The 143,409-nt window shown below is 48.1% G+C and overlaps 2 protein-coding genes across 3 annotated transcripts; one reads left to right on the forward strand and one right to left on the reverse strand.

The window, feature by feature from the left end:
- The first annotated feature begins 43,877 nt into the window (after positions 1-43,877).
- On the forward strand, positions 43,878-108,851 carry SYT6 (synaptotagmin 6). Of its 2 annotated transcripts, XM_061119943.1 has the most exons (7): positions 43,878-44,040; positions 55,892-56,240; positions 57,597-58,152; positions 95,735-95,855; positions 100,672-100,843; positions 102,026-102,176; positions 108,026-108,851. In XM_061119943.1, exons 1-7 carry the CDS (start codon positions 43,878-43,880, stop codon positions 108,095-108,097), a joined length of 1,584 nt encoding a protein of 527 aa, XP_060975926.1. In that variant the 3' UTR covers positions 108,098-108,851. The 2 variants fall into 2 exon arrangements, with proteins under 2 accessions (XP_060975926.1, XP_060975927.1); XM_061119944.1 differs by lacking the exon at positions 43,878-44,040 and having other exon boundaries at positions 55,969-56,240; positions 102,026-102,155.
- Positions 108,852-115,615: 6,764 nt separating this feature from the next.
- LOC133040873 (MARCKS-related protein) lies at positions 115,616-117,190 on the reverse strand. Its single transcript, XM_061121091.1, has one exon. The coding sequence runs from the start codon at positions 116,982-116,984 to the stop codon at positions 116,388-116,390; it is 597 nt and encodes a 198-aa protein (XP_060977074.1). The 5' UTR covers positions 116,985-117,190; the 3' UTR covers positions 115,616-116,387.
- Between the last annotated feature and the right edge of the window lie 26,219 nt (positions 117,191-143,409).

Raw genomic sequence — 143,409 nt, forward strand, 5'->3', positions numbered from 1 at the left:
ATTCCTCTGTTACTGGACATTTAGCCTGCTTGCACATCCTGGTTATTGTAAACAATGCTGCAATGAACATTGGGGTGCATGTGTCTTTTTGAATTATGATTTTCTCTGGGTATACGCCCGGTAATAGGATTGCTGGGTCATATGGTTGTTCTATTTTTAGTTTCTTAAGGAACTTTCATACTGTTCTCCATAGTGGCTGTAACATTTTACATGCCCACTAACAGTGGAAGAGGGTTATCTTTTTTCCACACCCTCTCCAGCATTTATTGTTTGTAGATTTTTTTTATGATGGTCATTTTGACTGGTGTGTGATGATATCTTATTGTAGTTTTGATTTGTCTTTCTCTAATAATTAGTGATGTTAGTGATTAGTTGAGAATATTTTCATGTGTTTGTTGGCCGTCTGTATGTCTTCTTTGGAAAAATGTCTATGTAGGTCTTCCACTCATTTTTTGATTGGGTTTTATTTTCTTCTTTTTATATTGAGCCACATGCACTGCTTGTATCCTTTGAAGATTAATCCTTTATCAGCTGCTTTGTTTGCAAATATTTTCTGCGATTCTGCGAGTTGTCTTTTCATCTTGTTTAGGTTTCCTTTGCTGTGCAAAAACGTTTACATTTAATTAGGTTCCATTTGTTTATTTTTGTTTTTTATTCAGTTTTAGCTTTTAAAACCAATATACCTTTACTTAGTGGAATAGAAAGTAGGTATGGAGAAGGTATTTGTGGGCAGAAATCTTTCCTTAAATCCTTAATTCCCAACCCTTTCTCTAGTTAGGGTACCCAAGCAAGAAAATCCTCTGTAACCAATGCCGGGGTGATGACGAGGTCGTGCCTGCTGGCTTTAACATCACCTCTATCTCAGTCAAGAAAGCATAAAATACAAGTGAATGCAATGAGTGTTGTTGTATGGGTAGCCTTGAATTTTCTCTGGTTTATTTTTTTAAGAGTAAATCATTTGTAAACTCCAGTGTTTTAACTATTAATAAAACAGAACATTTGCAAGGCACCTTATGAGTGAGTCACCACACTGGTGTGAACACATTGTGGTTGAGAACCTTTGCCTTAAATGATGATGCTTGGCTTATTCTGCATATTGTGTATTCAGCCTTGAAAGAGATAATGAAGGGTGTGCTTGTGGTTTTCTATTTCTTTCCTTCCATCTGGGAAAAGGCAGAGGAAGAGGAACAGAACAGAGCAGCACATTCCTTGAGGGTCCAGGAGTCTCAGACTTATTGTCCGGTTCCCTACAACTTTGGTTATTTTGGGAGCCCTGAATGATAAGCCCTAAGTATTTGGAGCTGAGGTCATTTAGCTCCTGGAGATACTGGGACAGTTTAGATAGTAGAGTTTCATGATTTAAGCATACATTTTGGAGACAGACAAATGTGGCTTCAAGTCCAAGCTCTGCAACTTCCCAGTTTTGCAATCTTAGGTGAATTATTTAACCAGTCTAAACCTCAGTTTTCTCACCTGCAAAATGGGTTTTTTAAAAAGTCTCTCTGAGGAAATCTCGCTCCTTTGTCTGTCTAGAATCCCTTCTTTACACACTTCTTTCCTGTAGGTAATATGTGCCCTGGGGTTCAAGTTGGTATGACCCTCACCCACTTCATCCTCCCAGTCACAGGGAGGCATGTGACCCAGGTCTGTCCACTCACAGAACTTCATCCCTTGGCTGCAGAGTTTAATTCAGGGAGTAGCAAGTGACTCAAGCTGGTCAACCAGATTTTTCTGGTGGGATTAGTGAGATTTTTTTCCTGCTGGAGCTGCTAACTGGAAGTATGGGGTGCAGTAGGCAAATTCTCCTACTCTGTGGGGAACAGGCTGTCCAAAGAATGTAACCAAGTAGAAATAGCAGAGGTTAAAAAAGAGAGAGCCCTAATGAAATACTTTAATTTCTGGGTCCAGTTATGTCTGAAAGCTCCCCTAGGTTTCCTAAGTATCTGAGTCAGTAAATTCCCTTTTGTGTTTAAACTAGTCCGAGCTGGGTTTATGATGTCCATCACCAGAAGTCTTGACCAGTATACGATTTGAAGGGTATTGCGGGATAATATCAGTAAAGGGATTTAAAGCAGGGTCATGGCATCACACCTTCCTCCTCAGAACAAGGCTGGGCCTCCGTCATCAGCCCTCAGGCAGGTAGAAGCCAAGAGAGCTCCTCCTTCTGTGTGTATGGCAGGGCAGAGCCCAGACTCCCTTCCCTTTTCTTTGCTCCATCACTATGCACATGACCCCAGAAAGAATTGCTCTGGAGGGAGAAGTACCACCAAATATAACTCTTTGAATGAACTGCTGACCATTTGGTTTTTTGTAGCTCAGAATCAACAGTGGCCATCCTATACCTGTATGGGGTTGATTTGGTTGTAAGTTTTACTTGATTTTTACATTAAATGCCATTTATGGAACTGCCAGAATGTTATAGCTGGGAGGTACCCTATGGGAGAAATGTCTGAACTGAACACCCCCTGTGGACAGAAGGGGAAGCATTGGGTCCATGGTCAGCCCCTTCCTCTAGCCAACTGGCCAAAGCAGGCCTACATCTACTATGCTGATCTCAGTTCGCTCAAAGGATTCTGCCCTCAAAACACATTCAGCCAGTCTTCCCTCTCGCAGAGCACCCATCTGGTGTTACAACCCCCTAGGGTCTGCTTGACTCACAGGTAAGGTGGGGTACCGCCCCAGTCCAGGTGTCCTAAGCAGCAGGGCCGAGTCCCCACCTACTTGCAGCGGACTCTCCCTCCCCGACCTGCCCCATCCAGTCCCCAGTCCATCTCCTCTTTGCCTCCTGCTCCCCATAGTGCTCTAGCTCAAGCCCTTGCTACCTACCCTTGACTCCCTTGCTCGCTCCCTCTTTCCTTCTCCCTCTCCCACGCTCCCCTCCTTCTCTCTACCCACCTTTGCTTTCTTGTCTCGTCTTGGTTGGCCTGTTATTCCTGGGAGGTTAAGTCCCAGGTACGGAGGCTAGTATTCTAAAGTCAGAATTTCCCCCCAAACGACCCAATGACCAATAATTTCAACAGCTGTTAATATAGACTTTTATGTGCTTCCAAAGGTTTCTGTGGACAAATGAAGAGTTATCACGTTTAAGAATTAAATTCAAACTTGGCTGTGTAAGAACTGCCATAGGATCTCATTTTCTTAAAATCAGCTTTGACGCAACCTGAGTCTCCAACCCACCAGGCTAATGGAAAATTCACCCCCTGATCCCACCTGCCCACTCCAGGATTATGACAATGTCCTGGGGTTTGACACAAGGCAGGACCCTTGGGTAGAGTGGCATCATCAAAGTGCTCTTGGTGCAAGCCCCATGGCCATGTGACGGGGTGGCCCTGCTGTGCCTGCGCCAGGACTAGACATGGAGGAGCCTCAGGGCACAGAGCCCGGCGTCCCCACAGACACCCATCATGTCCTGACTACTCCTATTGGGCCCTGATGCCAGCTTCTCCCAGAAGCCCCCACCTCTGACCCTTTTCATCTTAAAGAATTTCTAGCATCTCTCTCTACTTTTGCCTCACCACCCCACTCTCCACCAGGCAAAAGCACTTGCCTTTGGATAAACTGGTAGCTCAGATGGTTAAGAATCCACCTGCAATGAGGGAGACCTGGGTTCAATACCTGGGTTGGGAAGATCCCCTGGAGAAGGGAATGGCTACCCACTCCGGTATTCTTGCCTGGAGAATCCCATGGGCAGAGGAGCCTGGCAGGCTACAGTCCATGGGGTTGCAAAGAGTCAGACATGACTGAGCAACTTTCCACTTTCACTTTGGATAAACAACCAGGTCCTGCTATATGGCACAGGAAACTATACCATATTCAATATCCTGTGATAAATCATGACAGAAAAGAATATGAAAAAGAATATATGTATTTGTATAACTGAGTCACTTTGCTATAGAGCAGAGATTAACACAACACTGTAAATCAACTATACTGCAATAAGATAAAAAAAAAAAAAAAAAAAAAAAACACTTGCCTTGTATTTCACTCTGGGAGAATCTAACTTCCTGGTGGCTCAGTGGTAAAGAGTTCGCCTGCCAATGCAAAACACATGGGTTTGATCCCTGGGTCAGGAAGATGCCCTGGAGAAGGAGATGGCAATCCACTCCAGTAATCTTTGCCTGGGAAATCCCATGGACAGAGAGGCCTGGCAGCCTATAGTCCATGGTGTCAAAAAGCTGGACACGACTTGGCAATTAAACAACAACAACTGGGAGAATCTAGCAGAATTTCCTCCAAAGGCAGAAAAGGGTGAGTCAACAAGTGGCTACTGAAGTTGTTCGGCACCATCTCCCCTCTGTCGACAGGAACAAAAGGCTGGTTACTTTCTCAGGGAGACGGGGTTTGAGAAGGAAAAACAGAGTAAGGACAAAATGCAAAATATTATCTTGATAAATGGTTCCCCACATAGCTCAGCAGGTAAAGAATCTGCTTGCAATGTAGGAGACATGGGTTCAATCCCTAGATCAGGAAGATCCCCTGGAGAAGGGCATGGCAACCCACTGCAGTATTCTTGTCTGGAGAATCCCATGGGCAGAGGAACCTGGCGGGCTACAGTTCATGGGGCTGCAAAGAGTCAGACACGACTGAAACAGCTGAGCCTGTACACACACGCATCTTGATAAATTGCCCTGTCATGCAGAGACTGGTCCCTTCTCAGGAATGTCTCAGGAGGCAGATGGACAACGTCTACTATGTGCATTTGACCTGGGACTCCTCTCTAACATCTCAAGAACTAGTCCACAGAACACACCTGGGGAAATTCTGTATCAGGCATTGGCCATTCACGGTTCCTGCCAGCATGGACCAGTTTATGACATTATCCTGTGGACACATGGAAGGACAGAGACACACATAAGTGTAGGGGCGGTGCATGGGCTGAGGGTTCGAATCCTGGCTCTGCCACTTTCACACTGTCTTGAAGCTCAGTTTTCCCATCTGTAAAATGGGATTAGTGATAATACTGATGTAATAGGAAGAGGTGAAGATCACATGATTTCATGCACAAGAAGCATCCCAGCTTCTGGAATGTAGCTGAAAGTCAGTAGAGGGAGTGACATTGTCCTTGTAAGCACTGTCAGGAGTCTGAGAGGTCTGTGGGCAGCAGAGTAACCCATCCTAGTGGGCTTGGGAGAGGTTTACCTGGCAGAGCTGAGGAGCACAAATGGGGAGCAGGGTCTGGAAGTCGGGGGAGCAGGTGGAGGAAGGACGAGGGAGCAGGGGGACTGTCATCCCTCCCAGCACAGGTCCTCAAGGTGGAGCCTCTTCCACAATTGGAAGAAATATGTTAACAAGGCTGCTCTTTGCTCTGCGGTGACCTAGAGGGGTGGGAGTAAGGCTTAAGAGGGAGGGGATGCATGTATACTGATAGCTGATTCACACTGATGGACAGCAGACACTCACACGACAGGGTAAAGCAATTATCCTCTGATTAAAACTAAAAAACAGAAAAACAAAACAAGGCTACGCTTAAGACTGTGATAAAAACAATAGCAACAACAACAGTAGAGACTTCTGGAGTGCATGCAGGACTCTGAAACACTGATCCATCAGCTAACAGCACAAGCCCCAGGTCTCTATCTTGCTGTTAGAACATAGCTTCACCACTGCATGGAGGCCATTGGATCTCTAGGTGGGGGTGTAAAAGGACCCGAATTTAGGCAGTGTCAGAAGTTGGGGAGCAAGGAGAGTTACCCCTGGTCACATGGAATGAGCCTCCCCATCAGACCACCCTGACTGCCTACCCCGCAGGGGACGGGGGTCTCATGGGCCTGGTTTCCTCCAGCTGGACCTCGAGGGTAGCTCCTGGGGGCAGGAACTGGACTGAGGTGTGGTTCAAGGCTGATGTACAGAGGAATGGGCGCCTGATTCATTTTGGGTCCTTTATACTTAGCACAGGGTGTGGTCCTTCTGTAGCTCCTCCCTGAGACGGTATTGCAGGGACAGAAGCATCTCCTGCTTCCTCGTGGCTCTCGTCCCCAGGGCTGCGAGGCTTGTCCCACGGGACAAGACATGGGCTGCTGCAAGACGCAGCTCCCACTGTCCCTTCCACCCCTGCAGAGCTGATAAGGAGCCTGGGCAAGGAGAACACTGAGCAAGGTGTGTGGGCTGCTCCCGCCCTCCTCCCTCCCCCCTGCCACCCACCTCACTCCTCGCAGGGTCTCTGTCCCTTTGATTTCTTTGCAGCTGAGATTAACAGTTGTCAGTTTGAAGGGACTCTTGCTCCCAACACACAGCCATCTTCACAGGCACAGCTGGTACTGTGCTCGGCCCCTCCCAATGTGGCTTCAGGAGCAAAGTGATTTCGGCTGCAATGTTAGGAACAGGCTGTCGAGCATTAGCAGCACATTAATTCTGAGCGTGTACAGAGAGGGACAAGTGGCACTTCTGAGCGTAGACATTTTATTCGTATAGAATTAAGGCTGTGACAGCTTCCACCCACTGTCAGTCTTCATTCACTTTGGTTTGTGGAGCAGTGCAGGGCTGTCCTCAATAGCTTGGAGCCCGTGACAGAATCTATGCGATACAGGGCTCTGCGGGGTAGAAAAGATGCCTCAGAATCATCAGATCAGAGGTGGAGAAGGGGCCTCTGATAAGGTCTAATCCCCAAGCCTTGTTTTATGATGTCACTGACCCTGAAGGCCAAAGAGGTAAAGGAAATTGGGAAAGGACACAGGGTTTATGCCAGAGCAAGGAGAACCCAGGGCTTCTTCCACTTGCATAGAATCCTTTCCAAAGACCTGTACGGTCTAGAATCCTTTTCCCTGAACTGTGTCTGCAGAGGGGACCAGACTTCAGTAGGTCAGCTCTGTCTAGGGCTGGGCAGTCCTGAGCATTGAGGAATCCAGGTACAGGTGACTCAGCTACTCTGAAGCATCTTAGGACAGTCCTGTCCATGGGGCCCCACTCACTGAATGGCAGGACCATATCAGTCCACTAACCCTCCTCCTTCCTCACCTGCTCCTCCAGCTCCCATCCTCTCTGCCTTGGAGAAACCACACACTATGGAGAATAACGTGGACATTCCTTAAAAAAACTAAAAAATAGAATTATCATAAAATCCAGCAATCCCACTCCTGGGCATATATCCAGACAAGACAAAAAGCTCTAATTCAAAATGGGCAAAGGACAGAAATTATAACTAATAAAATAAATCAAATGGTAAATATATGTCAAAAAAACCTCTTAATTCAAAAAACCCATGCATTTCAATGTTCATGGCAACACTATTTATAACAGCCAAGACAAAGAAGCAACCTAAATGTCTATCAACAGAGGAATGGATAAAAAATGTGGTACATATATAAAATGGAATATTACTCAACCAAAAAAAGAATGAAATAATGCCATTTGACACAACATGTATGGACCCAGCGATGATCATGCAAAGTGAGGAAAGTTCAAAGACAAATATCACATGATGTCACTTATATGTGGGATATAAAAAGATGATACAAATGAACTTATTTACAAAACAGAAACAGACTCACAGACATAGAAAACAAATTTATGTCACCAAAGGAGAAAGAGTTGGGGGAGGGATAAATTAGGAGTTTGAGATTAACAGATACACACTACTATATACAAAATAGATAATCAATGAGGACCTACTGCATATAGCACAGGAACTCTGTTCAATATTCTATAATAACCTCTATGGGAAAAGAATCTGAAAAGAATACACACACACACATATATAACTGCGTCACTTTGCTGTACATCTGAAACATTGTAAATCAACTACATTTCAATAAAAAAGTAATATAAAAAGAAAGCAGACAGTTCCACTCCTGATGGGCTGGACTGGGCCCTGCCTCAAAAGCTTTCCTCTTAGAACTAGAGGGACCCTTGGAGTTCATCCAGTCAGTGCCCCAGGAAGAAACTGGCCAGAGGGACCAGGCTAAGGCCACACCACTGGGGAGCAGCTGGCTGAGGTCAGAACTGAGCACTCTTGACCCCAGCCACAGTGCCCTTCCCTTCTGACCAACCACTTGGGCATGAAAACCCAGGATACTATAAGTGGGTTCCTCTGAGTGGGGCCTAAGGACCAATCAGCTTCAGAATGGCCCCGGGGAAACTTGCTGAACCTGCAGCTTTCTGAGGCCCATCCCAGACCGACTGGATCCCAATCAGGGGGGTGGACCAGGAATCTGCTTGTGATGCTCCACTTCCTTTGAGAACAGCTGAAGGCACATGTTACAATCAGTTGTGGAGGGTGTTGCAAATTATTTGTTACTAATAATACTTAAAGCTCTCAATTTGGGGGCATCATTTTCTTTCTGAGAAGAACAGATACAATAGCACAGCTCTCATACACTTGCAATAATAATGAGCTTCCTTGACCAGCAGAGTAAGTTACTGAGGTGCTGCTCCGGCTACTCCACTGTGGCAGGCACGTGCCCTGAGCCAGCGTTTTCCCACACTGCGTGACCAGACCCTCTAACTGTGTTTGGGCCTCCCCTCAGTGGGTATCTGTGGGGAGAGACGAGAGTACCAGCTTCAGAGAGAGACGGAGCTGGATTTGAATCCACGTTCTACCGTTTACCACCTGTCCATAAAACCCCTGGACCTCAGTCAGTTTCCTCCTGTGCAAACTGGGAATAGTAGTTCCTACCCACGAGAGTGGCTGTGAAGATTAAACAAAAACATCCTCGTGTACGTGTGTGGATAAAATGAAGGCGCAGGGCGGGGGAGGGGGAGGGCGCATGGCTCCCGGCAGCCTGCAGCAGGGACTCTGGCATCGCCACCTGGCTGGTCGACCTTCCCCATTCAGAGGAGCAAGAGCCTGGTGACGGGAATTCCTGAAGAATGGCACTTGCAGGGGGCTGTGCCTGTATCGAGTAAGGCTTAACAAATGGAAGAGACAGTATTAGCCCGGCCACAGCCACCTCTCCCCCTCTAGCCTTCCCTCCATCGCTCCTGTGACTGTGACTGAAGTTTGGGTCCTCTCCCTTCTCCTCTCCCATCACGGAAATTTCTGTCCAGCCCTGAATCTGCTTTGGTGAGAACAGAGATGGGCACGGCATCTGGTGGGAGGCTGGCTTTGGAAGAAATAAAAGACACACCTCTGACCCTTGAGAAGCTTCCAGCAAAGGAGAGAAGGAATGCTAAGCCCAATCATGTCTTACATCTTTGCTTTAATGCAATTCCACTTTGCACTCTGGTCCATCGCCAGCTCCTGTCTGGCAAGGAGACAGCAGGGAGTGGCACATGTGGGGATTCCAGTGGGGGGTGGCAAATCTGATTCCTACTCAAACTCTCCCCCAACACCCCTCCCTCTGCCCCCACCTTACTCCAGAGAGCGCTTACCCCTGATCTGAGCTGCTTAAAGGACTGCTCTCTTGTAGTTTCAATGTATTGATGGACGAGTGTTCACCAATAATGTCAAGCAGCAAGAAACAAATTCTTACTCACTACACATCAGACTCATTAAGGCCTGCAGTACTTGTGACATCTCAAGAGCAAATAACCTTTTTCTCAGTGTATCACCCTCTCGTAATCATGGGTGGAGGCCCCATGGGGGCCCCCATCCCTACTAACGTGCAATTTCACTCACTGCACAATGAAGAAACACATTCTAAACCAGCTGAGAAATGGATATAATGAGACATCTCCATACTGGATCGATATTCCTCAGAGCACTTGCGAAGAGAGAGGTGACCCATGGCTCTGCTTGGACCAAGAGATTCAGGAGTGGCCTGGTCAGATGAGAGCCCCAGCTTCCATTTCTGAGGGCCGACCCCAGAGAGGCATTTATCAGCAGCGTCTGCTCCCCTCACCTTGCAGACAGCGCTCTGACTCCATGTCCGTGGCCCTCTCTCCACCTGTCAGCCAAGAAGTTCATTAGGGCTTGCGAGCTCACATCAAAGGTGGCTCTTGTCAAAATTTGTAAGAATCAGGTTGCTTTGATTATCCATGTCCTCAGAGTCGGGGTCCTTGGGGCACAGATGATTTTTTCAACTGCAGTTTATCAGGACAGGACTGAGTAGCTGTGGAAGGCCTGTGAGATGATTACAATAATGTGGGTGGTGGGAATCACATTGGGATGGCGTTAAAGAAAAGTTGGGTTTCTAAGCATTTCTTTAAAAAATATTTATTTATTTATTTTTGGCTGCACTGGGTCTTAGTTGCGGCATGCAGGATCTTTGCTAAGGTGTGTGGGCTTCTCTCTAGTTGTGACGTGTGGGCCTCAGACTGTGTGGGCTCTGCAGTTTGTGGCACGCAGCCTGTCTAGTTGAGGTAGTGGGTTTAGTTGCCCCGCAGCATGTGAGATCTTGGTTCCCCAACCAGGAATGGAACCTGCATCCCCTGCATTGGAAGGCAGATTCTCAACCTCTGGACCACCAGGAAAGTCCCTGTAAGCATCCTTAGCTTGTTAATTATTTAATCCCTCAGATGCACAGACTCCTAGTAGAGGCAACCCAAAGATACACTTGGTAACCACAGAGAGCCGGACTTGGATTAAAATCTTGCTGTTGACCTGGGCGTTACCAGGAGACAGGCCCCTCCTCCTCCTAGGCAGGATGGAGGCTTCACAAGGGCTCAGGCTGGGCGGGGTTTTTTCTGTTGACATTTTCCTTTCCAAGAACCCACTGTGGCTGAGTTGGCTCAGCCTCCCCCACTGTGCCTGGAGAAAGGGGGGCACATTGCAGGGGAGCCAAAGCCCCCACCTCATCACTGCCACCTCCTGTAATGACAGCTCACAGGTGCCCGCTAGAGAACCCAGGCCCTTAGTCCTCAGCAGCCTCCACCAAGTCCCAGCTGCCTGACTCCAGGAAGCTTTCCGACTGTCCCTCAGACTTCTAGGTTAGGGTTAGGTTATCTCTCCTCTGTGTTTCCTTGCCACTCCGGGATCACTTTTAATGGCTTTATTTTACAAACACAAAGTACTTGCAAAGCACTTTTAGGAATATTTAGTCATTGAATGATTGAAGATTTACTCAGTGAAGATCGAAGGCAGGAGGAGAAGGGGACGACAGAGTATGAGATGGTTAGATGGCATCACCAGCTTGATGGACATGAGGTTGAGTAAGCTCCGGGAGTTGGTGATGGACAGGGAAGCCTGGCATGCTGCACTCCATGGGGTCACAGAGAGTCGGACGTGACTGAACTGAACTGAATTTATTGAATGGGGGCATCCCAGGTGGCTCTAGTGGTAAAGAACGAGCCTGCAAATGCAGAAGACTTAAAGAGACACTGGTTCAATCCCTGGGTTGGGAAGATCCCCTGGGGGAGGACATGGCAACCCACTCCAATAGTCTTGCCTGGAGAACCCTTTGGACAGAGGAGCCTGGCTAGCTACAGTCCATAGCGTCGCAGAGTCAGACACGACAGAAATGACTTAGCACACACACACTCATTGAATTTTCGTAACAATTAAGAATGTAGTTACTAATATGATGCCTCTTTTAGAGATCAGGAAAAAAAAAAAAAGACACAGAAAGACTGAACAATTTGCAGAAGGTCACACAGCATGTAAATGGCAGGGTCAGAGTTCAAATGCAATCTGGTCACTGAATCTGGGCTCTGAACCACTCTGTTAAACTGTGTGTACCATGCCATCAAATGCCTTGTAGAATAGTGCCTTTACAGGTCTTTTCTCCCTCACCAGCCCGTGAGTTCAACTGGAACTGGAATTCACTGCCAGGTAGTAGATGCCAGGTAGCATCTACACAGTAGATGCTCCAAAAACTTCAGGGAATAACATGCCCTGTGTACAAACAGTCCTGCCTTGAGTCAAGCAGGAGCATATATCAGCCAGTAATTTTCTCCTGGTGCCAAGAAGGGGGCTCCAAAAACAGAGACAACGCTCCCTGCAAAAAAGAATTTGTGTTGGCTTTAACTGCTCATTCCTATCAGCACATTGATTTCCTTTGGGGAAATTACCTGTTTCCTGCTGGGTAACAAATTGGCAGGATTGTAAAAAGGAGGTGACCTGTCCTCCCCCAGCCAGGGAGGGCATGGACCCCAAGTTAGGCCAGCTGCCCTCTATTTTCCTGAATTTTAAATTTGGAATAGAGCGGCACGTGAATGGAAGCACCAGTGGAAGGCAGGCCTGTCTGTTCCCTCTTGCCTTGTCTGAGCCCCATCCGGATGTTTGCACTCTGCATCTGCCTTCCTCCCCATGCCCAGTCATCACCTCTGCACCTTGACCTTGGCTTATTTTGCACCTGAGTCTATTTGGTCTGGCTAGGCCTGACATCTTGGGCTCCAATGAGCTTGCACTGCTTTTTATCTATACAACTATGCTATTTGTGGACTTCCCTGGTGGCTCAGGGGTAAAGAATCCGCCGGCCAAAGCAGCAGACACAGGTTCAATCCCTGGTTTGAGAAGGTCCCCTGGAGAAGGAAATGGCAAGCCCCTCCAGTATTCTCGCCTGGGAAATCCCATGAACAGAGAAGCCTGGCGGGCTACAGTCCATGGGATTGCAAGAGAGTCGGACATGATGTAGCAGCTAAACAACAAACAGCAACATCCTATCTGTACCCTTGCTGGGGGGTCACACTGCCACCTGGCTTGTTCTTGCTCTGGACATGTTCTTACCCAACATCCTGTTCAGGCTCTCCCTGCCCTCTCCTTCAGCCAGAGTTTCTTGCTGTGTTCACTGAGCTTCAGGGTACCATCCCAGGGTGGGGATGGTGGGGCAGAGGCCAGGGGAGAGGCTGAGTGGCCTGGTGCCACTTTTATCTGTCTTGTATATTCAAGTTTTGCTTAAGACTTCAGTTAAAAGATAAAACCCTCTACTTATTAAAAAAAAAAAAGTTTGCAGACCATTATCTTAGATCTTTCTGAAGCCATCAGCTTATTTCTGTCTATTGTTCTAGCATTCAAGCTTTCCATTTGCTCAGAACTCAGTTAACCATTCATTTGATATGTATTTATTGCCTACTCTGTGCCAGATGCTGTGCTGGCTGCTTGGAAACCAGGTGAGGAAACAGTTTCAGTCCTCAAAATGCTGGTGAGCTAGAATGCATACATGTTTGGGTGCTGAGTTACTTCAGTCATGTCTGACTCTTTGTGACTCTGTGAACTAGAGCCCGCCAGGTTCCTCTGTCCTTGGGATTCTCCAGGCAAGAATACTGGAGTGGGTTGCTATGCCCTCCTCCAGAGGATCTTCCCAACCCTATGTCTCCTGCATTGGCAGGCAAGTTCTCTTCCACTAGCGCCACCTGGAAAGGCCCCATGAGCTAGAGTAACGCTCCTCAAGTTTAATGTTCACACAAATCACCTGGGAACCTTTTAAAATGCAGATTTTGATTCTGTAGATCTGAGTTAGGGCCTGAAATTCTGCCTTTCTAACCAGTTCTCAGGTGATGGAATCAGGAACCCAGTGCTCCTTCTTGCCCTCTGGGATGCTTTTAACATTTTTTTTTTTTTTGGATATATGCACACTGCTTTATTTATTTACTTTCTTTCGGCTGGGCTGGGTCTTTGTTGCCACCTGTAGGCTTTCCCTAGTTGCAGAGAGCCAGGGCTACTCTCTAGTTGCAGTGCACGGGCTTCTCACTGCGGCGTCTTCTCTTGTAAAGGAGGACAGGCTCTAGGTGCACGGGCTTCAGTAGTTGTGGCACATGGATTCAGTAGGATCTTCCTAAACCGGGAATCAAACCTGTGTCCTCTGCATTGGCAGGCAGACTCTGGAATGCTTTTACAAATCCTAATATGGGACCTCCATGGTGGGCCAGTGGCTAAGGCCGCCCTCCCAATGAAGGAGGCCTGGTTTCGATCCCTAGTTGGGGAACTAGATCCCACGTGCTGCAACTAAGATCTGGCACAGCCAAATAAATAAATAATATGTAGGCCATCAATAAATCAACATCTGTAATTTTTAAATATTCTTGATGATTTTAATGTGTAGCTAAGTGGTTCTTAAACCACTGATCTATAGGGAAAGACAGACTATTAGTTTCCTATATCTGCTATAACAAACTGCCACAATCTTAGTTAGTTAAAGCAACACAAATTATCTTACAGTTTTGGGAATCAAATTTAAAATGGGTCTCACTAAAATCAAGGTGCTGGTAGGTATTACTTTCTAGAGACTTTCAGGGAGAACCTGTTTTCTTGCCTTTTCTAGCTTGTGCAGGCTGGCACATTCCTTGGCTTGAGGTTCCTTCCAATCAGCTCTGATGGAGTCTCTCTCACCTTGTATCATTCTGACTCTCCTGCCTTTCTCTCTAATTTATAAGGACTCTTGGGATTCTACTCATACATACAGATAATCCAGGATAATCATCCCATCTCAAGGCCAGCTATTAGCAATACAGCATAATTTATTAACAAATTCTGGGGATTAGGACATGGACGCCTTTGAGGGAGCCATTATTCTGTCTACCACACAGACACTGAGTCAGGTAAAGTAGCACAGTCTGGTTCTGCCTTGAAGGAGGTGTACACTGGTCAGGTGGTTCTTACTCAATCTTGGAAAAGGGAAAGGAGGAGGAGTCGGAGTTGGGAAGGACTTTCTGAAGGAAAGTACTGCAGTTGACTCAGGCTGGATCTTGAGAGCTGATTGTCAAATTTCCAGAAGTGTTACCCAAAACAACCCTTGGTAGCTTGAAATCAGTCACAGAAGAATATTTACACCATGAAAGTGTTAGTCATTTAGTCGTGTCTGACTCTTTGTGACCCAATGGACTACAGCCCATCAGGCTCCTCTGTCCATGGAATTCTCCAGGCAAGAAGAATACTGGAGTGGGTAGCCATGCCCTCCTCCAGGGGATCTTCCCTACCCAGAGATTGAACTTGGGTCTTCTGCATTGCAGGCAGAAGATTCTTTACCATCTGAGCTACCAGGGAAGCCGCACTGGCAAATACTACAAATTTCTTTCCCAGAGATCGAGTTGTTAAACATTTAACAGCACGCTATTGAAGAGGTGCCCCAGAGTCTTAAAAGAGTAGACATCAACCATCAAGGAAGATAAAGCACTTGCCATTGAAATATATCTGCTCTCATCAAATATAGTATAACCTCCCACTGGACAAACCACAAATTTCCATGCCTCTAGAGTAGGGATTCTCAAACCTTAACATGCACACAAATTACCTGGGGATCTTGTTAGACCTGATTTAGGAGGTCTGGGATGGAGCCTGAGATTCTGCTTTTCTAACAAACTCCTAGGTAATGTCCACAATGCTGGTCCTAAAACAGAAACATACTTTGAGTAGCAAGATTCCTGAAAAGTGGTCCCCAAAAGTGATCACAAAACATTCCATTTGGGTCTAGAGAAGATGATTCTAAAATTTCTATTTCTTATATTTTATTTACCAAAGAAGCCATTATTTTGTGTACAGTGGGAAGAAAATTGTTAAAGCTATATCAATTAAACCATGACATGCTATCAGTTGTAGGATACATCCTAATTTCTGAGATATTAAAATGTAAAAAACTCATCTTTGAATCAATAAAATGCACTGTTTGTATTTTATTGTTAAAAAATAAGATATTACACTTAGCATTATTTAATATTTTAATGACACCAGAACCCTTACATGGCCTACATATTGGACGGTTCTGAATCTTGAATGGTCCAGAAAGACTCAGAAGCAAAAGCGGGGGCCCCCACACCCAGAGGGTCCCCACAGAAGTGGTATCCTCACCTGTCAATGTACTTTTTTGTTTTCCCATAATATTTAGTTTTTATTGAGTTAGAAATTATGATATCCAGTTTTAGCTAAAAGAGCCCTTGTAAAACAGACAAATGGTTTAAAAGGATTCCTGTGGTTAGAAGTTAACACCAATAATAGAAGCCTGAATGAGCAATAAGAAAGGCAGAACTGACATTTCTGCTCCTGATACGCATTCTGCATCTGCCATATTCCGCTAAAACAGTGATGATCTAATCAGGTCTGACAAGACATTGCCAAAAACCAAAAGAAGGGACAAGAAAGAAATGATCAGGAACACTCTAAAATGTGGGTTCACATTCAATTTTATTAGGGATGAGTCCCACCCCTGGGAACTTGGAGTGTGTGTTAGTTACGGTGATGCGTGTGCATAATTCATACTAGGAAGAGCGGGTCTGCTCATCGCAGGAGCCCAAGGACCCTTACTGATGGAGCCGCCGCCAGCTCAGAGATCTGGAGGCTCTCACACCAGCAATTAATTGCCCTGGTGTGAAAGTGTTACATGTTTCTTTGGTTTCCAACTCATTGGCCCAAGCCACCACGTGAGCCCAAACACAAGGAGAGCTGGAAATGCCATCCTGGCAGACGGGGCCACTAACTGCCCTGGCTCCTGATTCCTTGTTCTTCTCCCATTGTGCTGTCTCCTGCGCGTTTGAGGTCAAGATCATTGCAAAATACAGACATATCTGGGTGCTCTCTGCCAGAGAAAGCTGCCCAGATAAACCTGTATAGCTCAAAAAAAGTCCTGCCTAGGCTACTAAAGGTATTTGAGTACGAAGATGTCTAATGTTTGGAGAAGTTTCAAAGTTTCTGAACAGATGATACAGTCAAATCATGAAGACAACCTACAAGGCCTTCAAAACTTGCCTGTCTCCCAAGTCAGCGCTGTTCTGTGCTGGAAAATGACAGTCAGTTCAGTTGTCAGTCATGTCTGACTCTTTGCGACCCCATGAATCGCAACACGTCAGGCCTCCCTGTCCATCACCAGCTCCCGGAGTTTACTCAAACTCATGCCCATCGGGTCGGTGCTGCCATCCAGCCATCTCATTCCTCTTAGCCTACACCAAAACCTGAGCTAAAAAGAGATCTTTCCTCACCCTTCCCTTTCTGGCTCCAGTGGCATGAAGAGTAAACAAACTTGGTCAATATCACACTGAAGAATGGATTTAATCAGTGAAAAGGATCATGTCAAGCAGAACCTGGAGGCAAGGAAAAAAAAAAATCTCAGTGCAGATCATCTGTCCAAAGAGAATCCAGAGTTACAAGGGAAAGTTTTCCACCTACAAAGAGTACATATACATTCTGATTTTTAAGAGCACCAGGTGGTATGATAAGCATCACAGGAGAAAAAACTTCTTGGTGATGCCATTGGAAGGTGTCAGAGCTGAGTCTTACATGAAGCAAACTTCATTCACATTTAATACTGAATAAATAAGTGGGAAACAAAAGGCAGTGTTTAATTAGGAGGTAATTATTCATCCACAGTGGGATCTCAGCGTCATTGTGTTCATTAGAGGAACATCATCTCTTCATTAGCAACTGGAGTCGTGTCCCAATTTTACCTACCTGGGGGCCAGTGATGTTTGGAAGAAGCAGCAGCTGCTCCTCAGGGAGGAGACAGCATAATGGGCAAGGAATAGCAGCTCTTGCACTATTTACAGTGATGCTGGGGGCTGGCAACCTCGTGAGCAGATGAACAAGCGAGTCTTTGCTTTGAGGAGTTGTGTTGGGCCAAGAGTATGACCAGTTTGGCCCATTGAATTAGTACCAAAGCTGGGATTTAAAGACATTTATCTATCCTTACAAAGCAGAAAGGGACTCAGACTTAGAGAATGAACTTATGGTTGCTCAGGGGTGGGGGTGGGGGTTGGAGGTGGGGGAGGGATGACGGGGGAAGAAATAGTTAAGGAGTTTGAGATGGAGATGTACACCCCGCTATATTTAAAATGGACAATCAATAAGGATCTACTGTATAATACAAGAAACTCTACTCAGTGCTATGTGGCAGTCTGGATGAGAAGGGAATTTGGGGAAGAATGCATGCATGCATAGGCATGGCTGAGTCCCTTTGCTGTCCACTGGAAACTAACACAACATTGTTAATCGTCTATACCCCAATACAAAATAAAAAGTTAAAAAAGATAGAAGCATTTATCTAAATATGAAACTTTTGGAGGACTTAGCAGTCTCTTCTTAAAAGTCCTTCTGATACCCATGATATTTTCACAGAACAAATAGCTCTAAAATGTATATGGACCCACAAGAGACCCAGAATGGCTGAAGCAATCCTGCACAAAAAGAGCAAAGCAGGAGGCGTTTCTCCAAACTTCAGACAAAACCACCAAAGCTACAGTAGTCAAACCAGTGTGGTATTGGCATGAAAGCAGACATACAGATCAATGGAGCAGGATAGACGCCCAGACACCTATGGACAATTCATCTTTGACAGAAGTGGCAAGAATATACAATGGGGAAAAGACAGCCTCTTCAGCAAGTGACATTGGGAAAATGGCACAGCCACATATAAATCAATAAAGCTAGAACATACCCTCACACTATACACAAAAATAAACTCAAAATTGCTTGAAGACTTAAATATAAGACATGACATCATAAAACTCCTAGAAGAGAGTGTGTGCAGAACACTCTCTGACATAAATTGTACCAATGTTTTCTTAGGTCATCTCCCAGGCAATAGAAATGAAAAGCCAAAATAAACAACTAGGACCTAATCAGACTTATAAGCTTATACACAGCAAAGGAAGCCCTAAACAAAACAAAAAAACAATCTATGGATTGGGAGAAAATATTTGCAAATTATGTGACCAACAAGGGCTTAATTTCCAAAATATATAAATAGCTCCTACAATTCAATAACAGAAAAATAAACAACCCAATTGAAAAATGGGCAGAAGACCTAAATAGAAATTTCTCCAAAGAAGACATACAGGTGGCCAGTAGGCACATGAAAAGATGCTCAACATCACTAATTATTAGAGAAATGCAAATCGAAACAACGAGATACCACTTCACAATAGTCAGAATGGCCGTCATGAAAAAGTCTACAAATTATAAATGCTGAAAAAGAGTGTAGAGGAAAGGAAAGTAAATTGGTGCAGCCACTGTGGAAAACAGTATGGAGGCTCCACAAAACACTAAAAACCAGAGTTGCGATATGATCCTGAAATCCCACTCCGGGGCACATACCCAGATGATACTATAATTCAAAAAGACATGTGCATCCCTATGTTCATAGTAGCGCTATTTGCAATAGCCAAGACATGTAAGTGGGCTTCTCTGGTGGCTCAGATGTTTAAGAATCTGCCTGTAACACAGGAGACCTGAGCTTGATCCCTGGGTTGGGAAGATCCCCTGGAGCAGGGCATGGCAACCCACTCCAGCATTCTTGCCTGGAGAATCCCATGGACAGAGGAGCCTGATGGGCTACAGGCCATGGAGTCGCAAAGAGTTGGACGTGACTGAGCTGCTAACACACACACACACACACACACACACACATACATAAGCAACCTAAATGTCTATTGATAGATGAATGGATCAAGCAGATGTGTTAGATACAATAGAATATTACTCAGCCATTAAAAAGAATGAAATAATACCATTTGTAGCAACATGGATGGACCTAGAAATTATCATCATAAGCAAAGTAAGTCAGAAAGAGAAAAACAAGTACCATGCAATATCACTTATACATGGAATATAAAACAAATGAACATATCTACAAAATGAAAACAGATTCACAGACATAAAGAACAGACTTATGGTTGCCAAGGTGAGGTGGTGGGGGAGGGAAGGATTGGGAGTTTGGGATAAGCAGATGCAACCTGCTATATACAGGATGGATAAACAAGGTCCTACTGTATAGCATAGAGAATTACGTTCAATATCCTGTGATAAACCATAGTGGAAAAGAATATATATATTTGTGTGTGTGCATGTATAATTGAGTCACTTTGCTACATAGCAGAAATTAAACACAGCATTGTAAATCAACTATCCTTCAATAAATTAAAAAAAAAAAATCCTCCTGGAAATACCCAGACAAGGTTACAGGCCTTGTTGCTATGTGTGCGACATCCTTATACCTATTATAGTGCTGTTGTTATAACGGCATAATTGTGTAAGCATGATTGCTTACTTGCTCTCTGCCCACTGGACTATAAACTCCCCGAGAAGGGAGACTGCATCCTGTTCAGTGCTCTCCCCTGGGGTGTGACACATGACACACAGTTGATATGTTTGATTGAAAGGATGGGTAGATGGGGTGACTCATTTCAAGCCCTCAGTTGAAAACTCTTTTGAAATGCCATGGAGGACCTAACGCTGAGCTGTGTAGGCTTTGTTTAGAGCAGGACTCTTGGTACCCCAAGGGAGGGGGTGTGGTTGATACATGGGATTCAGGGTGAAGTAGATAAATTTGATGAAGTTGAATACAATATTTTATGTATATGCTCATTTTTTTTTTTTAGAGAAGGTGCTGAAAGCTTTTTATCAGCTTTTCAAAATGATTCATGACCACACACAAAAAAAGCATAAGAAATTCATGTGCTTATGTAATCTTTGGCCTTGACCCTTGTGGAGGAGGAGGGATGGGAATGAGTCCTGGTTTTGCAGGGCAGCACCAGCCATCTGCTGGAGATACTGAGCAGTAGACAGTCACTTTCAGGCCCTTATCCTCTGCAGATCATGTGTCACTCTGCCCAGTATGTCTTCTTCCTTAACACAATGAGATCAACACAGGTCTAAAATGGAGTTGCAATCTTGGAGTTTTACCATTTTGGATTTTAGAAGGCCATGAGCAGCAGAAAAGACCTTAGAAAATGGCAAAGAGAAATAATCAGAAATGCTGGACGCAAGGGAGATGGAAAAGTTGCCTTGTGATCCATGAAGAAATGCTGTGTGGGGAAGGCTCTGGAGGATAAAACTGGAATCCAGAGGTGAATGTGGCAGAAAGTTCATTTCTGTCTTTACAGAAGAAGAACCTTCTCCTAGTTAAAACTGCTTAAAAACAGAATGGTCTGTCTTCTCAGGGAGTGAGTTCCTTGTCAGAGAAATTCAAGCAGAGGCTGAATGAACAAATATCAGGAATACAGTGGGAAGGGGTATTAATTCTAAGGCTCTGAGTTTTCTTTTCAGTCTCTGCTTCTCAAGTAATTCTATTCATTTTGAAAAGCATTTCATTTTTCTTAATTTGGTTTCCGTAAGAGATTCTCTTTCACCAGCCTCACCCACAGTTTCTAAGCTTTTGTCTTCAAGTTGAAGTCAAGGGCTTGTGCAGGCAAGCTGACTCCAAATAAACTGATAAGATTCTGAGCAAAATCTCTCTGGAAAATGTACTGAAATATATTTTTCTAAACTATGAAACAGATAAGCAAAATAGCTTTTATTTCAATGTACTGTTTTCTTGAACACCCTAAAAGCACCCACTTTTGAAGAGTGAGCTGTCAGAGCCAGTCTCTGAAATTAATAGAATGCAATTTTCCACCATTTGTGAAAAATTTTTGGCTTTTCTATGCATATGAAAGTCATAGGGATGAGCAGAAGCAAAACTACTAGCCAGGAGGTTATTTTGACAAGCTTCCTCCAGCCATCCCTCTATTGCCTTTTCATGATCACAGCTTTTTGTTTTGCACTGAATACCAATAAAATAAAAAATGAGAACGTGTGAGAGAGAAGACCAATGACACAATGTTCAGCCAACAATGAAAAGAGAATAAAAATGTTCTTCGATTTTAGACAAAGAGAGAAGAATTTGGTTAAGGGCAAAAAAAAAAAAAAAAATGTGGAACTTTATAAAAAGCAAGGATTGGGAATAGTGTAACTTTTCAGAGCCACACAGAAATTCAACTAGAATGTAATATATCCTGAAGCATTGTGGACAAACAACTCCAGCTCAAATCCTTGCTTCTTAGGGGCTCTGTTTGGCTAAGTTCTGCTTTCAGACTTAGAGTCTAGCCCCTTAATTCTGAAGGATCCTGATCTTTTCTGATCTTGCTTCAAGCATACCATGCTTTTGAACTTGTCTTTGCACTTGCTTTTTCCTCTTCCTGGAACATCTGATCCCTACGGCCAATTCGCTGAGACCACTCTAACTAGAAGACAGCTCCCTCCACTCCCAAGAGCCAGACACCATCAATAACAACACTCTTTTCATTTATATCAAAACACTTCTCATTTTCTTACATTCTCTTGTATATTTATTTGTGTACTTGTATATTATCTGTCTTCCTCTGCTGAAATTTAATCTCCATAAAAATCCATGCCTGTCCGGATCACAGCCCAACACCAGGAGTACAACACCATGTACCCTCCCTTGACCCAGACCTAGGGTCCGTGCCCTCACTCCTTTTTGCCACTTTCAGACGTTTCTCTCTCTTTCCTTCTTAGACTTCTCAGCTGCCTTGGAGCACAGGTCGTCAGATGACACTACTCAGTATCCTCCCTTTTTGCAGTTGTCACTGTCCCTCCTGGGCCTCCCAGGTAGCTCAGCGGGTCAAGGATCCACCTGCAATGCAGGAGACACAGGTTCAATCCCTGGGTCAGAAAGATCCCCTGGAGGAGGGAATGGCAACCCGCTCCAGTATTCTTGCCTGGAGAATCCCGTGGACAGAGGAGTCTGGTGGGCTACACTCCATGGGGTGGCAGAGTTGGACATGACTGAAGCGTCTAAGCACGAATGCACAGTCCCTCCTAGAGACCGCTCCTGTTCACTGCCTACTTTATCACCTGGCTTACTTGCCCTCTCTACCTGTCATGATTCCTGGTGACTTCCACAGCCATATCAAAGTCTCTGGCCTCCAGCTCGTTGGCGTGTTCACTGCCCTAGTCCCGTCCTCCTTAACCACCTGCTCCCATTCATCTTTACCTATAATGTCATCTGACTCTATCACTCCTCACTCTCCATTCCCCAGCTTGTGCCTGCCTCCTGCCTTACCTGGCTTCGATTCTCAGGTCCATCCATAGAAGTGCCACCTTGCATCCTTGTAATAAACTCTCTTGCCCCTATCTCTTTTTTCATATTTGGCTGGCAAAATTCCAATCCTGATTAAATCCAACTCTGCCTACTCCTCCCTGCAATCATGGCTAAACACCGCCCCCCCCCCACACCACCACACACACATATTGATTTGTCTCATTTTAAATTCATGACCACAAACATTAAGTGGGCCCTCAGTGCCTCTGGGAAGTGCTCCTACATTCACCTAGTTTGCTTATATGCTCCAAGAGGACTTTTTCATACTTTCTCCACCTCCTCAAACCCCGCTTTTCCCATGACCGCATCCTCACTCTCAGTTAATCACTTGGCATCATTAAAGAATAGAAATTCCCATGGCTGTGTCCATCTAGCAGCCTTCACAGTGAATGCATGAAGTCCATCTCCCTCCTGTTACGAGGTATGGAGTGGCCATGCTGCCATCAAAGGCCAAGCCCTCTTCCTCAGCAATGGATCTCTTCCATTCCCGCTCAAGGTCATCATTCCTGCACAGACTCCTCTTTCTGCTGCATCATCACTTTCCCCTCCCTCCTGGCTCATCCTTATCAGCATACAAACATGCTGGAACATCTCTCATCTTAAAAATAAAGGTATCCCTTGATACCACAATCTTCTCCAGCAGCTGCCTCCTTTCTCTGTGCCCCTCTATAGCAAAACTCCTTGAAAAACTTAACTATACTCATAATTTCCACAACCCCACAACTACTCACTCTTATATGCCCCCAGTCATGTTTTCTTCCAACCACTCCACCCATGGAGTCATGCTCCCCACTTGTCTCAGCTCAGGCTGCTACTTTTAAAATGCCAGAAACTGAGTGACTTAAAAGAAAACGCTCATTTCTCAAAGGTCTAGAAGCGATAATGTCCATGGCTGAGGTGCTGGGTGATTCAGTTCCTGGTAAAGGCTTTACTCCTGGCTTATCGACAGTGGCCTTCCTGCTGTATACCCATATGGTAGAGGGAGAGCAAGCATGCTCTGGTGCTTTCTTCTTCTTATACGGGCACTAATCCCATCTCAGGGGCCCCACTGCCATGACCTCATCTTAACCTAATCACTTACATCCAGAAGTCTGTGGGAGGTAACAGCATGGCAACAAGTACTTGTACAATGTGGAAGATCCTGTGGGAAGTGCTGGGGCCTCCACTGAAATCACTGAGTGCAGTGTAGGTGGGAGGTTCTGCACAGATTAACATGGAGAGCAAAAAGTGATGCAAGAGAAGCTTTCCTAAAGAAGAGTGTGTGAGGGGCAGGACATGGTTGAAAGGTTTTAGGCAGGGTCCCTAAGCCAGGATATCACCTTGAGCAAGAACACAGGCCACAGACTGGACTGGACGCCTTCATCTCTCTTCATGTGTGAGACCTCCCTGAACTGAGGACCCATAGCTGCTCCTGGCCCATGCTAAGATAAACTTCCCAACGTCACTCTCTAGGGTCCACTCTAATGAAGTTCTGACGTGTTTACAGTAGCATTTTACAAACTGCCTGTAATTTCTTTAATGTTGCATTCTGTTCTCTACATCCTCAACGCTTCCCTATTGCATTTAGCCTAAAATCACTCAGGATGAGGAGCAGGTAGCCCTTCAGGACTTGGATCTAAGCTGTTTTCTCCAATTCAGTGTATTGTTCTTGTTCCATCACTAACTCGTGTTTGGCTCTTCGCAACCCCATGGACTCCAGCACACCAGGTTTCCCTGTCCTTCACTATCTCCTGGAGTTTGCTCAAACTCATGTCCATTGAGTTGATGATGCCATCCAACCATCTCATCCTCTGTTACCCCTTCTCCTCCTGCCCTCAATCTTTCCTAACATCAGGGTCTTTTCCAATGAGATGGCTCTTGCCATCAGGTGGCCAAAGTAGCATCAGTTCTTCCAATGAATATTCAGGGTTGATTTCCTTTAGGATTGACTGGTTTGATCTCCTTGCAGTCCAAGGGACTCTCAAGAGTTTTCTCCAGCACTGCAATTGAAAAATCATTGATTCTTTGGTGCTCAGCCTTCTTATTGAGAACCTCAATTCAGCTTCACCTGTATTAAAGTAGATATTTGATTCCTTTCTGATTTCCAAGTCTGTTTCTGATTTAAAATCTAGAGATTTGACTTACTGATTCTCTTGGAAACTTCAAAACCTCCAGAATCAGTTGACAGTGTGGTCCCTCTGGAAGTCTTCCCTGACTCTCAGCAAACACAGGGGCTCCCTCTGCTCTTTGCACACACTTGCCAAAGGGCTTAAGACATTTCTTGTGGCGAGCTCCTGTAGCACCGTCTATGTCTGCTTCTTGTCTGTTCCTCAGCTCTCAGCTCAGAACACATGCCCATAACCATCCCTTAAATCTATGAATGGAAGACACAGATGCAGCTTCTAAGACAGGAGCAACACAAAGGCTCTGGCAAAGCCCCCAGCACAGTTTGCAGTAATCATGTGATACTTACGCCAGAAGATGGCTATTAAACTGATACTATGCCAAAGGAATATCTCTGCTCCCAAGGCTCCAAGTCACACTCCGCAGCAACCCAAGCATAAAACAATTTTCTGGGGCTCAAGACTTGTCTTTGAAAAATGTAAATTTTTCCCCATGTCTCCAGCCCTACCCTGTATTAATGACTACTGGACTTTTCTCTAGGTCATTCTATCAGATCACCAACTTTAAATAGAGAGAGTCATTGAAAACCAACCACTTTGGATCCTAATTGAAACAAGGCAACTATAAAAAGACATTATTTTTCAGACCACAGGGTAATTTGAATATGACCTGAGTAATACTAAAAATTATTATTTTGTTAGTTTTATTATGTATGCTTAATATATATGGTTTTATTAGAAGCACATGCAGAATTGGTTGACAGGTGAAATGACATAATATCTGTAATTGCTTCAAAACACTTTAGGAAAGTAAGGAGTTGGGGGAAGAGATGAAATAAGATTGGGAGGATGTTGATAATCTTTGAAGCTAGGGGAAAGGTGCATGGAATTTTGTTTTACTCTCTTACATATATTTGAACTTTTCTAGTTTTAAAAAAAAAATTCAACATCTTGGTTCTTTCCTCTCAAAGCTGCAAACTAACAGAATCCCCCTCAGGTTCCAGAGGGCCGTGGAGTGCCCTGTGAATTTTTTGTCTGAATGTGCTTGTTTCTATGCATCAATTCAAGAACCCACAGATCTATTAGTATCTCAGCTTCGTTAATAACCTTCAGGTTCAACTTTTAAGAAATGAACTGGCAATGATATCAAGCTTAAAAGAATGATAAGCTGATTCTGCAAAGGTCAAGGGATTAGGAGAGCCCAAAGGGGGCCAACTACTGACCTAGGGCGTGACCTTCATCACAGTGAGAGAACTTTCCTCCCACAGAAATAGCTGCACAAACCAGGGGGGATGAAAGCAGAAGCTCTATGCCCTGGGCTTTGCTGACTGTGAGCAAAATTTGCCCCCCGGGGACGTAGCACCGGAGCCTGGATCACCCAGCAGAGGGAGTAATTAAACTAGGAAAGGTCACCGATTCATAATTCATGTCAAAGGGCTTGATTTAACCAGGAGCCCCCTCCTCCACTAGTGCCTATCTCAGTGTTGAGCGAAAGGGACTGTCTGAAGATTTCCAGGCCTGCAAAGACACCTGCCTGCATTACCTGGGGGCAGAGTACTCCTGCTGGACCTGAGATCAGTCTGGGGCCGGGGCAGGAGTGTGCATGACTGTTCCTACATGGTTAATGTGTTCAGTTGGGCATCTGGAATAGGGCACTTTATCAAGGCCATCCCCTTGTATTTGAGCTCACCTAGTAATCACTTACCGAGTCTGAATAATCTTCACAGAGCTACCATTTAATAAGCGCTTACTGTGTGCTAAGTCTTTCCCAGGAATTACCACATTCAATCCTCCTGGTAGTTTTAGCAGGTGGCCATATTATCCTGTCTTACAGAAGAGGAAAAGGAGGTTAAATGGGGGATGAGGTGGTTTATATACATTGAATTAACCAGATCCCCAGAATGTATAACCATCTTTTACTAACTCCAAGGCCCCTGCTCTTAACTTCTGCTGGGTCTTGCCCAGTGACAACTGTCTTGGGCTGAAAATGGAGGTCATCCAACTCTCTGGGTGACAGTTTGTTATTGTTTAGTCACTAAGTCGTGTCCAATTCTTTTGTGACCCCGTGGACTGTAGACTTCCAGACTCCTCTATCCATAGAATCTCCAGGTAAGAGCACTGGAGTGGGTTGCCATTTCCTTCTCCTGGGGATCTTCCTGACCCAGGAATTGAACCCATGTCTCCTGCATCTCCTGCATTGCTGGTGGATTCTTTACCACTGAGCCACCTGGGAAGCAGGTGAAAGTTTACTGTGGTCCTATATATTTGATGTTTTGATTAGAGAGGTCAGTGTAGCCTGATCAGTTCATCCAAAGATGGGCAGTGGCTGGAAGGAAAGGAAGCTTTCTGCTCGGCCCTAAACTCTCTCATCTTGCTTAAACCACTCAACCACATAGCTCAACACCACCTCCCGGTAAAAGCGAGTTGTGAGCATTCGTAAGTGTCTGTGGCACTTGCCTAGGGCCCAGCCTGCTATGTGTTAACCCTACCCCTGTTGGCCTCTGGCATTCTGGATCTACAGTGGGGGCCTTGGCTCCTGTTCCAATCCTGGTGGCCTTTAGCTTTGGACTCTCTGGTTGGTTACTGCACAAGCAACCCATGAACTGCCACTGCAGAGCCCACAGTGAATGTCAGGAACCATTCACTGGATGGGAAGGACTCATTCCTGGCATTTTGCTGATGACCCCTGAGACCCCAGCCCTACTGGCTCAACCCCACAAGCCCAGGACCTCTGTGAGTGCCAATGCCAAAAGCACGTGCTCTTTCTGGTTTAAGTGTGGTTAACTCTTTTCAGAGGTTCTGCTTTGGGAATCTAACTGCACAAAACTTTTCATATCATCTAAAATTCCTTCCTTAGTTGTTCTGGAGGCTCTTTTTCAAACTGCTGGACTTTCATTGCACCCTGAGAATACTCAAGAAATAAAATTCTGTCTTCATTTGAGTAGGGCCATTAAGAGATGGAAACATTCCTCTTAGAAGCACAACATAGAGGGAGCAGTAGGAATCTGCAACAGCTCCCAGGAGAAACTGAGCAGAAGAGATGAGGCTCCTGGTCTGAGAATAGGATTTCCAGAATGTGGAGCCAGGGTATCCTTGTAGCTCAGATGGTATAGAATCTGCCTGTAGTTCGGGAGACTTAGGTTCAGTCCTTAGGTTGGGAAGATCCACTGGAGGAAGCATGGCAACCCACTCCAGTGATCTTGCCTGGAGAATCCCCATGGACAGAGGAGCCTGGCAGGCTACAGTCCATGGGGTTGCAAAGATATCGGATATGACTGAGTAAGGGCTGAGTGTGGAGCCAGTCAGGCAGCACCTGCCCTGAGTTACATCTCTGGAGGCACCTAGCATCAGAGCCAGTGAGAACAGGGGAGGGAGACAAAGGCCTCCTAGGAGGGTTGCCCCTGGCTTTGGTCTAAGAGCTTCTGAGAAGATCTCAAAGCTTTAGTTGTTAGATCTTCAAAGCAGTTGCTCTCACTGTGCAGCCTATTTTAGGAATTTCAGGTTGTGGACACACCCTTCTCCCATCCTGTGGTCCACAAACCTATCCTTTGCCTTTAGACACTTCATGGCTATTCCTTTCTTTCCTGGAAAGGAGGAATTGATCAAATTAAAAACAACTCCTATCACCACCACCAATTTTGAAACTCTTATGTCAGTTAATCCACCTGATTAAAATTGATCGAGCACCTACTACGCAACAGATACTAAGCAAGGTCTGGGAAAACAGAAGTGAAAAAAACAGATGCATGCCTTGCCTTCACATCACAGATGGTCTGGTCCCTCTCTGGTCTAGGAGTTGGATCATTAAGTAAATCATTCCCGTGAAGTCTGAGGGCAGTTAAGGCAGCAGAAATATAGGGTCTATAAAGGGCCCTCAGGAGTCTAACCAAGATAGGAAGATGATACCCTTCTCCTAATGCAGAAGCGCAAAGTGAGGAAAGACTCAAGGGCCTTGTGGGGAGGGTGGGGAAGAGAGGAGCATGGGAGTTGCTTGCTTGGCCAAGGAACTGTCTGAGGGTAGCCAGAGGGGACTGAGGAAAGTGGGACCCACATTCTGGTCACAAACCCAGAACCCACATTCTGGTCACAAACCCCAAGGCAGACTCCGGGACGATCAGGATGGCTTTCGGGGAGAGGAACTGACTTCCCTTTGTTGTGCCATTTGGCTGCTCTAACAATTAATCCAATGAATAATGGAAAGCCCCCTGCCTCCCACCCACCCCCTCTCTGCCACCTTCCACTCCAGGTGACCACAGCTGTGAGGAAAGCAATTGGTATTTGACAATTTTCATGTGCCAGAATCAGAGAGAATTGAAAGAGATGAGATAAGCCAGGCTGTCCACCCCCTCTCAGTCTGTGGATTCCCCCCGGGTTGCAGAGCTGTGGTCCCACTGCCAGCCCCATGTCTTCTCAATCTGGAAGTTTCCTCCGCATCCAGGCCGCACTTCAGCAACCTCCCGTTCCTGGTTCCTCCTTCTCAAGCCCTAGGCTTAACATTTCCTCCTCCTGCCTTGTCTCTCCCCGGGGCTCCAGTGTTGAGCTCCATCAGCCACTGTTGGTTTCTGCTCACTGGGGTGGGTCAGTGGGTGGTTCTCCACCTCCCCCCCAAAACCCCAATGAAGAAGCTCACTCAGGAACCAAGACTTCAGTGGGCTCTGGGCCACTCCTCCATGATTTTCTCAGCACTTTGAAAACTTCCCACTTCGTCCATTCTACAAAAACTGCTGAGGTTTCCTAAAAGCTCAATAGCCTTCCAGAGGCAAGTCAGAGAAACTGTCAGTGCTTTCAGGAGCAGGGCTGAAAAATCCCCCTGAGTACATGTGTCTGAATGGGGCCTCTGTGTATATGTCTGTGTGGTAGACTGTGCGTGTGTGTGTGTGTGAAAGAATTACTCAGAATGAAACAAAACATGTTCCTATCAAGCTTAGCTGTTGTTCCTACCAGCAGCCTAGACAATGCATCACCTGGTTTCAGCACTAGGCCATCTCCACCCTGCTGCAGCGAACCCCTTTAGTACCAGGGCTCTGGCACAACAGGTTCCTTGGGTGGGGGTGGCAAATAGTCATTACATACCCTGAGGGGCAGGCTGCCCTCACAGGCTACAGGGCCCCCTCCCTTTTGAACTTTACAGATGTTCTCCCTGAGGCCAACTTTTACCACCCTCCCCATCCTCTGCCCTTTGTTCTCTGCCACCCTCCCAGCTCTGGTGCACTTTTCTAATTTGGGAGGCCTGAGAGTCCCACCCTAGGCCCTCTCTTCTCCAACAGCCAGCTCAGCAGTTGGAGGGAGAGATGGAAAGAGAATATGTGTGCAGGAGTGAGAAGGAGCGCCGGAAGTAGAAAGGGAGGGAGGCCACAGGAGGTGTGTGGGTAGCAGGGGAGTGGACTCCGCAGTCCCCATTCAGTTCAGTTCAGTCACTCAGCCGTGTCTGACTCTTCAAGACCCCAGGGACTGCAGCATGCCAGGCCTCCCTGTCCATCACCAACTCCCGTTGTTTACCCAGACTCATGCCCATTGGGTCGCTGATGTCATCCAACAATCTCATCCTCTGTCCTCCCCTTCTCCTCCCGCCTTCAATCATTCCCAGTGTCAGGGTCTTTTCCAGTGAGTCAGTTCTTCACATCAGGTGGCCAAAGTATTAAGAGTTTCAGCTTCAGCGTCATTCCTTCTAATCAACATTCAGGACTGATTTCCTTTAGGATGGACTGGGTGGATCTCCTTGCAGTCCAAGGGAGTCTCGAGTCTTCTCCAACACCACAGTTCAAAAGCATCAATTCTTCAGTGCTCAGCTTTCTTTATAGTCCAACTCTCACATCCATACATGACTACTAGAAAAACCATAGCCTTGACTAAATGGACCTTTGTTGGCAAAGCAATGTCTCTGCTTTTTAATATTCTGTCTAGGTTGGTCATAGCTTTTCTTCCAAGGAGCAAGCATCTTTCATGGCTGCAGTCACCATCTGCGGTGATTTTGGAGCCCCCCACCATAAAGTCAGCCACTGTTTCCACTGTTTCCCCATCTATTTCCCATGAAGTGATGGAACTGGATGCCAAGATCTTAGTTTTCTGAATGTTGAGCTTTAAGCCAACTCTTTTACTCCCCTCTTTCACTTTCATCAAGAGGCTCTTTAGTTCTTCTCCACTTTCTGCCATAAGGGTGGTGTCATCTGCATATCTGAGGTTATTGATATGTCTCCCAGAAATATTGATTCCAGCTTGTGCTTCCTCCAGCCCAACGTTTCTCATGATGTACTCTGCATATAAGTTAAATGAGCAGGGTGACAATATACAGCCTTGGTGTACTCCTTTTCCTATTTGGAACCAGTCTATTGTTCATGTCCAGTTCTAACTGTTGCTTCCTGACCTGCATACAGATTTCTCAAGAGGCAGGTCAAGTGGTCTGGTATTCCCATCTCTTTAAGAATTTTCCAGAGTTTGTTGTGGTCCACACAGTCAAAGGCTTTGGCATAGTCAACAAAGAAGAAGTAGATGTTTTTCTGGAACTCTCTTGCTTTTTTGCTGATCCAGAGGATGTTGGCAGTTTGATCTCTCATTCCTCTGCCTTTTCTAAATCTAGCTTGAGCATCTGGAAGTTCATGGTTCACGTACTGTTGAAGCCCAGTTTGGAGAATTTTGAGGATTATTTTACTAGCATGTGAAATGAGTGCAACTGTGCGGTAGTTTGAGCATTCTTTGGGACTGCCTTTCTTAGGGATTGAAAAGAAAACTGACCTTTTCCAGTCCTGTGGCCACTGCTGAGTTTTCCAAATTTGCTGGCATATTGAGTGCAGCACTCTAACAGCATCATCTTTTAGGATTTGAAATAGCTCAACTGGAATTCCGTCACCTCCACTAGCTTTGTTGGTAGTGATGCTTCCTAAGGTCCACTTGACTTCGCATTCTCCATTAGCAGTCCTCACTAGCAGTAGTCCCCATTAGCAGCACTAATTGGACAGTAATTGGTATTATCATCAGAAACGTCCTGGAAAACAGTTAGCTGCCCCAGCAGACACACTTGCTTTCCAGTGATGCCTTGATACTTGGAAAATGAGCAATTTCCTCTCATGAAGAAACTTTTCAGGACCTAGACTATGGTGTGTTCACAGAGGGGCTTGGATCTTGTCCTCCCCAACTTCCTGTAGTTTCACCATACTCCTTCTGAGGGCCAGGTTCTGGTCTTCCTTGGCTGGCCTCCTGACTGGCCGGAACAACCTGGGCTCTTGGTAAAAATCCAGGCAAGTGAGACTGAGCTTCCAGCCATGAATGTGGGGATGCGTGAGGGCTGATGGTCCTCTCTCCCACCTGTCCTTAACTGTGCTCCAGCCAAGGAAAGCTGCTCACTCCTGCTTCACTTGGAGTGCTTATTTTTGCCTGAAAGCCTTGTCCCAGGCTGTACCTGGAAGGTGTTCCCATTCCCCTATTCCTTCCAGTCTCACCTGCCTAACAAACTCAAAACTCTCCTCCTCCAGGAAGCCTTCCCTGATTTGGCTAGTTTAATTCTACTCTGGAATTCCTTCAGCACTCATACCCTTGCTTTACACTGTATTATATTCACATATCTACCTGCCTTCAGAGCAGTAGTCACTCACTGAGTGTGAATTAGGTTTAAGGTACTGAGGAGATGAAGATAAATGAGACAGAGACCCCAGCTCAATGAGCTCACAGCCTACTGACAAGTCAATAATGTACTGTTGCTAAACTCTGTGGGGAAAAAAAATGAGCATTGGGCTGATGACAAAGGGAACATCTGAGACAGCTTTGGAACTCAGGGAAGGGCTGTTTTGAGTGCTTCATGTATTTCAGTTCATTTAAACCTCTTGGTCTAGTTCTGTGAAAAATACCGTTGGTAGCTTGATAGGGATTGCATTGAATCTATAGATTGCTTTGGGTAGAATAGCCATTTTGACAATATTGATTCTTCCAATCCATGAACACGGTAAAGAATTTCACAATTTGTATGGAAATACAAAAAACCTCGAATAGCCAAAGTAATCTTGAGAAAGAAGAATGGAACTGGAGGAATCAACCTGCCTGACTTCAGACTCTACTACAAAGCCACAGTCATCAAGACAGTATGGTACTGGCACAAAGACAGAAATATAGACCAATGGAACAGAATAGAAAGCCCAGAGATAAATCCACGAACCTATGGACACCTTATCTTTGACAAAGGAGGCAAGGATATACAATGGACAAAAGACAACCTCTTTAACAAGTGGTGCTGGGAAAACTGGTCAACCACTTATAAAAGAATGAAACTAGAACACTTTCTAACACCATACACAAAAATAAACTCAAAATGGATTAAAGATCTAAATGTAAGACCAGAAACTATAAAACTCCTAGAGGAGAACATAGGCAAAACACTCTCCGTCATAAATCACAGCAAGATCCTCTATGACCCACCTCCCAGAATATTGGAAATAAAAGCAAAAATAAACAAATGGGACCTAATGAAACTTAAAAGCTTTTGCACTGCAAAGGAAACTATAAGTAAGGTGAAAAGACAGCCCTCAGATTGGGAGAAAATAATAGCAAATGAAGAAACAGACAAAGGATTAATCTCAAAAATATACAAGCAACTCCTGCAGCTCAATTCCAGAAAAATAAATGACCCAATCAAAAAATGGGCCAAAGAACTAAACAGACATTTCTCCAAAGAAGACTTACAGATGGCTAACAAACACATGAAAAGATGCTCAACATCACTCATTATCAGAGAAATGCAAATCAAAACCACAATGAGGTACCATTACACGCCAGTCAGGATGGCTGCTATCCAAAAGTCTACAAGCAATAAATGCTGGAGAGGGTGTGGAGAAAAGGGAACCCTCTTACACTGTTGGTGGGAATGCAAACTAGTACAGCCGCTATGGAAAACAGTGTGGAGATTTCTTAAAAAACTGGAAATAGAACTGCCATATGACCCAGCAATCCCACTTCTGGGCATACACACTGAGGAAACCAGATCTGAAAGAGACACGTGCACCCCAATGTTCATCGCGGCACTGTTTATAAAAGCCAGGACATGGAAGCAACCTAGATGCACATCAGCAGATGAATGGATAAGGAAGCTGTGGTACATATACACCATGGAATATTACTCAGCCATTAAAAAGAATTCATTTGAATCAGTCCTAATGAGATGGATGAAACTGGAGCCCATTATACAGAGTGAAGTAAGCCAGAAAGATAAAGAACATTACAGCATACTAACACATATATATGGAATCTAGAAAGATGGTAACGATAACCCTATATGCAAAACAGAAAAAGAGACACAGAAATACAGAACAGACTTTTGAACTCTGTGGGAGAAGGTGAGGGTGGGATGTTTCAAAAGAACAGCATGTATACTATCTATGGTGAAACAGATCACCAGCCCAGGTGGGATGCATGAGACAAGTGCTCGGGCCTGGTGCACTGGGAAGACCCAGAGGAATCGGGTAGAGAGGGAGGTGGGAGGGGGGATCGGGATGGGGAATACGTGTAAATCTATGGCTGATTCTTATCAATGTATGACAAAACCCACTGAAGTGTTGTGAAGTAATTAGCCTCCAACTAATAAAAATAAATAAATAAATAAACCTCTTGGTACATTGGTATACCGACAAGAGAGTGCACTCTGATACTACTATTATCAGCTCCATTTTAAGGGCAGGAAAACTGAAGCACAGAGTGGTTTAGTAACTTGCTCAAGGTCACACAGCTATTAAGATTCTAAGATTCGAACCCACACAGCCTGGTTCCCAAACCCACAGTCTTAACCTCCATGCCCCACTATGTCCTCTAGGAACCAGCTGAATAATAATGAAAAGAGAAAAGGTGTTCAAGGCAGAGGGACAAGCAACTGCAAAGTTCCAGAATCTAGAGAGGGCTGCGGTAGAAGAGAGAGGATCTACAGCAACCATCAGCAGAAGCACAGAGGTTGGGTGGGATGTGAGGATGAGAAACAGGGATTATCACTCTGTGATCCTAGCACAAGCAGCCTGTGAGGGTATAAGAGGTCTCTGGGAGAGGAGGCTAAATAAGTGGACCGAGGCCAGGTCTGGAAGGGACTTGAGTGCTGTACTAGAGAGCGTCAGCCTCATCCTGAAGGCCCTGGGAAGTCAGTAAAGGGTTTTAAGTGAGAGGGTGACATAATTAGAATATCCCATAACGTGACTTCCATGATCCAGAAGAGGGATGTTGAGTGTCTATGCTGGGGTACTGACAGTGGTGAGGAGAACAGGGGTTCATTCATCATTTTAAAGATTAAAACAAGATGATTTGGTGACAGACTGAATGTGGGCAGATATGGAAGAGGCAAGAGTCAAGGAGGGCCCTGAGATTTAGGGTGTACTTTGGTTTAGTTATGTCCTTCTTTAAGGAAGCAGAGCAGGTTTGTGAAGAAAAATATGAATTCTATCTTGAACAGGTTTGATTCAGGAGGCCTGGGATAAAAGTGTTCACGAGAAGAATTTAGGAATGCAAGCCTAGAACCAAGGAGAGAGTGAAGAGTCAGATTCAGAATTGAGAGTCTTTACTGTCTGGGCTCTGGAGTGAGACTTCCTGGGTTCAAATTCTGGCTCTATCACTTGATACCTATAAACTGCAGATACTAATAGGGTTGTTGTAAGAATTAAATGATGCAATCCATATTAAGCAGCTTCCCGGGTGGCTCAGACGGTAAAGAATTTGCCTGCAATGCGGGAGACCTGGGTTCAATTTCTGGGTTGGTAAGATCCCCTGGAGGAGGGCAAAACAGCCCACCCCAGTATTCTTGCCTGGAAAATCCCCATGGACAGAGGAGCCTGGGGGACTATAGTCCATGGGGTCGCAAAGAGTCAGATACAACTGAGTGACTAAGCACAGCACAGCACATATTAAGCAAGCAACATAGATTTTGAAACACAATAAATCTTAGTGTTTGATACTGTTAGTATTATTTAGTGTTTAAAGCCCTCGGAGTAGATGAGATCACTCACGAGAATGTGCAGGGACAGAAGAAGGGATGAGAGTTGAACCCTGGAGAAAACGGAAGGGTTGGGAGGAGGCAGACAGAGAGTGAGAGAATCAGGAGAGGAAGGCGATCCAGAGGGAATCATGTCACAGAAGAGAATTTCACAGTCGATGTGGGCCTGGGCACCTCTACAGCAAAGAGGTCAAAGAACTCATTTTAAACCAATTTCAAGTGTGGCCTCTCTCCACAAGTGATTATGGGCATTCTCTCAGGACAGAGTCCGTCATGGGCTGAGGGCTCTGCACACTGTGTGTGGTCGGAGGCCAGTGCTTACGGGAAACAACATAGGACTGTATCTCATGTGCCTGGTACAGAACTGGGTCTTAGTAGGATCTCAACAAATGCTGAATCAATGAATGATGTGAAAACACAGGCTCAAGTTCCGGCTGTGCCACTTGCTAGTGTGGTCCCGAGACAGTTATTTTTAGCCTCTCTTGAGACCTCACCTTGTAAAAGAAAGATAATAATATCCACTTCTTAGGGCTGTTGCAGGTATGAAGTGAGACAACATATGAGAACGTGTTGTGTAAACTGCACCACTTTACAAATGTACAGGAGTGGGAATGAAAGTGGGGGCTGCGTCAGTAAAGTCATTCATGGCACCTCTAGCAAACAGACACACATAGATGAGGCTTGGGAGCTGGGATAAAAAAGGATTTTTATTTTACTGAATGGATGGAGGCTACAATTTAGGAAACAGATTTGTTCTTTCCAGGGGGTACAACCCTTCAGTTGCACAGAAAGTGGTAGGCCCCTGACCCAAAACTCACTCTGTTTAGTTCTCCTGCTTGGGTTCTGTTGAAGTCAAGGATTAAGACTTTCTAGTTTTGACAGGACCTTTTGTGGATTTGTCAGTTTAATTAGTTTTGGCATTTTATCTGGTTTCTTTTCATTAGTGGAACAGCCAGAGTCCTGAGATTACAAACCCCGTCCAGGCTCCTGGGGATAATTCCAGTCTTTGGGGTCCTGGTCTTACAAGAGTCTTGACTTGGCCCTTCCTGGGAGCTGTGCTATGACCACAGGACATAAGCCAGCTGCAGCAGAGACTCCCTGAGCTGCCCTCGGAGGAGTCTTGTCTCTGTCAAGAGCGGAGCAGCCAAGCATGTCCCGAGCCATGAAGCTGTCTGGCCCCAGCCCTGTGTTTCATCAATGATGCTGTTTTCTCTAGACCAGCAACTGGGTCCAAGGGGTAATTGGATGACTAAGGTCAGAGGGCCAAGACCTTTGCAAAGAGACAGGAGTTAATCTTTCACTGCTCTGTAATTTCTTTCCAAGTACTTTTTCTTTATTATGAAGTCAATTTTAAAATATTATAACATTTTTTGTAAAAGAAAAAATTTTTCATACTCTCACCAGGGATCAGAAGACCCAGATTCCAGTTCTGTTACTTCTTAGCTTGTGTGACCAGGGACCAGTTACTTAATTTCCTCACTTACCAAATGGACTACTAGCACCCTTACATTCTAGCCTCAGGGTTGTTATAAAATTAAATGAATGAGGGGACTTCCCTGGTGGTTCGATGGTTAAGAGTCTGTGTTCCCAATGCAGAGGGCCTGGGTTCAATCCCTGGTCAGGGAAAAGATCCTATACACCACAGTGAAGATCTGGCACAGCCAAAAAAAGAAAAAAAAATTAAGTGAGAGAAATTTTCTCTTGGCAATCTTCAGTTTATGGGTTAATCTCTAGACAATGCACCTGCTGGCTTTCCCTCTATGGTCTGAGAGAAAGAAGAAGGGGGTAGGAACTGTTGTTTGTTTGAATACCTGCCATGAATCAGCCATAAAAAAATAAGCATTTAACTCCAGGCATTTAATCCTTGTATACTATAAAGCAGACCTTATATGTCCCAATTTACAGATGAAAAAGTTGAGGTTCAGAGAGCTAAGATACAGTGCCTCAAGTGATACAGTTGGTAAGTGACAGAGCCAAGAGCTGAACACAGGTCTGTATGGCTCCAAAACCCATGCTCTTTCTTCTACACAAAGTCAGTGTGAAGAGGAGCACACTTGGCTTCTTTCCTAGCCCTTCCTGTCCAATATCATTCTCGCTTCTCAGGTAATGCAAAGTGCCCTAGGCTCACCATTGTTAGGTCCAGCTCTAAAACTGCTTTCAATTCAGTTCAGATCAGTCACTCAGTCGTGTCTGACTCTTTGTGACCTCATGAACTGCAGCATGCCAGGCCTCCCTGTTCATCACCAACTCCTGGAGCCTACGCAAACTCATGTCCATTGAGTCAGTGATGCCGTCCAACCATCTCATCCTCTGTTGTCCCCTTCTCCTCCTGCCCTCAATCTTTCCCAAAATCAGGCTCTTTTTAAATGAGTCAGCTCTTCTCATCAGGTGGCCAAGGTATTGGAGTTTCAGTTTCAACATCAGTCCTTCCAATGAACATCCAGGACTGATCTCCTTTAGGATAGGCTGGGTGGATCTCCTTGCAGTCCAAGGGACTCTCAAGAGTCTTCTCCAACACCACAGTTCAAAAGCATCAATTCTTCAGCGCTCAGCTTTCTCTATAGTCCAACTCTCACATCCATACACAACTACTGGAAAAACCATAGCCTTGACTAAACGGACCTTTGTTAGCAAAGCAATGTCTCTGCTTTTTAATATGCTGTCTAGGTTGGTCATAACTTTCTTTCTTTTTTTTTTGGTCATAACTTTCCTTTCAAGGAGTAAGTGTCTTTTAATTTCATGGCTGCAATCACCATCTGCAGTGATTTTGGAGCCCCCCACCATAAAGTCAGCCACTGTTTCCACTGTTTCCCCATCTATTTGCCACGAAGTGTTGGAACCAGATGCCAAGATCTTAGTTTTCTGAATGTTGAGCTTTAAGCCAACTTTTTCACTCTCCTCTTTCACTTTCATCAAGAGACTCTTTAGTTCTTCTTTACTTTCTGCCATAAGGGTGGTGTCATCTGCATATCTGAGGTTACTGATATGTCTCCCAGCAATCTTGATTCTAGTTTGTGCTTCATCCAGCCCAGGATTTCTCATGATGTACTCTGCATAGAAGTTAAATAAGCAGAGTGACAATATACAGCCTTGACGTACTCCTTTTCCTATTTGGAACCAGTCTGTTGTTCATGTCCAGTTCTAACTGTTGCTTCCTGACCTGCATACAGATTTCTCAAGAGGCAGGTCAGGTGGTCTGGATTACAGATGATGATTTCTGACCTTGAACCTGTATCTGCTTTCCTGGTTCCCAGACTGCTTTGGCCTACAAGTGTTAGTTGCTCAGTCATGTCTGACTCTGTGCGACCCTATGGACTATATATAGCCTGCCAGGTTCCTCTGTCCATGGATTCTCCAGGCAAGAATACTGGAGTGGGTTGCCATACCCTTCTCTAGGGGATCTTCCTGACTCAGGGACTGAACTCATGTCTTTGTCTCCTGCATTGGCAGGCGGGTTCTTTACCATTAACGCAACCTAGGAATGAATGAGAGAGGGGCAGATATACCTTTGGCTTAGGTAGTTTGAGGAGGCTTCCCTCATAGCTCAGTTGGAAATGAATCTGCCTGCAATGCAGGAGACCCTGGTTCGATTCCTGGGTTGGGACGAGCCATTAGAGAAGGGATAGGCTACCCATTCCACTATGCTTTGGGTTTCCCTTGTGGCTCAGCTAGTAAAGAATCCACCTGCAATGTGCAGGAGACCTGGGTTCAATCCCAGGGTTGGGAAGATCCCCTGGAGAAGGGAAAGGCTACCCACTCCAGTATTATGGCCTGGAGAATTCAGTGGACTGTATAGTCCATGGGGTCACAAAAAGTCGGACACAACTGAGTGACTTTCACTTTCACTTTAGATAGTTTGAATTGTTGAGGACCTTTCTTAGAAGAAAAGCAAGACTGGACTCTCAAAAACACCTGGGCATTGACTTGGAGCTCTGCAATGTCTTCTCTATCTTCCAGCAAGGAGGAATTCCTGGAAACTCTTATGATGGCTTGGAAGGGCAAGGTTTGCAGAAGTCACGGAGCTTTGCCTAGAGTTGCTATGTTGGTGTGGGGGTGAGGGGTACAGGGTGACATCTGCTGGAAATACTGATAAAGCTGTTTTGGCAGAAACCCCATTGGGATTCCATGGAAGAGTGTGTTCCAAATAATGGTATAAAGTTACTCCCACTCCTCAATTCAGGACATCAACTTAATTCTTCGCCAGCAGAACAGGTTGAGCTGATGCCTGTTTTCTTAGAGAAAATTGAAAACCTTCACAAAAGTGGCCAGATGCTTCAGTAAGCAGGAGATGGGAGAGGTGGAGGGAGGGGAAATCAATGGTCCTCAAGGTTGGGTCAGAGTCCTCTTGGCTCCAATCTGCTTGGCAGAGTGGTGGGTCTGCTTGTGTCTATTTCTCTGTATCTATGAATGTCAGACTGCTCCCTTTACATCTCTGCTGGGGGTATGGAGGGGAGGAGGGAATGGGGAAAGGGTTCCCTATTTAGAAATTGCATTGAGATGGAAAGACAATATGACACATCGGCTCATGTCAAAGGAGCTCATTCTTCCCGCCTACAGCATTAGCAATTTCCTACTGAGGTTTAATTTTTTTAGAAATTATTATTTTGTTTTAGTTTATTTTATTTGTAGCATAACTCAACAGGACATTGCAGCTCAGAGCAGGGTGGGAAGTTTCCAAGGGCAATCAGGCCACTGCCTAAGAGACTTGGGGTGGGGGGCAGGGGAAGTGTACTTCAGTTATTTCTGATCAGAGGAGAGCATAGGAGTGGGAGGCTGCTGGCTTTTGCCTCAAACCTCCTCTCACTTTGCCTCTTGCCTCACCTCCACCTCCTTCTCCTTCTTCTGAGCAGTCTGGCCTGGGGAGTGGGGTGGGGAATCCAGCTTACTATGCTCCAGCCATGACTGTACAGAAGTGAGAGTAATGAGGGAGGAGAAGCCCAAAGTGAGTCTGGACATTTTAAACTCACCCTCTTCTTCAGAGCCAGAAAAACCTCACTCCCTCCTTTTCCCTGCTCAGCTTTCTCCTTTCCTCTCCTGTAAAATCCTAGAGTGTGGTTGCTGGAAGAAGGCTCAAAAAGCTTCTCATCCCACTTAGTCATCTTGTCTATAAAGAAACCAAGGCTCTTACGGGAGCGTGACTGTCCCAGGACTGGTTTGGTGCACCAGCTCTGGGACCCAGCCCCCTGGGGTGGGGGGGGTGCAACTCTGTACCTTTGTTTGCTTCTGTCTTGCTGGCTCTGTGCCTCCTTCACTTTCCCATCTTGAACCCAAAAACTTAGAATGTCTTCCTGGGACTTCCCTGGCAGTCCAGTGGTTAAGACTCTGAACTTCCACTGCAGGGGGTGTGGGTTGGATCCCTGGTCAGGGAAAGAAGATCCTGCAAGCCAAAAAGAGGACAAAGAATAATCTTCTTCTGAGAGATAAGAGTTGAGGGATAACAATTTCACTGCTTTCTCTCCTTCCCTACCTGGGTCTGAATAGGACCATGGAGTCTGAATTTAGTCTTTTCATATGGAAAGAAACCTAGATGTGTTTTGGGAGTGGGCTTGCAGTAGAAAGGGTTTCTAAAGAGGAAAGAGTTCCATCTTTACATGAGGATTTTTTCTTTCTGCTTTGTGGCTGGTTATGTGACCAAATGTATCAGCAATTAACTGTGAGGGAGAGGGCAGGAAGATGACAACTAGGGCAGAGCTTTTCTCTTAATGTAAGAATTATTAAATAACTACTTTTCTCTTTTATCTCTCTTTCTGAATCAGTGTTTCTTTATGGGTCCCTTTATATACTTGCCAGTTCTGTGTCTCTCTGTCTCTCTTATATTTGTCTCAGTACATATCCCTTTCATCCTCTGCCTCTCCATGTGTCTCTCTCTTAATCTCTGTCTCTCTCATCACTCTCATACACACACATGATCACTTACACAGTCCAAATTCAATAGTTATTGACTGAACGGGGAGCCTGAGACCCCTGCCCGCAGCCCTGTCAGAGCGAACCTTTTTCTCCCAGCGTGGTTGAGAAATGCCAGGTCCGGAGCTGCTGCCGGGGCGCCAGAGACGCTGCAGAGCTGCCTGCCGAGTGTGGAGGCAGAATCCGGGAACAATGAGAAATTATCTGTTAATTTTCGGTTCCTGCCACCTGCTCTGCTCTGAACAGGCTCCTTTGCCTTCAGTTTAGATGCAAATTCCCCCACTCGCTGTAAAGCAAAATATTGATTTCCCTGCATCACAGGCCTGGGCCCTTGGAACGGGCCAGTGTTTTTTTTTTCATTCTCTGCAAAGGCAAAACAAGGCGCTTTGTTCTGCAAATTTCCCCAGGAACTGGAGAAGGGGAGGGAGAACTCGCTGCTGAGTACCAGAGCTGCCATAAACAGGGGCAAAGAGCGGTTAGTCTCCATTTGTTATTTTATATAAACACAAACCTACCCCCTCAGAAATTGCTAATGAGTGTGTGACAGGTGTGTGACTGGCCTCTGAGCTCCAGTCTCTCCAGGTGGTAGAGGAAAAACTGATGGGACCGCTGGGCTCCTCAGGTGGGTTCTTAAAGCTCTGGGAGGAGAATGGGGACTCGACAGCCGCATTCGTTCTTGGCACTGCAACTGAGCACCTCTCACGGGAAGGTGGCCTGGATTGCATTGTGTGGCCGGGATCATGCCTTCTCAGTCACTCCCGCCTGAGTGCCAAGTCCTCCCCTATCGCAAGCTCCTGAAGTCAGAGTAGAAGTTTCCAACCCGCCGTAATTGTCCGGCCTACCTCCCTCTCCTAATGGGGTGTCCATGCCACTAGTTGCATCAACTGAGCCTTCAGCACCATGGACAGAGCTAGGAAGCGCAGGCGGTTTGCCAGGGTCCTCTTAGGCACCGTCCTGACCCTCCGTACCCGGGGCACCAGCTGCCCAGGGCTGTCACGGGCCGGCTAGCGCAGATGGCGCACGAGGGAGACCGCCAGGAGCTGGGGCTCCGAATCTCCTCTCTCCGGAAAATGAGTCACCGCCGGAGCCACTTCCAATTAGCGTGTTAATTAGGAGGAAAGACCCTCCTCCTCCACCCGCCACCCGGACACACACCAGCCCCCTGGCTTCCAGAGACTGCAGCTAAAGTTTCCTTCTCAGCTCCGGGAAGGCAAAGGGACTTGAACCTGGAGTTTCGGGTGAACCCCACAGAGGAAGAGGCCCACCAGCCGAGAATGCAAGATTTTTGTGACACAGGGGCCTGGCGGCTGTTCACAGACCTCCAGGTTGAAAGGGGCACCTAAGAGCCCCTCAGTCAACCTGCTTCTGGACCTTACGCCACAGTTCCGAGAGGGGAGTTCTGCCCAGTCTAGCCTCAATCCTTACGTTTAATTTTCGGTCTTTTTGGCCCTTGTTATGCTTGATAGCAAGCGTAACATCGGTAGTCTTGCACCGAAGCGGGGAGATGGGTCTGGCGGGAACGGAGGGCCCTCGTGAAATGCCCCCCGTTCTTATTCGCCAGAAACTTTCCCCTCCGGTTGCCATGGAGAGAGACGGCCGCTGCCTCCCGTCGCCATAGTAACGTGCGGGTACCGAGGACAGCAGGAATGCGGGGCTCAGAAAGTCTTTTTGCAGTTCGCATCGCCCCACAGTCTTGGGGTCTTCTGCCTTCGAAGCTGGGACAGGGGGCGAGTCTGACTAACTCCCCCGATTGGGAACCTTGGCCAAGGTCCTCCCGCTCCTAGCAGGGTCATCCATCTTTCTAGAACAGGTTTCTCCATTTCGTTGCCACTTGTGTGGCATGTGGCAATTTACCCAGTGTTTTCACAACCACTGTCTTTACATCTCCCCGCAGCCCGTGAAGCACTCGTTTTCATTTGTACCCCTTTCACAGAGAGGAAAAATTGAGGTTCAGGGAGGCCCAAGGTCACACCAGGCCGTGAATGGGGAGCTGGATCCCAGGCTCTTTCCCAGGTCTTGAACCCTCCAGGATGCGGGACAACTCGGTCCCTCCGTCTTGAACCGCCCGGCCTTAGACCGGTCGCTGAGTGTAGAGGGGGCGGCCCTGAGGCGCCAGACTTGCCAGCTGCCGCGGGATGCCACGTGAGGGGCGGAGACCCTGCGGGGAAGTGATTAAAAGCCGAACGGAGCCGGAGGGGGCCGCTGCGGGGAGGGTCTTCTTGGGGCCGCCTTGCCCCGCCCCAGTCCGGCCGCGGCGCGGGTTCCGGCGGCTGCTTGGAGGGCTGCGGTGTCCGGGGCATGAGTGGGGTGCGGGGGACCGGGGAGCCTCGGTGCCAGGCGGCGCTCGCGGTCCTGGCCTCTCTGTGCCGGGCCCGGCCGCCCCCTCTCGGGCTGGACGTGGAGACTTGTCGAAGCTTCGAGCTAGAGCCCCCAGAGCGGAGTCCGAGCGCTGCCGACTCAGGTAACAGGAAAGCAGAGGGCCCTTCCCTTTCTGGAGTCTCGCCCTGGCTGTCCCTGCTCCCCAAAGCCCCAGCCTCGGGAACCCCGGAGCCTAGGTGGAGAACTCTAGCTCAGGATCCTGGATTCGGATCCAGCCCCGGCTAGTGCACTGGCCATCGCTCGCAGGACAAGCATAGAGACGCGAAAGGGACCCGGGAGGGAGAGAATACCCCTGCTCCAGCCTGAGTGACTCTGCGGGGACCCCGCGGAAAGCCGGGCTCCCAGGATGCGGCTCCCCGAGGGGCCTCAGTTTCCCTCTTGCTCTCTCTGCTCGCCCCGCGGGCGATCTTCCAGGGGAGGGGGTCCGTGGAGCAAGCGGGAGACCAGGGACATCCTGGCTGAGGAAGTAACTCGTCTCTTCGGAGGGTGTCGAGGTCCCTGGGTGCGTCTGTCGGTCTGTCCCGTCAGTTGGTCTGATCTCTCGGGGAACGCGGCCCCAGCTCCCTGGGTCTCTCAGGGAGAAACTTGGGTCTGCGCCCGGCACGAGGTCTTTGTGTCCGGTGTCTCCGGCTGCGAGTCGCTTTCTGCGTCTCCGCCGGGGGGCGGGGGGCGGGGTGGGGGAGGGTGTCTCGGCATCCTCTCCGCCGCACCCCCCACTCCCCATCCCTATAACTCGCTCCCTCGGTCTCTCTCTGACTCACTCGGACTCGGGGCCGATGAGCGAAGGAGCCGGTGTCTCTTGCCGACTTCGCCAAGCGGGCGCCTCCTGCCCGAACGGCGCGGACCCTGCGCCGGACGCAGTCCCAGGCGGCTGCCGAGCCCAGGAGGGAGCCCGAGCCGGGTCGAGCTCGCCGGAGCCGGTGAGTCCGGAGCGCGAGCCCCGCGGGGCCCGGGCCTGGCGCGCAACTGCGGCGTCTCCTTGGGAGTCGCGACAGCGGGAATGGCGTGTCGCGCCCTGGCGGCGGGAACCGCGGGAGGGTGGGCGGCGTGGCGGCCGGCCCCGGCGGGTATTTACCTGCCTCACCCTCGCCGCGCGGCCGCGCTTGCCCCCGGCAGCCGGGCTTCTTTGTCCGGATCCCGATGTCTGGAGGGTCCTGGGCGGGAGGGAGTAACGGGCGACGGGGAGAGGCTGGGGGCAGTGTGAAGCCTCGAGAGAGGTTGTGGAGTGGGGGTAGGGAGGTCCTGCAGGGACCCGGGCTCCGGGGTTCCTTTGGCTCCACAGACTCCATCCCTCCTTGTACCCCAACCCTGACCCCCGTGGCGCTGGGCCTAGAGTTACGCTGGGGTCGCCCGGCGGCGGCGCATCATCCGCGCGGGAGAGCGAGGAGGGGGCCCCAAGAGGCGGGAATTTCATCTCCACGCGCTTCTCCTGGGACCAGAAGCGGGGACTGGAGCCGCGGCTCTGGGAGGAGATACAGGTGGGGTAAGCTCTCCAGAGGCCGTAGGTTCCAGGGCCCTGTTTTCACTTGAGGTTAAAGGTCGGAGATGTAGCTAGGTCCTAGGTTAGGAACAGGGCCGCTGGGGAATAGGGGAGAGGGAGGAGGGTAATGGGCCCGGGGGAGGCTTGTGTGCGTGAGGGGGCTGTGTCCAACCGTGGGGCGGGTGGAACCCACTTCGGCTCTGTGTGGGTTGTCAGGGGGCTCTGCTCCCCCCAACTCTGGTCCTGGCCGTGTTTAATCAATGAGTTGATTACTGCAGCAGAAAGGACTGAGGTTAGATATGCAGAAGAACTTTTAGAGGGTGGTACGATGATGGAGGTTGATTCTTCCTGAAGAATCTCTGAACAAATTAGGCCCAGTAAGTATTATCAGATTTTGGTTCTCAGGTGCCATCACCTCCTGCACTACCCAACTCTGTATGCCCGTCAGACACACAATTTTCCCCAAATCAGGGAGTCTCTTCCTGCTGCCTCCCCAGCTCCCTTCCCTTCTTTGCTCCAATGATCCTTCTCCAGTGGGTCTCTTAATGCTTGCTCTGACCCCCTCAGACCCTAAAGGGGCTAATTCAAGGTGAGAATACACCTGTCGAGTTCTGCCTGGGATGGAGACTGTTCTTCCTGTCTGTTTAGAGCAGAAATGCTAAGGGTGAGGGGCAGCTGGCATACATGTGTACACATCATACAGGGAGATACAGGGAGGCTGACTCCAGAGGGACACGCCATAGTCTGCAATGACAGGTACCTGGATGGCCAGGCTGGGTATGAGGGAAGGCTGAGGAGTAAGAGCCAGCAGGCCCAGATGAATCAGTATGCCTTCCCTGCAGGCTGCTTCAGAAAGCAAGGTTGAGTTGTCAGCCCTGGGGAACTTTAACTTTAGCTGCTGAGTCACAAGCCCTGGGGCCAAGCTGTGGGGGGAGGGGTCTGAAAGGGATGGGAGAGGCAGAAGAAGACCCTTGATCAGAACAGGAAAAAGAAAAATGGTTAAGTGTGGCTTTGGGATCTTGGAGGCTTAGGTGTGCATGGAGTCTGGGGTGATGCTGTGGAATTTGGGATTAGGCCCCGAGGTATCCCACCTCCCAGGCATCCCAGAACAACTGCATTCCAGAACAACTGTCTGGGTCCAGATTCTCCATTCAGAGAAATGCTGCACCTTTTTATTTGCAGTTTCATGAAAAATGCAAGTATTCCCAGATCCCTTTGCCACTGAATATTTTCCTCTGCCTTTCTACTCCTGTAAGTCTCTAGCTCATGGGATTTCAAGTAATACCCTGAGATTCAACAACTGAGATTCAGACTCTACTATCATTTTCAGGGACCCTCTTATATGCCAAGGTCTGTGATATCAATTGCACAAGAAATCTCAATCAGACCCTGAATTGGAAACATCTGTACACAGCTGTCTGTGCTGAAAGCAAGTCCCATCTTTTCTTTAAAAACTCTAAAGAAAGGGTCTGCTTTCCTTTTTACTATCCACCTACCCTCACCTCCCACCCCCACCCCAGGGATACTAGCAGGCAGTTCTTCACCTTTCTTTGTGTCCTTTGCCTTATGGAGGTGAATAAACTTTTTTTCATAAGCCAAGTTGCAGAGTGTTAGGTGTGGGTAGCTTGGGTTCTGATAGCATTCTCAAGGTAGTAAGAAGTACAGAGTTGCTCCAGAAAATGCAAGAATCTGTTGAGAGAGCCTGAGCGGCCCTGCCCCTCCCAGATCTGGCATGCAGGAATGATTTTCTCTGGTGTACTTATGGCCATGAGATGTATGTGATGTTTGTTCACTTTTCTAATGATTCTGGAGATGTTCTGTGATTCAGCCACCTGGCTTTGAAGTTGGCCTTTTGCAGCACAGATAATATTTCTCCTGCTTGTGATGCCAAATTAAATGCATAGCATTTCATCCAAACACACAAAAAAATTCTGTTTCTGTAACTGAGTCAGTCCCTCACTCCTTGATGGAAGGAAGGAGCTCTGCAGATTTTGCCCTCTCTGGGGAAAAGTGCAATACAGAATCCTTTAGAACCCATGGTGATGATATTCAGACTATGGTGTGTCTTGGGCTTTAAGATTCTAGAACCAGGATTGAGGATGTAGGAGTTGTAGAGCCTTTGGATTTACAGTTCTAGAAGTTACCCTCTCTCTGTGTGGAAACGTCAAGAGTGGGGATGGTAGATACAGAATATTCCATCCTCCCAAGCTCTGCACAAAAGATGTGTTCTTTTCTAACTGTTCTAGCATGACTGTGTCCCCCCTGTCCGCAGAGTTGGGGTGTGATGTATGACTGAAAATAATGAGGACTAGGATTGAAGCATGTGGATTAGGCCAGGTTTTTTTTAGGTCTGTGTAGGGCTTCCCTGGTGACTCTTTATGGTAAAGAATCTGCCAGCAATGCAGGAAACACAGGTTCAGCCCCTGGGTCAGGAAGATCCCCTGGAGAGGGAAATGGCAACCCACTCCAGTATTCTTGCCTGGAGAATTCCAAGGACAGTGGAGCCTGGTGGGCTACAGTCCATGGGGTTGCAAAGAGTCGAACACAACTGAGTGATTAACACTTTCACTTTCCCACAGAACTGTCTGGAGTGGGGTGGGGGGTAGGGGGAACATAGGGTAACAGAAAAGTCCTGACCCAGCTAAGTGGCACCCCTACTAGTCCAACTTAGGAAAACACGCCTAAAAACAGAAGGTGGAGAAAAAAGGGGGTAAAAAAGTTAAAAAATAAATACAGAAGGACACAGCCAACTCAGGAATTGAAAGCAGAGGGACTGAAAAGTGGAAGTGAGCAGTACATCCAGCCCTGGATTCTCCAGGTATATGACACTACTTTATCCCTCCCTTCTCTCTATGCGGGGGCTGAACTGTTTTTCTTGCTCCATGAGGACCAGGCAGACCTCTTTTCTCACCGGTTGCAGGTATAAACAGAGAGATGGAGGTAGAGGAAAAAGAATCCAACTTTCTGTCTGCCCCTCTCCCCATCATCCCAGCCTTGACTGCTCCATTCATAGGGGCCACATGTCCTGACCACCAGGCAGAAAGGTACAGTTACCATCCACCAAAATAATAATACTAAAATAATCCCTAAATTAATGCCAATGCTCTGTTAGCTATGACACTTCATATTAGTCTCTGATTTATCCCTGAATCCTCTAATGATGGTGGAAACAGGCACCCAGTCATAAAGCTTGGTGCGGCCATAATTAGTCCAGCATTGTCTCTCCTCATCACAGCTTTTCCAAGAGCGTTAATTCCTTCTCTGTTTGTACTCCACTAATTATCCCCATCGGTAGTTCAGCCTGGATCTTTGAAACAAGGAAAGGAAGCAAAGGCTTCCTGCTTCCCCTCCCCCAACCCTGAATTTTAATTACACCAGGTTCTCCTAATAAATTTACAAGCAGAGCTTATTATTAATGGAAGATGTCTGTGAGCCTCAGAACGAAATAGCCTTCATTGCCCCCGCCCCAACCCCGCCCCCCGCCCCCCTCCCACACACTCTCTCTCTCTCTCTCAGGGATTTCTCAGGTACCTTTCCTGGTGGGACTTTTCCAGGTGCCATTGATTATTTGCCTGATAGCTATAGTTTCTGCATCTTCCAGGGAAGGAGAAAGAGATAGGGGATGAGGAGGCTGGCCCCCAGAATTCTGCCCAGGTTCAGAGGGTCAGGCCAAAAACCTGAATGATGCTCCCCACCCTCTCCTAATTATAGTGAAGAAATGCCTCCCCAGCTTCTCTGCCCAAACTTTGCCTCTGGAATACTTCAGCTCCACCTCCAGATCCCTTAGGGAACTGCTCAAGACCCTGGGCTTCGACATCAGAAAGTCCCCAGTTCAAATCCCAACTCTTCCGCTTAACTGAAGTGCACTCTTTACAAGTTACTACCTTAACCTCTCTGCACTTAGTTACTTTATCTTTGAGAAAGTGAAAGTGAAGTCACTCAGTTGTGTCCGACTCTTTGCGACCCTGTGGACTGTAGCCTGCCAGGCTCCTCTGTCCATGGGATTCTCCAGGCAAGAATACTGGAGTGGGTTGCCATTTCCTTCTCCAGGGGATCTTCCCGACCTAGGGATTGAACCCGCGTCTCCCACATTGCAGGCAGACGCTTCACCCTCTGAGCCACCAGGGAAGCCCTTCTTTGAGAGGTGAATACTAATTTCTTAGGGAGGATGTAAAGATTAAGAGATCTTGTAAGGGGCACAGCACTTACTATATAGAAATAAATATCAAATACTGTTACTAGGGCTTCCTTGGTGGCTCAGACAGTAAAGAATCTGCCCACAAAGCAGGAAATGTAAGAGACATGGGTTTGACCCTGGGTCAGGAAGATCCGCTGGAGAAGAGCATGGCAACCCACTCCAGAATTCTTGCCTAGACAATCCCATGGACAGAGGAGCCTAGTGGGCTACAGTAGTCCATGGGGTCACAAAGAGTCAGACGCGTCTGAGCAACTAACACTTTCATTACTAGTGTTCCTATTAATGGTTCTGACCAGAGTCTTTTCCCTTCCTAGATTAGACACTGCACCTTCCAGGGTTTGGGGCCTCTGAGTTTCTTGCTGGCTGCTCCCTGAGTTATGCGGGTCTGTGCCTCCAGCTGTGTCTGCCTGGGACCTCTTTCACTGAGGCAACTTTCGCTCTGCAGAGACTGACATTGCCCATTTCTGAGGGTCCATCAGCAAACCCAGACCCTGAAGCCAGCCTTCTCCAGCTTTGAGGGGAGCAGAGGAAATGGTCCTTTCTTTTCACTTCCTCTCTCCAGTTTATCTTTTCAATTACAGTCTGTTAGCAAGAATGTCTGTTACTATTACAAAACGGATCTTCCTGACACTGAAGCCCATTAGAAAAATGGGAACAATAGCAAGCGATGAGAAAGGCTGATAAATCCTAACACTATGGGTGGAGAGAAGAGGAGGGAGCCCTGGAGTATCAGGGCTCTGTCTCTGGAGAAAGAAGTGTCAGTGGGGAGATAAGAAAGGCCTGGGTTGCTAATTAATAGCTTACCATTTTCCAGAGAGAGAGGGAGGCCATGAGCCATTCCCCCCTGTCAGACAGTCTCACTTAAGGTGACAAGCAGGTCCTGCCCTGATGGCCCTCAGGGAATCATCAGGAAAGAACGGGCCTGATCATCATCACCAGGAAAGAAGGGTCTTGAGGTCTGTCTCAGGTTTGCCCCCTGGTCCCATGTCTCCCTCCCCTGCCTCAATGGCCAAGCTTTGGGTCCACCCAGTAAACTATTATCCACCACAAAAGCAAACACCAGGAAGAAATAACAGCAACTTACCTTTGGGAACTTTCACCACATGTTGGGTTTCCCCGATGGCTCCATGGGCAGAGACTCCACCTGGTAATGCAGGAGACACAGGAGGCGTGGTTCAATCCCTGGGTTGGGAAGATCCCCTGGAGGAGGAAATGCAACCTACTCCAGTATTCTTGCCTGGAGAATCCTGTGGACAGAGGAGCCTGCTGGGCTACAGTCCAAAGGATCACAAATAGTCGGACACGACTGAGCACCTAAGCACACACACACCATGTATCCAGTATTGTGCTCAAAGCCTTACTTTATCTAATATTTACAGTGATTCTTTGAAGTAAAAGAGGAGACCAATGTTTGGAGAAGTTAAGTAACTTGTTCAAGGTCACACAGTTGATGGGCGTGCTCTGTGGTCATTCTGACGCTGGTGCTCAGTGCAGATGTCTGCCTCGTGTCTCTGAGCACTTCCCCAGTCCAGGCTAGAACCCACCTGCCCTGCATAGCACCAGATCACTGGGTGTGTTTCCGAAGCCAAGTCCCATCACTATCTGCTCTCCCAGAGGCTGCTGGGTAATATGGTCAATATGGTTCCCCAAACCAGGTGCCCATAAAATACTGGTCTCCTCTGATACCTAATACTGAGTAACGGACTTCTTTCCCCCAGTTTTCAAGCAAACTTTGCAAAAGCATAGTATGTTCTGAATTGTACATTTTTCTTCCTTGAATTTCTTCTTATTCCTTTGGAGCTTGCTTCTGTTCACCAGCTGGTTGGTGACAGTAATGGCAAAACAACTGAACAATGAGTATTGACAGAAAAACTTGAGGATGTGAGATCTTTCACATAGTATGTATTACCACATCTTGAGATACAGGGAGATCTAGCTATAATATATATGTATTATAATATATATTATAATATATATAGACATAATAGAATAATTGTATTATATTAATATATATATTATATAATAGAATAATTATATTATTTCTACTGGTAAAATTGTTCCTAGTTTGTAATGATAAAGTTAAAGCGATCTCTCTTATTAGTATTCATGGTTTGCATGTGTTCTGCCCACTAAACAAATTTTAAAATTAAAAGATGTTCAAAATCAGACTGGGCAGAACTAGATAATTCTAATAAAAATAGCAAATATTTATTATATGGCTTACTACATTCTAGGCACTGTCCTTTGCACTTTTGATACACTTGATCTCATTTAAATCTCACAATGACCCTATGAGGTAGATACTATTACTCTACCCATTTTACAGATGATGAAACAGAGGCTGAGAGAGATTAAGAGTCACAGTTGATAACCAGTAGAGATGGACATTGAATGAGCCCAGTCTGACTCCAGGACAATGCTTCTTTCTCTCCAGGCTGAAGGGGAAATAAAGAAGGAAAAGGAGAGGAAGAAAGAATACGAATACAAACACTCAGGAAGTTTGTCCTCTTTTTCAATGTGTAGGACTTTCTCCCTTACCAGAGGCTTACCTCTCTTTCTTTTATTGGAGGATAATTGCTTTACAATGCTGTGGTGGTCTCTGCCCTACCCTCTCCTTCCCCCACTGTGTCCTTCCTCTCTCTTACCATGAAGCTAGTGTATGGTATAATATGAAGAGCACTGGGTCAGAACTCAAAAGGTGGCTAAACTGCCCATCAAAATGCTATCTGCCTCACAGGGTTGAGGTTCAAACAAGACTTGAGTGGGGAAAAGGCTTTGAAGGCTGTGTATGCACTTGCAGTTTACTAAAGGCAATTCATCCTGGTGGGTTGGTCCCGGCAGGCCCGGGGTTGGAAGGCAAGTGTCTTAGGTCACCTGGGCCTTTGGACAGCCCTTTGTGACACATTTTCAGCCAGGCTCTGCGGGCAGGCTGAATTCCAGGCCACATGCAGTGATTTTAAAGGAGCTAAATCCGCTGCAATCATACCCACCGTGGCCTAATTCTGGTCTTACCAGCCTTGCCCACCACCTTGTTCCCCTGTGGTGTGAACCCACTCTGCATCGGGACCTAATTCTCTTTGCATGGCCCGCCTGTGAGGTATCCTGGAAGAAGAGTCTGCAGGCAGAGGAAGGGCCTCCTGGCCTTACATAACCAGTATTGAGCACCGGGTGCCAATTCCCAATAATCTCACAGTGCTGAGGGAACAATAGCCAGGGGTCATGTGGAGACACATTCCAAATAGCAACCATGCCGAGGAAAAATTGATTCCTCCACCTCTCTTTTCATTTATGAATTCAGTTGTTTTTTTTTTTTTTTTTGTCAGACTGAACATTTAAATGCATGCTCTGCTCTCTGGATTCCCCCTATTTCTCCCCCTTTCTCATTAAAATTCTAATTATTACCAGAGCAAGAAAGATGTATGATCAAAGGAAAGCAAAACCCTAGAAATACCTTTTGTTTTAAGGTGACTCATATTGCAGAGAATGCACTCGGAACCACTGTAACAAAGAACAGATGTGGAGGGCTCAGAGATGGCCAGATACTTTTAAATATATATACATACATATATATACATATATGTGGTATATACTTAGCTATATCTGTGGTAGCATTCTTGTGAACCCCAAGGGTATCAGGGCTTAAGGAAACAGTCTCCAAACTATTTAGATCATGAAATCATAACAGCAAAATTTGTTTTTATTTAATACTTCCAATATGTGTTTATTTGCTGCCGTATTCTATACACACGTACAAAAGGGGTATTGTAAAGGTGACTCTCCAAACACTTAGCAGTTGTGTGACCCTGGGCAATCTATTTAACCTTCTGTGCCTTAGTTTCCTCATCTGCAGAATGAGGGTAATAATCTTCACGTATTTCACTGGAGAGTCTTAAATGAGTGAATACATAAGAAGCACTTTGTGCCTTGGACATTGCAATGTTCATAACTTGACTAAATTCAATAACAAAATTCATTACTATCAGTTTGTATATTACAATTCCGATTTTTTTATTTTTCAGATAATGAATAAATATTCAAGAAATCTGATATTTTTTTCTCTAACGCTCCCAGGACGCATGCACACCGTAATTGGAGACCTGTAGTCTAGAAGTTAACTTAGAATCAGTTTGTCTGGTCCCTAGCAGTCTCTAGTGGACTAACCTCAATTCCTATGCTGAGGAAAGGCTCCCAGGTCTCTGTGCAGGGGCCTAGGGGCTGGAGAAGGTGGCAAAAGGCATGAGGGTCCAATGTTCCTATTCCTTAGTCCTAAAGGTGGTAGCTGATCAAGGCCAATACCCTACACAGCCAGGGAGTCGGGAGGCAGTGCTAGCTCCCCAGAGAGGATGACTGATGTTGTGGCCTCTTCCTCAGGTCCCTCTGGAAAGAGGAGAGCTCTCCCTGCGGCCTGTGCTGTGAGAGTTCTCTTGATTCCCCAAGAGGGACCAAGCATCTTCCAACCTAGTTTAGTACCAGGAACATGGCAAGTGCTCAGTAAATATTGGTTGAGCGATAATGACAGCTGTTTTATTTGACATTGATCGGCTGATTCATTCATTCATTCCCATGTATCAATTTCTATGCTGAGCCCTGAGTCAGACAAATAAAAAATAACACAGGGTTGTAGTAACCTACAGTTTAATCCAGGACAAACAGTCTGGGACAGTGGAATGAGCCCCAGGCTGGGCAGGCAGTGGACATCTGGACCCTGGTCTAGGCTCTGTTCTCTGACCACAGGCAAGTCCCTCGTCTGGAACACTGCTCCCACCTGCGAAAGCACAGCCTGACCTCAGTACTTGCAGGGTCATTCCTCACCTTAAATCTCAAGATTCTTAAGGCTTGGGACAGGATAATTCAGAGGCTGCAAGTTATAGGCCTGCAGTGGCAGGCAAGTAACAGGGACAGGAGCGGGTGAGCACACAGCCTTCCGAAGGGCATTGCCAGTTCTCAGTCTGTGGGAGCACAGGTCCAGTTACCAAGTCCTCAGGCCATTTCCAGAGAAGCCAGGAATCTGGTGTGATGATGACAATGGTGATGATGGAACTGCTTGATTTTTCAGTCACATGCAAGCCAAACAAGCCTCCTCTGCTGGCTTGTCTACAAGTGACCTTTGTGCAAACCCATTGGTTCAAGGCTTCCTGATGTCTCAGAGTAAGAAGAGGCCTTGAGCTCAAAGGTTCATTCCTAAAGGTGGGATGGGGGTAGGGGGGCGTGCTTAGTAACTTCTCCCAGAGAGAGGCATCCTTCACAACTCTCCTGGGGTAATGGACATCTGGCTTGGGGCAGAGGGTGGGACAGTGAGTGCCCGCCTCTGAACCAATCACGACATTCAAAAATACCAGTGTTACAGCAGAGCTCTCACATAGCCACAGGAATGGGCACAAAGGACAGCTACTGGAATTGTTTGTATTTACCTCTGAAGTAAACTGTGGATCAGATTCCAACTTGGTGTGGTGTGTGTGGGCTCAGTCATGTCCAACTCTGTGTAACCCTATGGACTGTTGCTCTTCAGGCTCCTCTGTCCATGGGACTTTTCCAAGCAAGAATACTGGAAAGGGTTGCCATTTCCTTCTCCAGGGAGATTCCAACTTCATACAAGTATTTGTTGAGCCTACTATGTGCACACTTCTGGGACTACAGGAGAAGCATTAGACCTAATCCCCACCCTCAAGGAGATTATGCCTGATCTCCTTCACTTCAAGTCAACCTACTCACTAATTATTAGCTCCTGTGGTGGGCTTGGCGGGCTTGGGGTGAGCGAAGAGAATGAAGTATCTCAGCCTGGGGCCCCTGGCTGCCTCACCACCTGTGGAGGAAGAGAGCTGTCTGCAAAAAACTACTCTGCTATAAGTCTGGCCATAGTAACAGTTCTAATAGAAATTCAAGCAGCATCCAAATGTGAACGCTTCACGAATTTGCACATTTGCTTAGGCTGCTATTTAAATTACTTTCCCTTCCCTGGGCACATGCCAGTAGGGAGTCGGGGAGGCAGCCCAGGTGCTCCCCAAGCTGGCGGTGGGGGGAGGGGCGAAGCTGGAGAATTCAGCCTGAGGTGAACATAAGGCTGCAGATATTTCACAAGTTGGATGTGGAGCACTGACCCTACAACCATCCCTCCTCTGCCTGGGCAGCCTTCTCACGACCACTCTTTTCTCTTCTTCCGTCTCTGTCCCTTGTGTGTGGCCCCTCTTTGAACACCCTTCCCGGCTTCTCCCCACCTCTGTCTGTCTCTGTCCCTCCCTGCCTGGCTGAGGGCAGGCACCTCTGTCAGCCTCCTCGCAGTGGTAGTTATTGTGTGTGGCGTGGCCCTGGTGGCAGTTTTTCTCTTTCTCTTTTGGAAGCTGTGCTGGATGCCCTGGAGGAACAAGGAGGCCTCCAGCCCCTCCTCTGCTAACCCCTCCCCGGAGGCCCTCCAGAGCCCCAGCTCCAGAGGCAACATGGCGGACAAGCTCAAGGACCCCCACACCCTGGGCTTCCTAGAGGCGGCTGTGAAGATCAGCCACACGTCCCCAGATATCCCGGCCGAGGTGCAGATGTCCGTCAAAGAGCACATCAAGCGTCACACACGGCTGCAGCGACAGACCACAGAGCCAGCGTCGTCCACCAGGTGAGGGGTGGACCCCTCCCTTCCTTACCTCCACATTCCTCAACCCATACATGAATGAGATTCCAGCCTGTGAGGACCAGAGACCAGAAATAGTCATATGCGTATTCTGGTTGGAGAATATGTCAGATGATGTCTTCCATGGTGGGTGCTCGGCTTGGAGGTAGCCACCAGGAGGGACTTCAGGAGAGGGGAACCTTTGAGGTGGGGTGCTGTGCAGGTGGTCAACCCTGAGATGTGTGTGGGTGGGAGGTGTTGGCTTGTCCAGAGGGAGAAGAATATGCAAAGGTGCAGAGGCATAAAAGTTAATGATGTGTCTATGTCCGTACTGCCTCTGAGATGGAGTCTGCAGTATGTGAGACAGAAGCAAGAGATTCCTAACATTTTGAGAAGGAGAAGAGCCTTTGACAGAGTTCCCTGCCTTACAATAATTGTATACATGACATTCTTTATCTGAACAAACAAAATGACAAAAAAACAACCACCATGTAATGACAAACACACTAAATTCAGAAACTTTTAAAAGATGTGGAACATGCACACATAAGGCATTGTATTTATTAAAAATTGGGGGGCTCCTATGGATTCCTGGGTCCAGGATCCCAGCAGACCGGCCAAAGGGAAGCAGGCCTGGTCTTCGGATTGAAAGCCAGAAATGGTGCAAGTGCTGGGTCACATTTACAGAGTTTGTTTTTTGACATCAGGCAAATTGCTCATTTTCCTAAGCCTCAGTTTTCCCAACTGTAAAATAGGGCTAATGATGCTCATAAGGTTGCTGTGAGGAGCCAATATAAGAATCCATGAGATAATAATATATACGTGGCTCTGTTCTAAGCACTTTGTGTGTATTCATTTCACCCCCACAGCAATCCTATGCAATGGCTACTTTTATTTTTCCTTATCTTATAGCACAGAGAGATTAAATAATGTGTCCCAGGTCATGTAGCTAGAAAGTGGCAGAGGGAAAGGGGGTGATGATCGTGGTGGTGATGAAGGAATGCTGTAAGGAGAGTGGGAAAAGATGGTCCTTCTAAATAAGGGAGCTTATTTAATAGGCGAACCAGAGTCACCTCTACCAGGAAAGAAACCTAGAAAGCCAGAAGCAGAAAAGCAGGGGAAAAGATAATGATCACAATGGCTAACATTTACTAAAGCTTGTTATGTACCAGGCCCCATTCCAGCTACTTTACATGGATTGAGACATGCGTACAAAGTGCAGCAGAGGTAAAGGGGGTCAATTAGCAAGAAGTAAAGGGGGCCTCACCGGGGGTAGGATGAGCCGGGGCCCTGAGCCATGTCGGCCTACACCCCTCTCTCCCCTCCCCCGACCTCACTCCCTCACCGCCCCCCCTCCTCCAGGCACACGTCCTTCAAGCGCCACCTGCCACGGCAGATGCACGTTTCCAGCGTGGACTACGGCAACGAGCTGCCCCCAGCGGCGGAGCAGCCCACCAGCATTGGCCGCATCAAGCCCGAACTGTATAAGCAGAAGTCGGTGGATGGAGACGATGCCAAATCCGAGGCCAAGAGCTGCGGGAAAATCAACTTCAGCCTGCGCTACGACTACGAGAACGAGACCCTGATTGTGCGCATCCTGAAGGCCTTCGACCTCCCAGCCAAGGACTTTTGCGGCAGCTCCGACCCTTACGTCAAGATCTACCTCCTGCCCGACCGCAAGTGCAAGCTGCAGACCCGGGTGCACCGCAAAACCCTGAACCCCACCTTCGACGAGAATTTCCACTTCCCAGTGCCCTACGAGGAGCTGGCCGACCGCAAGCTGCATCTCAGCGTCTTTGACTTTGACCGCTTCTCCCGCCACGACATGATCGGGGAGGTGATCCTGGACAACCTCTTTGAGGCCTCCGACCTGTCCCGGGAAACCTCCATCTGGAAGGACATCCAGTACGCCACAAGTGTGAGTACCGCCGGCCACAGGGGCCTCTTGAGGGTTTATAGTTCTAGATTTGAGTGGATGTGTCCCTGAACCCCTGAACCCCTAGAGACAAATGGGCCTCTGCCCTTCAGGATGTGAAAGGGGACCCTAACTCATAGACCAGCCCACCCCGGGGGGAAATCCTTGCACTGGGCCCCAGATTGGGGGGTGAGTGGGGAGGGAGGTTGAGAGCAGAGCTCTCAAGTGGTTGGGAAGGGAAGGAAAGGTAATTTGTATCTATTGCTTCTGATGCATCTTCTGCAGTGGTTGCCTCTACCTGTTAGGCCTCAGGACTACCACCTATAATGTATGTCTTTAATCACGGGTGAGGATGGGGCCAGGCCTGTAGACTGACTCAGACAGCAGCGTGTGCCAAGGGCTTTGATGTGTACTGGAAGCCTGCACAGGCGATCGAGGACAGGCTATATTAATCAGGATAAACCAGGTTATGCTGCAGCAACGAATAATCCTAGGATTTGGTAGCTTAAAGCAGCCAAGATGTAGTTCTCGTTCATGTTACGTGTGCTTTGCAGCTTGACCAGGGTTCCATTCTACCTTGCCACCAAGTTTACAGAGGCTCCGTTTTGACCCTGTGCTCCTAGTTACCACCTCAGGAAGGAGGAGATGTGGCAAATCATGCACTATTTCTTAAAGCTTCCATGCTGAAATGACACATGTCACTTCCACTCACGTGTCATTAACCAAAGCAAGATACATGTGACTCCTAATATTAAGAGGACTGGGCAAAGCAATCCTACCACATGTCCAGAAGGGGGACTGGAAGTACTTAACAACCAGAACTAGAAACTACCATGCCACAGAGCCCCTGCTCTTAGGCCCTGCCTGCCTGGGCCATCTAGAAGGTGGTAGGGGAGGAGGCCAGCCTGAAAGGAGACCTAGCTAATTCACACACTACAGAGGCAGATGCTGGGCTCTTCATGATCAATTAGAATTAACCAGGAAGGTTTCAAGGCACACAAGGAAAGGGTTATGTATCGGTGTACAAGGAAAGGATTATTAAAGAAGCAATGGGAGTTGGATGTGGTTAACCCGGGAAGACTTCTTGGAGGAGAAAGTCAAGCACTATTTTGAAAATGAGTAGGGCTTGAGTTGGCTTTTTAAGAGGGGTGTAGGTTTGGCACAGAGAATTAAGAGGGCATCTCCAAAACCCTTGGGTCCAGTGTAGACAGTGTTCTCCAGGGCCCTGGGTGGCTGTTGAAGAAGCTGTGTAATTGCATCCCACAGATGTGGGTGTGGGATGTGCCTCTCTCTAAGTCCAGCCAGGCAGCTGAGAGCCCTGAAGGGCTGTTGCCACCAAATGCCAATGGCCTTATGTCTGGTGTCTTGAACGCCAGGAGGTTGAGTGTCCCCTGGGATATTTCTTTCACTATTTCTTTGGGTGCAGACTCTCCCACTCTCTGGGTGGACAATCAGTGCTCAATATCTATGTATTAAATTTGTAAGGAGAGAGGCTGGGAAAATCAACCCCACTCTGGTGGGAAAAGGAATTGAGAGAATTGGTAAGGCTCTGTTTCTGCTCTGGGAAGTCTCTGGGATAGCCCATTCTCCTAGCTGGTGCTCACTTTGGTCCAGTTTGCTATCCCAGCGCCTCCCCTATTTTTGCTTTCCTGAAATGTCATCCCCAAGAACACAGAACAGCACAGGCAGGGGGGCTTGCAGACGGGGCGGGCAGACGGGGCCGGCTGGAACAGCAGCTGTGTGCCGGCCCCAAGCTCAGGAGCTCTGCTCTATAAATCACTGTGAAGTTTACATCTGGTGCAGCTCTTCCCTTGTGGTCTCAAGTGGCAGCAGCTTCATTATGGTGACTGTACAGGTAGCGAAGAGCGGCTTAGACCTCCCCATACTGAGGCTGAGGCCCAGGGGCTCAAGGAGAGAGGGGGGGTGGGGGCCAGGGGCTGTGAGGAACAGGGCTCAACTCAGCCCTCTGAGGAGCCTCCCTTCTCCTCCCCAGAGACCTCCCTTTCCTGTGACTTTAGCTCCAGGCACAATGGACGCCCTCATCCTAGAGCAGGCAGTCCGCTCAGGGATGCCCCTCACCTGAATGGTAACTTCCTAGAATTCTGTGGCTGTCCCTACCCTCGTCCCACACCTCTTCCCCAGCTTGAGAAAAAGGACAGACCCTCACCATCCTCATCACCCTCAGTCAGTACCATTATACTCCTCCTCCATCTTCTCTTAGGCAGGACCCTGTGAGAAGCACTGGGGAGCAACGGGGGTCTGGGATAGAAGACAGCCTCTTTGACCCAATGCAGAACTTGAATTATAGAGACAAGAAATGTTCATGCAGTAGCTAGTGATGCAAAGTAGCAAATAAGGTGAGAGGTTGTAAGATCTGAGAGTTAGGACAGTAAGGGACAGTTTCTTGGGTGAAGGAGAATTTAGCTGTGTGGGGAGGAACTGGTATACATAACTTGATACGCAAAGAAGAAGGGGAAGCATTCTAGCCAAGGGCAGGAGGAGTCTGGGACCAGGAGTTTCCGAAGCTGAAGGTGGGGTGACTTGCTCATACACCCATCTTGCTTGCAGTCTGTGGGATGAATGTTCTGTCTGGCAAGGCCACCAGGGCCCTCCTCTCTGCAGCTTCTCAGCAGGCTGGCTCTCAGGGGCGGTCTCTTTATTCTGGGGGGGTGAGCATTCAGGCAAAAGAAGGGAAAAGGAAATAAAAGGCTGGTGCTTTTGCCTGAGCTGACTCTAAAATTGTAATTACGTTGAGGCCAGAGAGGCCCAAGTAGCAGTGACGGGGAATGATCGAGCACTCCGTGTCAGTAAAATCCTGCAGCCAGTGCCAGGGGGGCCAGTGCGGATGAGCCCAGTTGGCTCCCATCTCTCCTGCTTGCCAGATTCCTGCCGGATTCCATTCCTAGAGTTGCATTTTGGCCTCCAGCTTCTCTAACCTGCAGACTGGTTCCTGAACACACCTGGCATTTCTGCCTCTTGCCTTTGCCCCCAAGATTCCCTCTGGCAGGCAGGCCTTTCCCCCACCTCTCTGACCCAAACCAACCCACCTTTGAAAGCTTCCCCCGAAGTCCTTCCACTCTCAGAGCAGTCACGCCTGGATTTATTCTCTGGCTCCCTCAGTTATACACCAAATCATATTCTGTCTTGCAAAGTCCTCCCAGTGGCTTAGGAATGGTTTGTGTCCCACATTTGACTTTTTTATTTTCCCTCAGGGCTGAGTGTGTCATTTTATGCAAACGTAAGAACTCAGCACCTTCTTGCTGAATGACCGATGGCTTAGTTAATCCAAATAAAACTACATATTGGTGCACAGGGAAAGGATTATTAAAGAAGCAGTGAAGTTAACCTAGGAAGCCTTCCTGGAGGAGAAAGTCAAGTAGTATTTTGAAAATGAGCAGAGCTAGGCATGGCTCTGCATTCCTTCAGAGTGATGGTTCTGGTAGATGGCTTATGTCTGGAGTAGCAAAGAAATGAACCAGTGGGATCAGGTGGTCTGGACTGAAGTGGAGGGTCAGTGACTCACAGTCTGGTAGAAGGGGAGGCCCTGTGAGAAGCTGGCTGGGGAGGCTGCTCTGAGGTCACACCAGTCTATGAATGCTGTCCACTTGTTGCTCCTTGCACGCGTGGGGAGGATCATGTGCATCCCTAGCAGGTGGAACCAAGCAGGTTCCTTGTTTTGGTCCCTGCCCTGGTGCTTAAGGTGGTTTAGAGTAGCAAAGCCTGGAGCATTTGTGTTGTTTCCTTACAAGCACTGAACGTGGAGCTTCAAAGCTAGTGAAGGGAAGGTATGCATCCGATTAGGCGAGCTTTTTTCATTGCAAACCCTTAAGGCCCAAGGGACACTGGCCTCAGCATCCCCAGGTTGTTCTGGGCGAAGCTTAGGCTGTAACAGTTATCCCTCCCCCTCAACTGGAGGGTGAGAAGCAGGCACAGTAGATGTGTTGGGGCCATCGGAACCCTCTTCTGTTCCCTGGAATAAAGACACTCAGGCTGCCACTGAGGCTTCCCCCTCTCGCTGGCTTGACTAAGGTCACCTGGAGGTCTCGTGGGAGTTCCCTGTGGTTTGCCATTTTTCTCTCCACCCAGAACTTCCATTGGCTGAGATCATTATGCTCTTCCTTTCCCCCCCTCCAGCCCCCAGTCTCATTATTTCTATATAAAGCTGTAGATTTATCATTATAATAGAGCCGCCGTCACCAAGGTTTGCTAACGTCTCTGTAATCTTGTAGTTATTGCTACAGAGGCCTCAGACCCCAGTGCACACAACTATTCTTGTCCCCACTCCTGCTCCTTCATGGAGGCAGTAATTGGGGCCATAAATATGTGCCATGCTTGGTGGACTTGGCCGTCTTTCTGCCTTACCGGGTTCCCCATAGGTCAGAGTGAGCGTGTGTGGTCATGTGTGTGTGCGTGTGTGTGTATGTGTGAGTGCATGTATGTGTGTGTTTTGGTGGCAATGCAGTACTCCCTAGATTATCAGGGAGCCTGAACTCAGTCTGCAGGGGGGAAGGGAGGCCTCGTGTGGTGGAACAATCTGTTCTCTAGCCTGGGAATGAGCAGAGCTGGGTACAAAGAGCTCAGGCTTTGGTACTAGACAAACTTGTGTCGTATTCTAGCTTTTGCACTTTCTAGCTTTGAGACCCCGGGGACATTGTCTAAAGCGTGCCTCAGTTTCTTCATCAGGAAAGTGGGGGTAATAATGGTACCTAGCTTGTATTATATGTAGTCAATTAAATAAAACGCACAGATGCCCAGGGCAGCCCTGCCACAGGGCAGCCTGCTGAGCTCCACGCTTACAGCGCCTTTCTTCTAACTCAGCCTCCAGGGCACTATTTATACTACCCCCAGGTCTGAGCCCCAGCTTTGGTCCGGACCATCTATTCCAACAGGTGGTTGGCTATTATTCATTCCTATTTTATTTATTTCTCTCTTTTATGTATTGTCCTACCATAAGTTCTCTGTGTGACCTTGGGAAAATGACTTGACCTCTCTGGGCTGCACTTTCCTCAGAAACCAGTTTTAAAGTTATGAGATTCTGAGATTCTCAGCTTCTCCCATAAAGAAGCGATTTCAGAACAGAAACAACCAGTGCGCAGGACTGTGGTCTCCCTAGTAGAGGCCTAAACCCTGGGTTGATAGGCCACTGGGCAGAATTCCCTCCCTTCCGTGTCAATAAGCATCAGTCCTCTCTTCAAGCCCCTGGGAAATGTCCTCCAGGGAGTTGCTACCACAAGCAAGGCCCCGTCAACAAACTGTCTGCCTCCTTTTCCTCCGAGATACAGTCCTGCACCTGGGCGCAGTGCCCGCCCCACCTTTCAGGTCCCCCATCTACCAGTTATTAATATGCAGGTTATCACTTGAGTTCCTACCAGGAGCCAAGAGCACAAGCAACTTTATCCCATTTCATCCTCACCATAAGCCTTATTACTGTTCCCTGTATGTAAGTAAAGAAACGAAGCTTGCAAGTTCAATGACACCCACTATCACCCAGACAGTTAGTGGTAGAGAGAGCCTTCAGAAAGTCCAGGCCTTCAGCAGAGCCCATGTCCTGGCACGGCTAGAGGGGAGTAAGTGTGATTATGTTGCTCCTTGGGCAGAAGACAGACCCTGAAATTGTGCAGCTCATCAGGAAATCCAGAAGAGTGTTTGGTTTGGATTTTTCTTCGTGACCTGGTTCATTCCTCTTGTTCCAGGGGATTTTTGTGCTGACACTGGATTCTGTTACCATCTCCCCAGTGTTCTTCCTATGGGCACTGAGTTTGACATTCATTCCTCTTTCAGTCAACAAACACGTACTGAGTGTCAACTCTGCACTGTCAGTTTGATCACTGAGCACATGTTGTGTATAGAAGCCGGGCTGGGCTGTGGAAAGGATGACAAAGAAACAGCCCAGCTCCTACAGCTTAGGCTAATGGGAATTGTGTCCCATGACCCCCCTGCCAACCTCCCATCCCTCTCACAAAGAGGGCACACACTTGGGGACAGAGCAATTCAGATGTTCACAAACAAAATTACCCAAGCTGCTGTACTGCAAGCTGTAAGCAGAAATGTTGAGCAGAGATGGAGAAAAGAAATCAGAGTCAGACGAGGTTGGTTTGGGAAAGTTTCTAGAAAAAGAAAATGTTAGGCCAGGCTTTGATGGCCGCGAAGGAAGAGAGTATTAAGAGAGAGTCAGAGGGAAGGGAGTGTGTTTCTCTATTTCCTTTGGATTGGGGGAAAGATCTAGAAAGAACATCTCTCTTGGTGCAGTAACTACTTGTGGTGTAATTACCATGTACCAGACACCAGGCTAGCCCGGGGGATATGAAAACTTCAACTCGGTCCTGTTCTCAAAGCTTCACAATCATCAGATTGTGATCCCCCATCAGATGGGGGAGGTAGGAAGGCAGTTCTCTTATCCCAGGGGGACATGCAGGTCCCAGTGTGCTGGTGAAAGACTGGCCTCCTGGAATGAAATTGCTTTCCTTGCCAGAAAAGAGTTAGTTGCATCCTTTTCTCACACCCATGTGCTTGAGTCCAACGGGATCCAAGGGTAGCTTACAAAAGGCCTTTTCAATTAGAGTCAAAGAATCTGCAAAATTGATTCACTGTGACTCATTCGATCACCCTGGGACAAAGCCTCCCAGATACTCATTGACCAGCAGTTTGACGCAACACCTCCCAAGTGCCCACCTTGGATCTCAGGCTCCCAGTTCTATCCTGGCCAGGAGGGAGGGCAGGAGCAAGAGGGAAGCATGATGAAATTTCACCCACATGTCTTCAGTAACCTCTTAAGAGCTTATTTGGGTCCAAGAATGCTGGGTATTGAAGGACAAACACAGTCCTTATTTTCAAGGAGCTGATGGTTGGGTGAAGGTTTCAGAGCAAGTAAAAATGTAACCAAAAGAACAGTATTTAACTTGGCATGAAAAAGGAATGGGGGAAGACAGAGGTGATATTGAAGCTGGAAGAGTGAGGGAGTGGAATGGGGGATGCAGATAGTGAAAGAGAATTCAAGAATATGATTTGAGTTTGGGGAACAGTCACAGTCAAGAAGAAAGAGGAGCGGGGCCAGCAAAGGATACCAAGCAGGAGGAGAGCACAGAGAAAAGAGAACTGAGGACAGCCCAGGAGGGACGGTTCAGGAATTGTTCATCGAGCGGTGATTTCTTCAGGCATCTGCAAGGTACGAAGCACAGTCCTGGACATTGCGGATGGTTGTTGCTATTCAGTCGCTAAGTTGTGTCTGACTGTTTGCGACCCCATGGACTGCAGTGCACCAGGCTTCCATGTCTCTCACTATCTCCTGGAGTTTGTCCCAAGTTCATGTCCTTTGAGTCAGTGATGCCATCCAAACTTCTCATCCTCTGTAGTCCTCTTCTCCTCCTGCCCTCAATCTTTCTTAGATCAGGGTCTTTGCCAATGAGTCAGCTGTTCACATCAGGTGGCCAAAGTACTGGAGCTTCAGCTGGCAAACCACTTGGGTATTCTTGCCTGTAAGAACCCCGTGAACAGTGTGAAAAAAACACTGCGGATGCATGGTAAATGAAGCCCCTGTTCTCAGGGAGCTTACACCCTGGTGTGGGGAGACAAATGAGTGAATGAGATAAATAGTATGTTTGAGAGTGGTGAATGGCCTGGAGAAAATAAAGCCTGGAAGTGTGGTGGGGCGTGTTGAGTTGCAAGGATGGCTGGAGGAGAGGTCCTGCGCTTGCGTACTCAGCTGCTCAGTCGTGTCCAACTCTTTGTGACCCCAGGGACTATAGCCCACCAGGCTCCTCTGTCCATGGAATTCTCCAGGCAAGAATACTGGAGTGGGTTGCCATTTCCTTCTCAGAGGATCTTCCCAACCCAGAGATCAAACCCATGTCTCTTGTGTCTTCTGCATTGGCAGGTGGATTCTTTACAACTTGCACCACCTGGGAAGCCCAATCACAGTGTAAAACAGTTTAGTCAGGGGAGATATCCCCAAAAGGAGGCCAGCTGAGTAGGCCTGAGAAATAAGAGGGAGAGAGCCAAAAAAAAAAAAAAAAAAAAAGAGGGAGAGAGCCATACAGAGGTCCAGACAGAGAAAATGCCAAATGCAAAGATCCTGAGGTGGGAGAACACCCAGCTTGTTCAAAGAAGTAAGGGTTCAATGTGGCTGAAGCAGAAATGGGGCTGGAGAGGAGAGAGAATAAAAGATGAAGTAAGAGGGGGGTAGGGGCAGGAAAAGTTCATGGAGTTCCACAGTCAAAAGTTTAAAAGCATCACTAGGGCTGACAGGTTGGAAATAGACTATGCAACCAGGGCAAAGACAGGGAAATCCACTGGGAAGCTGTTGCCATGAAAGAGAGACAGTGGTGGCTTGGACAGGGATGGGGGTAGAGATGTAAGCTGTTCTTGATTCTTGATGTATTTCAAAAGCAGAATTAGCAGCATTTGCTGACGTATTGGGTGCAGGGTCTAAGGTGTAGAGAAAGAGAAGAATCAAGGTTGTCAGCCTGAGCAACTCAGGAGGGAATTGCCATCAACTGAGTTGGGGAATTCTGGAGGGAGAACCCATATGAGGAGGAAGTTCAAAAACTCAGATTTGAACATGTGGTAGTTGAGATACTTTTGGGATATCCAAGTGGAGGTGTTGGATAGTAACTTGGATAAAGAATGTACCAGAAGAGAAGCCTTGGCTGAACAACTCAGTATAGGGGATATCAGCATGTAGATGGTGTTAAAATCCATGAGGTTAGTTGAGATCCCAAATTTAGAGACGAGGAGAGACCCAAGACTGAACCATGGGACACTCTACTGTTTATACCTTTGGGACCATGAGGAAAAGTCAGCAAAGGAGGCTGATAACCAGCAACCAGTTAATTAGGAGGAAAAAACCAGGAAAGTACAGTTTCCTGGGAAACCAAGACTGTGTGTCCAGGATGAGAGAGGGAAGGATCCACAACATCAGACCCTGCAATAGATCAAGTTAGATGCAGACTGACATGTGACCATTTTGCTCAGCATCAGCCTGGCCAAGAGCTGTTGGAGCCCCATTGGAGATGAGGTCATTGGTGGAAGACTGGGACATGGTTGTATGTATCATTTTAGGGGAACTTTTGTTTTTCATTTATGATGTGTCATTTAGGGAAGTGAGCTCTCAGTGACTTGGCAGGCTGGTTTTGCAGTGTGCATGTATGTATCTGCCACACTTGGGGAGAAGTGGGATGGAGCTGGGGGGAGTGGGTGAGCAGCCCCAGTCCACTCAGAGCAAATCAGGCCAAGACAGCACATTGCATCAGGAATTTGCAGCAAGGCTAGGTATCCCTGGAATTCTGCCTTGAATTCTGGACTGGACTCTTGCAAGCAGGACCAAGCCTGGAGAAGAAGCTGAGAGAGAGAACCTTCCAAGAGAGGTGCACAGGGCAGATCAGGGTCCCATGGAGGCTCCAGGAGGTGTGAAAGGAGCAAGGCTGGGCCCGGGGCCCTGGCTGCCCGTCCATACCCATGAAGACTGCTCCCCAGGCCCTCCAGTCAGAGCTGCGCTGAATAATGTATGAAGCCAGCCAGCCCTGCCCACTGTTTTGGTGGCCTGGCCCCTGTGAGCCCTGGTTGTGCCCTCCTGGCAGCCTGATGCCAGCCTGAGTCAGAAGCCCCCGCGTGCCTTGGGGATGCAGGCCTCACTTGTTTTACTTGCTGCTCAGCTGGAGCTGCCTGTCTTGGCTAATGTTCACTTGCCCCCACACTCCCTGGGGCGTGGCCGCATTATCCTCATTATTGTCAGGAATGCTGAGTTCTCCTGCACCTCCACCCTCAGGCCGTTGTTTGTTGTTCAGTCTCCGTGTTCTACTCTTTGCGACCCCATAGACTGCAGCATGCCAGGCCTTCCTGTCCCTCATCATCTCCCAGAGTTTGCCCAAGCTCATGTCCATCGAATCAGTGATGCCATCCAACCATCTCATCCTCTGTCACCCTCTTCATCTGCCTTTAATCTTTCCCAGCATCAGGGTCTTTTCCAGTGAGTCAGCTCTTTGCGTCAGGTGGCCAAAGTATTGGAGCTTCAGCATCAGTCCTTCCAATGAAGATTTAGGGTTGATTTCCTTTAGGATTGACTGGTTTGATCTCCTTACTGTCCAAGGGACTCTCAAGAGTCTTCTCCAGCACCACAGTTCAAAAGCATCAATTCTTCAGCAGGGGGAGGGGCAAAAATGTCCAGACCAGACCCCCACACGGCTGGTTCCTTCAGCCCCTGCCAATGTAGAATGCAGCCGGCCAGCATCTCTCCTCTGAGAGGGGAGGAGAGGAAGGGCCTGGTTGCTTGCCTCCCTCAAGGATGCCAAGTGATGATGGGGATGTCAAAGCCGGGAGTGCTTTCCCTGCTCCAGAAATAAGACCTGCAGCCCTACCTTCTGAGCTCTTGTTCTACTTCCAGAGGAAGTAGGAAGGGGGTGCACCAGGGGTCCTACCATGCTCAAAGCTCAGGTCCTGAGAATGTGACTCACCCCACAGGCCCCAGGTTCCATAGCCAATGTGACCTTGACTCTTCTGGGAACTACTCAAAGGGCCAAGGCTCCTCTACACAAGGGTTGCTGAAAAGCCATCAAAAACCCAGCAAGGGAGAGAGGCGGGGCAACAAGTCCAACCCACAGGCAACAAGTTTTTTCTGGGGAGAGAGGGGACAGAATGCCAGAATTGCCGCAGGGTCCCCGCACCGCAAGCAAGAGCTCCAGACCTGCAAGTTGTCCCTTCAGCAGAGGTGATGGCTGCACCAGCCTTCCACAACCTCTCGCTTGGGTCACCTGGGACCAGTAGCCTTTCTTGGGTACATGGGGTTAAAGGTTTCCCAGTGGGGTTGGAAAACAAAGCTAATTGGTCCAGACAGGGCTCTGACCCAGTTATAAGCAGAGTTGCTCAGTAACCGCTCCATTGGCCTTGGGTGTTCTCTTTCAAGTCATTTCTAAACTCAGCTTTTCACAATAGGTCCATCTCTGCAGCTTCAGATGAAATGGCCTTAAGAGGCTGCCAGAGGCTCAGAACCGTGGAGACAGTTCCCTCCTCACCCTAGCATCCAGACAGCCCCAGTGCCCACTCTAGTCAGCTGCCCGCAGAACCCAGCTTCTACAGGCAACCAGACCACAGCCCTGTTCTGCTTCCTTTCTCTGCTGGCACCTTGTGATAGCTCCATGCTGGCTGGGCCAGCCGACCCTGCCCTGCCCTGGCCCCATGTGCTCCTCATTAGTATGCTGTGCATCTCAATGGTATAAATACCTAATCTTCCCCTTACAAGAGAATGAATGGGAAATCATTAGGCAACAAGCTCATGCATCAACCAAAATTTATTCCTCCAACACTGGTGCATTTGATGTGCTTCCCCCAACCTTGCTGTGCAGAGCACACACTTGTCTTGTGGCTTCTACCACCTGATAACCCACAGTGACATTTTCTCCTGGAGAGATATTATTTGGCCACAAGCTTCCCAGGTGGCACAGTGGTGAAGAATCCACCTGCCAGGGCAGGAGATGCAAGAGACTCTGGTTCGGTCCCTGGATTGGGGAGATCCCTTGGAGAAGAAAATAGCAACCTGCTCCAGTGTTCTTGCCTGGAAAATCCCATGGACAGAGGAGCCTGGTGGGCTACAACCTATGGGGTCACAAAGAGTCAGACACGGCTAAGCAACTGAGCACAGACACGCAGGGAAGCAACAGGCAAACATCCCCTCTGGACACTGTCAAGGACATTCAGACCGCAGGATTCATTCCAGAGGAAGGGATTACAGCGAGTCCCCTAGATCAGCTGCAATCCATAGAGACTCAGATCAGCGGGTGTAGCCATGGCTAGAATGGCAACCAGCTGGGAAGAATTGGGGCTGTCCCTGAGGGGTGTCTAGTTTCTTTGGTCCCTGGTGTTATGACTCCGTTTTCTCGAGGACTTAGGGAAAGTCAGAGCTAGAAAGGGCCTCGGAGATAATCTGGCCCAGTGTCTTCCTGTCACAGATGAGCAAGACGAGACCAGAGAAATCACAGAGCTTGTCTGGGGCAGCTCCGTGAGTCTGTGCAGCTCGGGACCCCAACCTCAGTCTCATGAGACCCAGCCTCATGCTCTTCTCACTGGCTTCCTTGTCTCTAGGCTTTTACAGGGAATTCTCTTCCCCCGGCTATTTCACTCATTCGCTCTCCCCTTCCCTCCCAGGCCTCTGCCCACTCCCATCTTCATTCTGTGCTGTGAGCCTCTCTGTCCTGTAAGGGAAAGGGCCAAGACTTGGAGCCCAAGGCATGAAGTTCAAAAGGCACAAAGACGACATTCTTTCTGCCAGTTAGTCTCTTCCATGCAGGAGACTCCCAGTCTCTACTGGGAATGGAAATAGGCAAACCAACAAGCAACGTCAGCAAGAAAACCAAGGAGGAAAGAGAAGCTATAGACCAAAGAGCCTCAGATCCTAAGCCAACTAACCCCTGACCACCAAGTCTCCCACCGCACGTATGTATTTCTTCCTAGGAGAAGGAAGGAAACAGAGCTAGCTGTAGAGTCTAGGTCAACCTTGCCCAAGTGTTAGCATATTTTTATGGTGTTTCATTGTCAGCAGCAATGTAGATGACTGTGATCTCTCCAGGAGGCAGCCACCTACTACATACAATTCCCACCCCCGCCAACCCCATGCCCATCTGGCCCTCATTCATCCCCATCAATCCACCCCTGTAGCTGTGTTTTCCTCTCAGGTCTGAATTGACACCTACTCATTCTCCATGAATGTTTAATGCCTTCCTTTCTGGACAAAGTCTCCGAGACCTTGAGAGTGTCTCTGTTGTTCTTGTTCAGTCGCCAAGTCACGTCTAAGTCTTTGCGACCCCATCGACTGCAGCACGCCAGGCTTCCCTGTCCCTCACCATTTCCCGGAGTTTGCCGAAGTTCACATCCATTGCATCAGTGATCTCTAAAGACAGTCTCTCTAGGGCTGCAGCAAAACTTGGGATGAGAGTTTTCCATGGAGTCCACTTGGCCTTGGGAATTAGAGTAGAGAGACAGTACCCAGGATGGGAGGGACTGAGCAGGATGTTTAAAAGCCCATCCCTCTCTGAAGTGTCCCTCTGGCCAACATGGCTGGAGTCACCCAGTCTTGATGGCCTGAGAAGCACCAGCAACTGCTTCAGAAAACTCCCTGTCTTCCTGCCAATGCTCTGGACTTAGAGCAGCTTGGTGCTCAGGGAGGGCACCAACAACATCCTTAACAATAAACCTTGTTTCTCCAGGAACTGTTTCCTACTGTGATCAGAAATCATGAGTCTGAGCGTGTGTGTGCCCAGTGGGAGGGAATCGAGGTGAGATGGTGCCGGATGAGAGAACTAGACTCACAAGATCACCGTCTGTGTGCAGAATTCCAATTGCAGGTGGAAGCGGGGCATCAGCTGGGGCCTCTCTGTCCCCACATGCCGGGCTCTACGTGCTTATATTTAATCCTCACTGCCACCCTGCAGGGCAAGTACTGTTATTATCTGGTTTCCAGATGGGAGAACTCAGGCAACCTGCTCAAGGTCACAAAGCCAGTGGGAGGCGGAGCCAGGAGTCAAACTGGGTGCATTGGCTCCACTGAATGTGTTCCTAACTCCCCTCTTTGCTGCCTCAAGGCTGACTCTGGGAGGGGGGTGGTTGGGGGGGCTCTCCCTGAGAGCCTGCCTCTTCCTGGGATGGGGACAGCAGTTGTTCTCCTAGTCCCCTCTGGCTCTAATTTCCTGCCTCTTCTGAAGGGTCCCGCTCTTGGCCTCTTCTTTCATTGACTTGCTCATGGGATGCAAGCATGGTTCCACCCCACCCCAAGTTATACAAAGTGAATAGCAGCGCTCTGATCAGAGCTTTGTTCTTGTGGGAACTGGATGTCTCTGCCCCATTGCCTGATCCATGGCCACCTGGGGAGGCTTCAGGGGGCACTTGCTCCCCAAGGTTTTCCCCGCCGTGCCTCCCATAGAATGCCTGCATCCATTAGCTGGCTGGCTCCTCTCCACCTTCCCCAGCTTCTCTGCCTCAGTCACAAGCAAACCATGCCCCTCTTTAAACTGCCCTAGGGAATTTAGTTCTCGCTAGCCTCTAAGTCCAGTCTCAGTTCCAGCCCCGTCTTCAAACATTCAGAACCAAGAAGGTGTTCAAATAAATGATGGACCACCTTCCTCACAAGTGGTGGGACCTGATCGGTATATTGTTTTTGCAGTGTGGAAAGCTCCACCCTTCATAGAAGGCAATTGTGGTTTTAAGTAGCGTTTGGTGCCTCTTGTTACCTAAGAATGGCTATGGCCATTGGCCTTCTGCGAGCTCATAAAGGGGCATCTAGGGCCATCCCTGTATATGCAGGAGAGGCCCTTCTTTGGGGAGTGCAGATGAAATTGCTACCTGAGATAGGAAGTGGGACTCACTCTCCGTCTCAGCCCTCCTAGTTCTGCAGTAGGCTGAGAATGAAACCACCCTGCCCACCAAAGTGAGGCCTAAGAGGGAGGCCCCAGGTGGTAGGAGAATGGGATGAGGTTTCAGTCAAGAAGGATACAGGCTCTTAGGAGTACACAGACAAGTATCCAGAAAAGAGAGAGTGCTGCGCGCCAGAAATGGGCAGAGAGCTGCCGGGGAAAGGCCTAAGAAGTCGTCCCAGCCCTTTGGGCCTGGAGTTCGGTGGTGAAAGATTCCGAAAGCACCCTATTAGTGTGCCGTTGTGTCCTCTGTGGTTATTTCTTTTGTTCACCGTTAGCATTTGGAGAAGTTCTTTTTCGCATTGCCAGGCTGTCTCAGGGATGTGGTGGGAACCAGGAGTAGGCCAGGTTTGGGTCTACACTTGGGTTGGAGCTTTAAAGAGGGTGAGGAAAGGGCACAGGGCAAAGACGACACTCTCTCTGCCACTGTTAGTCTCTTGCCCACAGGAGACTCGCAGTCTCTACTGGGAGTGGAAATGGGCAAAGCAACAAGCAACATCAGCAGGAAAACCAAGGAGGAAACAGAAGCTGTAGATCAGAGTGCCTTGGACCCTAAGCCAACTAACCCCTGACCTCCAAGCCTCTTCCTACACATACATTTTTCTTCCTGGGACAAGGGAGGAGACAGAGCTAGCTGTAGAGTTTGGGTCAACCGTGTCCAAGTGTTAGCCTATTTTTTATGGTGTTTCTGTATCAGCAACAATATAGATGAATGTGGCCTCTCCAGTAGGCCTCCCCGCACTCCACAGCCAACTCAGTCCCCATCTGGCCCTCATTCATCCTCATCAGTTGTCCCCTATACCTGTGTTTTCCTCTAAGGACTGAACTGATTCTCATTCTCTACTCTGAATTCTCTCGCTACTCATTCTCCATGACGGGGCAGCTAGTCCCAAAGAGAAAACCCAAAGAGGAAGATGGGGTAGCTTGGGATGGGGAATAAGGGCAGTACTGCTTCAGGCTAGCCCTCTCCAGAGTCCTTGTGGGAGGAATGGGGAGCAGGGTTCCCCCAGCCCAGCCCTGTAACAGCACTGGCCTGGGGCTCCTTCCCCCGGGGCCCAGTGAGTCCACCTTCTCCGAGAGCCTTTGGTGTTGACTCATATCCCTGGAGTGACACATTGAATCATGTGGTCAGATCAGTCCAAATTCCAGAGAGAGAAAAACAGCTCTGGTGGTGTGTCATGAAAACATGAGAAGTTGGGGACAGGCTGGCTGTGTGACTGGAGGCACCTGCTTGAAAATGCCTCCCCCACACTGTCAGAAACCATCTCCAGCTGAGTCACTCCCCAAGGGTCCTGCTAGAGGGACAGTTCAGGGGCCCTCCCCTCCAAGCCTGGCTCCCCAAGACCAACACATCAGACTAACTGAGAGTTAGCCAGCAAGTGAAAAAGTAGGAGGAAAAGACGCAGAACAGCTAAGTTTTGAGCGCCTGGAGGGCAGCCGGGAAGGGCAGTGTAATTAGGAAGAACTCTGCAGCCCACGTGCTGTCCGAGGAGGCAGACCCTGCACAGGCATTTTGAAAGTGGGGGTTAGCCCTCTGAGGTGACTTTTAAGAGAAAAAACAGGGGAACAAACTTTCTTCTTGCTTCTGGGCCATTTTGGTAGGCGTAGGAAGAAAAAGAGCCCCGAGAAAAAGACAGACAGCGACTGCCTTTGTAATTCCAATTCCTGCTGACAGGGCTTTTTTTTTTTTTTTTTTTTTTATTAGTAAATCCCATCCAAGGCTGGGCAGACACCCAGCTCTCTTTCGAAAGTGAGAGTTCCCTAAGGAAAAATATTCCCCCAACCCAATTTGGGCAGTGTTTACCAGAGAAACTCTGGCTGAGCAACTTGTTTTCTCTTGCATGAGAGAGGAAGCGAGCCTCTCAACAGAGTCCCCTGACCACCTTGGGTCTAGTCGGCTGGAGCTGGCCTGGTCTTCCCTGGGCCGGACCTCAGGCAACCCTGTACACACACACACACACACACACACACACACACACACACAGTCGCACACACGCACACTGTGTCCCTCAGACACTAGGGACCCAACAAGGGGCTTCTACCCATTCGATCTTGCTTGATTGACTCTTGTCACCTCCCCTCTGAGGACTCCAGGCCCCCAGAGAGGGACATCTTTTGGTTGCCCTGAGAAACTGCATTTGGAAAAGAAAAATTTCAGGAAGACCTTGTGTCCCAAAGGTCATTCAGCTTGTGACATGCCCATATGGGTGACTGTAATAAACCCACAACTGCTTCTACATTAGACTGTCCCCCACATGTTGAGAAGCAGGGATAAGGATTATCTCTTCACTTCTGGGGAAGCCGAGGCATGGATGGAGGTGCAGGACTGTTTAAGGCCACTTGGTCAGCTCTGTTCTGTCAGTCAGGCTCCAAGAGGCTTCTGCAAGGCATTTGGCAAACACGGGGCCAGCCTGCAAGAACCTGCAGGTCAGCAGGACTTGGAGTCAGGAAACCAGCGTGTGAATCCTGCCTTTGCCGTGTGGCCTTAGACAAATCATATCACCTGTCTGTTTCCTCATTAGTAAAACGTGGAAACTAGCCTTTATTTCACAAGGTTGAAGTGAACTATCCATGAGAGAGGGCCTCCAGAGGTTCTTGCCACAGTTTATTGTTCCCATGTCTAACAGCAATACCTAACATGTTTCTAAAGCATGTTCCAGGTATATATCTCATTTAATCCTCTCAACACAGTAAGAAATCAGCATTTCAGTTTTATAGATGAAGCACACTGAGGAGATTCCCTGGAGTCAGTTTGAAAGTGGTAGAACAGAAAACCAAAACTCAGATCGTTTTCTTTAAAAGCTGCATGACTATAATATATTTTACCCTTCCTTGCCTCAAGGCAAAGCATTATATTCTTGTTTTAGATATTCTGGAAAATACAGAAAGCCACAAAAAGAGAAATCCAATTCACCATAAGCCCATTATCCTGAGATAACCGCCATTAACATTTTGATGAAATCCAAAATCTTCCTATTACTTAGAAAAATCACACGAATGCAATGAGGGGCAGGAACGCTGTGGAGGCTGAGAGAGGGTTGATACATTGTCTGGTTTAGGCCTGGAAGTTTCCCGAGATGAAGATTCTGGAGGAATGCTGGCCTGAAGGGAAGGATGTGATGTGGAGAACAGGAGGAGGAGACTGTTATGTGAACAGGGTGGAGAAGTCGAGGGTGATGACAGACCCAGGAGTCTGGTGCCCCTCCCACACCTCCAGACCTGCCTTCTCACTCTGTACCATGGCCGCTGCTCATCTTTGTCAGTAAAACCCTGATCTCCCTGGTGAGGAGTGGTTTCCTTCTCCTAGCTGACGAGATTGGAACATCCTGGAAGACCCTCAGGGGGAGACCAACAACCTCACAGTGAACATTGACCTTCTGGGGACTGGGGGTGGCCCTGGTGATATCATTAGTCCTTCTTCGGTCAGCTGGCTTCCTAGTGACCAGAGACCCGGGGACAGCCTCCAGGTAAGGGCGGGGTGGTCTTGCACAGCTCTAACCCCACCACGGCAGCCTGGGGCCCCTCCGAGAAACCCATCCACAGCTCTGAGTATCTTCCCAACACGGAGGACTGGGTCCCAGCCAGCCGGGGCCCCTCACCAGCCTCCGGGTCAGGTGCCCCGGGGGCCGGGATCCCATCTTGTTACCATATTGAGAACAATATTACCAGTAAGTCCACCTGGCCCTGACGTGGCATGATTAAATTTACAAAGCCCTTTTGCACACATTGTCTCATTCAGTCCTCAGCAAGTCTTTGTAGGAACATTATCCTAATTCTGCCGATAAAGAAAATCAAGCTGAGACAGAGTGAATTGTCTGAAAGTTGCACAACAAGCACTATAAACTTTCCTTTATTTGTGTCTGTCATTTTGTGTTGCTCTAAAAGGATTTAGCTGGCTCACAAGACCTATGATATGATTCAAATTAAACTTAAGATAGCATTCAAATGTGGCAAAACAAAAAATGAAAGAAAGTCAAATGGAGTCCAAGGAGGCCACTACCCAGCACCCATGCCCCACCATCTGAATGCTGGCCAGAGCCTACTCACACTGGGCCTGGAAGCATTCTAGCAGCTACGTGAGAAAGGAAGCCTGGTCACAGAGTTCTGTGTCCATGAAATAAATATAAACCAGATGCTTGAGGAAAACAAAGCTACTCCTGCTCCTAGGACAGGAGAGTATAATGAACAACATCACAGGGACAATTCAGAGCATGGTCTCCAAATTCAGAAACCTTATGAATACCTCTGGGCTTCAGTTTCTTCATTTGCAAAGTGGGGGTAATCATGAGACCTAGTTCATGAATTTGTGGGGCACTAAATGAGGTTCTTTTTAAAAGATTTATAAAAACAAGTAATTGAGAAAACAGATGTAAAGCACTGTCATGCACTGCTTAACCAGGGCTCCAGAAGCATTAGATGAAACCAGAACACCGGGTAATGAGTGGAGCTATATGATTCCTGAGGACAACCTTTCGGCAAACCAGCAGGGTTTGGCACAGTGGATAAGAGGTGCAGCGCTCTGGGGTCTGGCTGCATGCGTTTGAACCACATTTCTCTTCTTTTTAGCAAAGTGAGCTGGTTAGTATCTTTGTGAGTATCTCTCTGCTTGCTTCCTCATCTGTAAAATGTGGGTAAGACTTTATAGAACCATTATAGAACATTATAGAACCCTGATCTATAAGCCCAGAGTTCTTAGCCAAATACCCGGCACGCAGCTAGTTCGTGATGAATGTGAGCTGTGAGTGGCCTCTTGAAGGCTCTTCTTTGTCATCATCCTTACTGTGGTAGAGGTCTGCAGTCTCTGAAATCCAGGGTTCTCGACTTTCCACTGCCACCACTCAGTCTTATTTATTTGTACATCCCCTGTGGTCCTTAGGGCTTCCCAGGTGGCTCAGTGGTAAAGAATCCGCCTGCCAAGGCAGGAGACCTGGGTTTGATTCCTGGGTCTGGAAGATCCCCTGGAGTAGGAAATGGCAACCCACTCCAGTATTCTTGATTGAAAAATTCCGTGGATAGAGGAGCTTGGCGGGCTACAGTCCATATAGTGCTGCAGAGTCAAACATGACTGAGTATGCAATATGTGTACATGCTGTAGCTCTTAACCATGGCCTTCATCCTGCAGATGCTTAATTTATACATGTGGAATGAAATTGGAAAGTGAGAGACAGGGGCATTGAAGAACTCCAGCTAGCACCAACTGGCCACCCAGCCTTTCAAAGCCTCCGTTTTCTGATCTGTAAAATGAGAAGGGATCTTTGTAATATCCAAGGCCCTTTGAGCTCTTATATTGATTAAATCACAGAGACTTCTTTACTCTCAAACTGATAATTGCAGTAGTTGCAGAAGGTACTTGGCTAGGAATTCCATAAGAGACCCAGTTCCCACCCTAATCTCTAAGAAAGGCGTGGGCTAGAACCAAGTCGTGGGTGCCCTGCAGAGCCCTGGGGCATGTGGATGGTGGTGAACAGAGGTCCCAGAATCAGTGATTTCCCATGGCCTGGCCTGGAGGGAAGGGGCCTGGGCTGGCCTGGACGTATCCTACCACCTTGAGGAAGAGTGGCCTGTCTGACACAGACAGGAGATGGAGCTGTCTGGTAGGAGGGGGAGGCCGATGAGGGTGGGGTGGGAGGAGGAGGTGAGAGGATGGCTCTGCTCTGTGTGGGAAGCAGGGAAAGCTGGGCAGTGACTTGGATAAGGAGACTGAAAGTTGGAGGGGGCAGCGGGCAGGGAGTGTGTCCAGGGAGCAGCAGGCCTCCTTGTCAGCAGCAGCAGCCACATCAGGAGAAGCGAGAACCTTGGGGATGCCCGGTCTGGGGATGCCCTGAGGCTTGAGGGAGTATGGCCTTGCCTTGATGCCCAGGCTGGCCTCTTCCTGAGTCTGGGGGCCGTTCAGCTCATTCAGTGCCAAGAGGCAGTCCCTCTGGGAGAGGGAAGGAAGGACTTGAAAGAACTTCCCCTGTGGAGCTCAGGCCTCACCAGTGGTGGCCCTAGTACGGGGTCAAGCAAGAGCCCTGGCTCCATGATCCCCTCCTCCACACCCCCGCGGCTGCCTCCCAGCCTGAGCCTTGCTCTTTGTTTCTGCCACTGGGCACTCGGTGCCTGGAAAAGAGGAAATAACCATTAGTGTCACCTGCTCACCAGTGGGAGACATTAGCTTCTCTGGCAGAGCATGCGGCCTGTAATTTTTGGAGGAGTTAACAATAATGGAGCTAATTTGGTGTTTCATCATTATGCTCCTGGGTGAGCAGCGGGGGAGGGGAGGCCCCAGGCCTCAGGATCACCTCCCAGCACAGAGCTCTGTGCTTCCTCGGGTATCTTTAGGGGTCCTGGAGCCAGGCTCCCTCCTCCCTTGCCCTCCTCTCCCACCAGTAGGTTCTCCTTCCAGAGGTGGATTGTCAGAATGCAGCTTGGAGACCACCGAGGGCAACCCCAGCCAGATGCAAGTCCACAGCAGGACAGAGCAGGAAGGGGGCCGAGAGTTGGAGGAGGGGTGTGAAGAGCCTGGGGCTTCCCTGGTGGCTTGGATGGTAAAGAATCAGCCTGCAATGCAGGAGACCTGGGTTCAGTCCCTGGGTCAGGAAGATCCCCTGGAGAAGGGCATGGCAGCCCACTCCAGTATGTATTCTTGCCTGGAGAATCCCATGGACAGAGGAGCCTGGCGGGCTACAGTCCATAGGGTCATGCAGAGTCGTCAGACATGACTGAATCAACTTAGCAAGCAGCCATGCGTGAAGAGTCTGCTCTGCACTAGACACCATCCAGGGGGTTTAAGTGCACATGTCTGTTCATCTTCATGGTTAAGCCCATTTTATAGATGAGAAGGTGAGGTCATCTGGTATGATGCTTTCGTTTTACAGCTGAGAAAACTGCAGCTCAGGGAGGCCCAGTAACAACATGTAGGCTATCAGAGCTGGCATTTGAACCTAGGCCTCCTGGCTCCAAGTTCAGTGCTTGTTGTTCAGCTGCTCAGCTGTGTCCAACTCTTTGTGACCACATGGACTGTGCCATGCCAGGCTTCCCTGTCCTTCACTGTCTCCTGAAGTTTGCTCAAACTCCTGTCCATTGAGTCCGTGATGCCATCCAACCATCTTATCCTCTGTTGCCCCCTTCTCCTCCTGCCCTCAGTCTTTCCCAGTATCAGGGTCTTTTCCAATGAGTCAGCACTTCATATCACCCCTAAGTTTATCCTGTTGCTGGGGACACATGAGCTGGAGCCTAGAGTCCAAGAAGTCACCCACAGATGCCCTTCCATATTGCCCCACGTCTTAAAGATGCTGCTGGGTGGGGAAGCCCTGGGACAGGAAGAAGAAAGAGGCAGCCTACCAGCCAGCACAGCTTCTCTTGGGCCTTGAAGCCAGGAGCTGTGGCCTCTGAAATCCAGACTAGAAGATGTCCTTGTTTCCATCCTCCACCTAGGAATGCACCCAAGGCAACTGCTCCTCCTCCTGTTGACTCAGACATCCCCAGAGCACACGTGGCCCCTCAGCCCACCAGGTGCAGGGCCGTTGCCTGCCCCAGTACGGCAGGAGAATGAAAGATTTACAACCCTGTGAGCTTACTGCACGTAAATCTTGATTTTTTTTCTACTAGCAGCTGGCAAAGTCTTCCTTGTGATTTCCTCATATGCCTCCAGATCAGGGGCTTAGAGCAGCTGCTGCATAGGGGACCACCTCTGATGCTTGTTGTTAAGGGTTAAGCAAGTTCAAAGACATGCACAGCTATGCAGCTGGAACGCAGTAGAGCAGGGATTTGAACCCTGCCCCAAACCCCATGCATTCCCCATTGGGTTATATGAAGAGCCAGGATCTCAGCTTCCCACCAGCCCAGCAATCAAGAGTTCTTTATTGATGACTACTGTGGGTCTAGAAGAAGGCTGCCGAAATACCTGGAAACTTTAGAAGGCCAAGGACCCTGGATTTCTCAGTTTTAGAGAAAGGAAGGCAGTCAAAACTGATACTGTCTTCAAGACTCTGAAGACATAATGGCTGTGTTATGATGAAATAGCAAGTGTGGACCAGGAGGGAAGGGCATAAATGACCTGGGAGGCACGGGATTGGACATCAAGGAGAATTTTGAGTTCCAGGAGGATGCAACACTGGAAAAGGTGATAGTGAGATTTTTTTTTTTTTTAAAGAGACCACAGTTGTTGAATTTGATGTGGTTCTGCTTGGGAGCTAGGACTGGGTGAGTTGACCAATCACTCGTGGTCTCTTGCTGCCTAGTGACGTGTGATTGGGGCTGTCTTGCTCCGATCCACAAAGATCACACATCGAAGGAGTGAATCCACTTGCAGCTCTCCTAGGAGGCCCACAAGGACTGCAGACTGTCCCCTTGCCCCACCTCAAGACCTATAGAAGCAAGAAGACAAAAATGAGGAAAATAACTCCAACTCTGCAGGAGACAGAGGGAAACACTTTATATGCCCCAAACATCTTCGTGAAGGGTTTTGTCCTCCCAGACATGGTGTCTGCACCCCAGAGAAGCTCAGTGGGGAAGTTCATGCAGAGAGAGCCCAGGGTTCTTCCATGCTGGCCCAGCTTCCTTCTCACCCATCTTCTTGCATGAGACAGTGTCCATTGGAGCAACTTAGCACTGGGTGAGATGATGACATACAGGGGTATTTCATGAGGAACGGCTGACTGAGGCCAGGATGTGGGCGCTGGCTGGCTGAAGTGAGCAGGAGATGGAGCCCTACATATTGTACTTGTCCCCCTTCAAGAGGAAGCAGGCAGAGGGAAGCCACAACTTTAAATCTCAGGGGCTTCCTCTTTAGTGCTTCTTGCTTTTGGAACACCAAGAAATTTTGCTTTCAAAACTCACACGGGTCCTTAGCTGGTCTGAGCCTCATTAACCAGGGGCTGAAGGTAGCTGGCACGGAGCACAATTCCAAAGGAGCCTGGGTGGCATGGAGGAGAAGAGCAAGGCCTCAGAGTCAGCAGCTGGGAGTCCACATCCAGACTTAGGTGATTACTTTACCTCTGTGATCCTCAGTATGGCAGTAATCATGGGTCCTCCCAGGAATGCCCTATGAACAAAATGAATTAAGTCCAGTGTGTTGCATGGTCTCTACACACAAGCTTTTGCTGCATGTCTCTCAGTCCCTTTCTTTCTTGACTTTGGCTTTGATCAACAAAATAAGTAGATGAAGTGGAAGAAATTTCAGAATCCTGATCAGAGTATGTGTGCTCAGTTGCTTCTTCTAACTCCACATGGCAAAGGTTCTCAGCCCCTGAGACCTTCCCTGAGTGCATGCTAAGTCACTTCAGTTGTGTCTGACTCTTTATGACGCTATGGACTGTAGCCCACCAGGCTCTTCTATCCATGGGATTCTTCAAGAAGAGACTTCCCTAGAACACTCGTTAAAACGCGGAGTGCTGGGCCCCACACTGATGAGGGTGGGCCCAATAATTTACATTTCTGGGAAGCTCTAAGTGCTGCTGCTGGTGGTAGTCAGGGAACCACACTTGGAATAACTACCACAATAAGGAATATTTACAAAATGGTGTCATACATTTTTAAAACACTATCCAGTTTTCTTAAACCATCTAAATTTGGGTGAGGCACCTTCTTACTAAAATTCAGCTAAGCAGTGTGCCTGAGGTGCAAAGGGAAAAGGTGGAAGGCAAGAGTGAGCAAGCCGTCCAGGGGAATTGACATGGCTTTGATCCATTGCAACCTTGTTTGCACCTAACAGAGGAGAAGAGGCCCTTCTGTGATGCTAACTTTTGCTTGGCAGCACTGATACTGAATCACTTTGCTTGTGGTCATGGAGACTCTACTAGGGTCTCCTCCAGGGCAGCCTGGGAATCTCCTTGTTTGCTTATGTTACAAACCAAGGATACATAAGAGTCTCTGGGGAAGCCTGTCAATCCTTTACTCATGCAGGCCCCAGCCTCAGAGATCCTAACTCCACAGACCTGGGATGCAGCTCAGGAGTCAAGTCCCCACCTCCCAAGAGAATCCAGAACGGAGCTCCAGACCACTTCCTGGGCAGCACCTTACGAGGCACCGCCCTGAGCTGTTAGCCACAGAGACAAGGCTGGACAGACCTGAGGCTGAGGTTAAGCAGGGGCCCACACCCGTTCTTCTCATCACCTTCTAACTAGGTGTATCCCACAAAGCCGAGCTGCTCATTAGTTCAACAAATATTGGTGCATGCGTGTATGCTAAGTCGATTCAGTCGTGTCTGACTCTTTGTGACCCTATGGACTGTAGCCCACCAGGCTCTTCTGTCCATGGGTTACTGCAGGCAAGAATACTGGAATGGGTTGCCATGCCCTCCTCCAGGGGATCTTCCCCACAGGTATCAAACCCACGTCTCTTATATCTACCTGCAGTAGCAGGTGGGTCCTTTGCCACTAGCGGCACCTGGGATGCCCCCAAATATTGGTGAGCCTGTGTTATAGATGAGGCACTGTGCTCAGTCCTGGGAATACAATGATGAGTAAAATACGGGATGGGAGGGAGAACAGGGTAAGCAAGGCACCGAGGGGGTGGGATTCAAGGAGGCATTCACGTTGGAGGCACTTATGAGTGAAGCTGAGTGAGGGCCTCCGCCAAGCTTGCCCCTGTACCCGGGGCCCCGGGTTTGCTCAGCCCTGGTCCCGGTCCTGGTCAAACAGGCCCAGTCCCTGCCCGTTGGGAACACGCAGTCTAGAGCAGGAGGTCTGGCTTTGGAGGAAGTGCCGGAACAGTGAGGGGACTGCTGTGTGTGAAGAGTTGGGGAAAGAATGATGAAGCAGGGGGCAGACGACGTGCAGGGTCGGGGGGGCGCACACTTGAGGGGCTGACGGAGCCTCAGGGGCCACCACTCGGTGAGGAGGCCTGGGCGAGGGGAGGAGGGGATGCGCCCTGATCGCCTAGGGCCCTGCAGGTCGTGGTACGGGTTTTGGCTTTTATTCTACCACAGGAGGAAGTCACTGAAGGGTTTTAAATAGACGAGTGACATGGTCCATCTTACAGTTTTGGAAGCGCTTTCTGCCTGCTGAGTGGAAAGTGGAGCAGGAAAACCAAGGGAGGCAAGGGGTCCGTTAGGAGCTGTGGCACGGGCAGGCGAAAGGTGGTGTTGTCCTCTCTGTGGCGCTGGAGGCAGAGACAGGTGGGTAGACTCGAGATCGGATTTGGAGATAGAATCCACAGGACTCCGTGATGAGAACTGGCAGGGCTTCGCGATGAACTGATGCAGAGGAGAGAGGAAGGCAGGCATCAACCGTGAGAAACTGGGTGGATGGAGGGGCCGTTTCCTGAGTTGAAGAAAACAAGAGGAAAGTGTAAGCAGAAGCTCAAGAGTTCTCCCTGAGAATCTCAAGTTTGAGTTTCTCAGGCTTCTGTGAGATGTCCAGGTTGGGATGTCGTGTTGGAACATATGAGTGCAGAGTCTAGAGACAGAGTCTGTGAAAGCACCGTAAATTCCGGGGTCATGAGTGTGGAGGTGGGCGTTGACATTATGGGTGAGTGAGGAGAGAATGACTGTTTAGAACCACTGCTTAGAGACAGGGACGGAAGGATGGTCCAGCCGAAACTGGAAGGAATAGCTGCAGGAGTGGGAGGATAACTGAAAGAAGAGAATGCTTCCAGAATAGCCTGGGCAACTCCACGCAAGGCTGCAGAGAGGGTCTTCAGAGAGCAGCTTCATCGCAGCAAGGCCCAGAGGTCAGAGTGTCTGGAACAGGAGATAGGTAAAAACCTAAACCTTCCGGTCAGCAAAGAGACAGAGAAGCTAAAGCCCCCATCACTGGTGGTTCAAGCTGGAGCTCTTGTCTGGAACCAGACCCTGCCTGTTGGCATCTCCAGGACACCTGTTTGCAGAAACATTTCTCTGTTGCCCCAGGAGACCATCCCGCCGGGACCAAGGCATCTATCTTCCCTCCTCTGAGAGACCTGCTGCTGCAGCCCTGCCCAGGCAAAGAGCAGATCACTCACCGCTGAGCCACCCGCCCCCTCTGGGGGAAACTGACAGCTGTTTGACAGCCACACAGCAAGACCATTTGAGGCAAGAAATGAAGACAGATGCTCATCATTAAGTTCATTTATGTGCCATTTACTCCTTTCTGTCATTAGTGAAGATGCCTGTGGATGGATCAGAGCAGAGGTGAGGTCCTTGGCCTTGGCATCTCCAGACAGGCGTGAGTGGTGCAGACTCTCCAGCTTGACCAGGCATGGCCTCCCTCTCTTCTGGAACTTCCCCAAACTCTGCTCTCCTCAAACTCCTTCTGCCCCCTCGTAGCCCATCTCACTCTCCGCCCACCTTTTAAAAAGTCGTTAGGAAGAGATCTGTACCTCCCAGTGTGAATCTGACTCATGGATATTTGCCCAAAAGTAATGGTGCATGCCAAACGCTAAACCTCTTTTCAAGGGCAGGTTCCTGAAGGAGAGGCTGTGGAAAAGTTTCCTAAATAAAGCCAGCTGTTTCCCTGAAGATGCTCAGATAGAGAAGCACTTGCCACCCACTGATGTCCTGTCATGTCTGGAGGAGTCCCTGGGACAGAGCCCACCTTGAGGATCTCACCCACTTCCTCTCTCCCCTCCCCACCATCTGTGAGCCCGAGGGTCTCTCTCTTCTCCACTGGCCGGTCCCAGGCTCTCTGTCCACAACATGGGCTGCAGCTGGAGTGTATGGAGTTCGTTTAAAGTGCCTCCATTTTGCTAGATCATTTATTCATCACGCTGCAAAGCCCTTGGGGCAAAGAGCACTTGAGAGAAAAAGCAGGCTTGGAAGTTGGAACAAACAGAAGCAGCCCCGGCTCCCAGCAGGATCCCGAGCAACACAACAGACACAGCCCGCCCTTCCACCCAGGCCGCCCCCAGCAAGTGGCGTTCTCCCCAGCCCTGCAAGCCCAGGCCCCCAGAGGAGCAGGGAGCAGCCCACGTCAGCCAGCCTGGTGCTCACAGCAGGAGCCCCCCTCGTGGCACCTCAGGAGAAGCACCCACCCTCTTGGCTCCTCTCCCCCAGCAGAGAGTTCATCCAGCCTTGGGGGATGTATGGGGTGGATGGAATGTTGGTTTCTGCCCTCCTCCACTGCAGCCCCCTCATCTAGTGGGTCACCGGATCCTGCTGATGGCATCTCAGATGTGCCTTGCCTTGCTTCAAGGCCTTTGTAACCCCTGTCCCCAGGCCATGAGACCCAGGGGCCATGGGAGACACCCCAAGCCTGACCAGAGGAGTGAGGAGAAGGGACCCAAGAGGAGAGAATGGGACAGCTGGGCTGGAAAGACGAGTGTTGTCCAGGACAGTCAGGAGGGAGGAGAGGTTATTTCAGGCAGTGGAAAGAGCAGGGCCAAGGCATGAAGGTACAGAAGAACCTGGGCTTTGGGAGGGGGAGCTGTAGAGAGACAGGATATTGTAGTAGCCGAAACTGTGGGCTCTCGAACCTGGCAGCCTGGGGTCACATCCCAGCTCTGCCACGGAGTAGCTGTGTGCTGGAGTGGTGGAACAGTCTCGAGGTACGTCAGGATCCCCATGAAGAAAATGCAGATAATCATACCATCTATCTCATAAGGCTTCTGTGAAATTTATGACTCGGCGTGTATGAGCACTTAGGACAAAATGGCCCATAATAGGGCACCTGGGCTGGAATGATTGGCAAGAAAGGCAAGAGCCACATCATGAAGAAGCCTGAATGCACTGGATGCTGTGGGTGAGTGATTTTCACCCTGACTCCTAGACGCTCCAAGGAGGCAGGCTGAGGGGTTGAAGGTAGGAATTCTGGGTGGTGGTGGTGGTGTAATCGTGTCCAACTCTTGGTGACAGTTAACTCTGGGTGGTGTTGTTCAGACGTTAAGTCTTGTTCCACTCTGCGACCCCACAAACTGCAGCATGCCAGGCTTCCCTGTCCTCCACTATCTGCCAGAGTTTGCTCAAACTCGTGTCCATCGAGTCAGTGATTTCATCCAACCATCTCATCCTCTACACAGAGAGATCACAACAAACTGTAGATCAAAACAAACTGTGGAAAATTCTTAAAGAGATGGGAACACCAGACCAGCTGACCTGCCTCCTGAGAAGTCTGTATGCAGGTCAAGAAGCAACAGTTAGAACTGGACATGGAACAACAGACTGGTTCCAAATAGGAAAAGGAGTTTGTCAAGGCTGTATATCATCACCCTGCTTAAACTTATTTGCAGAGTACCTCATGTGAAATGCTGGGCTGGATGAAGCACAAGCTGGAATCAGGGTTGCCGGGAGAAATATAAATAACCTCACCATTATGGCAGAAAGCGAAGAGGAACTAAAGAGCCTCTTGATGAAAGTGAAAGAGAAGAGTGGAAAAAGTTGACTTAAAACTCAACATTCAGAAAACTAAGATCATGGCATCTGGTCCCATCACTTCATGGCAAATAGATGGGGTAACAATGGAAACAGTGACAGACTTTATTTTTTTGGCTTCAAAATCACTGCAGATGGTAACTGCAGTCATGAAATTAAAAGGCGCTTGCTCCTTGGAAGAAAAGCTATGACCAACCTAGACAGCATATTAAAAAGCAGAGACATTACTTTGCCACAAAGGTCTGTCTAGTCAAAGCTATGGTTTTTCCAGTAGTCATGTATGGATAGAGTTGCTATAAAGAAAGCTGAGTGCTGAAAAATTGATGCTTTTGAACTGTGGTGTTGGGAAGACTCTTGAGAGTCCCTTGGACTGCAAGGAGATCCAACCAGTCAATCCTAAAGCAAATCAGTCCTGAATGTTGATTGGAAGGACTGATGCAAAAGCTGAAGCTCCAATACTTTGGCCACCTGATGCAAAGAATTGACTCACTGGAAAAGACCCTGATGCTGGGAAAGATTGAAGAGGGGAGGAGAAGGGGACGACAGAGGATGAGATGGTTGGGTGGCATCACCAACTCAATGGACATGAGTTTGAGTAAGCTCTGGGAGTTGGTGATAGACAGGGAAGCCTGGCGTGCTGCAGTTCATGGGGTCACAAAGAGCAACTGAACTGAACTGATCTCATTCTCTGTCATCCCCTTCTCCTGCCCTCAATCTTTCCCAGCATCAGGGTCTTTTCCAATGAGTCAGCTCTTCATATCAGGTGGTCAAAGTATTGGGGCTTCAGCTGCAGCATCGGTCCTTCCAACGAATATTCAGGGTTGCCTCATTTCTAAACCACTTTTCATCCATTGTCTATATCTGATTTGAAGAAGAGTTTTCCAGCTACAAAACTAGTTTGGAATGGGGGATCACTGAACGATTTGGGGCAGGAGAACCCTCTGATTACAGCAAGGAGGATAGATCCGAGGGGCTGGGGGCTGTGCTTATGCTTAGTCGCTCAGTTGTGTCTGACATTTTGCAACCCTATAGACTGTAGACCGCCAGGCTCCTCTGTCCATGGGGATTCTCTCCAGGCAAGAATACTGGAGTGGGTTGCTATTTCCTCCTCCAGGGGATCTTCCCAACCCAGGGATGGAACCCAGGTCTCCCTCATTGCAGGCGGAGTCTTTACCATCTGAGCCACCGGGGGCTGGAGGAGGGAGTCAGAAAACTGGGAGGTTCCTGGTATGGGTCAGAGCTAAGGAGGTGCGGAGGGGAGGGGAGGAGCAGGCCTCAGAGTCTGCAGACTCTTACGGGGGCAGAACAGCCTAGCTGGGAAACTGACTGGGTATGGAGACCACAGGAGGGCTAGGAAGCTGGGATCCTATCGACTTCTCTTCCCCGTGCGTGTGTGCTAAATCGCTTCAGTCATGTCCGACTCTTCGTGACCCTATGGACTGTAGACCGCCAGGCTCGACTGTCCATGAGATTTCCCAGGCAAGAGGACTAGAGTGGGTTGCCAGTTCTTCCTCCAGGGGATCTTCCCGACCCGGGGATCCACTCTTCCCCAGCCACCCATTTTTTTCTGCAATTCTGCTGAAGTCCTGCTTTCCCCAGGGGAGAAAACCCAAACACCCCTCAGGGCCTCTGAGACCTGGCCCTGCCTCCCTTCCTCACTGCTCCCCAGCACACCAACCACCCCTCCCCTCTCTGCGTGCCACTCCCTTGGCATCACTTGCTGTCCCCTCGTGGCAGTCCACCTCCCCCCTATCTCAGGTCTGACTGGCCTCCCAATCACTCTGTCTAAACAGCTTCCACCCTGCCCCCCGCTCTTTACCCTCTGTCCCTGCCCAGGTTCACTCAGCACCCTACAATACTCTCTTGCTTACTTTAGTTTTGTCTCCCTCCCCTAGAACACAAGCTCCTGGAGGGCTGGGACTCTGTCTCATTACTGTTGTCTCCCTGTATTTGGAAACATTTGGCAGGCAGTCGAGAATGAATGACACAGGTGCAGATGGTCTCTGGTGTGGGCATCTAGGTGGAAGGTGATGCTGTGGGCTGAGAGGGAAATAGGGATGGAAGAGCAGGTGGAGAGAGGTCTCGGTCACCTGCTGAGTCAAGGGCAAACTGTGAGATGTGGGCCCCGATGCAGACACGCCAGCCTGGTCTGGGCTGCCCTCAGCCTGCCCTGTGGTCCACACTGCCCTCTAGCCTCGCTGGACCTCCATGCCTCTGCTGTCTTTATGCACCCAGTGACGCCTGCCTGGGAACTGCTTGCTTGTTTCTTCTCCCGTAAGCTCTTTTCACTCACCTTGCTAGATCCTGCCGAGTGTCACCCTCTCTGGGAAGCCTACCCTGAAATTCCTGGCAGAGTTTCTTCTCCTCTAGGTCCCACGTCTTGTCCACAGCCCTCTTCCAGCACTAATCAAGCCAGACCCTGCTGCTTACCCATGTGCCTTTCTCTCTCCTGCCTTATACCAAGACTGTGAGCTCTCGGTAATAGTAGTTGTGGTAGTCATAACAAATTATAATAGCAGCTAATGTTTACTGTGTGCTAGGCACTATGCCAAGTACTTGGCACAAATTACCTCATTTAATCTTTATTTAACAACCTTAGGAGGTAGGTACTGTTTTTAGCCCCATTTCAGAGATTAGAAAACCAAGGCTAGAAAAGGATTAAAGTAAGTCACACTCCTCATAAATGGAGCTGGACCCTGGACCCAGAGTTGCCTGACCTCAAGTCCACAGGCTCAATCATTCCTTCATCAGCCAGTATTTCCTGAGCTCTTACTGTGAATCGGGCCCTGGGCTAGACATGGGGGATTGATGATGAGTAAAACCAATCCGTATCCCTGCTCCCACAGAGCCCCCTATCTAATGAGAACCTGCATTCATCATAAAATCCCCACAATCAAATAGAAGCTATGGTCGTGGCGTGGGCTCTGAAGAGGTCTAGGGGGCCATGGGGGTGGATATCAGTCCCGGCGTCCAGCTTCCACATCTGACTCATCTCTACCCCCAATTCCAAGCCCCAGGCCTACACAGAGGGATTGCTCACTGGCTCTTTCTTTACCCATTGAAGCCAAATTGGCTTCCACCCCATCTCCCTTCCAGCCCCCCAGCCCCAGGGTAACTTAACAGCACTTCCTGCCCAGTGCTTCAAAGATCCTTTTACTCTCCTGTGACTTTTCTGAAAGTGTAGCGGATACTTCTCTGCTGATGCTGAGTGATTCAGACAAGCCACTTAATGATTAAGAGACTAGAAGTGTTCTCTAAGAGATGGGGAAGCATCGTTCTTGCTTCGCTCAGCCTGGATTCCCCAGACGGATGCAGAGGCATTGACGCCACTCATTGCCTATTTAAGAGGATGAAGGCCAGCCCTGGAGAGGAACAAAACAGGTGGGGGACAGTGGGAACTGAAGGAATGATAGCATATGAATTTCAAAACAAAGTTCCTGGATACCTTGAGGTGGGTAAACAGACAGATACCAGTTAAGCATCCTTGAAAGTGTGAAAGTGAAAGTGTTAATCGCTCAGTCATGTCTAACTCTTTGCAACACCATGGACTGTAGCCCTCCAGGCTCCTCTGTCCATGGAATTCCCCAGAAAAGAATACTGGAGTGGATTGCCACTCCTTTCTCCAGGTGTCTTCCCTACCCAGGGATCGAACCCTGGTCTCCTATATTGCAGGCAGATTCTTTACCCTCTAAGCCACCAGGGAAGCCCTTAGGCATCCTTGGACCATCTTAATTGGTAATGGCTGATGATGGATTTTTCCAGTTTGAATGCTTGGTTTTTATGGCTGGCAGGGACCTTAAAGCTACAGCATCTGGGGTAATGCTCTCATTTTCTAGACCGAAGCCCAGAGATGTGAAATGACAAGCCTGAGTACTTAGTGGTGGAGGGACTAAATAAAGTCCTGCTCTTTCCTGGTCAGTCCACAGATAGAAAAAAATTTTTTCTACACCTAGGGCTGTGTGAGTGCATCAAGAAGAGAAAAGTGCTTTAATGAGCTGTTGCAGATGGACTCCTGGGAACCAGCAAGGGCAATGCGGTACAGTGGATGGGCCTTTACAAATCTTACTGCCCAGACGTCTGGGCATGGCAGCTAGGGGAGATTGCTACTAGAATGGGCAATGATGTAGGTGGACAGGCTTCATGCAATTAAGGAGAGGATTCTCCAAGTGCCAACATCCTGGCTGCAGGCCTGCGCCCCTCCAAGCAATAGCCAAGACTTTCACCAGCTGCTGCTGGGCTCAGACCCACCCTATCAGCCCCTTAGGTCAGCAGTCCAGAGGGCTAAGTTGGAGTCTGCTGCTTTCTGGACAGCAGTGACCTCTTCTGCACCAGGGAGCTCATTGCCAGTCAGGGGCCCTATGGTGGCCTCTCTTGACAGAAGGTGAAGTTGAAAGCAATAATGAGCTGGCTGTTCTGCAGCCCCTGGTCACCCCTGGTTTTATTAAAGCCAAAGCTGCAAACATCCTCAGTGAGGATAAAAGGCTGGCAAGTGTGCCGGATCTGGGGTTGAAACCTCCTGAGAAAATGGGTGGTGCTGAGAGGATGCAGCAAGGCTGCCCATGGGGCCAACCTGGGCCTGGCTTTCCAGAGATGCTGACTTTCTGTCTGCTTAGCCCCATCTATGAACTCAAAAGTAAACTATTTTCCTTTATCAAGTAACCCGGTCCTCTGCTGTCTACAAGGGCTTCCCAGGTGGTGCTAGTGGTAAAGAACCCCCCTGCCAATGCAGGAGACATAACAGATGCAGGTTTGATCCCTGGGTAGAGGAGATCCCCTGGAGAAGGGCATGGCAACCTACTCCAGTGTTCTTGCCTGGAGAATCCCCAAGGATAGAGGAGCCTGGCAGGCTACAGTCCATGGAGTCACAAGAGTTGGACATGACTGAAGCGATTGATCACCCACCGCTGTCTACATGTACAGGGGAATTCTTGACCCACTGAGCCAAGAGTAGCCATTTTGCCATCAGGCCCAATCACCCACTGCAGAAGGTCCAAGATGGGACTTCAGGCCACTTGGCACCAGTTTCCTCTCTGCCCCCAAGTCATAGGGGACTCTTGACCCACTGCCTTTGCCTGCTGGGGCCCAGGGATGGAGAGTGGAGCTCATTGTTGGGTGCAGGAACCAGGAGGGGGCTGGAGAGTTCCATATCTGGCTTCAGACTCAGCACCTCGTGTGCCCCCAGCTGGTGGCTCTACTGAGGAAGGAGGGGCTCGCTGACTCTGCGCTGTCCCTGCAGGGAGCCATCTCTGAGGGCGGCCTAGAGAGCCTCAGGGGATTCCACTCACCCTGAGGGCTCTCCCATAGCCCCAGGCAAGTCTCCCAAGCTCACAAACAAACCAGCTTAGACTCCTGCGGAAAGACTGCCTTTGAAGGCTTCACTCTGCATCTGTCAGGTGGCCGAGTGGGAAAACGGGACAGCAGCCTCGTGCTCACTCCTCTCACAGGAAAGAGTCAGACGTGACTGAGCACATGCTCACAGGAAGCCTGGGAACTTCCAGATTGCTTACCAGGGCCCTAACTTGATGATAACATTGATATGGAGTACCATTCCTTTCGAGGGTTCTTCTGCCTAAAGTGTAACCGTCTGTGTAGCTCCTCTTGGGCTATCAAGCATCTCTGAAGCACAGTAGGTGTAAAGCAAAGGCCCTGTCTCAAAGGGGCCTCTAGTCCCTGGACGCTATAGGAGGGCTTGGCTGTAGCAAAGCAGGGACTTGTTCACCCCTGTGAGCACTTCAGGGGCAGAAAGTGCAGCAGGGACACATACTCAGTAAGGACTGGACCCTGAGCGAGGGTCCCTGTGGGGGGCGTGGCCCTGGGCCCTCCAAGATGCATGGGATTGTCATCCAAACAAAGACAAGAGGAGGAGGCATGTTGGCCAAGCGGACCAAAGATACACCAGCCGGTTGGAGCAGAAGGTTGGCAAGGAGGGATACAGAAAAATAATCAGGTGAGTGGTAGGACAGGACTAATCGTTAAGTGTCCGGCATGCAAGCTAGGAGGATGGGTCTTGATTCTGGAAGCCACACAGAGGGCTACCGAGAGCATTCAGCCCTGGCCTATAAAAGTCTGGCCCCAGAGCACTCATTTGACCTCGGCAAGTCGCTTAACTTCACCAGTCATTTCCTCCTGCATGCAGTGGGGGTACTAAGGTCACCCATCCCGCAGGGCTGTGGTGAGACTCACAGAGGTAATTTAGCAAAGGACTTGGCACATGGTACGCATGCAGTGACCTTGGTTCTTCTTGCTGTTATTGAGGCTGAACAGGTTTCTTGAACACTGGGCAGGATTGGACCTTGGAGGGTTATAAGGAAATCAAGGGAGTCGGGGGCCTTCTTGTAGCTCGGTGCCTCCTCTAGAGATGGAACATTCAGCCAGGTGCACTGCTGACCTGACCCCTGCTGCCTGAGGGGACAGTCACGCTCCCCTGTGCCACTTGCCATGGGCCACTTCCTGTTTCTCTCTCCCTGGACTAGGGGACTCCGGAGGGAGACAGGAGATGCACCTGAGTGAGATGGAGATCCTGGCTCCTTCTTTCCTCCCTCTCTCCCTTCTCTCCCTTCTCCTTTTCTCTCTCCCTCCTTCCCTCCTCTCCCTTCTCCTTTTCTCTCTCCCTCCTTCCCTCCTCTCCCTTCTCCTTTTCTCTCTCCCTCCCTCTGTTTCTCTCTCCCTCCCTCCCTCCTCCTTTTCCCTCTCCCTCCCTCCCTCCCTCCCTTCCTCTGCACCAGGTCTTAGTTCTGCCATTTGGGATCCTTAGGGGCAGCATGTGGGATCTAGTTTCCCAACCAGGGATCAAACCCAGGTCCCCTGCATTGGGAGCACAGAGTCTCAGCCACTGGACCACCAAGGAAATCCTCTTGGCGCCTTCCTTTAACTGGTTACACCCCTCTAGGCTTCATGCATGTTGAGGGGGACAGCACACTCTCCACAAAACATGGAGCATCTAGCAGGGTCTCAGTAAATCCAAATGGCAAGAACAGGTGAAGTTGTAGCCTAAGATCTAGAGGAGCCAGGGTCACCTTGAGATGTTCCTTAGGTAGGCTGCTATCCTGAGGGTTGGGGTCCAGCTGTGCCTCCCACCAGCTGCACAGGCCTGGCCAGGACATTACACCTGAGTTTAACCTCTGAGTTCTTGTCTGTGAAATGGAGGGAATAATGACAATACTCCCTGCCTTGCACAGTGACTGTAAGCCTCAAAGGTGGAGATGCCCGTCACAGAAGAGCTTCACAGGGCACAGTTCATTTTGGTCTCGGCTCCATGTACTAGGGGGTGTGGGGGGGGGGGGGGAGGGGGGAGCTCTCTCTACAGTGTGTCCAGCTCTGCCCCAGCCAGACACCCCCCTTCCACCCCTCACCCCCACCCACAATACCCCCACCCTCTTCTTTTCCAGGGAGCTGTGGATTCACCTGCTATTCCTGGGATTTGATTTGGGAGTGGGTTGAAAAAGGACAAATCTTGGGCTAGGGAAAGGGTGGGTGTAGTGCCACCTAGAGGAGAGCCTTGGGACCATGTATTCTGGAAGGGGTGGGGGAATTATTCTGCAGGAGGGGCCAAGTGTCAGGAGTCTCTCAGAGTCCCCAGAAGAGGGTGGTTCTTTGTGAGGAGAAGAGACAAAAACCTTGGTGTGATCCTTGACTCCTCTATTTCTCTGAAGTCACCTCCTCCAGGAGGCCTCCCCAGCCAGCCTGAAATCAGAGCCAGCCCAAATCCTGACCTCTTCCTCTTCCGCCCTGGATCTGGGGGCTTTAAGGGAGGAAACATCTCTACGTCCTAGAGCCCCACGCCAGCCTCAGAGCCTGAGAGAGAGATTTTGCAGTGATAGCACCCTCCTCTGTCAGCTGGGGGAACAGGAAGAGGAGGCAGTCCAGCAGAGTGCTGTTTAACTCAACAGTTGGACATGCTTACCATCTTTGAAGTTCTCCTATTCCCTGTTGCTCAGAAACTTCCTGGGATCCCTGGTCATGATGCTTCTGGGGTCAGAAGAGGCAGCAGGGTGTATGCTCCAGGCTGGGTTCATAGCTGAAGCGTGACCACGCATAAGGGCAGGGTGGATCCGAGACCTGGCACAAACATGGAATGGCAAGTGTGCGTCTTCTTGGTCAGTACCTTGTCCTGAGCAGGTGCTGATTCTTTGTGCTTCCACGCACAAGCCTGGAAGTTGGAGTGCTAGGGGTGTTTCAGGAGAGGCAAGGAAGCTGCCAGGGCTTCCCAGGTGGCCCTAGCAATAAAGAACCTGCCTGCCAATGCAGGAGACTCAAGAGAGGAGGGTTCAATCCCTGGGTCGGGAAGATCCCCTGCAGGAGGGCATGGCAACCCACCCCAGTATTCTTGCCTAGAGAATTCCATGGACAGAGGAGCCTGGAGGGCTATAGTCCATGGGGTCACAAAGAGCCAGACACAACTGAAGCGACTTAGCACACAAAGAAGCTTCCAAGGCAGAGGGCCTCGTGACGAATGACTGAGCTGAGAGCTAGAATCAGATATGCTGGGAGAGGGGACCCCTGCTGGCCAGAGTGGGTCTTGTACAGGATACTCTCATGGCCACAGGCCAGCAGGGTGGGGAGTCAAGGGCTCACGTGACCGAGAAAGGAAAACTGGAAAATAGGGTTGGGCCCCCAAGGGCTTGGTGGCCTGGAGGGGCTGCAGCCAAAAGGCAGAGGTAGGGCAGGTGAGGCCAAAGCAGGAGGGAGAGGACAAGGACCAGTGTCTGAGCAGAGCTGAGAAGGAAAGGAAGAGGACAGTGTCTGCTGAAGAGCCAATGTCGTTATCACTGCCTTTTATACCCAGTTACTCCCAGGACAGAGGCCAGACCATCCGGCCTTACAGCACTCTGCCTCAGAGAGCTTCTCCTGGGCTCCAGAGCAGCCCTGCGGCTGCACAGGAGCTGTGTGGCCCTCACCTGCCCTCCTGTCTGCTTCTTTGCAGGAAAGTGTGGATTTGGGCGAGATCATGTTCTCCCTCTGCTACCTGCCCACAGCAGGCAGGCTCACCCTCACCGTGATCAAGTGCCGGAACCTCAAGGCAATGGACATCACAGGCTACTCAGGTACCTCTCCTACCCAGGTGCTTGCCACGTGGCCTCCCCACAGTCCCGACTTTAGGATGTGGAGAGATGTTCAGAGAGAAGGGGGAGGAATTGCCAGTATTCTTCGATTGGAGCACAGCCCTTCAGGCAAATGGCCAGGCTTTGAATACCAGTCCTACCATTTCCTTGCTGTGTAATGTTTTGGCTTCCTGATCTGAACAGGACAGAAAACCTTACAGGTTGCTTTAAGGATAAACAAGTTAATTCATGTAAATGCTTAGAAATGAGCCAGACACCTAACAAGCAGTCAGTTGCTGTTCAGCCACTCGGTCGTGTCCAACTCTGCGACTGAGCAGTCAGTAGATATTAGCTATTACAATCATTCTTTCTCTTGGAGGATGGAGAGGATAAGAAGCAAATAAATAGGAGGAAAAAATAAGAAGGAAAAATCTTTCTAGTTGGTGTGAGGCCTCAGGACTTCCAAGGGTTATGTCAAGCTTGAGTGTCTTAAGTGTTTGTTGATCCACAAAGCCCTGCAGCAGCCCTATAGTGAGTCAGAGGAACAGAGTCACTGAAAAGCAAAGTGCATTTGTATTTGAGGTTTTCCTGCAGGGCTCTGGGCCTCTGTCTCAGCACCAGGAGAGCCGCTAGGTGCCACAGGAGAGACAAGTGCTGTTCTAGCAACTGAGGAAACGCTTGTTTGGAGGCAGCCTCAGAGCCTGTGGGCTGGACACAAGGTCAGAGGTTTGATCCTTTCCCATGATTCTGCAAGTTGTTGTCATTGCGCAGGGTTTTGGGTTGTAATATAACAGCAGAGTCTCAGGAACCTTCTGCCCCGAGTTGACTCAAATTAGCCCAAGAAGTGGAAGAGGGTGGAGCATTCCAAGAAGCAGGCAGGGCTGCACTCAAAGTAGCGAATGCTTGGTTTGTTTCCCTAAAACTCCCTCCTAAGAGGCTCTGCTCCAGATTCTGATTACAAACATAAATCCCCTCCAGAGGTGCCTCTGAACTTGGCTGGGAGTATATATGGAAGATTTTCCCTTTCATTCCTTATTTCCTTAGTATAATCACACTTGCTGCAAAGAGGTGATGATCCAGATGAACGCATCTGGGCCCAGACCCAACCTGGTGCAGTTGGAAGAAGACAAGATACTAGGCTTTGGAAAATGAAATTTCAGGGAAGGGTGGCCAAGAAACGCCAAAGTCAGGTGTATTTGTGGCAGCTTTGAATGCCTCTGCTCCCAGACCTCCCCACTACTGCCGCTCCCCACGTCTCTGTGCATCACCCACGCCTTCCAGGCTGAAAACTGCCCCTGAAAGCGCCTGCTCTGATGCTTTCCCTTCCACAGAAGCTATCACCACACATCAGAACGTGGTGGGGAGCTTAAAGAACCTCTTCCAACATGTACAAGGCTCTTAGGCATCAGCAAGCTGGCTTCCTCCAAAAATGCAACCAATGTAGATTTCATTTTAATAACAAAATAAGTATGTGCAGGGACAGAAATTCACTGAGGCCTCTCAAAAACTGCTGAAGGAAATAGGATTTTGCTGCCCAAGTCCCCGCACTATCTTCTCTGGTGTAATTAAATTGATGTGCTAGAGAGAGAGTGCTTACGGCGAAGCCACCAAGATAATCGTGTGGGTTGTTGCACACCAGAGGGTTGGGGGTGAGAGATTTTTCTCATGCTAAGTTCCAACCTCTCTCTCACGATTGCCTCTCTTTTCTACCTGGGTTTGGAATTGGGTATTTTGTTTGTTTTCATTTGGAATCTGATATTACATCTCAGCTTGATTCTGAAGATTCAAGGGTTCTCTTTTTGCTAGGAATTTCCATCTTGTTCACTGATGTAAGCAAGTGTCTGGGACAGTTCATGGAACATAATAAGTGTTAAATAAGTATGTATTGAATGATGAATGAATGGGTAACTTTGTCAAAGGGTGATGCACCTGGGACACTCATGCCAGGGGTCTCTCAAACTCGATCTCCTGTTTTGGAGGATAAGTGTGAGTTTGCCTTCAACCCAGATTTGCTTTACTGTTGGCCTAAACTCAGGGGTGCATGAAGCTCATTAATTGCCTGTTCTTGATTTATATGACATTGACCTCTAAAACCGAGGATCTTTCTGTTCTCCTTGATCTAAACTAGTCATGAGTCAATTCCGTAAGTCTATCCACTGGAACCATGACCATAAAAAACAATAAAGATAATCATAAGTATCAGTATCCCCAAAAAGGATGGTGAGTGAGTACACCCACCTATCTCTGCCACATCTAGTCTGCACTACTTTGAGTCTAGTGGTTACAAATGTAAACTTTGGAGTCAGACCTAAATAGAAATCTTAGGCAAGTTTCTTGATCTCTCAAATCTCAAATTCTTTATCTATAAAAGGGGGATAATCATAAATATTTTATAGGATTGACATTTTAAATAACATGATATACATAAATCTCTCAGCACAATGCCTGGCATATACCAATTGCTGGATTATGATGGCCCTCATGACAAGGAGGCTGAAACAAATGCTGGGCTTTGTTCCCCTCCCTCAGCTGCATCCTAGGTTACTGGAGAGGAAAGGACCTCAAGGTCGTTTGGAGCCAGCATTCCACTAGAAGCTCAAGCTTCTGCCCCAGCGCAAACCACCCAGGGAACAGTCCTATCTCTGTTTAGCCTCTTGGACGATAGTGAGATTATGTGTTCCTTCAAAGGAAATACCCACGGAATTTTATAAATTAGATATGCCTCATAGGAGTGAATAGAGATGGGGAAGGAAGCTGAGAATCTCCCAGTTAGTCATCAGGCATTTGCCTAGTGGCCCAGGGGATAGCAGAGAAGGCAATGGCAACCCACTCCAGTGTTGCCTGGAGAATCCCAGGGACGGCAGAGCCTGGTGGGCTGCCGTCTGTGGGGTCACACAGAGTCGGAAACGACTGAAGCAACTTAACAGCAGCAGCAGCCAGGGGACAGGATTCGATCTCTGGGTCGGGAAGATTCCCCTGGAGAAAGAAATGGCAACCCACTCCAGTATTCTTGCCTGGAGAATCCCATGGACAGAGGAGCCTGGCAGACTACAGTCCACAGGGGTCGCAAGAATAGGACACAACTGAAGTGACTTGGCAGCAACAGGGGCAGAGGGCTCTGTCACACATTTCTAAATCTGGCCACGTGGGCATTTGCTCTGCTGTGGGAGTGTATGGACATAGGCACGGGAGGGGTGAGTGGCCCTTGGCAGTCTCAAGCCTGAAGACACTCTCCAAGGCAATGTTCACACTTGAGGAGTGTAGAGGTTGTCATGTCAACAACCTGTCTTGGAAGTAACTTTCCCACTTGTCTGCTTGGACCTGAACACTGTCCAGGGCATGTCCATAGAGAACAGAGCCTGAGGACATGAGAAAGCTGTCTCACGGCCGTTCTAGGAACTCCTCCTCCCTTTTTACTGAGCATCCTCCTGAGGGAAACCTTGCCAATGGGTTATGAGACCCAGCAGGGTGGTCTCCCCAGGTCCCCCATAAACCCAAGCACCCCCATGGCTAAGGCACAGCTGCTGTCGTCATTAGTGGTTAGTCAGCGGCGCACCTGGGCGACCGTGGAACTGCCTTTAAGGCTTGAGTTTCTGATCAGGTGTCGAGGTTCTCTGTAGCTTCCCCAAAGCTGTGCACCTCTTCCACCACCTGAACGATTCCCCAGGGAGCGTAAGGTCGTCGTGGGTGCCCAGGAGTTAGAGTCACATGCTTGTGAGTGAGAAGCCAGGGAGCAGGCTGCTGGGCCTGCATCTCCTGACAGAGTCGCATGAGCCCTGGCTTCTGGGCAAGAAGGCGTCTCAGCACATCAGTGTCTCAAAAGCTGTTATTACCTGTGAGTTGCCCTCCTGTGTCTTGAGCTGTGCAGCATAAATAACAATTATGATGGTGACCGAGACACCTGCACGGTGAGATACAATAGGTGTCGCTTCACTTGGATGAGCAGAAAATTTCAGGGTAGGAAGCTGACTGTGAAATACCCATTCAGAAAACTAAAGAAGAGACAAGGATGGGAGGTGCATGGGAGGTCAGTAAAAAGACATCTGTTTGAGGGCTGGAGAGATTTCAAGATCACAATGAGAAAGGAAATGGCAGCTGGCCACCCCGAGTCCCAGAAGGCTGAGGCACTCAGCCCCCCAGCCACGGCCCCCTCCTCCTCCTCTGCCAAGAGTGGGCAGGAAACCGCTTCCAGGGAGGCCAAGAGCAGGCTCACTCCTCTCCTCCCTGATGCCGGGGAGAAATGAGCTCAAAGGAGCAATAAGACCCATAATCCTGTTGTCAGCTTGCGAGGACCCCACAAGCATCGTGACTGTCGCTGTTCATTTATTCTGTTTTGTGGCTACTCCTTGGGTGTCATCAATTCTATTTTTACCCACTTTATCCTCTGGTTACTAATGCTGACAAGAACCCCTTAGAGAAAAGCCTCCAAGTAGGTAAAAGGAGGAGAGTGCCTTTGTTCAGCTTCAGCATGCTTTGGAGCCAGCCAGCCACCATGGAGCTGAGATTTAGGGTCGTGAACTGTATACCCATGGGCAGGTTTCCTGTCTGATTTGGGGCCAGCTTCCCCATTAGCAAAAGTCCATTAAACACTCTCCTAGAAAGCCTGAGGTCACTAAAGACTCTGTGTTTATGAAGCACAGAGCATCCACAAAGACAGGTGTGTGACATAAATACAAGGTGGTTTAATTATTTTAACATCCCACTGATACCATCTGAGAACAACAGTAGGTCTGGGGCTCCCATCCCTCTGCCACACATGGTGCTTGAGGACATCTGCTTAACACGCTCCCTTCCCTTCCCGCTGCCCCCACGGGCACAGATCCATATGTCAAAGTGTCCCTGCTCTGTGACGGGCGGAGACTGAAGAAAAAGAAAACCACCATAAAGAAGAACACCCTCAACCCTGTCTACAACGAGGCCATCATCTTCGACATTCCCCCGGAGAACATGGACCAAGTCAGCCTGCTCATCTCCGTTATGGATTATGATCGGTAGGTAAGGTCCTCGGGGGCCATGACTCCCTGCCCCTCACTCCCACCCCAATGCAGCACCAGGGCTCTTTGACCTTGGACCTTGTGGTTCATGTGGCTCAGGCAGTCAGTGGCCTCAAATCTGGCTCCACCCAGGGAGGTACAAGAGTTTGAGAAAGAGTGTGGATTTCCAAAGAAGCTCAAGCTTCCCTTCCCAGAGGGCTCATTGCCATCAGGGGCTTCCCCACCCATCAGTTTCCCTGAATTCACTCCTGACTGTTCCCAAGTTCCTCCTTCTGGCATCTGTCCTTGAGAACCCCGTCCTTCTCCTCTCCATTCCCACTGCTGCTGCCACTCCCACTTGGGGATGTCTGTGCAGCCCCCAAACTGACCCCTGCCATCATCACTCCCTGCCTCAACCCAGCCACACCTTCCTAAAAGATCACTTTGTTCCTGGGCCTGCCCTTCTCAGGAACCATCAGTGGCTCCTGTTGTCTAAGCTTTTCTCCTGAACTCTCAAGACCTTCCAGATCTGGACCCAGGGTATCCATCCAACTTGACTTCACTCACCTTGTATGAGTTTTTTCTCTTCCACTTTTCAAATCCTGCTCTCCTGTCAAGGCTGGCCCAAACAGATTCTCCAACTACTCCAGCCACTGTACCTCCTTCTCTCCAGTTGTCACTTTTGCTTGAAGGAGGGAAAAAAAAAAAAACACGCAGTAAAGCCTCAATCCAGGATCTTTAGCACAAGCTCTCAGGCATAGTAGGTGCTTGGTGAACAAATGTGAGTGATGACTGATGCTCTTGCTGAGTGAATAAATCAAGTCCTAGCTGCTGGGTGTGGAGAAGCGGTACTCAGAGCAGGTTGATTTATTTCCAAATAGTGCTGATGCCTCAAGCACTCGCTGAGTCAAATAAAGGAAGAGACTTAAACTCCCACTCCCCAAAGTCAAGCCATCTGCCCTCCATTCCTGAGCTTCCAAACAAGGTTAGAAGTTTTTGCTCATCTGTCTGTGTCCAAAGTCCATCCAAAGAGGCCGGGGAATGTCTCACTGCAGCTGGCACCCTGAGGCCCTGCCAAGCATCTGTTTAAAGAGCTCAGTGCTCTGAATTAGACCAGCAGGGTTGAGGCCCAGACTGCGGGACCTCCCTTTCTGAGAGCATGTCTGATCACCGATGCCAGGCCCTCTGTTTCTCCCTTAGAGTGGGTCACAACGAGATCATTGGAGTCTGTCGTGTGGGGATCAACGCCGAAGGTCTGGGAAGGGACCACTGGAACGAGATGCTGGCGTACCCACGGAAGCCCATCGCACACTGGCACTCCTTGGTGGAGGTAAAGAAATCCTTCAAAGAGGTGGGTGAGGTTGCACTTGGCCCTTGGCATGTTTGCTGCATGGCAGCGCGGGCTAGAGAATGGCAGTCGGCTGCTGCGAGACCTCACCTTTCTGGGTCCTTGGTGGGGGTGGAGGCGGCTGGGTGCAAGGGGGCACACGCTTTTCACCCAGGGTGTAACAGGCAGGAAGGAAATGGAGGAAGATGGTGGGAATCTGCTTGACAAGAAGGCTTTGATGTGGAGTATATTGAAAGCGACCCTGAGTTCTAAATGGAAAATAAAAACTTGGAGGAAGCCTGGCCAGCTGCTCACCATGCCAGGCCAGGAATGCTTTCACAGAGCCCCTGAGCCAAGTCAGCCGTTTCGAAGAGAGCCCCAAGAGGGTGAGATCAGAACCTGGCAGGAAATCCCACCCCTGTCCAAGCAGTAAGTTCCCTGAGGCTCTATCTAGGCCGTCCTGCAGCGGTTTTCACTGTGTGGATGGAGCTGGCCAGAGAGAGGATTCCGCTCTCATGAATGTGGGTTCTCCCCACTGCTGGAGAAGAGAGTGTGGCTTCAAGGACCCACTTTCCAGCCAGGTCCTAACAGAGATGTAATGGGCACAGCACTGCCTGGAAGTCCCGAAACGGGCTCCAGGCCTGGCCCTTTTCCACTTGCTGCATAATCCTGAGCTAGTTATTTCTTTCTCAACTGCAAAGAAAATGTTCCTTCCAGTGACACCTACAATCTGCCCCACCTCCACCAAACTCCACCAGTTTAAGATCCTGCCATTTATCGCCTCGATGGTCCCTTGGCCTGTTTTTTCTTAAATGAGTTGGGACATGGGTTGGGGTGGTCGAAGCCTACAGGCAGGAGTTTAAAACTTTGAGGAAGGTTTTAAACCTCATTTTGAGTCTTTCAGACTCCAGTCCATAGCCTAGAAAGCTAGGTGATCATTCACTCATTTTATTAGCAATAGGTTTCAAGCCAAGAAGTCTCAGGAGTTGTATAAAAATTGGAAAATCTACTAATAAAAAATAAACCACATGGCCCCTCAGCTTAAAAACAGAGTCTCCTTAAAAACAGAATAACTCCTCCCCCATGTTCTGTAACACAGAAAAGGTACAGGCAGAAAACCCAGAGGAGTTACCAGCTCCCTTTCCTGCTCAGGGTGGTCAAGCCTGTTTCCAGCAGCATTTGTTGTTCATTCGCCAAGTCATGTCCAACTCTTTTTGGCCCCATGGACTGCAGGCCTACCTGTCCCTTACCTGTCCCTCACCATCTCTCGGAGTTTGCCTAAGTTCATGCCCGTTGAGTTGGTGATGCCATCCAACTATCTCATTCTCTGTCACCCCTTCTCCTCCTGCCTTCAGTCTTTCCCAGCATCAGGGTCTTTCCCAATGAATTGACTCTTTGCATCAGGTGGCCAAAGTATTGGCATTTCAGCATCAGTCCTTCTGATGAATATTCAGGGTTGATTTCCCTTAGGATGGACGGGTTTGATCTCATTGTTGTCCAAGAGACTCTCAAGAGTCTTCTCCAGCACCACAGTTCAAAAGCATCAATTCTTCGGTGCTCCGGCAGCATGAAACTTCACATTTACGTCTCCTGGTTGCCTGGATTTTACCACAGCTCTGGAGCTTTATTGAGGGAGCCCAGCTCTTGGTCCCTCCTGCTTTGCCAGAAGGCCCTCTCTGCAAAGTGTGGGTAAGGTACCCACAATCAGCCTCCACCTACACATGAGCCTCCAGTGGGAAGCCAGCACCTCACTGACTGCAGTGCTTATTCAATCTAGGGAGGGGGCGTGGCAACTGTCCTCCCCCTTTAAAATCCTTAGGAGATATTTAATGATAGAATAGGTACACTAAAATGCTCAGGAAGGCAGAGAGGTGGGGGCAAGGAACGGGAGCTGAGAGGTCTCAGGCACCTCACTGCCCCACCTGGTCTTCAGTTACCTGGTCTTCAGTTACCTGGTTGGTAAAATGAAGGGGTGAGCTTTTCCCATCTCAGCTTTTCTAAGAAACTCCAACCTAAAATGACTGGGCGAAGAGTGAACCCACATCTTGAAGATGCAATAACCTTGAAGATTCAAATAACCCATTGCTGTTACTGGGTTAGTCTGTCCACACGAACTGGAGTAACCGGTCAGCGGTGGCTGGAGTTGGAAGTCGGGTGCAGGGTAGTACAGTGGGGCTGGGACTCTGCCCCAGAATCATTTTCCATAATGAATACAATCTAATTAAGACAAATAATTGATTCCACGTCCTGTTTCTTTGAGAACTCTGACTCCCTGTTCCAGACTACAAAAGAAAGATAAAGTAGAACCAAGCCCTTGAAGATGAATATTTGATGAGACAGCAAAGGGAAAGCAACAGTATATGGAAAACGAAAAGAGAATAAATTGATTCATATCCTTTGGGTTTACTTTTTTATTGAACTCGTGCACCAGGTTCCCGAGACTGCCCCTCCCCAACTCCCCAGCCTTCCGTTTTTTGTTCAGCTGATCATGTCTCTGTATGAAGAAGCTGAGAATGGCATTCATCTTGGCAACTTAGGATTTCTTTAGTACAAATTTATAAAAATGTGTGCCTATGCTTTTGGCACCCACAGTTGAAGTCCCTTTATAAAGATGCATCTAAAAACCCACCAGGATAATATAAAGTAAGCCTTTTTTGTATTCATGTGATGCATTGTACTTGAATATTTATCATCTCAGTCATCCTTAGAGTTTACATCCTGTCCCCTTTTTGGTCCTGTTCTGGACATTGAGCAAGAACCTGGCTCCTGGAACTTGTTTCTCCTGTTTGTATAATACATTTAAAAAAACCAAAACCTTATTCTCCCACTCCCAGGAAGATGAATGGCATCATATCTAGAAAACACTGTATTTATATTGCACCATTTTTAGAGGGGTTTCAAGCTCTGTGATCATTACTTTTTTATTAACGAGAACAGAGGGCACCATACTTACTTGTTTTAAAATCAGGTTGAGGGAACGAATTAACTGAAAAGGTATTTTTCCCTGCTGGGATTTTTTTCATGAATAAAAATTGATTAAGCCACAGCGAACAACCTTCCCCCTGCAGTGACTGTGGCCGCTCGCCTCTCAGCACTCCTGCTCAATGCTGCGTGTCATCGCTGTCACCACATACAGAGCCCAGGTTGGCCAGCCATCTTCTCCAAAGCGTTTTACTATGAAGGGACAAATCCAAACCGCCTGCCAGGGATGGGACCTATCTGTTGGAACCTGACCCATTTCAGACAATAAAAGATCTCACTGGACCACAGCCACCCTGGACTAATCACCTTCCTTGGTGTGCTGGGGACCAGTTCTCTGCTATTTCAGAGCAGCCACAATAAGCCTGCCAGGAATCATTCACCTTCCCATTGTTCGTGAACCCCATCTTCTCCCTGTTTATCTTCATAGGAAAAATCAGAGGCTGGCAGGGGAGCCAGTGTGCCTTCTTCATTTGTTCTGGATAAACAATTATGCTCTGTGTGACTTCTCTTTGAGCTATTATGTAAAGGGAAAAAGAAATACTCTATGTGGCCATTTTGTTTTTTCTCCTATGGACTGGCCTATCCATCAGGTGGTTTAAGTGGCATGCTTACCCAGGGGAGAAGCCAGTAATTGCAGTGTACCTTTCACTGACGTTAAAAGTGACGTTAAAGGTGGTAACAGAAAAAAGTAGAACTTCTAAAATGAAGGGCTATTTAATGAAAGCATTGGTAACTGTCTTTTGGCACCTTCTAGTTAAGAACTCTTGAGTCAGAAGTCACAGTGGGCTCAAGAAACAGGCATTTATTTATCTAAAATATTTCACCAGGGAAACCCTCGGTTGTGATTTCATTCACGTGGATGCTGCGAGCAGAGAGACTGCCACCTGGAGTTAGGAGTAAGTACCTGGTGTGGACCCAAAGAGCTTAGGTTTCTTATTCCATCATGTGTCTCCTTCTCCTGGTGTGTTCCGGTGGGAAGGTGGCTGCAGGATGGAGTGGAGGGAACACTGAGTGTGGAGTTAGTAGACCTGATTTCAGATCCTAGTTCTGCTCCTAACTGGCTGTGTGGGCTTCCTCTGCATCTTTGTTTTCTTGTCTGCAAGAACAGAAGAGCCAGGGCGATCTCCCAGCTGGTCTCCGGGTCCCACATGCTGAGATAGGTCAGGCTCAGGTCGTGTGACGGTGGTCGTCAGTACCTCCAGACCAGCCGTTCTTGGCTAGTTGTAAAGATCTGCAGGTTGGCCTGTCCAGGGGTGCAAAGGCACCATTGAAGAACTGAGCCTGGGGACTGAAAGAGAGGGTTTCCTTCAATCTGGGAACATGAAGGTGATCAATAGGCCTGGGTCTCAACTCCGTGTTGTGGGCTTCCACGGGAGATGCTGACTGGGATGGTCTCATTCTTAAGTGGCTCAACTCTGTCTAGAAAGGCTGTGTTGTGAGGTAAGGGTTAGAGGCGGGACCTTGTCCTTCCCCATTCCACCCCTACACACTGCGCAAAGGCATAATCCAGTTCTCCTCAGTCCCGTCACTCCACATGGAGACCCAGAAAGCCCGAGAGAAGCAGAAGGGGCTGAGCTTCAGGTTCAGAAAGGCCATCTCAGGACTTCCCTGGTGGTCCAGTGCTTAAGACTCTGATCTCCCACTGCAGGGGCCACAGGTTCGATCCCCAGTCGGGGAACTAAGATCTTGCATGCCACATAGTACAGCTGGAAAGAAAAGAAAGACAGAAACGCCATCTCACCCACCTGCCTAACTTCTCTCCCTGGAGCCTTGTCCTATGTTTCCTCTGCTCCCAGAAAGGATGGAGTATGCAGTGGACATTGACTCACTTTGAGGTTATACAGCAGGTCTAGAATATTCACAGGGTCAGATCCTCGCCTAGAAAGCATTGCTCCAGCTCTGCCTGGCTTTGAAGTGTAAAGAAGGGTTCAGTGACCAAGTGTGGGTCATCCACTCTCAGTCCTCTCTTCCCTCCATTACGCCTCATTATACCACCATCTTCTCAGAGGGGTGAGAACTGGCCTGAGGGGCGGCAGCCTGTGAGACAGGCGAGAAAGAGGGGAAAAGGTGGGGGTACCCGAGAGGGGCGGGGGCTGCCATCTCCTCCTGCCTCCTGCCTCTTCACAAGTCGAATGTAAAGCCCCCAGGAAGCACAGAGACTGAAGAGGAGAGGCCGGCGCTGAAGCGAGATCAGAGTTTTAGCTGTACTAACAGCTCCCAGACAAATTGCTAATAATTCATGATTGCGGGTCCTTGGCAGTAAGGGCACACTCTGCAGACGGCCTCTTCTGCTGCTAACAAAATCTGATTTTCAGTGTGAAAAATGGCTGAAGCATTCAGAAATGGTCCAGTCATAGCACCTCATTAGCACACACACACACATACACTCCACACGCTAAAGAAAGCTTTCATTATCTCTACAGCAAGTCTTTTTTTAAAAATCAGGTCTTCCAAACTAGAACCTCAAAAGCTGTTTTCTTTCTTTTTTAATTTTTATTGAGGTGTGGTAGCTTTACATTGTTTTATTAGTTTTTGCTGTACAGAAAAGTGAATCAGCTATACGTATACACAATCTCCTCTTTTTTGATTTCCCTCCCGTTTAGGTCACCACAGACCACTGAGTAGGGTTCCCTGAGCTATACAATAGGTTCTCATTAGTTGTCTGTTTTATACAGAATATCAACAGTGTGGATATGTCCATCCCAATCTCCCAATTCATCCCCCTTCCCTAAAGCTGTTTTCCTTGTTTTTGCATGGCTAACAGCAAAATTCACAAAAGCTTACAAAAAGCCGGAGAAAAGTGGATTCAGTGCATGGGCCAGATGAGTTTGGCAAGTTGAGATGTACATTCCCTTGGCATTGGCTAAGTGTTTTTCTCCCCCTCTTCGCAGTGGCAAGGCCGAGCCGCCAGCTTCGACAGCGAGGGTTCGTGCCCGTCTCCGAAACCACCTCCAACACCATGAGCTGCACGGCGGCGGCCAGGCCACACAAACGAGACTCAGCAGCGTTCTTTTTGCACTTGTTCAACCGTCCAAATGCAGTGTTCTGCCGCAGCGGCCGCGGGGGCAGCGCGCCTCTCACTCCGGAGTCTTAGCTGCCCCTGTGTCAGTCAAGGCCGAGACACTTGTCGTATGGTCAGAGCTGTCTTAGTCTTTTCTGTCTCCCACGGTGATGTTTTCATGGTTCTTTCACTTTTTATGGATCTGCTGTCAAGAAGAAAAGCAGAGAAAAACAAAGAGGGGAGAGCCCAGATGTTGGTTCTATTAAATACAATGTAAAATAGTCGTCTTTGGTGGGAAGGTGGTCTGACTTTCTGAAATTTTGTGTCTTCACCGAGCTCCATAACCCTGGAGGAGAAGGATGAGCAATGGCTGCTTTGTTCAGTGGCCCGTGGGAAGTTGCAGATCTGGCCAAGAGCCTTTATAGAGGTGACTTATGACTCTTAGAAGCTCTTTGCTGTTGTGACATAAACCAAGGTTCTGACTCCTGGTCCCATGTTGAAATTGCGAGCACTCAGAGCTACCTGTGAGCCTGCAACTGGCTGGTCGTGCAGAGCTCCTGGCTCCCCATCCTTGGAACTTTCCTCCTGAATTGCACATGACCTGATCCCTCATGGGAACTGAGTCGCTTTCGTTAGGAACAGTTCTGCTGAAACAAAACATGCCATATGTTTTCTGGCGCGCCACAGTTAATGACCACATTTGTTTGAAAACAGAATCTTTGTTCTCAAAAATAACCTTCGTTGTAAAAAAAAAAAAAAAAGGAAGCACATATGTTCTGGAATGATTTCTGCGTTATACATAGCTTTCTAATTCCATGAAGTATCAAGCAGCTGTTTAAAATGCCTAAACAGATCAAAGAAAAACCTACATAAAATGTTCTTTTCTGAATGGGGAGTTTTGAAATCTAAGTAATAGGCGGAGTGTATCTTTCTATGAAGAGTACCTTCTTGACTGAAACCACGTCAGCTTAAGTCTATTTCAGCCGCCTTGACTCTGGGACAATGTTCATCTTAACTTTAGTTCTATAAATTATTAAGTATTTCAGTGTTTGTTTCAGTGGTAGTGGAGGATTTTTTTTTTTCTTTAAATCTCTACTGTAGGTCAGATTCAGTTTAGGAAAAAAGTATGTTTGAACTATTCTGTATTGTAATCGTACATTTCTGTTGAGTTAATTAGTGGCCTTCCCACCAACCCCCTAGTGCTAGGTTGATTTGCTCCATCAGTCTGGTAAATGTGTGGGTGGGTCTTCACTTCTGTGTGTAGCTGAGAAATGCCAGTTTCTAGAGCTGTGTGTGTAACTTGCAAGAGGCAGGTCTGCTGAAGAAGTGCGTCTTTCAATAATGGAAGGTCAAGAATGTAAAACTGTTCCCACACCTTGTGTCTTACTCTTTATATGTGACACATGCTTTAGGAGCAGCAACTCAATAAAGCTACCCTTGTTTTAAGTCAAGTTACTGGATTTCTGTGTTGATATAACATTGAGTAGTGTCTTCTAATCCTCAAGATGACCAAATTGGGCAGGAGGTAACAAGATATTGTGGCAAAAGAGGTTTTCAGCTTTAAAAAATGTAAATAAACCCAGAATTCACCCCGTACTGAGCTTTCAGTTCAGTTCAGTTGCTCAGTCGTGTCTGACTCTTTGTAACCCCATGAATCGCAGCTCGCCAGGCCTCCCTGTCCATCACCAACTCCCAGAGTTCACCCAAACTCATGTGCATCCAGTTGGTGATGCCATCCAGGCATCCCATCTTCTGTCGTCCCCTTCTCCTCCCGCCCCCAATCCCTCCCAGCATCAGGGTCTTTTCCAATGAGTCAGCTCTTCGCATGAGGTAGCCAAAGTATTGGAGTTTCAGCCTCAGCATCAGTCCTTCCAATGAACATCCAGGACTGGTCTTCTTTAGGATGGACTGATTGGATCTCCTTGCAGTCCAAGGGACTCTCAAGAGTCTTCTCCAACACCACAGTTCAAAAGCATCAATTCTTCAGTGCTCAGCTTTCTTCACAGTCCATCTCTCACATCCATACATGACCACTGGAAAAACCATAGCCTTGACTAGACAGACCTTTGTTGACAAAGTAATATCTCTGCTTCCTTCCAAGGAGTAAGCGTCTTTTAATTTCATGGCTGCAATCACCATTTGCAGTGATTCTGGAGCCCCCAAAAATAAAGTCTGACACTGTTTCCACTGTTTCCCCATCTATTTGCCATGAAGTGATGGGACCAGATGCCATGATCTTAGTTTTCTGAATGTTGAGCTTTAAGCCAACTTTTTCACTCTCCTCTTTCACTTTCATCAAGAGGCTTTTTAGTTCCTCTTCACTTTCTGCCGTAAGAGTGGTGGCATATGCATATCTGAGGTTATTGATATTTCTCCTGGCAATCTTGATTCCAGCTTATGCTTCTTCCGCCCCAGCATTTCTCATGATGTACTCTGCATATCAGTTAAATAAGCAGGGTGACAATATACAGCTTTGACGTACTCCTTTTCCTATTTGGAACCAGTCTGTTGTTCCATGTCCAGTTCTAACTGTTGCTTCCTGACCTGCATACAGATTTCTCAAGAGGCAGGTCAAGTGATCTGGTATTCCCATCTCTTTCAGAATTTTCCACAGTTTATTGTGATCCACACAGTCAAAGGCTTTGGCATAGTCAATAAAGCAGAAATGGATTTAGGCTGGGGCTAATGTGGCACTGATATAAAGACAAGTTTTCTCCCCAGATGTCTTGTGATTGATAGACCTTCTCAGTTGAATCATCTTGCGGCTGGATTCTCTTGAGAGTGAGGAAAAACTCAAGGTCATGAAAAGACTTCCAACAGGCCATGAGCTTCATTCTTGACTCTAGAATGATCCCATCAAGATGGCCATTTCAATCATTAGGCAGATGCTGCAAGTCCTGCAACTATGAAGGGGGCAGCGGGCCTCCTGAGTCAGGAGCCCAGAAATTAATGTGAAGGGGTCCTTCTAGAAGTAAACTTGAAATGCACATGCAACTGTCCATCATCTTCAAACCTGGAGGCAGATGAGGATGCTGCCTTAGAGTGGTTTCTTCTTGGAAAAGGGAGTGTGATCAGTGTGAATCAGGGAAGAGTTACTGCTCTTAGACATTCCTTTTATGTCCAAGCAACTGTCTCACATGAGTGAGCCTCCCAGGGCCTTTGGAAGTGCCTTTGGAGCTGCTCCCTGAGCAGCTTACAGTCAGCCTCCACACCACCCTGACCGACTGCTACCACTCCTGCTCCAGCAGTCTTGGTAAATGTCTGTAGGCTGGAAAGCCCACCCCAGGGAGGCTCTCAGCTCTGGAACCCCATCCCCAGCATCCTCAAGGGAGACCAGTACTCAACCCAAAGCATGAATTTATGCCAATTTCACTGTCTACCCTGTTCTTTCACCCTCACAGATGAGAACACAATGATTACAAGTTGCAGAATGACATGAAAGTCAAGGTTGATTCATTTGTCAGCTTCCTCTGCTAGGAGAAACGTCTTTCTTGGGTTGGTGATGTGAGCTTTGCTGAAGTCACGATGTGTACGTGCGTGCGTGCTCAGTCACTTCAGTCATGTCCAACTCTTTTGCAACCCCATGGACTGTAGTCCACCAGGCTCATCTGTCCATGGGATCATTCTTGACCCTAGAATGATCCCATCAAGATGGCCATTTCAATCATTAGGCAGATGCTGCAAGTCCAACAACTATGAAGGGGGCAGTGGGCTTCCTGGATCAGGAGACCAAAAATTTATGTGAGGGGATCCTTCTAGAAGTGAGCTCAAAATGCACATGCAACTGTCCATCATCTTCAAATCTGGAGGCAGATGAGGATGTTGCTTTAGAGCAGTTCCTTCTTGGAGAAGGGAGTATGATCAGTGTGAATCAGGCAAGAATACTGGAGTAGGTTGTCATGCCCTCCTCCAGGAATCTTCCCAACCCAGGGATCAAACCTGCATCTCCTGTGTCTCCTGCATTGGCAGGCGGTTCTTTACCAGTAGTGCTACCTGGGAAGCCCCAAAGTCACGATAACCAGGGCCTTTTGCATATCAGTTTTTTTTTTTTTTTTTTAAATGCAAAAGTGAAAGTGAAAGTCAGTCACATCCAACTCTTTACCCCATGAACTATACAGTCCATGGAATTCTCCAGGCCAGAATACTGGAGTGGGTAGCCTTTCCCTTCTCCAGGGGATCTTCTCAACCCAGGGATCAAATCCAGGTCTCCCGTGTTGCAGGTGAATTCTTTACCAGCTGAGCCACAAAGGAAGCCTAAGAACACTGGAGTGGATAGCCTATCCCTTCTCCAGGGGATCTTCCTGACCCAGGAATCAAACTGGGGTCTCCTGCATTGCAGGCTGATTCTTTACCAACTGAGCTATCAGGGAAGCCCTTTAAATGCAAAGTTCCTTTTATTGAGCAGTATTTCCAGGCTGAGGAATGCTTCTCTCCTCCTCTCCCCTTATCCTCAGGATGTTAATTAACTGCATCGTCATTTAAAAAATTATTGTTAATTACTGCTTTGTGTCTGCCCACCCCTGTCACAGCCTGGAGTTTTTATTCAATTAAATCTCTCTCTCTTGCCCATTTCTCTTGTCATTGTACATTCCTGAGCTTTAGCAGTCAGCACACATACAGGATACTGCAAAGCTTTTACTTTTAATCTCTGTTTCACATAGGTAACCCACTTCCCTTCAATCAAGGTACAGCAAAGGACTTGTTTGTTTTTTATTCTGCCTGAGGAATACCTGCATGCCCTGGAAGGCTGGAATCCACCTGGAGTTTTGTCAGACTTGTAGCTCACAGAGCATTTGGTACACCGGGCTCTGCTGTTTTCCTCAGCTCTTCGGCTCAACAAGCAGCACTTCCAGATGCTGAAGCTTCTCCAGGGAAGTGGGTCACACACTCATGTGGGGAAAGAGCGGTGCTTTCGTTTACTTTGCAATACTTGATGAGAAAATCCTGTTGCAGACTCGGAAAAAAAAAAAAAAACAACTTAATGGAATAGCCTCTCTGCTCACCCCCAGCTTTTAATTAATTTAGAAAGCAGCCCATAGAGTGGAAAGTTCTCTCCCTTCCTGAACATCTGCATCTAAATTACTGGCACTCCACAATGAGATGCCACCAAGGGAGCTGAACTGCTGAGAGAAGCACTCCGCTGCCCATAGCGGCAGCTTCCTCTTGCTCCTGCCTTCCCATCAGGTCACCCGCCAGCCACTGGCATCTGATGATGTGCTAGTCACATCTAGAGCAGATAACCATCAGGGTTAATGGGTTGGGCTGGCTCCACTGGGTTATGCAATAGTAACAGCCTTCATATTTCAGCGACTGCAAACAACAAAGGCTTATTTCTCATTCAAGCTTAATGTTCGTCACAGAGGTTCTGTTCATGGGACTGATTCAAGGGGAACTCAGGGCAACAAAGCGGCCAACACCTTAGACAGTGCCAGTTGCCACGCCTTAGGGTAAAGAGCACGCAGAAGGGTCTCATCCTGGGTTCAGTGCTCTGACTTAAAAGGAACACGTGTCACTTTCCTTCACAGTTCATTGCCCAGAACTATTCGTGTGGCCTCCAAAACATAAGGGGTTCAAGCAACCAGAGGAAGAGAAAGTAGAAATATTTGATCATCAGCATGTGGGAAGACCACAGTGAACTCCGCAGACCCATGAAGGGTGACAGCTACTGAAGGATTGATTGAAAGACACTAATAAAGGGAAGCTGTAGTCTATTCATTTTTGCATGAAATCAAGAACTGTACCTCGAGTCTCGCAGATGTATATTGGGTCACACAACTGTGCTAGCCTCAGGCTTAAATCTTGCCCACAAAAAGCTTTCTAATCTAGTAAGTTGATAACATAAGTAACTCTTAGTCCAATGTATAAAGTGGTCAGTACAGGAAGGGAGGTGAAATAAAAAACTACGGAAGTACAAAAAAGAATAACATAGCTCTGCAGATTGAGTGACAGCTCAAGGAATGAGGCACCCTTGATCTAGGATGGGTAGGACTGGCGGATGTGGAAGTTGTGAGGAGGAGGCACATTCCAGACTGAGGAGTCCGTACAGGTAAAGACACAGAGCAGTGGAATTCCCAGAGCTGCCACGCAGCCTGCATCTTGGGGAGACCAGGAGCCTCTGAACACAATGCTCCCCTTGCTTGCATTATCTGCCCAGGCAGGATGCTGGACTGCTCTCCCAAGGAGTACTCCTTTCCCCTGCCCTGGCCCTTGCCTAGTTCTTGCCAGCCGCCTCCCCTGGGAAATGGACCTGCTGCCCCTCCCCTCTCCATTTCAGGCTTGACTTCTGTTCCCAAAAGGGCTGATCACCTGGAACTTCAAGACTCGCCTGAATCTGAGACTTGGTCCAACTGCCACACCTCATCCACTTACCCAGCCTCACCTCCTAAGGGTATTACTCAGCCACAAGCCACTCTGTTTAGTTGCTCAGTCATGTCCAACTCTTTGCGACCCCACTGACTATAGCCCACCAGGCTCTTCTGTCCATGTGATTTCCCAGGCAAGAATACTGGAGTGAGTTGCCATTTCCTTCTCCAACAAGCCACTTGGGACTTCACAATTTGTCCCATGTCCTCCTCTGCTCCTCTTTGGAGTAAGCCCTATCCAAGTGTCTGATCTTCTACTGGAGGGAACAGGACTGGCCTCTTCCTGGCTTTCCTCTGGCTAGGTCACAGCTGCACCCCCAGCACGGATGTGGCAAACCCACAGGGGGAGACTCACGAGTGGACCTAGGGCGGGGCTAGCATAGGCAGTGAACAGGGAGACAGGGGCGTCTGTGCAGAACGTGATGCTCACAGATAGAAAACCCCACGGTGCTGATCGCTGAGCAGACCTGAAAGGAGGGAGAGGGAAACGGGATTCAAAGTTGTTGGTCTTACACTTGAGGCACCAGAAAAATGATGGCGCCTTCCATGGAAACCAGAAACTCAGCAGAACAAGGGATAAACTGACGGGTCCAGTTTGAACCCACCTGAGTTTGAGATGCTGGAGGACTGTCTAGCAGACAGCTGCAGTCAACATGTAGCTTGGCAGAGAGGTCAGGCATGAGATGTTAATTCATAGAAAGCTCACATAGCAAAATGAGATGTGAAAACAGGAGGCTGACACTGCCACGCTGACACCAGCAGAAAAGGAGAGTCTCATAGAGAGGTTCTTCAGCACCCATCAACATTTAGAGGTCAAGGAGAATGGAAGGGATGTGAATAATAACGGAGGTGTGCCCAAGCAAAGCTGATCGATGAAAATGTTAATGAACAAAAACATCAATCAAGGGCTTCATAAAATGATTCTTCATAACAAATTAATCCAAAATGCTTTAATGTAACTTGACACCCATCTATTTTCACCCTATCCTTTTTTCCCACCTCAGCTATGCTCTTGCCTTTTTTTTAAACTGTAGTAGAATATACATATCATAAAATTTACCATTTTAACCATATTTAAGTGTACATCTCAGTGGCTTTAAAGATATTCACATTTTTTTTTTTTTTAAAGGGACAACATTTATTCCTTTTCCAAATGTTACAGTAAAACCAGGTGGAAGAGAATGGTTTTAGCAGTTAGAAAAAAAAAAAAAAGTACAAATCTGGGGTTTGGCCATTAAAAGTTATTTACAACAATGGGAGGGGGAAAAAAAAGACAACAAGAAGTTGTTTCACATTACAGACCTCCCGCCCACCCCAAAGCTTAATACTTGCTTACCAAGTCAAAAAAGGAGACACGGGTTGATTCACAAGCTGGAGGTTTGAACTTGAGTAAGACATTTATAAAAACCTAGACAGGGGCAGTGTTCTCCCCAGCCCAGGTGCCACTAGGCACAGCACAGAGACTAAAAACTCAACAGGGGGAGGCTGGACACTCAGGGTTTGGGGGTGTAGGCACCCCCACATCTGGCTCAGGGATTTGGGGAGTAAACAAAACCTACTTGGAAAAGAACTGGGTAAGAAAACCAGCAAATGCCTTCGGCACAGGTGGGGACAGGGAAGGAGGTAGGGCCAAGGGCAGGAGCATTTCACATCACTAACCTAACTTGGGAAAACTGCAAGGGACCATCTTCAACTGGCCTTAAGAGGAAGACCAGATGGATGATGGGAGAATCCACAGGAGGGAGAGAAGGAGAGGGAACGTGGCTAGGGGGCAACAGCCCCTTCCTTTCTGGGCACAGGAAGGCAGCCGGGGCACCAGGTCCAGGCAGTGACCTCACAAGGACAGCACAGTTTTTGCAGCTTAGAGATCACCCACCTGCCCCCACCCAGCTACTCATTCTGCTCGCTGGCCGGTGCAGGGTCACTCTCTGGCCCCGAGGGAGTGGATGGCTCTGCGGCCTGGGGCCCTGCCTCTTCTGCGTCTCCTCCCTTGGCGGCAGCGCTGGCCTCTGCACCTTTGGCCTGGGGCTCCTGGCTCTCGGGGGTGGCAGCAGCCTTCCCTTCCTGGGCAGTGCCCTCCTCGCCGCAGGCACTGATCTCCCCCTGCTCCTGCTCTTCCTCTGTGGGTGAGGAGGCAGATGAATCACCCCCACCCTCCTTCCGATTTCTCTTGAAGGACAGGCCGCTCAATTTGAAAGGCTTCTTGAAAGAGAATTTCTTCTTCTTCTTGGGGGTCTCCTTGGGGGGGACCTCCCCCTTAGCCTCAGCGCCCTGGCTAGGGGGTGCTGGTTCGATGGCATCACCAGTGGCCCCCGCTGCCTCCTCTGTTCCGTTCACGGGGGGCGATTCCCCTTCACCTTTGGGGGATAAGTCTCCATTGCTTTTCACGTGGCCGTTCTCCTGTCCGTTGACCTTGGCGGGGGAAGCGCCTGCTGCCTCCTCGGCGGTCACGTCGCCCCGGGGAGCCTTGGAGCTCTGGCTGCCCATGGTGGGGGGTTCTGCTGGGGGGGGCGCCCGGAGCCGCCCCGGGCTCGCGCCGCAGGGGATAGTTCGGTCGGGTGGGCCTGGCCGGCGGAGGGGTGGGGCTCGCGTCTGAGGGGGAGGGGTGTCGGGGGAAAACCAAACTGCACCCCCGCTCCGGGCCCGACCGGCTAGCTGCGCCCACCGCCGCTCCGCTCCGCTCCGCGCCAGAATGCCCGATATTCACATTTTTGTGCAACTATCACTAACATCCATCCATAGAATTTTTCATCTTGCAAAACTGAAACTCTATACCTGTTATTCAGCAGCCCCCATTTCCTCCTCTCTCCAGACCCTGGCAGTCATAATTCTGATTTCTGTCTGTAAATCTGACTACTCTAGGCACCTCATAAGAGTGAAATCATATGATGTTTATTCTTTTGTGTCTGGATTATTTCACTTAGCATAATGTCTTGAAGGTTCATCCATGTTACATGTTAGAATTTCCTTCTTTTTTAAGGTTAAGTAATAGTCCATTGTGTGTATGTACCACGTTTTGTTTTCCATTCATCCATAGTGGACATTTCACCATTTGCTCTTGGAATAATGCTGCTGTGAGTACAGGTACACAAGTATCTCTTCATGATTTCAATTTTGAGGAGGCATATACCCAGAAGTGGAATTGCTAAACCTTGATAATTCTATTTTTAATATTTTGAGGAATTGTCATAATGTTTTCCATAGCAGCTGCACCATTTTATACAAGCAGTACACAAAGATTCCAATTTCTCTATATCATCACCAGTACTTGTTATCTTTTAATTTTTTTGATGTTAGGCATCCTAATAGATATGAAGTGGTATCTTGTTGTTTTGACTTGCATTTTCCTAATGATCAGTGATGTTGAGTGTCTTTTCAAGTGCTTATTGACTGTCTGTATTTCTTCATTGGAAAAATGTCTATTCAAGTCCTTTGGTTACTTTTGAATTTTTGCTGTTGTTATTGTTAATTTTTAAGAGTTCTTTATGTATTCAATATATTAATCCCTTATCAGATTTATGATTTGCAAATATTGTCTCCCATTCTGTGGGCTGCCTTTTTACTCTGTTGATCATGTCCTTTTGATGAACAAAAGTTTTTAATTTTGATGTCCAACTTGTCTATTTTTTCTTCTGTTATCTGTGCTTCTGGTGTCATATTCAAGAAATCATCACCAAATCTAATGCCACGATGATTTCCTCCAGTGTTTTCTTCTAAGAGTCTTATAGTTTTAGTTCTTATTCTTAGGTCTTTGATCCATTTTGAGATAAATTTTGTGTAGGCTGTGAGGTAAGGGTCCAACTTTATTCTTTTATCAGGTGAATATCCTGTTTTTCCTACATCATTTGTTGCCAAGACTGTCTTTTCCCCATCGAATGATCTTGGCAACCTTGATCATTTGACTGTATGTGTAATGGTTTATTTCAGGGGTCTCTGTTCTGCTTCACTGGTCTTTATTTCTGTTTTTTAGCCAGTATCACATTGTTTTTATTACTATAGCTTAAAGTACTAAGTTTTGAAGTCAGGAAGTATAAATTCTCCAAGTTTGTTCCTTTTCAAAATTGTTTTAGCTCTTTGGAGTCCCTTGGGATTCTATGTGACTTTTAGGATGAATCCATTTCTGAAATAAATAAATAAATCATTGGGACCTTGATGGGGGTTACAAATTGATTGACTCTGTAGAGTGCTTCAAGTAGTATTGATATGGATCCAAGTCTTAAGGACACTATAATCACCCACAAGTGCCATTTGCTGACAGTCTGTCCACAAATTCATCCTTACATCTGGGGTTTCAGCTGATAAGCAGTAATTGTGATAAGCAGTCCTGTTGTGACACTTGGTGCTGGACCAAGTCGTGGAGGTCAAATCAGCTAACTAGACCTCTTACACTAAACTCAATTCTTGACAAGTTTCTGTAGAAGTCATCTCCCATAACTCTCAATGTCCTGACCCAACTCTCAACCTGCCGACCCAGCTCAGCCCTATAGCCCAATTTCTCCTTCCTGCCCTGTTCAGTCCCAGAAGACACTGGAACTTCAGCTGGACTCATTCCCATGAATGAAGACTCATCTCTTTCTGCGTGAACATAGGCATTCACTCAGTGAACACATATTGAGTACATACAGTGTATCAGGTAACACACTAGAGCTGAAGGCACACAAATTAACAATCGTTAACAAACATGAAGCATTTCCTATATGCCAGACACTGTGTTCTAAGGGCTCTATATCCATTATATCACTTAATTTTTCCTCTAGCCCTAAGATATCAAGAAACTTGAGATGGGAGGGAGGTTCAAAAGGGAGGGGATATATGTATACCTATGACTGATTCATGTTGAGGTTTGTCAGAAAACAACAAAATTCTGTAAAGCAATTATCCTTCAATAAAAAGTAAATTAAATAAGAAAAAAAAAAAAGAAACTAGCCCAAGGTCACACAACTGAACCAAGATATCTAAATTCCAGAGTTCACATGCTTAAACATGATTCCAAGCTGCCTTCTAACATAGCTCTTCAAGGAGCTCACAATTCAGAGGAGGACACAGATAAATAGAAGATTACAATTCGGTCAGGGCAATGCTAGAGATAAACCAGAGATCGGGAGATGGTGAGGGACAGGGAAGCCTGGCATGCTGCAGTCCGTGGGGTCGTGAATAATTGGCCACAGCTTAGCAACTGAACAACAACAGAGAAGGATTGCCTAACCCAGCCATTTGTGCATATCCCCTTCAGGATGCACCCCAAAATGTACCCTTTGAGACTTCAGCCTCATCCTTTCTAGAGAGAGCCCTACAACAGCCTCTTCATGCACCCTCAGTCACACATACTAATCTGATTCCCTATATCAGTTACTCCTCCAGAGACAGCCAAAGACCTGGGGAGTCTGCCCATCACACCCAGCTCCAGCCAGTCAGCCCATAAACATGTTCCATGTTGGACAATGCAAGGAAGAGTGAAGGCTGTCCTTCAGCAGCTCTGCTGGAAAGGGCTCATCACTCTACCATGTGTAGTTCCCAGCAAAGCCGGCACCATTAAATGATGAAAAGGGAAACTGATGATGAACTGCCATGTTAGAGGACAGACAGAAGAATTCAGAGGAAGCCTGCAGACTCAGGCATGTGAGATGTCTTCTTGCATCTCTTTCCTTTCAGAACCAGAGCAGTGAGCCTCCTCATGTAGGTATCTCAGCTGAGGATGACTAGCTTGCAGTGAATTAGTACCGGGGAAGGAGGAGTGGGGAGCTACGTGCCTCTTTTTTTCTGCACAGATTGGGGAGGTTTGGTGACACATCAGGGATTATCCAGAGAGACACAGCACGCCAGTGTGGGCAGGAGCCTCAGGCATCCTGAGACATGTAGCGATTCTTTTCTCTGTGACTTTACCTTGCAGTCTGTGCCTGAGTCAGGTTTGTGGGGACACTTTCAGCTGTGGAGCAATAAGGTCTGAAAACCCGTGGCTAGAAATTCTAAGTGTTTTTAGAAATGTGAGTCCCTGAGATGACAGAGGACTTGCTAATCATGGTTGAAAGGGCTATGGCCCTTTATACCATGGTCTTTCATCTCCATGGAGAAATTACTGACAATGACACACGGCAGTTAAAATGGATCATGAAATCAAAAAGCCAGACGAGCTTCAGACACTGCCTTCCTTCAATTACCAGGAACTTTCTTTCCCAGATGATCCAAATATGAGTGACTTACTATGCAGAGAAGTTCTTCCTGTAACCTCTGGTCTCAAACCTGGAGCTGCCCTGATGCTCCCAGGGGCGCTCTCCCCAGCAATGAAATAGGGGTGGGGGTAGAACTACATTCTCCAGTCTTTTAATCCCAGCAGCTACCTGTTTTCCTGCCAGATTTGCCGAGTGAGGGTGGATTATCTATGACTCTAACACATCCAGAAAACCCAAGAGCCTAGAAGCAAAAGATCTGCATTGTCCTGTATTAAGCTTCTCAAGCTTCCCCAGTCAACCCTGAGGGGATCACAGAACCTCTCTGAGCCTCATTTCCCTCATTCATAAAACTGGGCATAGTTGCTTTGATGGCAGTGGTCAGGCTCTGCCTCAAATCTGCACCCTGAGAGCTTATTGCAGTAGAGCTTATTGTAGTGAAGGCCTGTTTCTTTCACAACTGGGTGACTTGAGAACAAAGGGGTTAAGCCTCTGTGTGGCTCTTAAGCCTGGAGAGGGTCTGAGGGAGCAAGAAGTGGGGAGGTAAGGAATAAATCAAGTGGCCATGTAATTATTTTAGAATACCTTAAGCTCTGAACATTGAAAAGAAACAAAAGTGGTGACATTTAATGAATGTGTCAGTCAATATCTCAGTCATTCCAGCTGTCTTTTTAAATGTCAGATCTCTCACAGTTGTTGTTTTTTTTTCCTTCCTGCTGGAAGGCTCATGCTAACAACCAATTCTGGTTGATGCCCAGTAGTAGGTCCGCAGGGGCAGGCAATGTCAGAAGTGTGAGGTTTAAGAGGCTGGAACAGAAGACAATGTCCGTCACCCCCCAGAGAGCCAGGCACCACAGCTGCTTCCCTGGGGTCCCCCAGTGATCCATTCTCTGTTCTCTTGGCCCTTCACCCACCTTCGGGCCATCAACTCCAAAAAAACACACAGCGTGTCCATACCCAGAGAAAGACAGTCAGTGTGTGTTTTCATGTCCATCCCCCATCTGTACCTCCTCGAACTTCTCAGAACTTCAAAGTTTTCAAGAGAAAACCTTAGCTGAACTCCAGGAAGAGAGAAAGCCAAGAGCCCGGTTGCTCCAGAGAACTCCAGGCTCAGGAATTTCCATTCCGAGCTGATTGGCCCTTGGTTCAGTCCTCTATAAATACCAGATACAGCTTCAGAGGCAAACGGCGGGGGGAATGAGCCAGCTGGATTTTCACTTTGGGGAGAAAAAACGTGAAACCAAGCAGCACTGATCGGTTTTCCTCCCCAACTCCACGCCTGCCCCCTGGAGTGAGCCTCCTTGCTTTCAGCCAGGGCTGAGCGGCCAGTCTCTTCAGCCTCCCCAGGCACCCAGGTGCGAGGAGGGGCAACTCAAATCCAAGTGGAAAGCTGGCTGGTCTTCAACCGACCTGGAAGTTTAAGTGGCCTAGGCAGTCCTGAAAGTTCCAGCAACTCCAGCTCATTTAGCAGAGTGCAGCTTCTGGCTGGAAGAGCAGAGAACGGCCAGGCTGTTCTAGGCCGCCTGTGGGGCAGGGCAGGGGAGCCAGCACGGGGTGATCACGGGGGAACAGCTCAGGCTTGGCCCAGCCCAGCTTCGCAGGAGAACACGGTGACATGCCAGAGGAGGGGCTACCGCCCGGTTTGCAGCCGGGTAGTGGGAGAGTCCATGCCAGCCCCAAAGGAGAGCCAAACGCACAGGTGCTCCACCGCCCAGGCGTAGCCCCTCCCAGAGCAGAGCCAAAGCTCACCAACACTCGCCTCCACAGTCTCCCCGCCAGGACACAAAGCCAATGGCTTATTAAAGTAAATGTTCCCACTCCATCTCTGTGGCTCCCGGATGGAGTGTTTCCTGCATAATCAGCCCTCCCTTCTAGAAGTTCTCTCCTTACCTGACTCTGGTCTTCTTCATGGGATGCTGTTTTGCATCCATCCCAACTCTTATACCTACACCCCTAGAACTAAGAAGGCCCCTAGGCACAGCACTTGGCCTCTCTCCAACTCTCTGCCCTCTCCCTGGATGATTTCACCCACCACCACCTTCACACCACCTACTGTCTGTGCAGATGATGGTGGTGGTCTCAGCTGCCAAGACCCACCAGGCCCAAACTGTCACCTGCCACAGACAAGGCCTTTGATGACCAGCTGCAGCCTAAACCCAGTATTTCCCAAAGCAAACTTCTCCCTTGGCTTTCCATGAACTTTAGCATTGGCCCATTGGTTTAATCCTTGGCTCCCAACTCTCCCTCCTTCAGTGACCAGGGTGGTCACTACAGCTTCCCCTGCTCCCCTGCATGCCCCCGTGCCCCATCGTGGCAGGCCTGCCAGAGAGGAAACACCTACTGCCAGAGCAAGAGGACTTATGATCCAAGACTAGAGTCAGGTACCCGTATCAGAACACAAGCCTGTGCTTCAGGAAATGGTCTACGGAAAATCAAGAGTCATGGTAATGAGGATGGTCTCCAGCAATGACCCTCAAACTTTACTGTGCATTCAAGCCACCTGGAAACTTTGTTTAAAATGTAAATCACTACCACAAGGATTCTGAAGCACTAGACCTGGGGTGGAGCCTAGGAATCTGTTTTTCAACAAGCCGGCAGATGGGTTTGATGCCGGTGAAGTCCAGGCCCATGCATGGAGGACCATTTGGTCCCAGAATTAGAGACTGGCTTTACCTGGAGTAGGACAGCTGTTCCTAATCAAGGAAACCCTGACCCAGACCCAGCTCATGGGGTGGCTGTGCTCTGAATTCCTGGATTCCACACGGCAGGCAGTCACAGAGGGCTGAGTTCATGGACAGTCTTGGGGTGGGATTATGCCCCCCAACCCAGGATCTATCTGGCAGTCCCATGGGCAGCACACTGTCATCTGACTAGGAAGGGGTATTAGCAGCAAAGGCACCCACTCTGGAAACTCTGCCGTGTGCCCTGAAGGTCACATCTCCACCACCACCACCACCACCAATATTGCAGCTCAGGCACAACTACTGAGGGCAAACCATCTGCTCCCCATTTCACACCCTTGCTGTGTCACCACAGAGCAAAAACAGAGGTTGGACATGACTGAGAACATCTGCTCTAAACCAGGCTAACTGCGAACTGGGCATGGACACAAGAGGTGGTGGCAGAGTGCTGTCCAGAGCTCCTCCATCTACCTCGATTCCTAACCCAGTCTTGGCCTGACAGTCAACAACATGGGCTTCCCAGGTGGTGCTAGCGGTAAAGAATCCACCTGCCAATGCAGGCGACATGAGACGCAGGTTCGATCCCTGGATCAGGAAGATCCCCTGGAGGACGGCGTGGCAACCTACTCTAGTATTCTTGCCTGGAGAATCCCATGGACAGAGGGGCCTGGTGGGCTACAGTCCATGGGGTCACAAAGAGTTGGACATGACTGAAGCAACTTAGCATGCACTCACACAGTCAACAGCATGGTCCAGGTGCTGAGGACGATGCAGGAGAATTTGGGGGAGTAGACTCTGTGATCAGGGACTGATTGGAGCAGATGGTAAGAGATAAGGTGGAGGTCTGTCCAGGAGGGCACTAGTCCCGCCCCCTAGTATTGTGCATTGAGCCTGAGGATGAGAGGGCAATAGAGCCCCAGGTTTTCTGACCATGAGAAAAAGTCTTGCAATACCTCCCAAGCTCCCAACTTCCTGCTGGAGAACTCCATGTGGATGACTGTAGAAACCTACAGTCTGCTTCCCTCTCTCTACTGACTCTCCTCCCTCCCAGCCTCTAGGGCTCCTGGGCCCACTCCCTTGATTAATACACCACTGATAGTCTCATGCCCAGGCCTCTGAATCTCTGAATTTCGATTCCTCCCTCCTCTCGGCCCCAATTACTCACATGCCCTGTTCACTGTACCCACAGACCGTCTCCCACCTGTGCCCGTCTTTCTGCAGCCCTGCCTTAGCTCAGGCCCCCCTGACACTGGCCCAGGAGACTGCAGACATTTACCAGGGGGTCTGCAGATCTCTGTTCTCTGAACTCTCTTGATGCCCTTGGTTCCCAACCTGGCACTTTCAGATTATCTATGGGTCTTCAGTATTTAAAGAAACTACTAGAAACTGCACACTTATTTCAATACAGCCTCATGAACTATTAATAAATATAATTTGGTAAGTGGCCAAAATCAAACTGTGAGATATATAGAGGTAAATTAATGAAAGGGGTTTCCTGGTGGTGAAATACTGGGACCCGAGCTATCTTCACACAGACCCAGCTAGCCATCTCTCCAAAATAAATGTCACATTCTGTCAGAGTCACTTCTCTTTGTCTGCACACCCCCACCCTGATCCTTCAGACTCCCTTCCTGGGCATTCAAGTCTAGCACCGTGTAGCCCTCTATGCACGCCGCATTTCCCAAACACCTATGGATCGCCACTTCTCCGTGACTTTGTTAATGCTATTCCCTCATCCTGGAGTCTTCTTCCATTCTTCCTTTGTCTTGAAACCTTTCTTGTCCCTTATGTTGCTGTTTAAATGTCTCTCCTCCATATTCCCTGAGTTCTGTACCTCCCAGATCAAAATGAACAGTTCCTTCTTCCTGTTCCTCTAAGGCCAGTGTTTGTATCTCCTTCCTAGGTCACATCTCATTCTGATGTACGTCATAGTTAGGGTCTTCCGATCAGAGTAGCCGGAGAAGGCAATGGCACCCCACTCTAGTACTCTTGCCTGGAGAATCCCAGGGACGGGGGAGCCTGGTGGGCTGCAGTCTATGGGGTCGCACAGAGTCGGACACGACTGAAGTGACTTAGCAGCAGCAGCAGCAGCAGCATCAGAGTAGAGGCTGCTTGAGAGCGGATATCCCCACTGTGCTTTGCATAGTAGATGCTCGATAAATGTCTCTTGGATAAGTTGGGATGTGAGTGAATGAGTAGATGACTTCTCCTCAGACTGAAATCAACATCATCAACACAACCCAGAATTATTCTACACCATCCACAGACCATATGGTCTTCTCTGGGAGAAACAGGCTAAAGAGACTATATCTTTGGAAGGTTCTCTAAGTGTTCCTACTACCCCTATGGTCCAGAGTGGCCAATTAGGACCATATGGCCAAACACTGGCAACTATTACCTGTTAATTGATTATGACGGGCAAGTCATCATGCCAGTTACTTCACATGCATTACCTGATTAACTCTGATGTCAATCTGATGAGGCAGGTATTACTAGTATTACCTCTTTATACAGATTAGGAAACAAGGGAAGTAAAGTCACTTGCCCAAGGCCAAGGGTAACTGAGAATAAAACCTGGAAAAGGGACTTCTCCGGTGGTCCAGTGGTTAAGATGAAGCACTTCCACTGCAGGGGGCACTGGTTCGATCCCTGGTCAAGGAATTAAGATCCTGCATGTCACATGGCACAGCCAAAAAAAACAGAAAAATAAAAATAAAACCTGGAAAAGTCTGACCCTAACTATTCTCTCCTGCTTCTAGAGAGTGGGGGGGCCACCACAGCCTATACCCCTGAGCCTTCAACACAGACAACAGGTTCTTCTCTTGCCGGGGAGCCTGTGAGGTCCACAATGCAAACTGGGCCTAAGCCACGAAAGACGGACTACTGACTGCTTGCCCCGCCCAAAGTGCAGCTCCTGGACAGGCCCCCAGACGCCGCCCGGGAAGCATCTTCCTTTCCTCCCTAGAAGCCTGGACCCACGCCACCACAAGATTGAAAGGGCTCCTTCTGCCCCCACACCAGCCTTCTTTCCTCTGCAGAGTGGTCACCAGGATCGATTCCTCTGATGATGTGTGTGTGTGCTAAGTCACTTCAGTCTATCCAACTCTTTGTGACCCCATGGACTGTAGCTCACCAGGCTCCCTATTTCCATGGGATTCTTCAGACAAGATTACTGCAGTGGTTTTCCATTTCTTTCTCCAGGGGATCTTCCCCACCCAGGGATTGAACCCACATCTCTTAAGTCTCCTGCAGGTGGATGCTTAACCGCTAGCGCCACCTGGGAAGCCCTGCCTCTGATGATAGATGCATTTAATACTTTGGCCGGTCCCACTAAGAAGGTTTGAATGTAAACTAGGCCAGCAGGAGAAGGTAATTAGGCAGCACTTTTCTAATGAGATGAGAGGATCAGCAGGTGTAAGATCAGGGATCTAAGTCCTGGTGTGCATTTAATTAAGCATCGGCTGTTTTGTTTACACATTGGATGGCAAAGCTTAAAAAAATCCCAGCCAACCTCTTTCCTCATAATTTAGGTGAGGGTGGAAGAAGGAGCCTAAGGATGCCCTCCACAAAAAAATCAACAAAATGAAAACACAAAACAGAGCAGCCAGAATCTCAAGCCTTCTGCTTTTACAAATTCAGTCCTTGATTATGAAAAAGAATAACCAAAAGGGAACAGAGAGAACCCTGGGGAGACAGGGCTCTAGACAACCCCAGGGGGCACACAAAAGGGTTGTAGGAAAGGGAGGGAATGCTTAAAATCAGTAAGGCCAGAGCTAGGAGTCATCCCATTTAAACTCTAACAAGGCCGGTATTCAGAGATAACAAAGGCCACGGTGTTTAATTAAGGGTATAAATGGTAGAAATATGAGACAGGAGTTTTTACCGACTGTTAATGAGGTGGATGGGAAACCTCTAAAAATAAACCAGAGCAAGTTGCAAGGGTAATTAGGGGTGCAAAAATAAACAGAGGGTGTCAGTTTGAATGCAGTTTCCTGCAAGGCTCCTCCCAACTCATCCTCAGTAGGTAGGCAGACCAAAGAAAGGGCCCCCAAGGGGTCAGGGCCAGCGGCAAGGGTCAAGGTGTCCTCTCACCTTGCCTGGTCTCCTTCCAGGCCTTTTCAGAATGAAAAGCTCTTCTGCCCCACCCTGCTCCACTCCAGCCAGCCAGAACCCCACTTCACCTTCTTTAATAGAGAGTCCACACCTAGCTCTCAAGGGGACCCAAGCAAATATTAGGGGATGGAAGACCTTAAGAGCGAAGTGATAAAAATCAATCTGGTTCCTGCCTTTGAGCTGATAATCAGGAATTCTGTCTGCCTGCATGAGTATATAGACACAAACACACACTGCAGTGGGGAGATTTCTGGTCAAGGCCAGCAGTTTGCAAATAGAGAGAGGTGGTTGCTTAACTTGGAGGTGAATTTGAGGTGTCCCACCTCCAAATGGCCAGTGGTAAGGAATCTGCCTGCCAATGCAGGAGACTTGGGTTCTATCCCTGGGTCAGGAAGATCCCCCAGAGGAGGAAATGGTAAATCACTCCAGTACCCTTGCCTGGAGAATCCCATGGATAGAGGAGCCTGGCATGCTGCAGTCTATGGGGTTGCAAAGAGTTGGACACGACTTATCGACTGAGCACATGCACGCACATTCCTCCACAATATCTTTCTCTCCTCCCCCACTAGAAAACAACCACATTCAGAAGTGTTCTGTGGTCAAGTAGGTTTAGGAAATTCTTCCTGTAATATGCCCCTTGGGGAGATGCACATTAACGCATTTAACACTCTGAGAAAAAGTGTGGTTAAGAAATCTCTATGTGTTTATTTAACTCGGTATTTCCCAAACTAACCCTTTGTCCAAAAAACACATTTTCCATCTCTCCCCACTACCTATCCCCAACTAGTAAAATGTGAGGGCATTAAACACAGCTCTGAGAGGCTGGGAATTGACCCTGGGAAGGACAAGTTTATTGGGTTTTTTTTTTTTTTGGCTGTGGGGCAGGTGGGATTTTAGTTCCCTAAACAGAGATCCAACCTGCACCGCCTGAAGTGAAAGGGTAGAGTCCTAACCACCTAAGAAAGATATAGAGGGAAACAGAAAATGTTGCTATTTTGATGGTTTTAAAGACTTTACTTGCTGTTAAAGACACTAGCGCAGAGGTCAAGAATCTGCCTGCCACTGCAGAAGACACTAGAGACTCGGGTTTGGTCCCAGGGAGGGATAACTTTGAAGGACAAGCCACTCCCTCCTCCTGTGATGGGGCATCAGTGATCTTCCTCAAAGGCTCTAGAGAGCAGCAGGCTGGTCATGGGGACCAGAGAGGAGGGAACCTACAAAGGGAAACGAGGGGCTCTGGCGACAAACGTCCCTTATTTCATTTACTGTCTTACCAGCTTCTCTGCAAAGAGCAGGTGAACAGTGGTACCCACCTCAGGGGAGAATGATTCCCCTGGATTCCAGTCCAGACCAAATAGAATGGTTCTGTGGATCCCTATCTGTTCCTAATGGGGGATTAAAATCAGATCAGTCAGAAGACAGGGCCCATCACTGCTATTGCTATAGGCTGTGTGACCTGGGCAAAGTGATTCAACCCATATTATCAACTTTCCTTATTTGTAAAACTATGCTAATACTAATAGCTACCTCACAGAATTGTTTAGAAGGGAAGTAAAACAATATACACAAGCACTTGCGCATGCACCTGCTCGGTCTCTAAGCCATGTGCAACTCTCTGCAGCTCCATGGACTGTAGCCTGCCAGGCTCCTCTGACCATGGGATTCTCCAGGCAAGAGTACTGGAGGGGGTTGCCATGCCCTTCTTCAGGGAATCTTCCCAACCCAGGCCCTGAACAAGAGTCTCTTACATCTCCTGAACTGGCAGGCAGATTCTTTACCACTGTGCTAGTGTCTTTAACAGCAAGTAAAGTATTTAAAATGATCAAAATAGCAACATTTTCCGTTTCCCTCTATACAGTCCTGTCTGACTCTTTGCAACCCCATGGACTGGGGCCCCCCAGGCTCCTCGGTCCACGGGATTTTCCAGGCATGAATACTGGAGTGGGTTGCCATTTCCTTCTCCAATACCTTTCTTAGGTGGTTTCATCTCTCACCAAGTCTTGGTTCCATAGAAATGTGGAGGGCCCGAAAACTACATCTTCACCCAGATCTGTCGCCCAAACTCTAGATTTCTGTTACAGTTTGGAATTTACTTTAAGGAAGCAGAAATCCAGTGAATTCCCATGACAGAAAATAAAACATTGTCAGAAATGTGAAGATCTGGAATTGAAGTCAGGAGGAACCCGATAGGAACAGAAGCAGCAATTCTGTCTCCCGCTCTCCAGGGTCTATTCTGTTATCATCTGATACCCCCTCACCTTTCTCTGCCCACTCATTAACCCCCAAAAGTACAGGACCCAACTCCAGAGCCCATGCTGGATGGCAATAGAGTCCATGAATCCTTGTTCAAGTGTTGAGAGAGAGAGAGTCTGCTTGAATGAGCGTATACACTCAACCCAGACAAAGTCATAGGACTGGCTGCCCGAGGTTAGGTGTCCATCACAGGGCCAGGAGCTGTGACACTATAGAGGAGATCATGGGACAGATAGAGCTGTCCCTTCCAGCATCCCTGGACAGGAAAAACAACAAAGGCCTGTCAATTTCATTCTTGTGCTTGCCTGCCTGGCACACAGAATCTTTCCCCTATTCAAACATTTTCAAAGCTGCTGTCATCTAACTTGATCACATTTACAGCTACAAATCATACATCTCCTCAACAGAAACAACATGAAGTCACTCTCTGCTCCTCATCCAGAGTTAGTGAGTTATCAGTAGGCTGTCTCAAAGACTGCTTGCTTACCCCAGAATCTATAATGTTCAGCTTCTGTCTGTTCCTCTTCTTTTTCTGTGAGATCGTGCCCAAATAAGACTGCTCACTTTCTCACAGTCTGTGAACTACATGGTACGTGTAACCTCTGCCATTTCCCTAATATCCAACAAAGGAGCAAAAACAGGGTGACAGCAGGGGGAAAAAAATGATTCACTTAGCAAAACAGAGGAAGAAAGCAGTCTCTAGGACAAGAATCACACCGTGACTCCTGATCTAAGCATCTGTGCCTGCGTCTGTGTGTATTCTCAGTCGCTTCAGTCATGTCTGAGTCTTTGCGACCCTGTTGACTGTAGCCCACCGGGCTCCTCTGTCCATGGGATTCTCCAGGCAAGAATACTGGAGTGGATCGCCATGCTCTCTTCCAGGGGATCATCCCGACCCTGGGATTGAACACGTGTCTCCTGAATCTTCTGCACTGCAGGCAGATTCTTCACCCACTGAGTCACCTGGGAAACCCAAGCATATGTTAAATCCTATCAGATCCCAAAGCAACGGGGACCTGTAGCTGGCACAGTAAGGCCAATGTCCTCGAGAGGCTGCCTATACTTAACATCCCAAACGAATCCTGAGGACCAGGCTCATACATCTTCTGTTGTTTAGAAACCAGGGTTGTTAGTTCTTCAATCTGACCGTCCTTCTCTTAATGGCTGATGTCACATGCTACAGAAGGGATGTAGCTGAAAAAAACAAGATATATCTTTTCTAAGCTGAATTCCAACTCCGGCTGTGAGACTGGCCCCTTGGTGGGAGGGTTCTTCTTGGGGAAGACAGATTGGGAAATGCCTAGGGGGAGCTTGTGGGGATATCATCTTCGCCAAGCAACTCCTTCTCCTCCCAAATAATTCTTCCCCAATGGCCTGAACATCCATCTTTGTCAATCAGAGCTTTCAACTTTGGCACTAAAAACTCAATGAGACAGAAAATTAGGACCAGACCAAAGTCTGGCAGGGCCCATTAGTTTCTGGACTTGACTCTAAGTAATCAGACAGCTCCAGCTACAGGCAAAATGGGCTTCCTGCACCAGCATTACATAATCACCCTGCTTTTCTTATTTGCTCATAGACAGACATTCTGGACATAAACCTCTTTGCTGCTGGCCCTTATCTAAGGTGACAAACAGTAGACAATTTGCTTCATTATCCTTACAGTCAGGCATCAAGCCTCCTAAAGCTTCACCTTTGGTGTGCCTGTGGTCTGGGTCTCAAGTGATAGTAGATGACAACTTAATTAGCTATTTTCCCACCAAAAAATCACAGACTGCAAACTTCCTATCCTGAATGAAAAAAAATTTTGTATTATATCTCATTCCAGTGATACCATAGCTGGTTTCAAACCTCAAGCCTTAAGGTTCTAGCACTTTGAAATGCCATTCCTGGTACCAATTTCCATTCTAATTACAACTTTTTTGGCTGTGCACTTTTAAAAGAACTAAAGTAAAATTTTTAAATATGTTTTGTTGTTTGTTGTTCAGTCACTAAGTCATGTCCAATTTTTTGTGACCCCATGGACTGCAGCACACCAGACTTCTCTGTCCTTCACTGTGAAATTAAAAAACACTTGCTCCTTGGAAGGAAAGCTATGACAAACCTAGACATACATATATGTGTACATGCGCGTGTACATATACATGTGTGTGTGTGTGTGCAGAGAAAGAGAGAAACTAAAGGAGTGAAAGTGCAAGGACAGCCAGGCTCAAGGAAACTGGAAGTAAAAATTAGAAAATAAACTAGGCACCTTCTCTTTCTCTGTCTCTGTATTTCTATCTCAGGGGTAGTGACATGACACCCAGGTTTTCATCAGTTTTCATCAATCTGTGTCTGTTCTATCCTCCTGTCTTTTCAGGCCTTTCAGGAAGACAATGGGAGGCTAATTCACTTCCCTCTTAGCAACTTACATGGCTGCTACAATAGCCCCTGATTCCATAAGACCTTCGAACACCAATGTCCATTCATGACCTTCTGTGCTCAGTGGTTTGGTTGGAACTCTCCAGAGACAAAATCTGATTGGCATAACTCATTTGTTTGAGCCAGACTACACACATAGACTTGCTGGTCAGCCAGTGTGCAGGCATGCCTGCTTACTCAGTCATGTCCGACTTTTTGCGACCCCATGGGCTGTAGCCTGCCAGACTCTTCTGTCCATAGGATTTTCCAGGCAAGAATACTAGAATGGATTGCCATTTCCTCCTCCAGGGGATCAGCCAGTGTAGTCTCTGCTAAATCCTGTGTCAAGCCAGCATCAGCAGTCATTTAAGTACCATGCGTTCTGTAATTCCGTCCTTTCCTGGAGTAAGAAGCAGCCAAGCATCACATCAGATCATGCAAATACTATGTCTGTCTCTACATGGACCCCAAAGACCCTGAAAGTGAGTCACAGCCCAAACTGAAATTATCATTTTTTTATATGGCCATCCTCCTTCTGTGATCTTGACCTGAGTGAATGGTACCACCATCCGTACAGCTCTTCAAGCTAGAAATAAAGGTGCTACCCTTTACTATCTCTTCTATTCTAACCCTCATATCTAATTCAACATCAAATTTTATTGACTTTTACCTCCCAAAGGTCTCTTGAATCCACCTACTTCTCTTCAACCTTCCAGCATTATCTTAGATAGTGCTGTTATAATCTCTTAGCTAGCTTATCCTTGTAGCCTATTAACTGGTCTTCCTCATTCAGTCTTCTCTTTTTCCAAAATATTCTTCAGATGGCTTTTAGACAAATCTGATCACATCACTCTTAAAACCTTTCAGTAGCACCCTAATGTTCCAAACCACCCCCCACCACCCATGACCTAGTTCTGCCTACCTCTCTAGCCTTACCACTGGCCTTCACTCTCAGAACCACACTGAGCAACTGTCTTTCCGTCTCTCTCTTGGCTCAGCTTGCATGTACCCCACACCTCTTCCAGGAGGTCTTCTCTTAGGTCTCTTAGTCTAGGTTAGATGTGTTTTCTGTGCATTTGCATAAAGGACTTAGTATTACCATAGCTCTTGTCGCTCTGAATTGTGAGCACCTGTTTTCTTGCCTGTATACGACATAAGATTTTAAGTTCCTTAGGCAGGAACTGTGTCTTACTGATCATTGTGCTTGGCACATACTCAATACAGGCTTTGTTGATTTAAAAAGACTTGTGTAGCTATTGCTGTACATACACTTCCCACATCCTAGAGAGTCTTCTTGGTTATTACAGTGATTGCTAGTTTTAGTGCAGGGTCTTATATTTTGTAAAGGATAGCCACAAGTCCTGTCTCAGATCATCCCAGCAAATGCCCCCAGCCCTGGCACAATGCCACGAAAGAAGGAAGAAGAGTCCCCTGGTGGTACAGCATATAAGAATCTGCCATCCAATACAGGGGACATGGGTTCAATCTCTGTTCTGGGAGGATTTCACATGCCGTGGAGCAACTAAGCCTGAGTGCCACAACTACTGAGCCCATGAGCTGCAACTACTGAAGCCCACAGGCCTAAAGCCCATGCTCCAACAACAAAAGAATCCATTGCAGTGAGAAGCCCATGCACCAAAACAAAGAGTAGCCCCCACCTGCCACAACTAGAGAAAGCTCCCTCAAAGCAACCAAGACCCAGCGCAACCAAAAATAAATAAATTTTTAAAAATTATTTAAAAGAAGAAAGAAGGAAGAAAGGAATGTTACTCTTATTTGCATAAGAAGGAAATATGATTCAAATATAAGTGACTTGCCTGATGGCAGGTGGTTAGGGATCATTCCCACTGGGGAAATCCCGTAAGTGACAGCTGGGGAGGAGATGCCAAACTCTGGTAGCAGAAAAAGCACACAAATGAGCCTGTTCTAAGGAAAACTATGTGATGAGGAGTGAGATTTAAGACCCCAACTCAGGAGACGCTGAAGTTGTTCAGGAGGCAATGAGGGACCTATTCCAGGAGCTTACAACTGCTACTTGGACACAAGGGAGAGGGCGACCTTGTGTTCTAACCATTAGAGTGGATATTATAGTCCTCAGGTGGTGCTTTGTAGTATTCTCTAATGGTAGCACACAGGGCTGGGCTGAGCGAGGTTCAGATGCAACACAATAAGCTCAGTAAGCAGCTAAAACTCATTGGCCGGGGAAAGTTAGGTACAGGGTGACCTGATTTTTCTAGAGAACAACATGACAGGGTAGGCCAAGCAGAGGGAGGAAATCAAGGATCGGGGAGGACGGTAGAATACAAAACAGGCTAAGCAGCTGCTGCCTATGAGGGATGAGGTCTGCCTAGCTCACAGGACACCATCACAACTGCATTCCAAGCATCATTCGGAGCCTCCACTCTTTTTTTTTTTTAATGGTATGACATCTTTTTTACTGGAGGACAATATCTTTACAGATATGTGCTGATCTCTTTCGTACAATAATGCGAATCAGTCATAATTGTATGTATATATAGCCCCTCCCCTTGAGCCCCGCCCCCATCCTGCCCATCTAGGTCATCACAGAACACCATGCTAGGCAGAGCCTCCACTCTTGATGAGCAATAAAAGCACTCTGTGTGTGTATGTGTGTGTGTGAGAGAGAATGTGTGTGTATTTTGTATATTTTAGTGCCAGGACATCAGAGCACATTAGCAACAACAACAACAACAATGCTTTACACATAGGGAAGAAAAATCTTAGGCAATAAAAGACCTGGCTCCATTAAACAAGATTACATCCAGAAAATCCAAGCCATTGATGGATCCATAGTGACAGATGTGCATGTCCATTTGTCTTACCAGTTGTACAGAAAGGAAAAAGAAAAGGACGGCACCAAAACCAAAGAGCCACCCACAAATAGCTTTGCCTCTGGGCAGATCACAGGCAGTCAGGAGTTCCTTTGCTGGGACCAGTACTTGTGGCTGCATTAAAGCTCCCTAAATGCTGACACAGTGGTTTGAGCGGCTAAACAGATGTTTGCACCCTTGATCCCACCAAGAGTAAATGTGAGGTCTGTGTTTCTGGGTTTCACTGCAGAAATGCACTATGGAATGGCCTAGTGTGGAAAAAATCATTTCTTCCAGGAGAGGATAAACCAAGGGTTTTACCTAAAGGGTAGAACCACAGCTCCTAAGGGAAAATAATTTCTTCCAGGGAACTTTTTTTCCCCTTAGATTTTATATATTTATTTTTGGTTGCACTGGGTCTTTGTTGCTGTGTGGGCTTTTGCTAGTTGTGCCAAGCTACTCTTTGAATGGTACATGGGCTTCTCACCTCGGTAGCTTCTCTTGTCGCAGAGCACAGGCTTTGGGCACTCAGGCTTCTGTAGTTGCAGCACGTAGGCTCAGCAGCTGTGGCACATGGATCTCGTTGCTCTGCAGCATGTGGGATCTTCCCAGACCATGGATTGAACCTATGTTCCCTGCATTGGTAAAACAAACCCAAGACCCTCATCAAGCCCACGGTCCTGCATGATCTGGCCTGCTCACTTCTCCAATGTCCTCTCCATCACTTGCTCCATTCAATCCCAGCCCGTGGCCTTCCTTGAACACACCAAACCTGTTTCCACCTGGGGTTCTCTGCCGGCTGTTCCCCCTGCCTGAAATCCTTTACCCTCCCTCACTCCTCACACCCTCACATCTTGGCAGAACTGGCTGCTTGTCCTTTAGGTCACAGCTCAGCTTGCCACGTCCTCACAGATAGCTGCCTTCCCGGATCACACATTCTAAATGAGTTCTTCTTCCCCCAGGCCACCCTCTGTCACATCACCCCATTTTCATTTCTTCATGCGGCTTATTACAATCTGAAACTATCTTCTCTTTACTTTGTTTGTTCACCTGTGCAACTAGACATTAAAATAGAAATTTCTACCAAAAGACCAAGGAAGAACAGATGTGAAATTTCAAAGCTAGATTACCATAGGCAAAATCTACAAAGGAGGGCTTCCCTGGTGAAGAATCTACCTGCCAATGCAGGGGACATGGGTTTGATCCCTAATCCAAGACAACTAAGTCTGTGAGCCACAACTGCTAAAGCCTGCATGCCCAGAGCCTGTGCTCCACAACAAGAGAAGCCACCGCAGTGAGAGAAGCCTGTGCTCCACAACTAGAGAGGAGCCCTGGCTCGCTGCAACTAGGGAGAGCCCGCATGCAGCAACAAGGACTCAGCACAACCAAAAATACATGAATAAATAAAATAAATTTCTAAAAAAATCTACAAAGGAAATGGCCAAGGACATTTCCATGATTGTTGGTCCTCTCAGCCAGATCACGAAAAAAAGAGGTAAGAAAATGAAGAAGGAGGGATTTACAGAAGCTTTCTTTGGAAGGAACGGTCGATTTCATGAGAGAACCAATTCCTTCCACCCAAGGGGAAGGGATCAGATGGGGAGCGCTACCTCCTTCACGCCTGGAGAGAGGGCTTTAGGGGACCACTTAGAGGGCTTACTCTGCGTTCTCTCAGCTTGGCAAGAGAGGAAGGAGGAGTGTTAGATATTGGACTTGTGCCTGACTCTCACCCAAGAAAACCCAAGTGGTCAGCCTGGGAAAACAGGGTGGAGGGTGCTGAACTGGCTTCAGTCTACGCTTCCAGAGCCTGTTGACATATGAGATGCTTGAGTATTTCTTAGGGACCAACGTGAACCAGGTGAGAAAAATCAGAGAAGTGTTGTCGTGGGTTCTTCTGCCCACTGGGGACCCCCAGAGGATTTAGTGATTCCAGCAGCAAGAAGTTGGAAGAGAAGACCAGGTTTCGAGGGATCAAGAGAGAAGAATCAATTAACTTCACAATTGAGATGCATTTACCTGGGCCAGAGGATTCCAGTGCTTGGAATCTCCAAAGAAAGAGTCAATTTTAAGTATCTGTCTGGCCTAAAGAACACAGAATCTCCCAGTCTAGTAAGAACCCTTACCACATGCTCCCTCTCACCTTCACCCCACTGAAAGGAGCAAAATACCAGCCAGGAAGAGGTGAGAAGGTGAGATGGGGAAGAAAATGTATTAAGAGAAAGCAGAAGCTGCTACGTGCCTCCTTTACCCTAGAGCGGGAAGCCAGAAACAGGCCAAAACTCAGGGTCTTTAATTCAACCTTTGGATGAAATTGGAGCATTTAGCCCTAGTAGCTCAGTTGGTAAAGAATCTGCTGCAATGCAGGAGACCTCAGTTCTATTCTTGGGTCGGGAAAACCCGGTGGAGCAGGGATAGGCCACCCACTCCTGTGGGCTTCTCTTGTGGCTAAGCTGGTAAAGAATTTGCCTGCAGTGAGGGAGACCTGTGTTCGATCCCTGGGTTGGGAAGATCCACTGGAGAAGGGAACAGCTACCCACTCCAGTATTCTGTCCTGGAGAATTCCATGAGGTCCCAAAGAGCCGGACATGGCTAAACAACTTTTACTTCACTTCGCTTCAACCGTTATCTTGCACCAGATATTCCAGTTTTCAAGCCTGTGATAAAAAGTGAAGTAAGTCTGAAAAAGAAAAACAAATATTGTATATTAATGCACATATATGGAATCTAGAAAAAAAATGGTGCTGAGGAACCTATTTGCAGGGCAGGAACAGAGACAGAGCCATAGAGGACAGATTTGTGGACACAGCGGGGGAAGGAGAGAGTGGGATGAATTGAGAGACTGGCATTGAAACAGATATTACCATATGTAAAATAGAGAGCTAGTGGGAAGTTGCTTTATAACACAGGGAGCTCAACCCGGTGCTCTGTGACAACCCAGAGGCCTGGAATGGGGAGGGAGGTTCAAGAGGGAGGAGTCATATGTATACTTATGGCTGATTTGCGTTGTAAAACAGAAATCAACACAACATTGTAAAGCAATTATCCTCCAATTAAAAATAAATTTTTAACAATTGAGGCTGTTTTTACAACAGAAAGTGACCAAAGGATTGTCTATAACTTAGGAATAAGCAGAACAGTCCTAGGAGATGCCCACATTTTCACTGCAGGAAAGATCACCGCCATTGAATTTACTTTGCTCCTATGAAAGTGTGAAAGTTGCTCAGTTGTGTCTGACTCCTTGCGACTCCATGGACTATATAGTCCATGGAATTCTCCAGGCCAGAATACTGGAGTGGGTTGTCTTTCCCTTCTCCAGGGGATCTTCGCACCCAAGGGATCAAACCCAGGTCTCCTGCATTGCAGGTGGATTCTTTAGCAGCTGAGCCACAAGGGAAGCCCAAGTATACTGGAGTGCATAGCCTATCCCTTCTCCAGTGGATCTTTCCAACCTGGGAATCGAATCAGGGTCTCCTGCATTGCAGGTGAACCTTTTACCAACTGAGCTATCAGGGAAGCCCCTTGCTCCTATAGTCATGCATTTATCACACCCTCTTGATATCTGTCTCCCTCTGCTGACATGTAAGCCTCAAAAGATTGTGGACTTAGTCATCCTGACATTGTATCCCCAAATGCAGAAAGAGATCTGGCATGTGGCAAGCAAGCCCTAGGTATTTTAAAATAAATATCATCCAAGACTTATCAATGGGCTCGTCCTTAGGTTTCCCAAGTTGTAGATATGCAAATAACTGAGTGTCTGCTTTGGAACTCATTGGAAGTTTTTAGGATGGTTGTACTAGATAAGACAGGATATCTGCCATGACAACAACCCTCAAATGTGATGGGACACACACAATGCAAGTTTATTTCTTGCCAGTGAAAAGTCCGATGAGGATGTTGCTGAGCACCTCTCCTCCAGGCAGTGACTCGGGGATCCAAGCCTTTCTCTGTCTTAATGCTGCCGTCTGTACCATGCAGCCTCCAAGGCAGCTGTGGAAGGGAAGAGAGGGGAAAAGGCATAGCTGATAATCAATCTCCGCTGCTGAGAACTGACACATTTCATTTCTACTTATGTTCTTTGGACCAGAGCTCATGCTATGGGCCTTGGCACAGATAACAGAGTATCTGGTTAGATAGCTGCACCCTAACAATACGTCTACGTTGTGGGAGGAGCTCGAACGTTTGGTTCTCAGTAGCGACCTACCATCGCTGTCTCAGTAACCACCTGAAGGACCGACAAAAGCCCATCTTGCTTGCATAGATAAGTCCTCTTCCCAGCAGAATGGTGCCCAGATGATGACCCCAGCTGGATATCTGGGCCCAAATAATCCCAGACTCACCTCCCTTGTGCCAGCTGTTAGTTAGTCCAGCCTCCCTTCCAGGTCTTTACTATTTAGAAATCCTGCTATTGTTCCATTAGGGGTCTCAGAATTCAATGTCTGACTACTCCATCAGTAGAGGTTTTCACTTTTTGTTCTGTGGGGCTAGAAAGGGCACGTACACCCCTATACCTGGGTTAGCTGCCAAGTACTAGCTTCACCTCGTGAGGCCCCTCCGCTCAGACTTACCCAATCCCCTGACAGCCTTGAAATACCTTCTTCACTTTACAGATGAGGAACTCGGACACGGCGCTTGACTTGCCCAAGGTCACAGCTGGTCAGAGGCAGAGCTGGAATCAGACCCCAGATTCTCATCCGCTCTTGCCATCACATCACATGCCTTCAACACCTCATCTCCACTCCATCCCCAAATGACCAGCTGTTCACAAACCGAGTATTTTTGGTCCCCATGTCATGGAAGCCTCTCCATATCTTCTACCTCAGCCACACCTTCTTCACTTAGCCCCCAAGTCACGCCTTCCCTAGGAAGCCTGCTCCTTCCTGCTAGTCTCGTATCTGGCTCATCCATTCTCCTCAGGTCCCACTCAGAAGTTTTGTTCTATGTGGAATGTTGAAATCAAAAAGGGCCTTAATGACTGAGTTTACTGCCCCACCTCCCCTTCCCTTCCACCTTATAGATGAAGAAACTAAAGCCAGACGTGCTGAAATTACCCTCCTGAGATCGTGCTGCTGGTTGTGGCTGTTTGAAGAAGCAGGCACTGCAGACACACCTCTTCAGATCCTCTTGGCCTTACTGAGCTCTCTGTAGGCAGGAGTCAGGCCTCAGTGGGCTGGACTGCCTTCAGGCAGTTAGCACTGCCTGCACCCCAGCCAGGACTTCCTCACCTTCAAAGAGGGGAACTTGAATGAGCTGGAGAATCAACAGTTGGCTAATTGGGTAGAGGGATGATGAACCTCTAAGACCAGAGAGGGATGGGAATAGATGGGGAAATGCTTTTTCTTTCCTTCCTCCAGATAGAATTCTCAGACAGTCCCACACAAACCAGGAAGTAGCCCGCTTTCTGACGTAGGCCTTCGAAATAGCCCTCTCCATCCCTCCTTCACACCCTCTGATCCTCACTCACACTCTCTGGTTTCCACTTGCCAATAGAGTCTCACATCGAAGACTTTGACTCATCTTTCTGCAGAACCCAGACTCAGACAGAGACAGGAAAGGTGACCCCGAGGAATGCCTGGCTGCCCAGGTTAGTCCCATAAGAGGGCACTGGTCTTGGTTAATACCAATCTCCGTGTCCTGTCCTCAACCTTCCTGGTTCAAAAATGTGATTCTTCCACCAAAGAGAGGATCTCTCCCAGGGGAAGCTTATATGAACCAAGCTAGCCAGGATAGGGTACCCATCTATTTAGTTACCATACAACTGTCAAGCAGGCCAGAGACCTGAGTGTACCCAACTGGTGCCTCATCTCTCTGTGGACGAGAAACTTGAGAGGCCACATGTCCAGGAAATCCCTTGGCTAGCTAGACCCCCTAGCAGTTCTAGGAGGTCTCATAACCTTAGGGCATATCTCTCAGCTAAGTATTAATAGCTTGAGGACCTCTCAAGGCATCAGAAGTATCTTTGTCAACTGTTTCATGGCAAGTTTCATCCGCTTGTCCTAAGAGGCTCAAATGGGAAGCATGGGGATCAGGAGGGAAAGTGTGGATTTTCCTTGACAGGGCTTGGAAGGTGATTTCACAGAAACATTGTTTGATGGCCTTGTCTGTTCTAACTGCAAGTAATATAATAACCTCAGAGATTAAAAAAGAAGAAGTAGCTTCGTCAAGAAGATCTTAGCAGTAAAGTCTACTTGGTCAAGATCTCCTTTCCCTACACAGTGTTCAGATGGGTACCATCATATTTGCCTCTGTTACCTTCTTATTTCTACACTTCTATTAGTATTGTTATAATGATGGTGATGGTGGTAAGAAGTCAACGTTTTGTAAAATTATTAGTGTGGCTTTCTCTTTCGCCTTTCAGAGGATATGATCTTCCCTTTACTTAGCCCCAAGTATCTGCCTGGGGCAAGAGTAAATTGTTGCAGAAGAATGCAAAAAGAAATTAAGAATTAATATTCTGTGATGGACATTTAAAATGAGATTTCTCAGCAAGACACTAATCTTTAGATCCAGGCTATTATCTTAAAAGTTAGAATTGCCAATTAGCTAAAATGACAGATTCAGAGGCATAACATCTGGATTCAAATCCAGGTTCTACCATTTACCAGTTGTGTGACCCGAAGAAAGTTACTGAATTTCTCTATTACTTGGTATTTTCCTCATAAGAATTTAAGCTAATACACACAAAGTATATATTCAACAAATTGAAATCGTTTTTTATTTATTAAATATTTATTTATTTATTTTATTTGGCTGTGCCAGGTCTTAGTTGGGTCATGCAGGATCTTCGATCTTCATGGCAGCATATGGGATCTTTAATTGTGGCATGCAAACTGTTAATTGTGGCATGTAGGATCTAGTTCTCTGACCAAGGGTCGAATCAAGGTCCCCTGCATTGGAGTGCTGAGTCTTAGCCACAGGACCACCAGGGAAGTCCCTTGTATTCCTTTTAGATAACAAGATCTGTAATACATTGAAGTAGTTAGAAAGTGTCTGGAACATAATGAGTATTCAATAAACATAGGCTATCACTTTCAAAGTTCTCTTTTCTTCCCCTTCAGTGTATCAAGAACCAGTTCTTAGAGTGTCAGTGAAGCGGCAAAGTTCTCTCTGTGGTAGATGAGGGACATGACATAGAGAAAGTGAGGGAAGGCTTTCCTTTCATCCTGAGGGATTACGGGAAGAGGGAGTGGGAGATAGAGAAAGGAGATAACTTCCCCCTCTCATCACACACACACCCTACACTCATACACCCCACAAAACACACACACCCGACTGTTGGGACTGACCTCCTCTAACATCCAGAAAATGAAAAGCACTCAGGACATAAAGACTTTATAAGGCAAAGTATAGACAATGAGGACCAAGCAGCCGTGTCAGGCAGAATGAAGGTCTAGAGAAGACTATGAACAGACCATCAGGATTGGGGAGCCAGGTGAGGGATGTGATAGAAACTCAGAGGGACCTCCACCAGGCCAGGAACACTCAGGGAAGGCTGAGTTAGCCAGGGAGTAACTTAGGGCCTGCCCAGCCTGAAAGGGACCCCATCACAAACCGCCCAGCTGCTGGATTTAGCCCAGCAAGTGGTGACCAGGACCACAGACAGAGAGACGGCCCTGGAGACTCAGGAACCAGGGACACCACCACGTGATTCTAAGGGGGCGGCTGGGTGGGGAGACAAAAGTTTCCAGAAACCGGGAGAAATTGAGCATGTTCACACAGAGAGATTATTTCCTGGAGGTATTGTTTACATTGTTGCCTGGATTGAACCAAATCAAGGTTTTTCTTCCAGCTACACAGAAGCTGGAGACAAAGTAAAGACTCCAGTTGCCTCTGCATTTGTATGCTGTAAGTCTCATCCAGGATTCATTGTTAGCACTGTGATTTAGTGGGTGTTATCATCTGCAGAGCTCTTCTTCTATGGGAACTGCCCCCCACATTCACAGGGCAGACGAACAAAACATGTTCCCATGAAGAAGTCCTGCTCCCTCTTCTTCCCTCCCTGCCATCCCAACCCCAGGAGTTGGAAACTGGGCACAAGCTGGATCAAGCTGGGCCAGCTGAGATCTGGGCCAGAACTCAAGGCTCTGCCTTGAGCTTTGGAGGTTTTGATCCAAGGAAGAGGAGTGTGCTGTTAGTTGCTGGAAATCATGATAAGTTTCCAGAGCAGTGACTCCCAAAGTACTATGGGTGAGCCTCAAACCTTCCCAGAATGCAAGGCCTTGCTTCTATTCTTATGTGCAAATGACATTTCTATACAGTGCCATAAATTCTGTATATAATGAGGGACTTTTCTCTAATAATCTACTGAATGGGTCACTGTGGATCACTAAAATGTAGGGTCCGCAAGCTAAAGTGACTGTTATAAAATAGAACTCTAATTTGATGTTCCACTGAGAAAGCTGTCTGCCGGGCCAAGTTGGCAATAAGGAGATGCTCTCACGGAGCAGGCACCCAGAGAGTTGGAATTCCT

This window comes from Dama dama, chromosome 20 (assembly GCF_033118175.1).
Source record: "Dama dama isolate Ldn47 chromosome 20, ASM3311817v1, whole genome shotgun sequence".
NCBI classification, from domain to species: domain Eukaryota; kingdom Metazoa; phylum Chordata; class Mammalia; order Artiodactyla; family Cervidae; genus Dama; species Dama dama.

Coding starts and splice junctions, on each gene's coding strand:
- SYT6 (XM_061119943.1), top strand. CDS start 43,878: ATGAGTGGGGTGCGGGGGACCGGGGAGCCTCGGTGCCAGGCGGCGCTC. Junction 56,241..57,596: donor GAGCCAGCGTCGTCCACCAG/GTGAGGGGTGGA, acceptor CCCCTCCTCCAG/GCACACGTCCTTCAAGCGCC. Junction 58,153..95,734: donor ACATCCAGTACGCCACAAGT/GTGAGTACCGCC, acceptor GCTTCTTTGCAG/GAAAGTGTGGATTTGGGCGA.
- LOC133040873 (XM_061121091.1), bottom strand. CDS start 116,984: ATGGGCAGCCAGAGCTCCAAGGCTCCCCGGGGCGACGTGACCGCCGAG.